Source organism: Pan paniscus, chromosome 8 (genome assembly GCF_029289425.2).
Source record: "Pan paniscus chromosome 8, NHGRI_mPanPan1-v2.0_pri, whole genome shotgun sequence".
In the NCBI taxonomy this organism is placed as follows: Eukaryota; Metazoa; Chordata; class Mammalia; order Primates; family Hominidae; genus Pan; species Pan paniscus.
This window is the reverse complement of record NC_073257.2, coordinates 82,628,471-82,771,516: the sequence shown is the minus strand read 5'-3', so window position 1 is coordinate 82,771,516 and position 143,046 is coordinate 82,628,471. Positions and strand designations below refer to the sequence as shown.

At 50.9% G+C, this 143,046-nt stretch overlaps 2 protein-coding genes and 1 pseudogene across 7 annotated transcripts; 2 read left to right on the top strand and 1 right to left on the bottom strand.

The window, feature by feature from the left end:
- Window positions 1–13,575: 13,575 nt before the first annotated feature.
- On the top strand, window positions 13,576–20,278 carry PRF1 (perforin 1). Of its 2 annotated transcripts, XM_003815948.5 has the most exons (3): window positions 13,576–14,512; window positions 16,301–16,843; window positions 18,036–20,278. In XM_003815948.5, the coding sequence occupies exons 2-3, from the start codon at window positions 16,305–16,307 to the stop codon at window positions 19,162–19,164; spliced, it is 1,668 nt and encodes a 555-aa protein (XP_003815996.1). In that variant the 5' UTR covers window positions 13,576–14,512; window positions 16,301–16,304; the 3' UTR covers window positions 19,165–20,278. The 2 variants fall into 2 exon arrangements, with proteins under 2 accessions (XP_003815996.1, XP_008967205.1); XM_008968957.5 differs by having other exon boundaries at window positions 13,576–16,843.
- A 25,696-nt stretch (window positions 20,279–45,974) lies between these two features.
- Window positions 45,975–139,678, bottom strand: PALD1 (phosphatase domain containing paladin 1). 5 transcript variants are annotated; one of them, XM_003815947.5, is made up of 20 exons: window positions 139,018–139,311; window positions 91,677–91,890; window positions 88,488–88,590; window positions 87,751–87,930; window positions 86,352–86,516; window positions 85,022–85,182; window positions 84,732–84,807; window positions 83,729–83,880; window positions 83,278–83,377; window positions 82,959–83,063; window positions 79,900–79,995; window positions 79,398–79,526; window positions 78,801–78,917; window positions 78,562–78,717; window positions 78,047–78,229; window positions 76,565–76,705; window positions 76,273–76,344; window positions 70,355–70,495; window positions 52,542–52,697; window positions 48,623–50,489 (listed from the first exon to the last, which is right to left on the bottom strand). In XM_003815947.5, the coding sequence occupies exons 2-20, from the start codon at window positions 91,859–91,861 to the stop codon at window positions 50,337–50,339; spliced, it is 2,571 nt and encodes an 856-aa protein (XP_003815995.1). In that variant the 5' UTR covers window positions 91,862–91,890; window positions 139,018–139,311; the 3' UTR covers window positions 48,623–50,336. The 5 variants fall into 5 exon arrangements, with proteins under 5 accessions (XP_054948919.1, XP_003815995.1, XP_034786643.1 ...); XM_055092944.2 differs by lacking the exons at window positions 48,623–50,489; window positions 52,542–52,697 and adding an exon at window positions 45,975–46,267 and having other exon boundaries at window positions 139,018–139,244; XM_034930752.3 differs by lacking the exons at window positions 48,623–50,489; window positions 52,542–52,697 and adding an exon at window positions 63,011–63,046 and having other exon boundaries at window positions 139,018–139,244.
- Window positions 124,047–134,914, top strand: LOC129393134 (transcriptional repressor protein YY1-like; annotated as a pseudogene).
- Window positions 139,679–143,046: the final 3,368 nt, after the last annotated feature.

The following is a 143,046-nucleotide window of genomic DNA, read 5'->3' as shown; positions in this document are numbered from 1 at the left end:
AAAACAAAACAAATGCAGGCCCCTTCATCTGTTCAGTCTGCTATAACAGAAGTACCACAGACTGGGTGACTTCAAAGAACAGAAATTGATGTCTCCCAGTTCTGGAGGCCAGAAGTCTGAGATTAGGGTGCCAGCTTGCTGGGCTCTGGCAAGGGCCCTCCTCTGAGCTGCAGACGGCTGTCTCCTCATTTCATTCCAGTCCTCTGGAGCCTCTCTAATAAGGGCACTGACACCATTCATAAGGGATTATGACCTGATTACCACCCTCATAGCCTATTACTTCCCAAAGGCTCTACCTCCTAGTACCATCACATTGGTGGTTGGGATTTGAACACATGAATTTTGGGAGAAACATAAACATTCAGTCATTACAGCGGGAGATTCTACTTCTACTACTCATTTCCACAACATGCACATTCGCATTCTAGGTTCTTGTTTGGTTAGCTGATGGAGTTGATGTGGCGGGGTAGACCTCAAATCAAAGGTGTTAGAAATGCTCTCTTTGTGCTCCCTAAATTGGGTCAATCTCATATGAAAATGTTGTCGGTATGAATTTGTAACCACCATAGGCTTGTTCATAGCCCTCACCACCATGGGCTTAGATCTCTGTGCTAGGAGCCGGGCATGGTGGCTCATGCCTATAATCCCAGCTACTCAGGAGACTGAGATGGGAGGATCCCTTGAGCCCAGGAGTTTGAGACCAGCCTGGGTGATATAATGAGACTCCCTCTCAACAACAACAATGAAAAAGATCTCTATGTTAAAACAGGAAAAAACAAGCAAACAAAACCAACAAAAAACTCCTTCATCTGAATTAACTAGTGGTTGCTATACCTACCAGAGTCCTTTGAGTCTTTTAAAGTAAAACAGAAAGAACAGAATAATCTAGCACATAGTAGGCAATCAATAAATATTCACTGACTGAAAGAATAAAGAACAAATATTACAGAGTAGCTATCCTTAAAAGCTTTCTATGAGAAAACCCACTTCTGTTACCTAGAAAGACAGAATTAAATACATATATCAAAAAGCATAAACAAAATTGGAAAAAAGTAAGGGAAATTCTAAGCAGCCAAAAATAATAAAGAAGCAAAAACTAGAGGGTAAAGCAGGCCAACAGCCAGGGATACCCTGAGGACACAGGCCTGGCCAGGGAAGCCAGAACCTCAGGCTACGGTGACCACACGAGCAACAGGAAATAAGGCTGGGCAGGGTTGCAGAGTAGGGGAATTGAAGCTGAGACCGCTCCACGTAAAAAACTAAATAAATACTCAAAGGGCTAATAATGTCAATCAAAGGATAGGCTGTTAAAAGGATCTATTTACTGGGATAGGGAGTCCAGAAAAAAACTCATTTTTCTCAGTCTTAAATCTGAGTGGAAGGACGGTCTCTCCTTAAACATCAGAACCACAGGTCTACCTTCCCATATGCCACTTGCGTGAGTCAGAACATGCCAAGCCAAAAAATAAGCATAAATAGGTCTGAGTCGGTAAAAACGGGAAGTGTCTCATAAAAGCACATGCAAACCCACTTTGGAGGAATGTTCTCAATCCTAAGCTTTGCAGGAGTCCCACAGGTGAAGGGCAGCCAAGAATGAGCTCACAATCTAACATTGCAAGCAAAACCCTCAAGGAAACAATCCACCAACCAGGAAGATTCAGCTGTATAACAAGATAAAGAATGAGCTGCACCAAAGGTTTTATGTGTTGGCATAACTAGATATAAAACCCAAAATGAATACGTTGACATGTTTAAAATTTGTTTCAATAACTAGAAGACATAGTCATGAAATTTTGAAAAAGAATGAAACAGAGTTTACACATAAATCATTAAAAGCAAAAATTAACTAAACAAAAAAAATGTCATCGGTAAGACTGAGGGAAATGAGGCCACTTATGCTTTGCTGGTAAGAGTGAAAACTGTCCTTATGGGGGCTATTTATAGCAAATTTATTACAAAATTAAAAACGTGTAAGGTTCTGTTCCAGCAATTCAATTCCTGGGAATTTATTCTACAGATATCCTCCACATGTCCAAAAGGAGGTGTGTACAAGGTTATTTACTGCAACATTGTTCATTAGAGCAAAAGACTATAAATAACCCAAATGGCCATCATTAAAAGGCTGGCCCAATAAGTTGCGGTTCATCCATATAACAAAATACTATGCAACATTTTTTTTAAATAAAAGATTGAGGAAATTATATGCTACAAGGTAAGATTTCCAAACTGTATTCGGTAAAAATAAAGACAAAGTACACAGCAAGATGTATAATAGGGTTCCTGTTGTGTGAGAAAGGAGGAGAATAAAAAACTATTTACGTTTGCACTTGCTTTTATTTGCATGATAAAACTCTGAGAGGCCACCAAATAAATTAGGAAAAAAAAAAACAACAACAGTGGCACCTATGGAGGTCAGTTGGACTGGAGCAAATGGGGAAAGAGCCAGAGAAGGATTATTCACTGTATATATTTTCCACCACTTTGATTTTTGCATCTTGGTACGTGTATTACCTAATCTTAAAACCCAAAGTATGAAGTAATCGTACATTAGACACATCTGAAGCAACAATTCATGAATTGAAAAGAACAGGAGAAAAATAATGGCAACTCAGTACAAAAAGACAGAAAGTGGGAAATAAGAAAAAAAGCATAACAGACATGGAAGAGAGAGTGAAATGGACTATTATATCACCAATGGCATTCAAAAAGGCAAAAAGTAGACTGGGCATGGTGGCTCATGCCTGTAATCCCAGCACTTTGAGAGGTCGAAGCAGGCAAATCACTTGAGCTCAGGAGTTCGAGACTAGCCTGGCCAACATGGTGAAACCCTTTCTCTACCAAAAACACAAAAATAGGCTGGGTCCAGTGGCGTGTGCCTGTAGTCCCAGCTACTCAGGAGGCTGAGGTGGGAGGATAGCTTGAGCCTGGGAGATGGAGGTTGCAGTAAGCCAGGATTGTGCCACTGCACTCCAGCCTGGACAACAGAGCGAGATTCTGTCTCAGAAAAAAAAAAAAAAAAGGCAAAAGGTAGAGCAAATGAGGGAGATGGAATATATGACACTGTAACAGCCAAGATTTTTTCCAGAATGTTAAAGGATGTGAATCCTCAGACTCAGGAAGCACCACAAATCCCAAACAGAATACATTTAAAGAAGTCATCTCTAGATATGTACTTCATAGTAAAATTTCAGAAAACCAAAACTGAAAAGATCTTAAAAACAGCCTCCCCCACAAAAAAGACAAATTCTCTATGAAGAATAACAATTAAACAGTAGCAACAGTGGAAGCCAGAAACTGTGACATAATAACTTAGAAGCACCGAGGGGAGTCAACCAGCAATAACTTCAAAGGGTCAACCAGCTCAAATGATAATTCAAGAACAGGGATGAAATAGACAGCTCAGACAAACAGAAACTGAGAGCATGTGCTACCAGAGAGACTCACTGAAAGCACTTTTCTAATGGGCGCTTCAAGGAAAAGAAAAGTTATCTCCAAAGAAAGCTAGATCAAAGAATAAATGAGCAAAGACACTGGTAAACATGCATAAATACAGACAAATGTTGATTATATCAAGCAATAGTACTAATAAATGATTTAGCAGAGGAAAAATGAGATGGAACTAAAATACTGGACAAAAATAACTTTCAGAATGGCAAAAGGTGATTTTTTAATTTTATTATCATTATTATTTTTTGAGATGGAGTCTCACTGTATAACCCAGGCTGGAGTGCAGTGGCGCAATCGTGGCTCACTGCAACCTCTGCCTCCTGGGTTCAAGCGATTCTCCCCGCTTAGCCTCCCGAGCAGCTGGGACTACAGACGCACATCACCACACCCAGCTAATTTTTGTATTTTCAGTAGAGACGGGGTTGCACCATGTTGGCCAGGCTGGACTCAAACTCCTGAACTCAGGTGATCCACCCGCCTCGGCCTCCCAAAGTGCTGGGATTACAGGTGTGAGCCACTGCGCCCAGCCAAAAGGTGATTTGAGTTAGCAGCATTCTAAGATCTTTGTATCCTTGGGAAGGAGGGAAGTAGTAAACAATTTTAGACTGTTTAGAATGCATGTTAGCATTTTTTATGGGTAACCACCAAACAATCAGAAATAGAGGGTGCAAGAACTAAACGAGTAGAGAGTAAAGAATGTAATTCTTCTAAAGTTCAGTCAACCCAAAAGAAGGAAGGAAGGGAGGGAGGAAGGATACACAGAAAAAAGCAAGACAATAAACAAATATAAAACATGATGGTGGAAACAAACTCTATTAGAACAGTAATCACAAATATACATGGACTTAACACATAGTTAAACAGTCCCTCAGGCTGGATGACAAAACAAACTCCAACTAATTATGTTTAACAAAGGCCTATCTAAAATATAAGAGCACACGGAATTTGGAAGTAAGGTAGAATACATCCATGGTGGAATGAATCAAAAGAAAGCTGGTACACTTAAAAATTATTAAAATAGGCCAGGCGCGGTGGCTCACGCCTGTAATCCCAGCACTTTGGGAGACCCAGACAGGCGGATCACGAGGTCAAGAGATCGAGACCATCCTGGCCAACATGGTAAAACCCTGTCTCTACTAAAAATACAAAAAAATTAGCTGGGCATGGTTGCGTGTGCCTGTAGTCCCAGCTATTCGGGAGGCTGAGGCAGGAGAATCACTTGAACTCGAGAGGCAGAGGTTGCCGTGAGCCAAGATCGTGCCACTGCACTCCAACCAGACAACAGAGTGAGACTCCATCTCAAAAAAAAAAAAAAAAAAAAAAATTATTAACCTGGTAGATTCCATGTTACATATATTTTACCACAATTAAAAATAATAGTAAAAAAAGGAAAGTTGGAACAGCTCTATTAATACCAGACCAAATAGACATTTAGGCAAAAAGCATTGTTTGAGATAAAAAGAGCCACTACATAATAATAAAGAGTTCAATCCTGGAAGACAACACTATACTAAACTTGTTTAATAAAGCAGCTTCCAAATATGTAAAGCAAAAACTGACAGAACGAAAGGTATAGAGAGAAGCTAAACAATCTACCTTCATCGTAGAAGATTTCAACATGATTCTCTCAGTAATGACTGTTTCAAAAGACCACAGATTTGAACATAGAACGCTGCATCCAAAAATTAGCAAATACATATTCTTCTCAAGTACACAGGAACATTTACAAAACTAAACATTCGGTAGACCATAGAAAAAATGTCAATAAACCTTAATGAATGGGTGTCACACAGACAACATGCTCTGACTACAATGCAACTATGTTAGAAATTCATAACCAACAGATGGCATTTAAAACCCCTATGACTGAAATCGTGGAAAGCACACTTTATAAATAACTTGCAAGCCAAAAAAGAAATTATAAGAAAATATTTTAAAACTAGGCAATTATGAAAATACCACATCCCAAAACTTCAGAGACACAGTTAAAAAGATTCTTAGAAATGTAGAGGCTTAAATGATTACTTAAAGAAGCATTTGCTTACTGAAAATAAAGAAAAAGAAAGACTGAAAATTAATGAGCTAAGGGTTCAACTCAAGAAGTTAGAAAAAGAACAACAGAAGAAGCCCAAACAAAAGGGAAAAGGAAGGAAGTGAAAAAAAAATTTTAATGAAATTAACAAAATGGAAAATAATGATACAATAGAGAAAATCAATAAAGCCAAGAGTAGGTTCTTTGAAAAAATTAATGTGATATGTATAAATCTTTATCAAGACTGATCCATGAAAAAGAAAAAAGCCTTTTTTTGGTTTTTTTTTTTTTTGAGACAGAGTCTTGCTCTGTCGCCCAGGCTGGAGTGCAGTGGCGCGATCTTGGCTCACTGCAAGCTCCGCCTCCTGGGTTCACGCCATTCTCCTGCCTCAGCCTCCTGAGTAGCTGGGACCACAGGTGCCTGCCACCACGCCCGGCTAGTTTTTTGTATTTTTATAGAGACAGGGTTTCACCGTGTTAGCCAGGATGGTCTCGATCTCCTGACCTTGTGATCCACCTGCCTCGGCCTCCCAAAGTGCTGGGATTACAGGCGTGAGCCACCATGCCCGGCCTAAAGCCATTTTTTAAAAAATCTTTTGTCAAAATAGGGCATCACTACCAACTCAGAAAGATTTTGTTTTTAAGAGAAAGAACATTGTAAACAACTTCATGCCCACAAGTGTGAAATTTTAGACAGTGTGAAGGATTTAGAAAAACATAACTTGCCAAAACTGATACCAGAAAACAAACAAAACAGAAACCTGAATAAAGCTACCCAATAAACCTGAATAAAATCTACCCAATTACACCAACAGAGTGCCAATCTTCTATGAAGCCTTTTGCAGAGTGGAAAAAGAGGAAAGATTTCTTCAGTTCTTTTGTCTCATTTTATGAGACAAAGGGCAAAACAAGAACTGTGGGTAACACTGTTGAGGGCTGTGGGAGAAGAACCTCAAAGTTTCACAAACTTGTAAAGAAAAGGCACTAAAGAATTATCGCAGGGTGAAGAAAACACCACATGTGACTGCATTTTGGCTCTTTAATATATGCATGATAATTAGCATCTAAACACTAGTTTTGTTAAAGGACCTCTTTGATTTCAGGTCACAGCTGTCATTTATGTGGTAGGTACTGCACTTCAGCAGACGACGCAATCACGCTCTATCTCCCTCGTGCATCCTATGTCGAGTGCTGCCTTCGCCTGTTCCTGCTGCTATATCAAAAGGCCTTAGCATGGGTAATTTATAAATAATAGAACTTTATTACTCACAATTCTGGAGGCTGGGAAGTCTACGATCGAGGTGCCAGCAGACTCAGTGTCTGGTGAAGGCTTTCCCTACTCCACAGATGACATCTTGTGTCCTCACACACACAGCAGAAGGGTAGAAAGGCAAAAGGGACTAATAGACTCCCTCAAGCCCTTTTATAAGGGCACTAATCCCACTCATGAGGGCGGGGCTCTCTTAATACTCTTAATACTTCTTAATACTATTGCACTGAGGGGTGTCATCAGAAATTTTGGAGACACACAAATATTCAAACTATATCGCATTCCAGGCCGGGCGCAGTGGCTCATGCCTGTAATCCCAACACTCTGGGAAGCCAAGGCGGGTGGATCACCTGAGGCCAGGAGTTCAAGACCAACCTGACCAACGTGGTGAAACCCCATCTCTACTAAAAAAAATTACAAAATTAGCCGGGTGTGGTGGCACATACCTGTAATTGCAACTACTTGGGAGGCTGAGGCAGGAGAATCACTTGAACCCAGGAGGCAGAGGTTGCAGTGAGCCGAGATCGCGCCATTGCACTGCAGCCTGGGTAACAAGAGGAAAACTCCATATCAAAAAAAAAAAGAAAAGAAAACTATAGCATTCCACCCTGGTGCCCCCCAAATTCATGTCCTTCTGACATACGAAATACATTCATTCCATCTCAATACCCCCAAAAGTTTTAACTCACTTCACCATCAACTTTAAAGTTTAAGTCCAGTCTACATTTCATCTGAATATCATCTTGAATAGTCCCAGCTACTCAAGAGACTGAGGTGGGATGATCCCTTGAGCCCAGGAGTTCGAGGCTGCAGAGACTGTACCACTACACTCCAGCCCAGGCAAGACAGTGGGACTCTGTCACTTAAAAAAAATAAAACGAAATGAAAAATTTAAAATGAATATCATCTAAATCACATATGGATGAGACTTAAGGTATAATGCAACCTGAGGCAGGCCAGGCATGGTGGCTCACCCCTGTAATCCTGAGACGAGTGGGCCACTTGAGGTCAGGAGTTCGAGATCAGCCTGGCCAACACGTTGAAACCCCGTCTCTACTAAAATACAAAAAAGTAGCCGGGTGTGGTGGCATGCGCCTGTAGTCTCAGCTACTCGAGAGGCTGAGGCAGGAGGATTACTTGAACCTGGGAGGCGGAGGTTGCAGTGAACCAAGGTTCCCACCACTGCACTCCAGCCTGGGCAACAGAGTGAGACTGTCTCAAAAACATAAAATAAAATAAAATTACCCTGAGGCAAGCTGCTCTCCAGCTGTCAACCTATGAAATAAAAAAAGTTACGTGCTTCCAAAATACAATGGTGGGGCCAGGCACAGTGGCTCTCACATCTGTAATCCCAGCACTTTGGGAGGCCAAGGCGGGCAGGTCACCTGAGGTCAGGAGTTCGAGACCAGCCTGGCCAATATGGCGACACCCTGTCTCCACTAAAAATACAAAAAAAAATTAGCTGGGCATGGTGGCGGGTGCCTGTAATTCCAGCTACTTGGGAGACTGAGGCAGGAGAATTGCTTGAACCTGGGAGGTAGAAGTTGCAATGAGCCAAGATGGTGCCTTTGTACTTCAGCCTGGGTGACAAGAGGGAAACTCTGTCTCACAAAAAAAAAAAAAAAAAAAAAAAATACAATGGTGGGATGGGCATAGACAGACATTCCCATTCCAAAAGGGAGCAATAGGAAAGAAGAAAGGGGTGACAGGCCTTGACCAAGTCCAAAACCCAACAGAGCAAACAACGGTAAATCTTAAGACTTGAAAATAATCTTTGACTCCATGCCCCACCTTCTGCACACACTGGGGTGGAAGTCATGCTTCCAGGCAGCACTGTCCCCACAGCTTCGCTTGGCACCACCCACGCAGTGGCCCTCATGTATTGGAGTCCAGTCCCTGAGAATCTCCCAGATTGGAGTTGCACGCTGGTGGCTCTCCTGGTCTGGCGTCTCCAGGGTCACTCTGCCCCCATGGCTCCACTGGGAGCCCTAGTGGGAGATTTCTGAGGTGGCCCCAACCCCACAGGTCCACTAGACATTTCCCTAGTGGGGGCTCTCTGAAGTGGTCTCACATCTATGATAGTTCTCTGCCTGGGCCCCAAGCCTCTATAGGACATCCTTTGAAATCCAGGTGGTCATAGCCATGCCCCCACTGCAGTTTAACACTGCATGGATACCATGCTCCAATGTATCCAATTTTACACTTGTGGGCATGAAGCACGGCGCTCCAGCCATGGAGCATGGTATCCATGGGGCAACCAAAGGGACAACCACTGTAGACCACACTGCACCTAGGCCCACTAGCCACACTTGAGGTGACCAACGAGCTCTGTGCCAGAATGCATGGAGTAGAAATGTGATGCAGCCCTGGGCAGCAAACCCCAAAGCCCCAAAGGCATCCTGGGTCCCTCCCTTGAAACCATTCGGACCACAAAACCCTGGCACTCTGGGTCTGTAATAGTAGTGGCAGCCTTGAGGATCTCCAAAATGCCTTGGGGGCCATTTTCCAATCGTCTTGATGAATATCACCTGGCATTCTTCTAGCCATATAAATCTCCCTATCAAACATTCACTTGGCCACACCATTGGTATTCTCTCTCAAACACTTTCTCATTCTTTACAACCTGGCCACGCTGAGAACTTTCCAACTCTTTTAAGTTCTACTTCCCTTTTAACTATATATTTCACCCTTAATTCATTTCTCTCATCTTGTATTTTACTATAAGCAATCAAGAAAAGCCATGCTGCATCCTCAACACTTTGCTTAGAGATTTCTTCTACCAAATATGCTCTTCTGTTGCTCATAAGTTTTGCCTTCCACAAAACACTAGAACACAAACACAATGCAGCCAAATTCTTTGCCACTTTATAACAAGGATCACCTTTCTTCCACTTAACAAGAAGATGTTTCTTATTTCCATCTAAGACCTCATCAAAGTAGCCTTTACCGTTTATATTTCTACCAATGTTCCACTTGCAACCACTTAAATAATCTCTAAAATGATTGAAGCTCTCTCTACAGTTCTCCTCGTCTTCTGAACCCTCACTAGAAAAACCCTTTATAGTCCGTTCACAGAAATACAAGTTTTTTTCAGCATGAACCTCAAACTCTTCCAGCCTCTACCCATTACTCAGCTGCAAAGCTGTTTCCACATTTTTAGGTATTTGTTACAGCAGCACCCCACTCCCAGCACAATTTCTTGCTTAGTCTACTCCTGCTGCCATAGCAAAATATGTTAGACTGGATAATTTATAAATAATAGAAATGTATTTCTCACAGTTATGGAGGCTGGAAAGTTCAAGATCAAAGTACCAGCAGACGTGGTATCTGGTGAAAGTTTGCTCTCTGCTCCACAGACGGTGCCTGTTGCTGTGACCTCATATGGTGGAAGGGCAGAAGAGCAAGAAGGTACAAACAGACTCCCTCAAGCCCTTTTATAAGGGCACTAATCCCATTCATGAAGGCAGAACCCTCATGACCTAATTACCTCCTAAAGGCCCCACTCCTTAATACTATTGCATTGAGGATTAAGTTTCAACATGAATCTTGGAGGGACATGAACATTCCAAGATAGCAAGATTTATGGCACTGTTCTATCTAAAGCAGGTATTTTATAACCTAAAAAAATCAAAACCATATACGATCTCCACATGCAAAAGAATGAAGTTGGACCCCTTTCCATACACAAAAATTAACTCCAAATGGATAATAGACCTAAATATAAGAGCTAAAACTATAAAACTCTTAGAAGAAAACATAGGAATAAATCTTCATGATCTTGGATTAGGGAGAACCTTCTTAGATATGGCATTAAAAATATAAGCAACAAAAGAAAAAAATAGATAAATTGAACTTCAACAAAAGTAAAAAAAATTTTTTTTTTTTGAGACAGATTCTTGCTCTGTCGCCCAGGCTGGAGTGCAGTGGCATGATCTCAGCTCACTGTAAGCTCCACCTCCCGGGTTCATGCCATTCTCCTGCCTCAGCCTCCTGAGTAGCTGGGACTACAGGCACCCACCACCACGCTCGGCTAATTTTTTGTATTTTTTTAGTAGAGACGGGGTTTCACTGTGTTAACCAGGATGGTCTCGATCTCCTGACTTCGTGATCCGCCCGCCTCGGCCTCCCAAAGCGCTGGGATTACAGGCGTGAGCCACCCCTCCCGGCCTGTAAAATCTTTTTTTTTTTTTGAGAGTGTCTCGATCTGTCACCCAGGCCAGAGTAAAGCGGTGCGATCTTGGCTCATTGCAGCCTCGACCCCTCAGGCTCAAGAAATCCTCCCACCTAAGCCTTCTGAGTAGCTTGGACTACAGGGGTGTGTGTGTGCCACCACTCTCAGCTAATTTTTTTTTTTTTTCAGAGACAGGGTCTTGCCATGTTGCCCAGGCTGGTCTCGAACTCCTGGGCTCGAGCAATCCTCGCACCTCAGCCTCCCAAATAGCTGGAACTATTTGGAACTATCCCAAAAAGCAGGCACACATCACCATGCCTGGCTAATTTTTGTATTTTTTGTACAGACAGGGTTTTGCCACATTGCCTAGGTTGGTCTTGAATTCCTGGACTTAAGCGATCCTCCTACCTTGGCCTCCCAAAGTGCTGGCATTACAGATGTGAGCCACCATGCCTGGCCAAAAGTAAAATATTTTTATACTTCAAGGGCACCCTCAAGAAAGTGAAAAGAAAGACAACTGCCAAAATAGGAAAAAATATTTGCAAATTCTATATCTGATAAGGGTCTAGAAGCCAAAACGTAGAAAGAGCTATTACAATTCAACAATAAAAAGACAACTCAGTTCAAAATAGGGGCAAAGGACTTGAATAGACATTTCTCCAAAGAAGGTGTACAAATGGCCAATAAGCATATGGAAAGATGTTCAACTTCATTAGCCACTGGGGAGATCCAAGTCAAAACCACAATGAGGTACAACTTCACACCCACCAGGATGGCTATAATCAAGGTTTGGCAAGGAACTAGTGGAACCTTGGTTTGATTTGGAAAGGAGGAATTAGAACTCTCATAAGCTGCTGGAGAAATGCAAAACAATGCAATCACGTTGGAAAACACTTCCTCAAAAAGTTAAACCTATAGTTACCACATGTCCCAGCAAGTCCACTCCTAGATATATACTCAAGAGAAATGGAAACATATGTCCACACAGTAACCTGTACACAAATGTTCATAACAGCATTATTCATAACAGCTAAAAAGTAGAAACAACCAATAAATCCATCAATTATGAATGGGTAAACAAATTGTGATATGTCCATATAATATAATATTATTCAGCCATGAAATGGACTAAAGTACTGATACATGCTACAACATGGATGAACCTTGAAAGTATTATGTTAAATGAAACAAGCCAGACACAAAAGGCCACATATGCTATGATTCTTTTTATATGAATTGTCGAAAATGGGAAAATTAACAGAAAGATAAAGTAGATTAGCGTTATGAAGAAATGAGAAATGGCCAGGCACGGTGGCTCACGCCTGTAATCCCAGCACTTTGGGAGGCCAAGGTGGGCAGATCACTTGCAGATCAGGAGTTCAAGACCAGCCTGGCCATCATGGTGAAACCCCGTCTCTACTAAAAATACACAAAAAAAAAAAAATTAGCCAGGCGTGGTAGCACATGACTGTGGTCCCAGCTACTGGGGAGGCTGAGGTGGGAGAATCACTTGAACCTGGGAGGCAGAGGTTGCAGTAAGCCGAGATCATGCCACTGCACTCCAGTCTGGGTGACAAATCAAGACTTCATCTCAAAAAAAAAAAAAAAAGAAAAAGAAAAAGAAATGAGAAATGACCACCAGTGGGTATAGGTTTTATTTCTGGAAAGTGATGAAGATGTTCTAAAATTGACTGTAGCGGTGGCTGTACAACTCTGTGAACATACTAAAGCCATTGAATCGTATACTTGAAATGGGTGAATTATATGGTATATGAATTACATCTAAAGATTGTTGTTACTAAAGAAAACCATATACATGGTGTCTGGTGATTGAACAAATTACGCACTTGTTGAAACTTGTGTCTCTGAGGAAAAACTCTGCTTAATGCACATTCAAGTGTCAAGTTTCAGAAGGACAGCTGTCATCAGTTAAACGAGTCAAAAACAGTCATCACCCTCAATGTCATTTCGGCTCTTTAATGGATCCCCTAACAACCACCAGCATCTCTTGGGCATTAGCCACTTCATAAGCCACTTGAAACCTGCCAAGTGTACATTTTATCATTAGCTCGAAGGATGTGTAGAATTCCAAAGTCCTCTCTTTGATTTTATAGGTGAGGAAACTAACGCTCAGAAAGGGGGTTGATATCTATCGCCGTGAGGCATACGGTACGTTTCTGGTGAAACTGGGATCAGAACCTGTTTAGACTTTGCCTCTCTTTTCCTGCAGATACTTTGCAGGACTTCTATGTCCCTCAAACTGGCCTTCCTGTCATGGTCAGGAAAGAAACTCCTCACAGCCTCAGCATCCAAGTCAGGCCATGGGTGACAGCTGGAAAGCGATCAGGAGGCTGCAGTTTCTAGAAGAGGGTGGGGACACCGCGGAGAGAAGATGGGGCCAGATTCCGAGAAGACAGCATAAGCCCCTGTTCCTGTAAGAGCAGGGACGGAAGCAGGGACATAAACGCAAGGGATGAGCCCCAAAGTGTGACCCATGAGACATGATGTCACATGTGGTCTGGAGCCTGCGGCCACTTCTTCCCATCATATACACAGTTATGAGAACAAGTTGTGAGAACCACCTCCTCCCTTACCCAGCTGCCCCCACCCCAGAAGCCGTGTGATTTTGCCCCCCAGTGCCCTGTGAGTCACTCCACCCATGGAAACCTCACCCCACCCTGACCTCAAGCAAGGCAAAGAGTGCAGAAGACACGTCCTCTGGTGCTACCAGACCACTCTCACCAGCACCCACGACCTCAGCAGGGCTGGAGCCAGCATGGAGGCCACTGGCTGTCCTCACAAAGCGAGGAGCAGGAGCCCCTGTTTGAGGAACATGCTTGGAGTTCGGAGCCTGGGCTAGGGTGGGATGTAGGTTGAGCAGGAAGTGGATGGCAAGATTAGAGCAACATCTCTCTTCTCCCACTCAGGGAGGAGGGAATGGCCACAGGCACTGACACTCAAGAAGGGCCAGGCACAGTTCCAAGCACTTCACAACAACCCCTAGGGTCTACATGACCTACAATCCCAATTGTTCAGTGAAGAAACTGAGGCACAGTGAGGCTGAAGAACCCTACCAGTCCACACTGCTGGTGCATAACCGAGCTGCCCAAGCCCCGGCGGTCTGGCATGTAGGCCCGTGCTCTCAGCCGCCGCCTCTGCTTGCCTCTTACATCCCACACATGCGATGCTGTGCATCAGAAGCAAGGAGATGGCCCTGCTGGCCTGTTCATCAACACCAGGGCCGAGTCTCAAAGTCCTCAGCGCCCCGTCCTCCTCCGCCTGTGTGCCCTGAGTCCCCGAGCCCCAGCAGCTCTACTCGGCAGATGAGCCTCTGGCCCTGCTGCTCGCTTCCTGAGGGCTGTCGGTGGGGAGCCGGATGAGGGCTGAGGACAGGGTGGGTGCTCGTGGGAGGGGAGAGCACAAAGGACCTGTGACCACAGCTGGGGGCGGGGCAGGAAGTAGAAGTGATATGAGTGGTGGCTGGTGCAAGGAGCCACAGTGGGCTGCCTTGGGGGCTGATGCCACCATTCCAGGAGCCTCGGTGAAGAGAGGATATCCGTCTGTGTAGCCGCTTCTCTATACGGGATTCCAGGTAAGGAGAGAGCAGGGATTGGGGGGCCTGGGGCCCTGGGTGGAGGGGAAGAGCCTGATGGAGCAGGAAGTGCCGTGACCTATAAGACAAGACACCTGGGTCACAGACGGTGCCCATCACTAACTCGCTGGGCAGCCCTGTGTCCACCCTGGGCCTCAGTTTCCTCATGTATGAAATGAAGAGGTAGCGTGCAGTTTCTAAGGCCCTGCAAGTGCTGACATTAAAGCTTCTAAGAAAGCTGGAAAGAGGCTCCCTGGGACAGAATACCATGAGAGTCAGGATGAAGGCTGAGTTCCCTGGATTAGGGTTATGACTGTGCCCGCCTCCTAGCTGGGATGAGCCCAGGGCCTTTGAAGATTCCCCTGGCCTCTTTGCCTCCCTGGGGCAAGCCACGCTGCCTGAAATTCCACCCTTCAAGTCACACCTTTGGGCAGGGCAGGAGGCTCCAGCTATAATGGGGGCTCTCCATAGCCCTCTTGTCTCAGAACCTGTGGTACCCAAGGGCAAAGGCCTTTGAAGAGCTCAGCTTGGATAAGGTTAGGCTTGGGTAAGGTTAGAGAAAGGAGGTTCCAGATCATAAACAGGCCCAGGCAAGGCCCCAGAAACACCTTAAAATTAGGAAGAATCTTCCAGACAATCATTGTCCATAGTAGGCAATAGGGGGGTCCCTGTCACTGCCGAAGGCCACAGAGCTTGGCAGGGAGTGGCAAAGAGGGGAGGGGCAGCAAGAAAGGATCTGAAGAGCAACCATCGAGGCCTTTCCCCACACAAAATCCAAGGGTGTGGTCAGGTCTGCCCCTTTTTCTTTTTTTTCTTTCTCTTTTTTTATTTTTTATTTTTTATTTTTTTTTGAGGCAGAGTCTCACTCTATCACCCAGGCTGGAGTGCAGTGGTACGATCTTGGCTTACTGCAACCTCCGCCTCCTGGGTTCAAGCGATTCTCCTGTCTCAGCCTCCCAAGTAGCTGGGATTACAGGCACCCGCCACCATGCCCAGCTAATTTTTGTATTTTTAGTAAAGAGGGGGTTTCACCACGTTGGCCAGGCTGGTCTCAAACTTCTGACCTCCAGTGATCCACCTGCCTCTGCCTCCCACAGTGTTGGGATTACAGGTGTGAGCCACCACACCTGGCCAGGTCAGCAGATTTTATTCTAGAATTCGGGCTGATGTTATTCCATAAAGCTCAGAGGGAGAGCCCCAAAGGGAAAATGGGAAGAATAGGTGCAATATAGGACCTCATTTCTCTTCCAGTTCTGTTAAGGGCTCAGTGGGAGGGAGAGAGGTTAGAGAGAGTGACAGAGACAAAGAAACAGAGTGAGAGTCAGGGTGGGCAAAGGGTGGCTTGTTCTGGGGCCAAAAATGACACTTCTTCAGAATGAAGGCTTCCTCAGGTCCCCAGACCCCTCCCTAAACCTGCTACAGCTACTCTGTCCCCTCTTCTGTGGCCACAGCCCCCTCCCCACCACCCACAGTTGTGTCCTGGGGACAGAGCCATCCACCTAGATCCCCATTAGGCCTTAGGGAAATTCTAAAAAGGGGCTCCCCTTGGCTGTGTGACCCTGGGCAGGGCTTTTCCCCTCTCTGGGCCCATCTGTACAATGTGGGGGCTGAACCAGGCCTATAAGGGACATACCAGCTCTGACATTCATTGAATAATGACTTAAGAGATATCTCAGCCCCTCCCCTTCCATGTGCCCTGATAATCTGTGGCTGTGGGGGAAGGGAGCAGTCATCCTCCATCCCTCCACCCATGGCTTCCCAGAGCCCAAGTGCCCCCTGTCTCTGCAGCTCCATGGCGGCCCTTCTGCTCCTCCTGGGCATCCTTCTCCTGCTGCTGCCCCTGCCCGTCCCTGCCCCATGCCACACAGCCGCACGCTCAGAGTGCAAGCGCAGCCACAAGTTCGTGCCTGGTGCATGGCTGGCCGGGGAGGGTGTGGACGTGACCAGCCTCCGCCGCTCGGGCTCCTTCCCAGTGGACACACAAAGGTTCCTGCGGCCCGACGGCACCTGCACCCTCTGTGAAAATGCCCTACAGGAGGGCACCCTCCAGCGCCTGCCTCTGGCGCTCACCAACTGGCGGGCCCAGGGCTCTGGCTGCCAGCGCCATGTAACCAGGGCCAAAGTCAGCTCCACTGAAGCTGTGGCCCGGGATGCGGCTCGTAGCATCCGCAACGACTGGAAGGTCGGGCTGGATGTGACTCCTAAGCCCACCGGCAATGTGCATGTGTCCGTGGCCGGCTCACACTCACAGGCAGCCAACTTTGCAGCCCAGAAGACCCACCAGGACCAGTACACCTTCAGCACTGACACAGTGGAGTGCCGCTTCTACAGGTGAGAGCTGGGGCTAGGGGGTGGGGGGCTGGAAAAGGTGCGGGAAACTCTGGGTGGTCTAGGAGCCCTGTAAAGGCAGAGTCCTCCAATCAAACTTGGAGGCTGCTTCCACCGGGAAGAAACTGCAATCCTGGCTCTCAGACTTCAGGTGATTCAGCCCTGTGGCCTCCTCTCATCCGGGAGGTCCCAAATCTGGGAGTGCCCAGTGAGACATCAAGTAGAGAGAAAGTGAGTGAGACCATGCCTGAGAGTCCCAGCAGGGTGCATTTAGGTCTAGTGAGTACTGAACCCTGCCTTTCCTGGGCACAGCCAGCCTTCCACAGAGTCCTTCCTGGATAGGGACAGAGGCAGGAGACCCGGCCGGGTCATCCTTCCTCATTGCTGTGTGACCTTGAGCATCTCACTTCTCTCTGAGCTTCAATCATCCACTCAACCAATACTCACACCTGCCTGTGGCAGGGCCACACTGCTGAGCGACAGCAGTCACTACCCTAGCCCCTGGGAGTAGGAAGTCTGGGACCCAGATTCCACGTCTGAGAAAGGCACAGTGTTTGTAGGCCAGACCCAAGTCACCTGGTCTGATTCATCAGACCTGGGGGCCACGTTTCCTCCACAGAGAGGCCGAGCATGGCCCAAGCTGTCAGGATCCCGGGCATGTGGGACCCATCCAGGGGGACGGATGGATGAAGGCCACATGACTAGGTTCCAAAGTTCGACAGATACCATCAGTGCAGGATCATTGCTTTTATGTTCTTTTTTCCTTTTTCTTAAAAAAAAAATAATAATAATAGAGATGGGGTCTCACTATGTTGCCCAGGCTGGTCTCAAACTCCTGGGCTCAAGTGATCCTCCCGCCTCGGCCTCCCAAAATGCTGGGGTTACAGGCATGAACCACTGCTCCCGGCCAGGATCATTGCTTTTATAATAAGAAAATTAAAAGGAAAGAAAAAAATGTTATTTTGAAAAGGAAAAGAGAAAATACCTATACAGAGCACTGTGGTCCCTGAGGGGTGAGAGCGGAGGCATCCCTGCCAGCCCCGTGCCACTGTGCTTGTGCTCTGGAGCCGGGCCCCTGGGTTCCAGTCCTAGTTCTGCCCACTTAGATGTGACCTTGAGCAGTCCTGAAGGAGTTATTTGATTGAATGGGGGAAATACTCCCCTGGGCCCAGCTGAGGTCTCTCTCTTCTCGCAGTTTCCATGTGGTACACACTCCCCCGCTGCACCCTGACTTCAAGAGGGCCCTCGGGGACCTGCCCCACCACTTCAACGCCTCCACCCAGCCCGCCTACCTCAGGCTTATCTCCAACTACGGCACCCACTTCATCCGGGCTGTGGAGCTGGGTGGCCGCATATCGGCCCTCACTGCCCTGCGCACCTGCGAGCTGGCCCTGGAAGGGCTCACGGACAACGAGGTGGAGGACTGCCTGACTGTCGAGGCCCAGGTCAACATAGGCATCCATGGCAGCATCTCTGCCGAAGCCAAGGCCTGTGAGGAGAAGAAGAAGAAGCACAAGATGACGGCCTCCTTCCACCAAACCTACCGGGAGCGCCATTCGGAAGTGGTTGGCGGCCATCACACCTCCATTAACGACCTGCTGTTTGGGATCCAGGCCGGGCCCGAGCAGTACTCAGCCTGGGTAAACTCGCTGCCCGGCAGCCCTGGCCTGGTGGACTACACCCTGGAACCCCTGCACGTGCTGCTGGACAGCCAGGACCCGCGGCGGGAGGCACTGAGGAGGGCCCTGAGTCAGTACCTGACAGACAGGGCTCGCTGGAGGGACTGCAGCCGGCCGTGCCCACCAGGGCGGCAGAAGAGCCCCCGAGACCCATGCCAGTGTGTGTGCCATGGCTCAGCGGTCACCACCCAGGACTGCTGCCCTCGGCAGAGGGGCCTGGCCCAGCTGGAGGTGACCTTCATCCAAGCATGGGGCCTGTGGGGGGACTGGTTCACTGCCACGGATGCCTATGTGAAGCTCTTCTTTGGTGGCCAGGAGCTGAGGACGAGCACCGTGTGGGACAATAACAACCCCGTCTGGTCAGTGCGGCTGGATTTTGGGGATGTGCTCCTGGTCACAGGGGGGCCCCTGAGGTTGCAGGTCTGGGATCAGGACTCTGGCGGGGACGATGACCTCCTTGGCACCTGTGATCAGGCTCCCAAGTCTGGTTCCCATGAGGTGAGATGCAACCTGAATCATGGCCACCTAAAATTCCGCTATCATGCCAGGTGCTTGCCCCACCTGGGAGGAGGCACCTGCCTGGACTATGTCCCCCAAATGCTTCTGGGGGAGCCTCCAGGAAACCGGAGTGGGGCCGTGTGGTGAGAACAGTGAGCTTGGAAAGGACCAGTATGCTTGGACTGAAGGGGTTCTCACAGTGGGAGCCAGGGCTGTCTTCGTATTCCCATTAGACCAAGCTTGTCCAACCCGAGGCCTGCATGTGGCCCAGGATGGCTTTGAATGCGGCCCAACGCAAATTCGCAAACTTTCTTAAAACATTATGAGTTTCTTTTTGCGATTTTTTTTTTTTTTAGCTCATCGGCTATCGTTAGTGCTAGTGGATTTTACATGTGGCCCAACACAATTCTTCTTCCAACGTGGCCCAGAGAAGCCAAAAGATTGGATGCGCATCAGACAGATGGAAAAGGGAGATTCAGACTGTTTTTCAGGGAGGTGGCTGGGTTTACACGCTAATCCCGATTCACCCTGTCCAAACTGCCTAAGCCCTCCGCCATTCTCAAGCCCTGCAGTCACAGCTACACAGATCACAGCTTCAGCCAGGAGCTGGGCAGAAGGCCAAGAGGCTGTTCCCACCAGGCTGCTCAGGGCTGGTCTTTTAGGACCCTTCCCTTGAGCCCTCTATGGTGTGGCAAAGCCTTCATTGCCTTAACTGGAGCCCCATCAGCTCCAGCTGTTCTGTCTTCTTTGCCCACAATGCTTTGCCCCTGAGACAAATGGAGGCCTGTCCTGACCTGTCTCACCATGTACATAGCTTGATAAAGGGCCAATAAATATGATGTTATGGTGATCATCGTGGTGGTGTTGTGGCAGAGGAAAACATGGGACCAAACACACCCCAGAGATAAACTTCTACATTGGCAACCCAGTGAAAACAGGCTGGCAGATAATGTATATAAACTGCTTTTCCACTTTTGTCAGAAACGTGGGGACACAAAATATTTTACCTTCCTCATAACTCTCTGACTCAAGAAAGCAGCAGCATAAACATGATAAATGGCAACAGGCATTCAGCTCCCAGCTGGAAGACAATAGGGCATGGTAAGGACTGTGGTCAACTAAAGAGTGCGTATCTTTTGTGCGGGTGGAGGGGCTGCAGTGCTGCTCCAGCCAAACATTTCATGCAGGAACATGAGCCCCGTGCTGCCAGGTCTTCTACTTATTTAAAGTCAAACCACAATCTGACTTCTAACTGTGGCAGTTAATTTCATTTTGTGAAAATACACCTTTGTGGGCAAACATGGTGCAAGCCAAAGAGAACATGCATGTGGGCCATAATTGATCCAGGGCTATCTGTTTTGAAAATTCTACTTTCAACAGAACCATTTTGCACAAAGCTGAAAAGCTCTCCCCTGTCTCACGATTTCAAGGAAAGGAGCATTGGTTCCAACAAGGTGGGCTCTGTGGGCCTCCTAGGCCTTGGATGCAGAAAACCCCAGAGTCTCGGCTTCCAACATAAGATGAAATGGTCTTTGTTTCATGTGCCTGGGACATAGGCCTCAGCACACAGTCCCGTGGAGTGGATTGCAAGATTCCAGGCAGCTTCCTGGACACGGCTGTGCAGGCTGTGCAGGGTCATTGTCAGAGGGTCCAGAGGAGCGGGCACAGCCCTCCCGACTCTCTTTGAAACTCCCTATAAATTAAGTTCTTTGAAGTTTGTATGGGACTCATAGGCCCAAATGCCAAGCAGTGACATTACATTAACCCTAAATCCCCAGGTGGGACAGGAGGGGTGGCCAAGGTCCAAAAGCCTGGTGAAACTACTGTTACCACATGTCCCATTCACAGACACACACTCAAACCAGAGCATGAGAGAGACCTCGACACTTCACGGTGGCTGCTGCACTCATTGGAAACAAACATGGGGGTGGGCGGTGCCTCCCGGGGAAAGCAGGTTCAAAAGGCCAGGGCGGGCCTGGCTCAGGGGACAGCCCTGACAAGAAATGGAAGTCTTGCTCAATAGCTATGTGATCAGTGACCCCCAGCAAGTCTCTCTGCCTCCCGGGCCCCAGTTTCTCCAAAACGAGTCTATTTTACTCCCTTCTCAGGACTGTCTTGAACCTTCCTAGTGCTACAGGAGGGTGCTGAAAGTTCATCTGGTTTCATACACAGGGAAACTGAGACCTAGCAGGAGGAAGGGATTCAACTGTAGTCACAGAAGAAGTTAGTGGCAGAAAGAGCCAGCCCTAACTCAAGACCCAGCATGACACTTTCATTTCCACCCCACCTGGACGTTGGGATGCTTTGGCACACCTGAGGCCCCCTTGTTTGTTTGAGGAAGTCTCCACTGTGCTAGCCTCCTTCTGTTTGCCCTCCAGGTCTTGTCCCCACCTGCTTCGCCCTGCTCCAACCCAGGGAACTGACCTGTCTGAGCCTTATCAGTGGGCAGGAGATTAGGGAGGTGGAGTACAAATAGTAAGGCCTTTGCTCCCCTCCATGTCCCTAGTGAGGTGGCCTTGGGCTGGCTCTGTCCCTTATGTCACTGCACCTTTCCAGGGGACCTCTGCACATCTCACTCTCTCTCTTTTTTTTTTCAAATGTGGCTTGTTTGGTCCCATCTTTTCCTCTGCCACAACACCACCAGTCACCCTGGCTGGAGGTGCATTGGCACAATCATGGCTCAGTGCAATCTTGACCTCCCAGGCTCAGGTGATCCTCCCACCTCAGCCTCCTGAGTAGCTGGGACTACAGGCACATACCACCATGCCTGGCTAATTTTTGTACTTTTGGTAGAGGCGGGGCTTCTCCATGTTGCTGAACTCCTGAGTTCAAGCAATCCTCCCACCTCAGCCTCCCAAAGTACTGGGATTACAGGTGTGAGCTACCACACCCGGCCTGCATGTCTCTTTCTTTCCCAGTTCTAGTAACTGCCCGTGCCCCTTTGTCCCTTCAGACCTAGGGCTGCAAAACTCTGCCGCTGCTCATCCTAAGACACTGCACTATCTCTTCCACTCCCTTAAGTCTGAATAAACCTTCCACCAATTATTGTAATTTGAATATGCCACTGGTGTCCTACTGGGGCCCTGGATGACAGGGTCATCCTCCTTATGAGTCTGGTGGGAAGCAGAGCCCACCTCCCCCTGAAGCTGAAAATGCCCAATTCTGTCTTCCGCACCCTCCCTTATACCTAGGAAAGAACATGGGACTGGGGCTGCCAGTCAGGTACAGCTGCCTAGATATGTGATTTCCTGAGAAGCAGGCACTGAAATGAGAGTTTGAGTGCAGGTTAATTTATGCAGAAGTGATCCCAGGAGGCACCAGTAGGGGAGAGGGGAAGTGAGCCGGCAGGGAGGCTGGCCAATAAAAAGTACATTTTTAGCCGGGCGTGGTGACTCACACCTGTAATCCCAGCACTTTGGGAGGCCAAGACGGGCGGATCACTTGAGGCCAGGAGTCCAAGACCAGCCTGGCCAACATGGTGAAACCCTGTCTACTAAAGATACAAAAAAATTAGCTGGGCTTGGTGGCACACGCCTGTAGTCCCAGCTACTCAGGAGGCTGAGGCAGGAGAATTGCTTGAACCCAGGAGGCAGAGGTTGCAGTGAGCAGAGATCATGTCACTGCACTCCAGCCTAGGTGACAAAGTGAGACTCTGTCTCAAATTAAAAAGAAAAAAAAGTGCATTTTCCCACAAGTCATCACTGTGGGCAGCCAGAGCTGTCCTGGAGACAATGAAGAACACGTGCCTCTAGCCTAGCACTGAGGGAGCCAGGATGTTTTCATACACCATGTGTGTCTGCTTCCACACATGGGTGTTAATTTCCCCCTCACTCCACCAAAGGGGCAGGCAGAGCAGAGTCCAATGGCCAGGGAAAACCCTCAGGGGAAGAGGCAGAGGCTGAGTCCAAATGTAGGGACCTGCGCTGAGAGGATACTGCCCAGGGGATGCAGGTGCTGACCTTGCTCCCCATGGAATCTGGAGCTGTCATTGCAGGAAGAGGGAGTTCCTGGGGCTGCTGGTGAGAGCGTCTAGGGATTATGGGGTCAGAGGAACAACCAGAGGTAGCTACGACTCTGCAGCAGTGTCCCCACTGGGCCAGTCCCGAGGCAGGATTTAGGGGCACTGTTCCTGGATGCTCAGGCTGCCCAGCCACCCAGGCGACTCTGTGAGATGCCCAGTCAATACATTCTTTTTCTACTTATCTATCCAGACTTGGCTTCTTTTGCCTGCAGTTAAAAACCCCGGATGACAACACCATCCCCTTCCCCAACGCTAGTGGGATCCTTCCCTTAGAACCACCACACAATTGTCCCCCAGCCCCTCCCTCCCAATGGCAGGAAGCACAGAAGCAGGGGTCCATTCACGTTCTCCATCACCTGACGGATTGTTACTGAGTGCCTTCTATGATCCAGGTCCTGGGGCCCCCAAGGACAGAAAGTCATGCTGAGCGCCTGTCCCCTTGAGGGCTGCATCCAACAGGAAGACAGACGTGGGCACACTGGAAGCTACAGGTAGTCAGGATGACATTCATTTTCATATGCACACACAGTCCAAGGGGTCTCTTCCAAGACTTGGGGCTGGCATTGACAACAACCCAGGTTTTTTGTTTTTTTAGAGACAAGGTCTTGCTCTATTGCCCAGGCTGGAGCACAGTGGCACAATCATAGCTCAGTGCAGCCTTGACTCCTGGGCTGAAGTGATCCTCCCACCTCAGCCTCCTGAGTAGCTGGCATGCACCACCATGCCTGACTAATTTTTTAATGTTTTGCAGAGTCAGGATCTCTCCACGTTGCCCAGGCTGGTCTCAAACTCCTGGCCTCAAGTGATCCTCCCACCTTGGCCTCCCAAAGTGCTGGGATTACAGGCGTGAGCCAGCCCCAGCTTTTGTTTTTGAAGCAGTTGCCACAGCACCATCATCTCCCTCCATACACACCTTCGTGGTCCTGACAAGCTGGCAGTGAGCCTGGCGTCCCTGATGTGTTTGGACGGAGGAGATGCCTGCTGGAGGGGGAGGTGGTGTAGGGGTGAGGGAGCGAGGGAGTTCCTTGTGGTGAGGGGGCTGCTGCAGCCTTGGGAGGCTGTGGTTCCTCTTGCTCACCAGCATCTCCATTCCTCCATGCCACTCCACATCCTGACATCTGTCGCTTCCTCATAACCACAGCCTCTCTTGGTCGCCAGCATCTCTTGCTTGGCCCACTCCACCTTTGGCCTTCTCACTGATCTCAGGGCTCGTGCATGCCCCTCACTCACCCTGCAGCCACGGTGATGCCAGCACCCTGCGCAGATCCCCTCAGACCCCACCACAACCACCAGCCCCTGCACCTCTGTCTAAGGCCTGTGCTGGGGCCCACTCTGCCTGCCCCATCAGGAGGCCAGAATTATTTGAGAATAGTGTCCATGTCCCACTCAGTCCAGAAAAACCCACAACCAGTGGCTGAGGAAAGTTGGTATACAAATACCCCAGCTCACTCCCTGTCCAGGGAATAACTGCAGGACATATGCCACACTGGCTCCCAGAGTTCTACAGCAGGTGGAAGCTCCATTTGCACACAGAGGTGACTCGCTTGACCACATACACCTTCTTGGCTGCCTCCCTTTCCTGTCTCACTACCACACCCCCTCACTGGTATTTTCTGGAGTCACCCCCGCAGTGGAAACCATACACCCTTGGATCCCTGCCCCAGGGTCTGCCTCTGAAGAAACCAGCTAAGACACACATCTGACTGTGTCATTGACTGGCTCACACTCTATTGACTCCTTGCAGCTAAGTCCTTCTCAACCTTCAGCCTTTAGCTTCAAAGATCACTTACTCCAGGAAGCCTTCCCTGACTGCCAGGTCTAGGTCATGCCGCCCTCTACCCCGCTTCTGTAGTCCCCAGCGTTTCCCCATCATAGCACTGTGAAGCCACAAGCCATTTCTATCTTATTCATGGTTGAATCAACTAGTCCAGCACCTGGCATAAATTTGATAAGTGAAAAATATTGGATGGATGAGTAGATGGAAGATGAATGAGTGGATGAATGAACCCCACCAAGGAATTTTCCAGCCTCTGCTTGAACTCCCCCAGAGACAGACAGCTCATTACCTCCTAAGGTAACTGTCCCACATTTAGAAGGTTCTAACCATGAGCTCTCATATTACACAGAGACATACCTCCTACATAGGAGCCTACACAGTAGGCTACCTACCCCAGAAGCCTAGCATTCACTCCTGGTTGTGGCTCAAGGATTCTATATATTTAAAGCTTTGGTTTTAGCCAACCGTGTTAGTCCTAGCTATTTGGGAGGCTAAGGCAGGAGGATCACTTGAGCCCAGGAGGTCAAGACTGCAGTGAGCTATGGTCATGCCACTGCACTCCAGCCTGGCAACAGAGTGAGACCCAGTCTCTAAAAATACATACATACATACATACATACATACATACATACATACATACATAAATCACTGGCCCTGTCTTCAATGTGGTTAGGCAGAAGGACCACTGGGCTGATTCCAGTCCATGCAGCAGCTTCCCCTCACTCTCCTTCCGTGAAGGAGTCATGGAAGGGCCAGACACTGCCCAGGAGAAGGTGGAGGTGGAGCTGGGCCAGCCGCCTCTCTTCTCTGTAGCTGACAACAGAAGTGAGACCCCCTTCTGGGAGGGATGGATGCTCTTGGTTGTTTGCTCTTGATTCTTTGTTCCTCAATAGACCTCATCACCAACTGGGGTCAGTTGCAGCTAGGGCAGCTGTTTCTCTGGGCAAAGCTGATGCCCACTTGGCCTGGGCAGGTTCTGGCCACAGAGGGGCAAGGTCTACCACCTTAGCCTGCTCACAGGATCTCCTCCCTTCCCCTCCTCTCCACTGGCTGATGAGGTCCTTTCCAGCCTCGACTTCCACAGCTCAGCTGACCACAGCACTCCTGGGGCAGGGGCAGGCTGAGCATCTGCCAGGTTTTCACCGTTGAGGACAGGAGGATGTGACTGGTGCAGTTGAGACCAAGGTCACAGGTGAGATTCTCAGGGGGTGGTTAGAGTTAGTGATGCACAGAGATAGTCTCAGTCACAGACAGGATCCTGGAGAGGAGCCAAGGACTGACATCCAACCTAAGCCACATTGAAAAGACCCCAGCCACACACTGGAGACCCAGTCATAGAAACCAGTCCAATCATATGAATTTCGACTTTGGTCCAAGACAGATTCCCAACCTCAATCAGTTCTCTTGTACATTGCAAGCACATAAAACTCCCCCTCCAGACTTGAGTCCCCAGCTGCAAATGAGGGGGCTGGAACCGTGATTTATTTGCAGCTTTCAGCATGGAGAGTCTCAGCCCTGATCCCACAAGCTGTTTAGTCCCTGACACTCAGTGGCATGGCCTGGTGTGTCAGAGGTGTTTGAACCAGAGCGACTCCATCTTGAATAGGGGCTGGGTAAAATGAGGCTGAGACCTACTGGGCTGCTTTCCTAGGAGGTTAGGCATTCTAAGTCACAGGATGAGATAGGAGGTCAGCACAAGAAACAGGTCACAAAGACCTTGCTGATAGGACAGGTTGTGGTAAAGAAGCTAGCCAAAACCCATCAAAACCAAGATGGTAATGAAAGTGACCTCTGGTCTTCCTCACTGCTCATTATATGCTAATTATAATGCATTATCATGCTAAAAGACACTCCCACCAGCGCCATGACAGTTTACAAATGTCATGGCAATGTCAGGAAGTTACCCTATATGGTCTAAAAGGGGGAAGAACCCTCAGATCCAGGAATTGCCTGCACCTTTCCCAGAAAACTCATGAATAATCCACCCGTATTCGGCATTTAATCAAGAAATAACCACAAAAATAGCCAACAAGCAGCCCTTGGGACTGCTCTGCTTATGGAGTAGCCATTCTTTTGTTTCTTTACTTCTAAGCTTGCTTTCACTTTATGGATTCACCTCAAATTCTTTCTTGCATGAGATCCAAGAACCCTCTGTTGGGGTCTGGAACGGGACCCCTGTCCGGTAACAGGTGGACCCAGCAGCCCCGCCCTCGCCAGTCTGCACAATGGGTACATCTCATGAACAACACCATCTTTCTCATGCTGGAAGAAGCCCTGATCCTATTAACTTTCTCTTCCCAAAGGCCCAGATACTCAACCCTGCCCAACCAGAACAAGAGCAGCTGCTGTTGTTTGGTGGGGCAGAATCAGAACCTTTTGTTTATTGTAGGGCTCCAACTGTACATCTGCACTCATAGTTAATCTCCACAACAGCTGGTTCCCAGTTTCCTCTTAAAAGAGCAGTGACGTCAGCTTGCTGGCAGGACACTGGATTTTTCCCTGGGAACCCCAAACTCCTTGTGAGACTCAACCATCACAAAAAGAGGCTGACCCTGAAGAAAACATACTTGTCTCTCTTTCCTCTTTATGAAACTGCCTTTGCAAAAATTATAACAGTGAGAAAATTATGACAGTGAAAGAGATCTGATCTGACTAACTCTCATCTTGCCTTTAACCTCCAGAGTGCCATTGGTCATTCCTGGGCTTGGGCCAAGCTAACTTTGGGAGAAATTTAGTTTACAGTCTAACTGATACTAGCCCTTCCCCAAAACTCAACTGCCTTGTAAAACTAATGAAAAACCATCAGGTTAGAAGGATGGGAGGAGCCTGAATTCTGCTAAGATGTAGACAGAAACGATTAACCTCCATTATTCCAAAGGACACTAGATTTGCAACTTCCCCAATTACTCCTGCCCATAAATAACGTCACAACTGAAGAACACCTAAGATTGGCCTTTTGAGATGTTCTTTTAGACTCGCATTTCTGACAACCAGATGGCCCCGCCTGGACCCATGACTCTTGGCTCAACTGCTCCTGTGGTCCCCACCCAGAGGCAGACTCAACAAGCAGGAAGACCATTTTCCACACCTCTACAACTGTGTCCCCAGACAATCAGCAGCCCCTCTTCCCTTGCCGCCAAACTATCCTTGAAAAACCCCAGCCTCTGAATTTTCGGGAGTACTGATTTGAGTAATATACCTTCAGTCTCCCATTCAGCTGGCTCTGTATGAATTAAACTCCTCATTGCAATTCCCCTGTCTTGAAAATCAGCTCTATCTGGGCAGCCGGCAAAATGAACCCACAGGGCATTTGGGGTTCATTTTTGCAGTTACATTTATTCACAGGAATCAGCACCATCAGGCACTAGGACCTTCACGCAAGGCTCCGCCAGTGGCAGAAGGCAGTAATTGAGAGGGGACATAGCTACTGCAGACGCCTGTCCTCCACCATGGTAATGTGGGTTCTAGGACTTCATGTGATTTCATTTCATAAAGCATTTTTCCAAGTTGGAGAAATGGAGAGACCTCACTCCCTTTCCCTGCCCTTCACTTCCATTATTTTTCTCTCACAAACACCAGAAGTAAAATACTAAAAAATAACATTTCTTGAGCACTTACTATAATGTTTTAAGGACCATACACGTAACACATGTTGTTTTACATGACATGTACATACAACATGTATATGTAATACATATTAGCTCCTTTAGTCTTCCCAACAACGCTGTACGGCAAATAAGGTTGGTGCAGAAGAAGTAATTGCGGGTTTTGCCATTACTTTTAAACGGCATTACTTTTTAAAAGTAATGTCATTACTCTTAATGCCAAAAACCACAATTACTTTACTTTTAATGGCAAAAACCACAATTACTTTTGCACCAACCTAATACTTATCCCCATTTTAGAAACAAAGTAGCCCAGAAAGCTCTGGTTTTTCCCCTCACATGTGCCTGGAACTTCCTCCAGCAGCTGCACTGCAGGACGCCTGAACGCCCACAGTGTGCTCCTCGCAGCCTCCCCTAACGCCATCCCTTCCTGGTCCCCACAGCCATCTTCAACACAGTGGCTGGAAAGGACTCACTTTAGGGGAATGTCCTTGGGGGGCCATCTCCCCAAGCTACCCTGACACTTGTTTTTTAAAAATCTGATAAGATATACACAACACAGTATTTTTCATTTTAACCATTTTAACCATTCGTAAGTGTACAATTCAGTGATATTAAATGCATTCACCACTATCTACACCTAAAATTTTTCAGGGTCCTCAACAAAAACTCTGCAGCCATTAAAAAATGGCTTTCCCTTAGCCTCTGGTAACCTCTGTTCTTTTTTCTGTCTGTATGAATTTGCCCTATTCTAGGTACGTCATATAAGTGGAATCATGCACTATTTCTCGTTTCTGCTAATTTCAGTTAGTACAATGTTTTCAAGCTTCATCCGTGTTGTAGCATGTATCAAAATTTTATTCCTGCTGGGCGCGGTGGCTGACACCTGTAACCCCAGCACTTTGGCAGGCTAAGATGGGTAGATTACCTGAAGTCAGGAGTTCAAGACCAGCCTGGCCAACATGGCGAAACCCCATCTCTACTAAAAATACAAAAATTAGCCAGGTGTGGTGGTGGGTGCCTGGAATCCCAGCTACTCAGGAGGCTGAGGTGGGAGAATTGCTTGAACCCGAGAGGCAGAGGTTGCAGTGAGCTGAGATCACGCCACTGCACTTCAGCCTGGGCAACAGAGTGAGACTCTTTCTTAAAAAATAATAATAAAAATGAAAAACGTTATTCCTTTTGTGGCTGAATATATTCCATTGTATGTCTAGAGCGCATTTTGTTTCTCCATTCATTCATCAATGGACAGACACTTGGCTTGTTTCCACCTTTGGCTATTGTGAATAACACTGCTGTGAACATTGACGTGCAAGTATCTATTTGAGTCCCTGCTTTCAATTCTTTTAAATATATACCAAGGAGTGGAATTGTTGGGTCATATGGTAGTTCTATGTTTAACCTTGTGAGAAGCCACCAAACTGTTTTCCACAGCCTGCCTCTAGCTTCTTAGCTAGCCTCTGCCTTGGCCTTCCTGAGCCCACCTTCCCACCTGTGAACCCCAAATATCTGCGACAGGTCTCAATCAATGTAGAAAGTTTATTTTGCCAAAGTTAAGGGTGTGTGTGTGTGACACAGCCTCAAAGGTCCTGGGAACATGTGCCCAAGGTGGTTGGGGCACAGCTTGGTTTTATACATTTTAGGGAGACATGAGACATCAATCAGTATAAGCAAGATGAACATTGGTTCGGTTCTGAAAGGCAGGACAACTCGAAGTGAGGAGGGGACTTCCCAGTCATAAGTAGATAAGAAACAAATGGCTGCATTATTTTGAGTTTCTGATTAGCCTTTCCAAAGGAGGCAATCAGATACTCATTAATCTCAGCGAGCAGATGGATAACTTTGAATAGAAGGCAGATTTGCACTAAGCAATTGGGGTCCCAAGAATTAACACACCCATCAGATCAGGACTTGACCAGGGGTCCAGCTTCAGCTCCCCAGCATCAGGGAGTCCACCCTCTACTCAAGGAAGGCCTTTGCAGCCAACCCCCCACCACACACACTGCCCTACCTTAAGCTCTCCCCTGGAGCAGAGGCCCTGGCCAGGTGGGGAGAATGGCAAGTTACATGGGTGTGCACCTACGCTGCATCCAGGGCTTCTCTCCCTGGTACCACCTCCTTCTGTTGATGCCTCTTCGTCTCCATAGCCCCTGCACGGGCCTGGCACAGCATATTGATTGATGAATGAATGAATGAATGAATGAATGCTGACATGTATTCCCACTTCACCTCGCCCCTTCACAGGACTGTGAGCTCATGGGGGGTAGGGGCCACGGCTTGTTCATCCCAGTATTCCCACAAAGCCTGGTCTGAAAGGGAAATTCACAAACAAGAAAACGTCTGTTGGACCAAAGTGAATTAAAATGACTGCGAACTGAGAGCAGATTGTTGGAGGGGTGGGGGAAAGAGAACAAGAGAGGGAGAAAGTGGGGGAGAAAGAGGAATGCCAAGCCCTGCTCCTGAGAAGAAGCTAAGAAGAGGTGGCCTGGGTTCCTGTCCCCTCCCCTCCCACCTCCTCATCTTCAGGGCTCCCTTGCAGAGAGGAGCAGCCCCCTTCTCACTGCTTCTCTCCCACCCAGAAAGGCCAGCTCTTCTCCTTTTTACCTGGAAACGGTTGGAGACTCACAGTTGAGGGAGACAATATTTTTGGAGGAAGGGACTTGGCCCAGAGCCAGCCAAGGTTCCCTGCCCCTGCCACACACGCCTAAGAGGCACAAACTCATCATCAATGCCAAGCACTTTCAGGGGTTTTCGTGTATTTACCTTTACTTACCACTGCCTAAGTGCCTACTTTGGGACAGGCCCTGCATAAATGCTTGATCTCACTTTATTTTCCTAAGGGCCTCTTTTATACACGAGGAAGCTGAGGTTCAGAGAGGTCTGATAGCTTGCCCAAAGTCCCCCGCTCACTTAATTGCTGCAAAGGGTAGGATTTGGACAAGCAGCGTCTGCAGCCAACGGCACTGGGTATGTCCTCCCCTCAGCTGCTGCAGGGCCTGAGGCAGTGCCCGCGTGCCCTAAGTCACTCTTCTCCTTCTGCAGGACAGAGGGGACTCCTCAGGGCCCTCCCTCCACACTGGTTAATCTCAGCTCCTCTGGCTGTTGCTCCCTACTCTCCTGGGCATTTGGAAGTGATTCCCACAGGTGGCATACAGTGCCAGCTCTCCAGGGGCCAGAGCTAGGGGCACTCACTGAGCAGACCCCAGCTCCCATGCTCATTCTTGGGAGGAGAAGAAGGTGGGCAAGGCTGGAAATGGGAATTACAGGGAGCTTGAAGGAAAAGTAAGGAGTGTGCCCTGAGTACACCCATGTCAGTCACCATGCTGGGCATGTTGGACCCCTTCTCTGTCACTCCAACCCTCTCAGCTGGCAGTGAGGACCTCACAGGCAGAACAGGAAGAGAGCTGGCTCCAGGCCATATGTGGATGGGCCAGAAGGCCCCACTCCCTAGCACTCACACCCTCCCTCTCTCGGGAGGCTGAGTGCTGAGGGAGTGGCCAGGTCTCCAGTCTGCCAGAAGCCGCTCCCCACTGCTAACAGAGCAAGCTGGGCACAGGAGACATGAAGAGCCCAGGTCTAAGCCGGAGCCTGCACTCTAGACATGAACATCCGTTTATGATTTAAAAAACAAAACTAAAACAAGATTTTCAGACCCCACGACAGGGCAAATGAGATGGCAAGGAATTATGTAACTTTCTAAAGAACCTAAATTGCTTTCAAGTTTTTTGGAAACCATTTAGACCATGCAGTTTTGCTTATTAAGCAAACCATGCAGATCAGTTTACAAACCCTGAGTAAGCAATCCCTCGTGACTCTGACATGCTCCTGGAAGCTGGTACTGCAGGGACCCCCATGGGGTGATGCAGTAGCTCATTCTTGCTTATTATCTGTAGTGTATTTGAAAATAATACTGTTGCCAGAAAAAGAGGGGTACGGATCCAGACCCCCAGGGACAGTTCCTGGATCTTGTGCAGGAAAGAACTGGGAGCAGGTCACAGAGCACACTGAAAGAAGTAAATGCATTGGAAACTCCTTTGTTACAGAGTAAGGCATCCTCAGAAAGCAGGAGGAGGAACGCACCCTCCTTTGTTAGTGTTTCCACTTATAAGAAACAGGCTGCACCTGCCTTTGTTAGTGTTTCCACTTAAAAGAAACAGGCCGGGCTTGGTGGCTCACATCTGCTTTGGGTAGCCAAGGTGGGCGGATTGCTTGAGCCCAGGAGTTCAAGACCAGCCTGGGCAACATGGTGAAGATCTGTTTCTACAAAAAATACAAAAAATTAGCCCGGCTTGGTGGCGAGCGGCTGTAGTCGCAGCTACTCAGGAGGCGGAAGTTGAAGGATCGCCAGAGCCCGAGGAAGTCAAGGTTGCAGTGAGCCGTGATGGTACCACTACACTCCAAACTGCACTCCAGCCTGGACAACAGAGTGAGACTGTCTCAAAAAAAAATGCGTAAAGAGGGTTGTATTTTTAGACCATTTGGACATTCTGCAGGCTTGGTGGGAGATGTCCTGTATGGCCATAAATATTTTGGAGTTATAATTGGTAGTCAGCTTGGAATATGGCTATTTTCAGAACATAAGCCTTAACCTTATAGGTGCCTTGTGAGTGCCCAGCTATTCACTTTAAGATAGAGTCACTCTAGTCATGTTTTATTAAACCAGAGGCTTAATAAGCAGGGGTTCCTCTAACAATACTAGGACTTTCTTGGAAAGGCTTCATGATTTAGACTTTCTCCCCTAATTACGTCTCCCAGCTATTTCCTAAAAGCATTTGTTTATTGGTTATCTTTGTTGTTCTTTGTTCAACAGAACTGGACAAAAGGTTCCTTACTGATACTATCTGGAGTGGACAGCATTCCCAAAGCCTTCCCAGACCAGAAGTGGGGGGTGGGCTCTGCCCCTTATGCTGAGTGTCCTTCAGCAAGTAGCTTCCCCTCTGAGTCCCCAGCTACTCGTGTGCAGCCTGGGCACATTACCAGTGAAAGCAGTTGAGATCACACATGTGCTCACATGTAGGAGGCCCTAATGTAAAAGCAGCTCTAGGCTTTCTCAGAGCCACACTGGAAAGGCCTCTGCTTCTGGGTTGATGCCTGTCCTGCCCTACCTCCTCTGACGGCTGGGAAATCCTGCCCGTGCTGAGGGGTGTCTGGGGGGAAAGCATTATGAATTCTATTTTAGAGATGAAGGGATTGAGGCCGGGAGAGTGGAGCGATTCACTCAGGAAACACTCACGGACTCTCCTGTGTACGGTGCCATGGGGACACAGAGACACACCCGTCCGTCTGCAAATGGCTTCTGTGCTTGTGGCTGTTCTCACCTCTCGCCAAGAGACCTGCTCCAGCAGGGGCCAACTTTCCCCTGCCTAAAATCTTCCCTGGAAAATCTCTTTATGAAGCTATGACCTTGCCTGTCCTCAGTGAAGGAGACAGTGGGAGAACGTCAGCCACCCGGGAAAGAGGTGGGGGCAGAGGGCAGTCCAAGGGCCTGGTCCCACTGCAACAGCCTGGTACCGAAGGCAGGCAGGGAGGGAGGGAGGGACCTAGGCAACTGCAAGGGGGTAGTGTCATCTCGCATGGCCACAGCCTTCCCCCCAGGAACTCCACGGCACCCTCCCCACACAGGAGTTCCATGGACCCCTCCAGCACCTAGGACTTAGATGTACCCACCTACCAAGGGCTTCCACGCCTCCCCTAATCCCCCACCTACCCAGGGCTTCCACGCCTCCCCTAATCCCCCACCTACCCAGGGCTTCCACGCCTCCCCTAATCCCCCACCTACCCAGGGCTTCCACGCCTCCCCTAATCCCCCACCTACCCAGGGCTTCCACGCCTCCCCTAATCCCCCACCTACCCAGGGCTTCCACGCCTCCCCTAATCCCCCACCTACCCAGGGCTTCCACGCCTCCCCTAATCCCCCACCACCCAGGGCTTCCCTCCCAAGGGGTTGGAAGCAGCAGGATGCTTTGGTCACTCAGAGCCTGTGTGCTTTAAATTCTTTCTCAAAACCCTTGTAAATTTAGCCGAAAGAGCAATGACATAACCTCCCCATGGGAAGTACAAACACACCCAAGTTCATTCCCGTCTTGCAAGCCCAGAAAACAGCCATAGGCAGCCACCTCAATGGAAATGCCACCCAGGGATCCAACAGAACCCATGCCCAGGCAGTCCCAGGACACGTCTTTTTGGGGAGAACTCACCAGAGCTCGCAGGACACAAGCCTAAGCAGCTAGTTCTCAGTTTCGAGCAAGGCTTCCAAATGCTGGGCACATTGACGTGTCGCCAGTCATGGGCAAAGTGAGCAAAATAAGGACAGTGTAGTGTCTTAAAGCTACTTCATCTAAAAATTTAAAATAATAATAATAATAAAGAGACAATAAAATAGGCAAAGGTGACCAAGAAAAAAATATGTAAAATATTCATAAACATTAAAATTGAGAATGGGGACAAAAATACAGATGCAGAGGAGGCATTTTGTTTTTTTTTTTTTTTTTTCTGGAGACAGGGTCTCACTCTGTTGCCCAGGTTGGAGTGCAGTGGTGCAATCGTAGCTCACTGTAGCCTTGAACTCCTGGGTTCAAGTGATCCTCCCACCTCAGCCCCTTGAGTAGCTAAGACTACAGGTGAGAGCCACCACTCTGGGGGTTGGGGTGTAGAAGGGGAGTGTTGGCTATGTTGCTCAGGCTGGTCTTGAGCTCATAGTCTCAAGCACTTCTCCCACCTTGGCATCCCAAAGTTCTGGGATTACAGGCATGAGCCACCACACTTCGCTAAAAACCTTTTTTTTTTTTTCTGACACGGAGTCTCGCTCCATTGCCCAGGCTGGAGTGCAGTGGCGCAATCTCAGCTCACTGCAACCTCTACCTCCTGAGTTCAAGCAATTCTCCTGCCTCAGCCTCCTGAGTAGCTGGAACTACAAGTATGCACCACCACGACTGGCTAATTTTTGTATTTTTAGTAGAGATGGGGTTTCACCATGTTGGCCAGGCTGGTTTTGAACTGCTGACCTCAAGTGATCCTCTTCCCTCAGCCTCCCAAAATGCTGGGATTACAGGTGTGAGCCACCACTCCTGGCTCAAAAATCTTGAAAAAGATTGCTATCTATGTGTTACTCTAAGAAAATGTTGCCATTTTACCAAAACTGACCCAAGGGAAAGTAAGAAGCCCAAAAAGACTAATAAACATAAGAGAAAAAAACTTTATGAAAAATTCACACCTAAAAAAAGACCAGTCCAATATTAAGAGTTCTATGAAAACTTCAAGCCATAGATGATCCACAAGTTATATGAACTATTCCAAAATGTTGAAAAAGACAAAACTATCTAACACATGTATGAAACTATCATAACCCTGACAACAAAATTAAAAAGGATAACATGGTGGAAAAAAAACACTCATAAACATAGTCACAAATATCCTAAATAAAATATTAGAAATTTAGTTTCAGCAATATGATAAAAGAAGAAAACACCACGACGAAGTAATAAACATTTAAGAATGTAGGCCGGGCGCAATGGCTCATGCCTATAATCCCAGCACTTTGGGAGGCTAAGGCGGGCAGATCACCTGAGGTCAGGAGTTCGAGACCAGTCTGGCTAACATGGTGAAACCCTGTTTCTACTAAAAATACAAAAATTAACCAGGCGTGGTGGCAGACACCTGTAGTCCCAGCTACTAGAGAGGCTGAGGCAGGAGAATAGCTTTAACCCAGGAGGCAGAGGTTGCAGTGAGTCAAGATCACACCACTGTACTCCAGCCTGGGTGACAAAGTAAGACTCCATCTCAAAAAAAAAAAAAAAAGAATGCAAAGGATCAGTCAACATTGGAAAATCTGCTAATGTACTTTTTAAAGTTAACATATTAAAGGAGAAAATATATGACCACCTCAATAGATGTCAAGAAAACATTTTTAAAATTAAAAATCAATTTATAATTTTTTAAAATCTGCAAACCAGTAATAAAAGAAAATTTCTTTAATTTGACAAATGTGCCTACTTGAAACCTAGATCAAAAATTACAGTTAGTGGTGAAATATTCCCATTAGACTTAGAAAGTATAAGAATGGTCACTATTCCAAATATTGTACAGGAAGGTCTAGCCTTTATAACAAAAGACAAGAAAAAAGAAATACTAATTATACATATTAGAAAGAAATTAGTTATTATTTGCAGATAATATCATCATCTATCTCCAAAATCCAAGACAAGTTTTTAAAAACTTAGTTATTAAGTGGGTTCAAGAATATGGCCAAATTCAAACAAAAGGAAATATTTATTTTTTCCTACATGAGCAGTAATCAATCAGAAAACTTAGTTATTAAGTGAGTTCAAGAATATGGCCAAATTCAAACAAAAAGAAATATTTATATTTTCCCTGCATGAGCATTAATTAGTCAATCAGAAACTGTAATAGAAAAAAAAAAACATAATTTCAAAAAATAAACCATGAATAAATTTCATGAGAAGTAGGTATGACTTAAAAGAGGAGTGTTAATAACTTTTATTATTAAAAGACACAAAAGAAACCTTAATAAACATAGGGAAAAAACATATTCCTTAATGGGAACACACAATATTATAAAAGTGCCCATTCTCCCTAAATTAGTCAATAAATTAAATGTAATTTCAATCAAAATACCAATGAGATTTTTAAATAGAAGTCCATATGCTGGTTCTAAAATCCATTTGGAAATGAAAGTACACTGGAACACTCCAGAAGTATAGAAGAATGGAAAAGAAAGAATGAATGAAAGAAGGAGAGAATGAGGATGGGGGACAGAAGGAGGAAGGGAGAAAGAACAAGAACTTGAGAAGACCTCGAAAACAATCAATGGAGAGACTAGAGTACAGATATAGAATATGTCTCCCTTGCAATGACAGAAAACCCAACCCAGCTCACTTAAGCACAAAAGGATCTGGGTTGTCAGTTAAAAGTTTTGTGGGCATACGGGTAACCTGGCTCTAGACATGATGGGGTACGGCAGCTAAAGGGCAACAGCAGTTGCCTCAGCTCAATTCCACTGGCCTTGGTGTGTTGGTTTCATTTTCATATTTGTTTTCACCTTGTGGCTGTGTGACAACTGTAGCCACATCTGGCCTCTCCCTTTTAAGTTTCACGAGAATAGTTAACACTCTTCCAGTCACTCAGACAAATGCCAGGGATAAGCTCTGATTGGGTGTAATTGGCCGGCTGAGTCACATGGCCAGCCCTGGGCCAATGGCAGTGCCAGGACAATGAGATGCACAAATTGGCTCAAGCCTTGGTTCTTGTTCCTGCTGGGGATGGGGAAAATCAGACATGGTTACCAGAAGGATGAATGGAGGCCAGGAGCAACAACAACCCCGTGTCTACTCTATGGACTCAGGTATAAGTGCTTACTTCACATATGATGAAAACCATAGTTCCAGTAGGGGGGAAATGTGGCTATTCCATAAATAATGTAGGCCAGCCTGGTGCAGTGGCACGTGCCTGTGGTCCCAGCTACTTGGGAGGCTGAGGCAGGAGGATTGCTTGAGGCCAAGAGGTCAACACCAGCCTGAGCAACATAGCAAGATCCCATCTCTAAAATAATAATAACAAATAATAATAAATGTGGGCCAACTGGATATCCATTTTGGAAAAAAAAATTCACTATCTCATGTCATTCACAAAAGTTTATTCCAGATGAATTAAAGCATTAAACATAAAAGACAACACTGTAGAAATATTCAAAGAAAACATAGGAAAGAGATCTAGAACCTTGGGTAGGGAAGGCTTGCTTACACAAGTCACAAAACACACCATGTATAAATTGAACAACTTCTCTATGACAAAATACACTAAAAACGTTACAAGACCTGAGACAAACTGGGAGAAAGAACTGACTGTATATCTATCTACCTACCCACAAAACAAATTATATTAAAATTTTATGCCTGTTAATTAAAAAAAGACAATCTAGTAGAAAAATGGGCATATACATAACAGAATAAATTCAAATGGCCAGTAAACATATGAAAGGATGTTCCAACCTCATTATTAATCTGGAAAAGTCAAGTTAAGGTAAAAATAAAAGACTTTTTTTCTTATCAGATTGGCAAAAATTAAAAGGATTGGCGACCTCAAATGTTAAGGCAGGAATGGGGAAATGGATACTTTCATAAACTGTGAAAGGCTATGAGTGTTTAATTCAGCTTAGATGCCGTCATTTAGTTCAAAGAAAGAATAACAATTACTTTTGAAGGGCAAAGACACTGTGCAGGTTTGTTGATGGTGAGGTGGGCGGATGTGGGAAAAGGAAAGAATAGCCAAGAGGGGGTGCAAAGTGAAACTCAGAAGGCCCATAGATAATCTACCAGTGTGACTCAGAGAACACAAGCCATTTCCCATTCTTGTGGCTGTAGAGGGGAACCTCTTGAAAGTACACAGGGGTTTAAATAACATCAAGTCAGAGAACCACAAGAATTTGACGGAGGGCTTTCAAAGTCATCATGCTTTCCCCTTAGTCTCCTCCCCGAGTCACCCCAGCCTGGGCACTCTTCCAGGATCTACCTTTCTCTCCTCTCAACCTGTCATCGAAAATGGCAGAGAGGATTACCATATCCAGCCCTGAAACAAGCAAGGATTTGGCATCAGACACGGGTATCTCTAGCTGTAAAATAACACCTTGTGGTATTGTTGGAGGATTGAACGAGATGATGACTGTAAAAGAAACCAGATATAATGCTTGACAAAGTAAGTAATCTAATAAAGGACATCATAAAATAAGCAAAGGTTATTGATCTGAAACTAGGTCAGCTCCAGCATAGACTGAGACACACAGGAATGGAGAGGACAGGCTCTAAGACAGCATGTGTATCTAATGGTATTTTAAAGCTAAAAAATAAATGCAACATATATGATAAAGTTATCATCTTAACAAATCAATAGGAAAGGGGTCAAGTGTGGTAGCTCACCCTGTAATCCCAACACTTTGGGAGACTGAGGTGGGAGAATCACTTGAGCCCAGAAGTTCAAGACAAGCCTGGCCAACATAGTGAGACCCCATCTCTACAAAAAAAAGAAAATTCAAAAATTAGCCGAGTGTGGTGGCATATGCCTATAGTTCCAGCTACTCTGGAGGCTGAGGTGGGAGAGTCACTTGAGCCTAGGAGGTCGAGGGTGCAGTGAGTTATGATTGCACCACTGCACTCTAGCCTGGGTGATAAAGTAAGACCCTGACCCAGAAGCAGCACAGAATTTAAAAAAGAAAAAGAAAAGAAAGAGAAAGGGAGAAAGGGAGAAGAAAAGGAGAAAGGCAGAAAGAAAGAAGACAGAGAGAGAAAGAGAGAAAGAAAGAAAGAAAGAAAGAAAGAAAGAAAGAGAGAGAGAAAGAGAGAGAGGGAGGGAGAGAGGAAGGAAGCGAGGGAGGGAGAGAGGGAAAGAGAAGGAGAAAGAGAAAGAGAAAGAAAGAGGAAGGAAGGAAGGAAAGAATGAAAGAAAGAAAAGAAAGAAAGAAGAAAGAACAAAAAGAAAGAAAGAATGAATGAATGAATGAAAGAAAGAGAGAGGAAGGAAGGAAGGAGAGAAAGAGAGAGAAAGAAAGAGAAAAGAAAGAGGAGGAAGGAAGGAAGGAAGGAAGGAAGGAAGGAAGGAAGGAAGGAAGGAAGGAAAGGAAGGAAGACAAACGCCCAAACAAAAAAGTCAGCAAAGGACATAAACAATTCATAACAGAAAAAAAAATGGCCAAAACACATGAAAAAAATCCAACTTCACTATTAGTTAAAAAGAAATAAAATTGAACAAATATGAGATTCCATTCTGAGTCATAAAACTGTGGGCAGTGCTAGCAAGGCTGGGAAAGAGCATGCCCACTCACTGCTATCTGAGACTCTGAAACAGGGCATTTCTAAAGGACAAACTGAAGGTACATATGGAAAGCCTTCAAAATGAAGCTTCCCTTTGTTTAGGAGATAACCAGAGGTTTGCACTTCCATCCACAGATTTGGAGGCACCAACCCAGATGGCTACAGCCTCCTCCATCCACAGGGAAGATTAAGCAACAGTTCCCTGACCCATGACCACCATCGTGGACAGGACCTGCCCCCTCTCTTGAGATGGCAGCACAGGGCAGGGCAAGAACCAGCTCTTAGTCTGCTGGAACTGTACCATGTGAAGCTGGAAACCAGGGTGGTCATGTTCACCAAGCAGTGCCACAGCAGTGCCGGCCTTCAGAGACAAAGCAGGTGCCCAGAGAGGCTGAGACAAGGCAGAGGGTGGGTTGTTCAAGTCTGTGCAAGAAAGCTATTTGGCAAAACACCTGTGAAGAACAAAGGAGGAAACAGAAGGCAACAGGAAGGGCCTTCAAACCACAGTGTGGCTCTAATACCCACAAAAAAGAGAGAGGGAAAGAGTCAGAGAAATAAAATCCTAAGCCCCTCAACTGACCAAATGGACCACCTCTTGGCCTAGGGGACCCCCGAGAAACCTTAAAAATGGAGTTCCCGGACATGATGGAACAGGAGGTTGGACAGGCCTCATTATGCCCCCTCCCTCCCTAACCATTAGGCTTTCTTCTCTAAGGGTTAAACAGAAACCACTGCTTCACGCTGGTACCAACCAACTGCCTAACACAGCCCCTCCCCTTTTGCAGCTTGACACAGCAACCGCTAAGCAGTCCCTCCTGATAAAAAAAAAAAAAAAAAAAAACCCTGGCCACAGAGTGGTTCTGGCCAGTCTCCAGAAGCTGCACCCAGAGGGCCTTCGTGTCCTCTGCTTCCCGTTTTAATGTAGAGGGCCTAACTGTAATACGTTTAAATGTTAAGTCTCCACCCCAAAGTGAATCTGGGACACGTGTTACATACATGTTACCCTACTACGAATGCCCTTGCCTCCCCTTTGTGAATATTCATTGCTGCTCCTATAACCTGTTGAATATGTATATCTGGACACCCTATTCAGCATAAATCCCTGTCTTATTCTCCCCACCTTCGAAGTGTCTGTTTCTGGCTTCTGGCCAGAGGCTACGTTTCCCAGCCTGTCAGAATGACCACCCAGCAGGTTGCAACCCTTTATGAGAAATAAAGCTCTCCTTTCCAAATGTGTATGAACCTCATCTTTCCTCAGTAGACACAACAAGCCTGACACTGCAGGGTAGCTCTGGGCAACTCTTGGTCAGACCAATGGGGAGGCTCCCAGCCTGGCTGCAGGATGGAGGGGCAGACACAGCCAGCTCTATATCCCTGCCCTGCTCAGTCAGCAGCCTGTGGGTGGAGTGTGCTGGATGGGGGAGCAAGGCCTTGGCACGAACACTGTGTTGGATCCAGAAGTGCAATTGCTGGAAGGTGGTCCAACTGTTCTCTCTGCAGCAGGAGCAGGTTGCCTGAGGGGAGAAGTGAGTGGTGCACCCCTATGGAGGACACAGAGGGAGCTTCCAGGACTCCCCGGGCAGCCTCCTAGTCCCAGTCCCTGCTGCATTCCTGCCATGGTCCTCTGCTGGTCATATATATACATATATATATATATATATACATATATATATATATATATTTTTTTTTTTTTTTTTGAGATAGAGTCTCTCTCTTTCACCCAGGCTGGAGTGCAGTGGCGCGATCTTGGCTCACTGCAACCTCTGCTGCCTCAGCCTCCCGAGTAGCTGGGATTACAGGTGCCTGGCACTAATTTTTATATTTTTAGTGGAGACAGGGTTTCACCATCTTGGCCAGGTTGATCTTGAACTCCTGACCTCATGATCCACCCACCTCAGCCTCTCAAATTGCTGGGATTACAGGTGTGAGCCACCGTGCCATGGAGTCATATTTTTTACACTCTCCCTCTTTGCTTAAGCTAGCTGGGGCTGTTTTCTGAAATATGTCACCCAAAGGAGTCTAATTATTACCTGTACAAAGATTTGTGTTTGAAGACATTATTTGAAGTATTGTTGTAAGTTTTAACATTAAAAACCCCAATGCAAGTCTATATATCTTGTTAGAGGTTTGAATTACACAGGTGTATGCATTTGTAAAAACTCATCAAATGGGCTGGGCGCGGTGGCATACGCCTGTAATCCCAGCACTTTGGGAGGCTGAGCTGGATGGATTATTTGAGGTCAGGAGTTCAAGACCAGCCTGGCCAACATGGTGAAAACCCACCTCTACTAAAAATACAAAAATTGTTAAGTAAGATTGGCTAGGTCCAGGTTCATTCTACCTCTGCACAGTGAATAAATCATGATGACATGGGTTTTGCAAAAGAGAAAGATTTATTTGCAAGGGCAATATATGAGGAGGTGGGAGAACAGCTCTCAAAACCACCCCCACCCGACCCTTGAGGATAAGGCTTAAGGATATTTACAGGTAAGGGAAGTGGGATGATCTAAATCATGGGGACAGGTGATTGGCAGTGGGAAAAAAATGAAGTGACAGGTTCCTCCTGAGCAAGGGTAGTCAGGCTTCACGGCACTTCACAGGGCACATGTAACAAAAATGGTGGCATTTGCATGATCTGAGGGTGGAGTTGTCGGCCCTCTGACTTCAAAAGGCCACCCCTTGGGCACTTGGGCAGTCTAGGGTGAAGGATCGGGGTCTCAGCTAGTTTGAACTAGACAGGCGCTGGCCAAGTTCCCGAAAAACACTGAAGTGAATATTACCATGGTGACCTATGAATGTTATCTATAAAGTAGCCAGTGAAGGTTAAGTTCCAGTGTTCAGCGGTGAGGCCTTCAGCTACCACAGCCTTCAGCTTCATAGAAAAAGCTTGGGAGGGGGAGAATTAAAAAAGCAACCCAAAGCAAGCAGGGCAGGTAGACCTGATGGAATTAGCCCGTTTTCAATGTTGTGTGTAAAGAACTTAGTGCGGGCCTCAGCACACAGTCAGTGCGCAACAGACCCTGGCATCTGCCCTGCCCTCCTTTAGGCCAAGGTGGAGAGGGAGAAGTGCTTTTTCTCCTTTTCCCTCAGGCTACGTAGAGGCAAGAGGGGGAAGGATCAGTCTGCTATTGCCAAGGAAGGGACACCACCCAGAGAAGGCAGTGACTGGCCAAGGTCCCCAGCAGGCTCTAGAATTAAAGTCACTCTGGAGCTTCCTGTCCCAAACCTGCTGTACTGGGCAATGCAAAGCAGGCAGGTTTTCTGGAAGCCAGGCTGTCTGCCCTAACCCAACCGAACACATTTATGGAAATTCCTGCTACACTCTCCCAGGGCCGATGTGCCAAGGGTTCTCCCGCTGTTGGCTTCCTCTGGGAAACCACCAAGTTAGTCCTTCCCAACGACTCTCCCTGGCCCACCAAGCCCACCTCTGCTCTCATCTTTAGAGAATTCTGCATGGCTTCCCCCAAGAAATACTAAGAAATGCCTTCATGCCTCTTACTGGCTCCTCTAGTGCCAGAGGACACCCAAGCTGAGGTGCTGCATTCCGAGAGCCAGTGGTGCCCTCTGCCCCTGACCCCCTGCCATCACTCATGAGTAATGTCACTTCCATACCACTAACTCTGATACTCCTCAGATGGACTCTTCTGCTCCAGGGCTCCTAATAACATACTCTACAGAACAAGACAATTCCTGCAGTGAGTACCTGCTGTGTGTACGGCCCAGCAATAGGAACTTCATGGTCATTAACTCTGATCCTTCCACTTACCCTACAAAATAAGCATTTTTTTCTTTTTCTTTTCTTTTTTTTTTTTTTTTTGAGATGGCGTCTCACTCTGTCTCACAGGCTGGAGTGCAGTGGCGTGATCTCGGCTCGCTGCAACCTCCGCCTCCCAGGTTCAAGTGATTCTCCTGCCTCAACCTCCCGAGTAGCAGGGATTACAGGCACCCACCACCATGCCCAGTTAATTTTTGTAGTTTTAGTAGAGATGGGGTTTCACCATGTTATCCAGGCTGGTCTTGAACTCTTGACCTCAGGTGATTCACTCACCTTGGCCTCCCAAAGTGCTGGGATTACAGGCATGAGCCACCACGTCCGGCCCAAAATAAGCATTTTAATCCCACTTACAATTGAGGACATTGTGTCTCAGAGAGGCGGTGTGATTTACCCAAGCTCTTTTGAACTGCTTCACTGTATGGATGGATGCTGAAACCACGCTTGCTGGCTGAGCAGAAAGGGGTGTGTGTAGCACACAGTGTTAGGTGGCCAGAGAAGCAGGCGGGGATGCCACACAGCCAGGGACAGCACAGAGAGGAGAAAGGCCCAACCACCCACTGGGCTGCATGGGTCACAGTGATACCTTTTAAAACCAGAGCCCAGGGAGTAGGAGTGAGAACAGGGAGGGAGATAAAGATACTGGTTGAATTTTCACAACTAGTGGATGGTTACACTGTACTTGTATGAATAAAAGATGAACAGCTTTTTGTAAGAGAAAACCAGTTACAATACATGTGTGCCAATTCTGCAGATACAGTTTGAGGTTTCCGCACTGAACACCACAAGAAAGGACCAGGCAGGCGATGGCCGGTGGGCGGCTTCATTCTTCCTGTTCATCCAAAACCAGTTCTTGTGACAAGTAGAGAAACCAAAGGCCCTTTGTGGATGGGCCCTTCTCAGGGTCTGGCCAGATCTCAAGTCTGGCTAAAGGATGGGAGAGAGGGTGCAGAGATTAAGAAGAGCTCAGACCATCAGTGCTATATGGTTTCCGGGGTGCGGTGGTCCCACCCGACACCACAGGCCCCCTGGCTCCCCCTGGGTCCACAACATCGCTGGTTCCTTGTTCTAGAAGCTTCAGAAGAGAGGGAAGTGGGGTCCTGGCTGGTTCTGGCCTATCACACCGACACTGTTCTCCAAACCCTGCCCCACCCTAGCTCTCACGACACCTGGCGAAAATGATTTGTTCGTTCTCTCTTGTCCTTGCAGTGCCACCAGCTCCTGGAAGGCAGGCTGTCCCCGTCCACAGCTCCCTGGTGCCTGGCATGGTGCCTGGTCTGTGTAGATGCCCAATTTTGCAGTGATCTGCTGCATCACTGCCCACAGCTGACATGCACAGACCTCCACCTTGCACATGACCCCTTATACACAGAACACTAAGGGCACTCATCACCACATTAAGGGGTGCACGTCCCAGGTGGACCCAGCTAAGGCCTGCCTAGTCTGGGCAAACTGGTGTGACAGGACCCCCAGAAGATTGAGGGGCTTCCAGGAAAGAACATGTCTTAAGGGAGTGGGAGCCAGGCATATCAAGGCTGCTAGCCTGGGGTACCGGGTCTCCACCAGGGCAGCAGGGAAGACAGGGTGGAGGCTTAACCAGGGACCTGGCCAAATCCTTGGTTAAAAGTAGGCACAGACCCAAGGTCAAGTCCCGCCTGACACGGCACAGCCTGGGCACCTGAAATGGGGGTGGGGGTAGGGTCAGGGATGTCTGAAGTCCTGGAAGCAATGAGGATGCCACATGACAGTGACCACACATATAGATCAATGGGGGACTCCTTCTGAGCACCCACAGGGCTTGGAGAGAGAGACTGGGCAAAGTCAGCTAAAACTGATTGTATACTCACAGGCACTGTCAGGCACTGTCCTAAAGGTTGCATGTATATTAACTCGTTTTTTAATATTATAATTCAGCAATATGTACTGGTATTTAAGAAAGAGACATAACAAAGAATGTATCAAAACATCACTAGTGGCCAGGCGCAGTGGCTGACACCTGTAATCCCAGCACTCTGGGAGGCCAAAGCAGGTGGATCACCTGAGGTCAGGAGTTTGAGACCAGTCTGGCCAACATGGCGAAACCTTGTCTCTATTAAAAATACAAAAATTAGCTGGGTGTGGTGGTGCGTGCCTAAAATCCCAGCTGCTTGGGAGGCTGAGGCCAGAGAATCGCTTGAACCCAGGAGGTGGAGGTTGCAGCGAGCCAAGATCGCGCCACTGGACTCCAGCCTGGGCGACAGAAAAAGATTTCATCTAAAAAAAAAAAAAAAAAAAAAAAAAATCACTAGTTTAGATTAACACAGAGGAAAGATCAGACTAAATGGTACTTTCTTAAAATGAGCTGCTAAGTTGTATATGTTTACGGTGTACAAAAGGATGTCTTGAGGTATATATACGTTGTGAAGTGGCTAAGTCAAGATATTTAACATACACCTTACTCACATACTTATCATTTGGTGACACATAGCTACCAAGTTACGAGAACACTTAAAATCTTCTCTCAGCAATTTTCAAATATACAACATTGTTATCAACTGTAGTAAGCATGATATACAATAGATCCCTTGAACTTACTCTAACCGAAATGCTGTGAACTTTGACCAACATCTCCCCAACCTCACCCCATTCCACCCCAGCCTCTGGTAACCACCATGTTACTCTGAGTTAGATTTTTTTAGACTCCACATATGAGATCATGTGATACTTGTCTTTTTGTGCCTGGCTTATTTCACTCAGGATAGTGTTCCCCAGGTTCACTCATGTTGTCACAAATGACAGGTTTTTTTGTTGTTGTTGTTTTTTTTTTGAGACGGAGTTTTGCTCCATGGCCCAGGCTGGAGTGCAGTGGCGTGATCTCAGCTCACTGCAACCTCCACATCCTGGGTTCAAGTGATTCTCCTGCCTCAGCCTCCCAAGTAGCTGGGATTACAGGCACCTACCACCACATCTGGCTAATTTTTGTATTTTAAGTAGAGACGGGGTTTCACCATGTTGAGCAGGCTGGTCTCGAACTCCTGACCTCAAGTGATCCACTCACCTCGGCCTCACAAAGTGCTGGGATTACAGGCGTGAGCCATTGCGCCTGGCCAGGATTTCCTTTTTAAAGGCTGAATAGTATCCCATTGTATACAGACCACATTTTCTTTATCCATTCATCCACTGATGAACACACTGATCCCATGTCTTGGCTACTGTGAATAATGCTGCAGTGAACATGGGGTGCAGACACCTCTCTGACACACGGATTCCATTTCCTTTGCATGTGTACCCAGGAGTGGGATGGCTGGATCATACATAGTCCTATTTTTGGTTTTCTGAGGAACCCCCAACCCAGTGTTTTCCAGAACGTGTGTACTAACCGACAATATCACCAACAGGGTGCGAGGGTTTCCTGTCTCCACATCCTCGCCAGCACTTCTCTTCTGTCTCTTCCTGCAGCCATCCTAACAGGTGTGAGGTGATTTCCATTGCCTTTCCCTGGTGATTAGTGATACCGGACATTTCTTTCATATGCCTGTGGGTCATTTGTGTGTGTTCTTTTGAGTTACTTGCTTTTTTACTATTGTATTGTTTGGGTTTCCTATGGATTTGGGATACTAACCCCTTATCAGATGGATGGTTTGCAAATGCCGTCTCCTATTCGGTAGGCTCCCTAACTCTGCTGATTGCTCCTTTGCTGTGCTGGGTTCACTCATTTAACATGAGGGCTGAGATGCTGCTGACCAGCAGGAGCTACTGAAATGTGGGTCAGTGCCATTCATGTCATTGCTAAGCGCCCTCCCACAGGCTACAGCAGGCCCAGGGGAACTTGGGAACACACACAGGCACACCCACTCACTCCTGTGTGTCCCCACATCCCAGGGAGAGAATGGCAGAGCCACCCCCAACCCCCCCCACCCTCACCCCGGTGTACACAGCTCTACACTGGTGTCCAGAAGCCACACAGAGCATTCTTGCACCTAGAGAAGACAACTTCCATAACCTGCTGGGCTGGGAAAGAACCCCCGGGGCCTTCTCTCCTAGTCTGGGGAGAACACCAACCCTGGGGGCGGTGGGGGCTCTGGGTTCCATTCTGCCCACCCCAGCTGACCTCGGAACTACAACCTTGTTCCCCTAACCCTGCAAGCATAGGGGAAGAGACCTGGAGTCAGTGCTGTCTCTACCCCACCCTCCCCACTGACTCTTTAAATGCCAGCACTCAACCAGGGGTGAGGTGTGTTCAATCAACCAGAGGCCCGAAGGGGTCAGGTGGGGCCCACAGGGGTTAGGGGAGAAAGTGGAGGCTGAGATCCAGGCTCCTTCACAGGCCCCCAATTCCACTTTGCTCTATACTGTTTCCCTAGATGCAGCAATCCTTCATACGTCCCTGGTTCCGTTGCTTTCTTCAAGGAGGAGCTCAGCCTGACATCCAGTGTAAGAGGGTGAGGCAAAACTGGGGATGCGTGTCTGCAAAAACCCGCCTGCTCTAGAGCTGGAAGTGCCAAGAACAGGTGCTCTCAACTCACTCTGCCTGCCCACCCTTACTCTGAAGGGGCAGGGACCCCAGCCTGTTGTACCAGTTCTAGAACATCTGTCTGACACTAAAGACATATTAGCAGCCAGGTGCACTCACATTTAGCTGTTTTTAATGCTTAAAAGCGCTGTACAAAAAAAAAAAAAAAATCACAAATGAATCCTCACAACACCCCTGTGAGGTAGGTAGGCAAGTATTATTCTCCCATTTTACAGATGGGGAAACTGAGGCAGAGAGGTGATGTGATCAGCCAGTGGTCCCAACACAGCTGAAAATCAGAGCCAACCATGAGAACACAAAGGATCCCTCCCCATTCAGTCCCATCTCTGACTCCGCATCTAGACCTTGTCTGCAAAGAAATTAAAACGTCTTAATTCATGCAAAAATAAAAACAATAAACCTGAAAAGGTAGTGAACAGACATACAGTAGTTCTGCAAAAGAATTCAGCCAAGGGGGTCAAATATTTTCCAATACTGGGTAAATGGGAACAACTTCGGCCTTCTCCCCTTTTCAAATATCATGACCAATGACATCCTTTTTTTTTTTTCTGCAGAAGTATACGAGCCTAACCAAAGACAGGCTTTCCTGGTCCCAGTGAGCCAAGCAAGGTGGACAGCCTCCTCACTGTTCAGCTCCTGGGTTTCAGCAAGCACCAGTCCCCAGCTGGAAGAGCTGCAAGGCTCAACTCAAACATGGCACTTCTCTGCCACCTGTTCCCAGCAGCCTTCCCGCTGTGTGGAAACAGTGGAACCCAGCGGCCTCTAGCTCAGCAGGGTCTGGCCTTTTCTGCTCCCACCGGAAGGCAGGCTCAAAGATGCTCAGCAAGGATGGCCTGGAACCCAGGTGATCCCCTCCCACCACCCTCAGTGCACCCTTGCACACCTCACTGTCCATGAGGACCACCCCAGCAACCACCCTCAGCTAGCACTCCTTGGGGCTCCTGCTGCAGCAGGTTGGGGCACCAGGCCATCCTGAGCTGCCAGGACAGAGAGAGATGCCGGGGGACCTGCAGCTCCAGGCCTTGGCTTCCTCTGTGCCTCCTGCCCAGGTTCCCAGACAAGTGGAGCAGGCCTCTTCCTCTGTGCTGCGTTTGCCCCCTGGAAGCTCTTTCCTCCCCATGAGAGGGGCTCCCTGAAGTCTCCAGCTCCTTGAGAAACCTCCACCATCCTGCCAGCCCCACCAGGCTGGGTAGGTTGTCATTCCTGAAGTCTCCCAGGTTGGAGATGGGGGCATGAGAGTCCAGAAAACTGGGTGAAGCTGCCTTTCACATGATAGATCTATCCAGAACACTGTCCCCTCCACCCACCTCAGGCTGCCAGACACCCGAGGGCAGTGCTTGGGCAGCAAGAAGGGGAGCGGCAATGGCAGAGCAGCAGGAGTAAGGAAGTGGGGAGCTACCAGTGGCCGGGTCTGCTCTGTGCCAGGGGCTGCCAGGCCAATCTGAGAGCGGGGAGAAGAGGACAGAGAGATCCACAGTGTTTGGCAACTGGGGGAGTGAGCCCCTTGGAGACTAAACGCCGGCCTGTCTGCAAGGTACACACAGCAGTGTGCACCTTGTGAGCACTCCAGTGAGTACTCCTCCCTGGAGGTCAGCCACACACCTTGGTGGTTTGCAAGGGATGGCTGTGCTGTCTCCCTGTCCTATAAAGTTCTTTCTAAAAAGGCTCCCAACTCCGCCCAGTCTCTCCAGGAAGCGGGGGAATCATTTCAAGGCCAGCACCCCTCAGGGCCGCTCCCAGCCAAGAGCACCTCAGACACCCCAGGCCTGCGTGGGGCCCTGTGGGTGGGGGGACAGGGAGTAAGGCCCCCTACAGCAAGTCCTTGGGGGCGGAGGGCTCGAGGCTGCAGCTCTGCTCCTGCCACCGGTAGCGCAGCCTGGAGAAGGGCTGGTCCTCCCCGCTCTCCAGCTCGGGGAAGCCCAGCTCGTTAAGGATCTCGTAGATACCAGCCTTCGATGCCACCTGGGAGGAGAGCAGAGGCAGGAGCAGTGTTTCAGAGGAGGGAGGGTGCCACTAAGGCCACTGAGTTCTGAAGATGAGTCTGTGGCCTGTGAACTTGGTGACCTGAACAAGTTTGCACCTTGACTTCTGTTAACTTCTCTGAGCGTGTTTCCTCATAGCAAGGAAAAGACTCTACCTCACAGGACTGTCTCAAGGAGGACTCTACACATACAGAAAGTACTGGGCAGACAGTGAGTGCTCCACGCAGAGAGCAGCGAGGGAGGCCAGGCACACACTGGGCCCTGTGCAGCTCGATGCTCCCATGTGGACGCCCAGGAGCAGGGCCTAAAGGGAGGGCTGGAGGAAGAACGTGGATGCAGGGGCAGGTAAGGCTATGGCCTCTGCCCCAGGTGGGCTAGCTGGAGGCACCCCTGGGCACTCAGCCCTGCCGCCCAGCAGCCCAGACCCTGGCACCAGACTCAAACCATCCACAACCAGTCCCCTTCTCTCTCCACCATCCTGGGGAAGGGGAGGGTGCAGCCTCCACAAAGGAATGGGTCCGTCCCGCTCTGGCTCTGGGGCCTCCCTCACTGCTACCCTCCACTCATCCGCAGGAGAGAGGGGCTGAGGTCCCGAGGCTGGAACCCACACTTCTGCCTGGACCGGCAGCCCTCCTTCCTTGACCTCCCCCAGTGGGGGATTCAGCTGGGGAGGGGATCAAGCTTCCTCTCGGCCCCAGGCTCCCCCAACTTCTGCTCTCCAAGCAGAACCCAAGCAGGAAGTGTCCTCATCCCCTTCCACCTCCACCCCTCCCCAGGGGCTCGCAGAGGAAGCTGAGCCCAGGCCTGCTCAAGAAGGCGCCCCGACATGGCCTTGGTGTGACCCCATCAGGTCTCCTGACTCAACACACATCACATGCACCGGGGGCATTTCAAATGCTTCTCCACCTGACGTCCCAAGGCCCACCCTCAAAGCCTGCCACTCTGCCTCCACTCCTTCATAGCCCTGAGTCCACTTCACACCTGCCTCAGCCCCCATACCCTTCCTGTGCCCACTCTGGCCAGGTCACCGGCCCCTGCTCTCCACCCACCCACTTCCCAGGAGCTAATTCCAGCCTCCAGTCCAGATTAGAACTGCCAGGATCTGCTGGTGAGGTCTGGAGGGGCCAGCTTCCTGGCAGAGGAGTAATTACAGGCCGCTTTGCCAAGGAGGGAAGGAGGCCTCTCTTCTGACCTAGAGGTGCCAAGGTGGCAGCTCTGCCTCTAAAACAACTGAGTGCAAGAAGAGCCAGGAGGCCAGACAGAGAGGATCCAGGAGGCCGGACAGCAAGGGAGGTGTCTTAGGTCAGGATACGGTGGGCTCTGGAGCCAATCAATCAGCCCTAATGCCAACCTTGAACAAGTCACCCACCCTCTCTGTGCTCAGTCTCTGCCTCTGTAAAATGGGAGAGCGACAATCACAGCGTGCTAGACCTGCCTAGTACAGGCTCCAGCAGATGGCACTGTATGTCTCCCCGAGTCCCCAACGCAGCCTTCAGGGCTGGCACCCACAGGATCCACACCACCTCCATGTTAGTGCTAAGGCCAGCAGCTGTGGAGGAGTTGGCTCACTGGTCCAAGGTCACGGCTGGAGGGAGAAAGGGGCAGGGCCACTACAGCCTCACCCTAGGCCCTCGCGGAGCACAGGTGAGGGCTGACCACAATTGTGGGCATGAAGTGCCCAGGTGGGCCCAGAGCTGTCATGCACGCCAGGGTGGCTGTGGTGACAGGGTCCCAGCCCCAGAGGCTGCCCTGCTCTGTCCCTCACCACTCTGTCCCCTCCCTCCTCCTCATTCATTTGTTCATTCATCAAACTCATCAACTGCCTGCCAGGCACAGACAAACTGCTCGGGACCCAAAGTCAGATTAGACAAACTCTTGGCCAAACAGAAGCCTCCTGCAGAAAGGGGGATGGGGGCTCTTCCCGCCTGTCACGGGGTCCCCACAGGCCATGTACAGGCACTGCGTGGCTGTGACCCAGCTCCATCTGCAGGAGCCATCGCCCTGGCCCCTCTTGGCCTCAGCCTCCCCTCACCTCCTGCATCCAGGTGCTGAAGGGCCTCTGCCAGGAGTCAGCCTTCTCCAGGTGGAGGTACGCGTTGAAGAGAATCAGGCAGACATAGCGCTCCAAGTACTGCAGGCTCTGCAGCTGCAGCCTCCGCATTTCCTGGGCCTCTTTCGCTGCCTTCGCCTGGAGGACAGGACAGGGTGGGGTCAGTGTGGGGGGATCCGTGTCCCCCAACACACAAACATGCCACCCTGCTGCCCTGAGTGCCAGGGCAGGGTGATCCAGCCTCAGAGCTGAGGGCGTTGCCTCCACCTGGGTTACAGGACGAGCAATGGAGCAAGCCGGGGCCGCGGGTCAGGAGCCCACTTCCTACCTGAGAGGCATGGCAAGCCTCCTGGCCTCCCTGAGCCTCCCTCTCCTCGCCATGGAATCATAACCACTGTCCTGTTCTGAGGGGTGAACGGGGACAGCAGGAGAGCTCATTGTAGATACCCTGCATGGCGCCTGAGGTATGCTGAGGCCCTCCCACACGGCAGGACCGACGCCCAGGGTGGGAGGACCCTTACTGCCACTTCCTGCCAACCCCCAATCTTCCAAGGATCAGAGGAAAGGCTTCACTCCTCTCTCTGCTGCCCCTCAGGTCTCCCTCAGCGAGGGTATGAGGGCTCTGACCAGTGGCCTGGGAGGCACCGATGGCAGGGGTCATCAAGGCTACGGTCTCGAGGCTCTGCCGTGTGGACGCACATCAATCTCCTCCCCTCAATCCACCCCCACACTGGGCCTACTGGGTGGGTGAGTTCATCCTCCAGCCTTGAAGGGGAGAAACCCCATCTTGGCCTCTGAGTCCAAAGGTCCCTAAGTGACTTCCAAAAGTGAAAGGGGTACACATAAAGCCCTCAGACCCCCCAGCCCTCACCCTCTCCAAGGCTGGGGACAGGTAACAGAGAAAGGCCACCTGGCCGAGGAGCAGCAAGAGAGGAAGTGGCTCAGGAGAGGGGTTGGGAGAGGATGTGTGGGTGCAGGGGAGGCTGTGGGGCATCAATCTTTTAAGCAAGCAAGCCTGAGCATCTTCATGGGAAATGGCACCAGGCCACGTGCTGGGGCGGAGAGGGACAGCAAAGCCAATTAAAGAGAGATTTCCCAGAGAGTGTAGAAGTGCCGCTGGGCCGTGGAGGCCTGGTGGATTTGCACAGACAGAATGTGGACCAGATGGGGGAAACAGAGGTGAGGCTGCTGCCTGGAGTGTGGGGGCTGAGAGGGGCTGGCCTGGCTGGAAGGAGGATGAGGAGGGACAAGAGGGGGAGCTGGGCTGGATCTATTATGGAAGCCACCTGTCACCTAGAAAGTTTATCCCAGGTCAGCGGTTCACAACCTTGCTGTCCATGAGAAACACGAGGAACTTTAAAATGCAGATGCCTGGGCCCCACCTAGAAAAATCCAATGAGAATCTCAGCAGGGTGTAGCCTGGGCATCGGGATTGTCAAAAATCCCTCTGGGTGACTCTCTATAGCCAAGGTTACACGTTATGGCTTCAGTACTGGGGAGCCATTGAGGGTTTGAGAGTATGAGTGACTTGTTAACAGAAGATGTATGGGAGATTTGTGCTCAGGAGGAAGGGAACTTAAAGAGGGTCCCTTCTAGGTTCTCCACGATTTGGGGGGTCAGGGGACAGGCCACAGGCCAGGGGATAAGGCCCAGGACATGCACAGCCAGGCTCTCCTACAGGGCACCCTGCCCACCCTGCTCCTTCCACCCCTCACAGACATGTCACCCACCCAGCACCCTCCCCTGCACGCTATGGAAGGGGAGTTTGGAAAGCAAAGGCCACACCTCGCCTCACACCCATCCCCTTCTCACCCCATCCCCCAAACCCACAGCAGCTTTCCCTGCTCCAGGAAGAGGACGTGGCACAGGGATCATCCCTCGGGCACCAGGAACATCTGTGCGAGGGCACAGCAAGCCCCAGCCTCTGGGAGCCGGAAAGGGCTGCTCTCCTCACAGCTGGGCTGCAGCTGGAAGCCCTTCCGCACAGGAACACGACGTCAGCCTACATGCATCTCCTCCTTAGCCCCAGGGTGGGCTCTGCGGCCTCAGACGTGGCACAGCCCACAGTCCCAAGAATCAGAGCTGGAGTTGCTTGAGCAGGGCCTGTGGTCCCCAACCTCCCACTTCTACCTCCACGGCCTTTGCTGTCTTTGCCTCCAGGGTCGCAGAGTAGATGGTAACTTGCAAAGCCTGCCCACCCATCCATCCAGAAGGAGCTCTGGGGCCCTGGAGATGGGGACAGGGGTGAAAGGTGGACAGCAGGCTGTGCCCAAGAGGGGCGAGGGGACCAGAGCCAGCACTGTGACTCCCTGGGAGACATGAGTCCCATGAGCTGGGTTCAGGTCCTGGTTCTGCCATTTAAACTCACAGGCCCCAGGTTTATGGAAGTAGGATTTCTCAGCAAAGTGAGGGATAAGAAGGCACGTGTGCACCACAGAAAGCTCACTAATACGCTCATCCATCCAGCAGGGAGGGACCACTACACCGTGCCCATCACCCAAGCCACAAACTGGGGATGCAAAGATGAACTACTCACAGACCCTGCCCTCCGTGCCTGGAGGGGGATGGAAATAATTTCAAAGCAGCCACAGCAGCTGCAGGCTCAAGGAAGAGGGGACATCTAGGGTGGGTGAGGTCTACAGAGAGGAGGCAGAACGGTGCCTTGAGTGGCGGAAGGCATGAAAGGCAGGAAGGGGGCCCAAGAATGAGGTAAGTCCCCAGGGAACCCCCTCCCAGGGTGGGCAGAGTGGGAGGAGCTCATGGCGGTAGGGGAGGGGTGAAGGTGAGAGGCCAGGCCTGGAGTGGGTATGGAGGCCAAGCCAAGGCCTGGCCCTGCAGACAGAGGCCAGTGAGGGTTTCTGGGGATTTGAGGGCGGGAATGGCCCATGGCTGCCACAGAAGTGATGGGGCCGCAGAAGTGATGGGGCCGCTGGGGGCAGGATTTGCTTAGAGACTGGGGAGTGAACAACAACAACAAAGATTTTACCTAAATATAAACCGCAGCCAATACAACGCAACCCCACCTATCTGCAAGGATGGACGGTCTGCGCCACAATGCAACTGGCCGCTCTCCACCCCACCCCTTAGGCTGCTTCTATCCTTCCCCAAGCTCCATCCGAAAGCCTGGAGCCTATTTCAAAACATTTTCTTAGAAGGAAGAAAAGGAAATCACCCACAGTTCCACCGGGCAAGAGCCATTCTAAACTGCTTTCAATTAAAGAGTTCAGAGGCAATGTGCTATGGGCGTGAAACGCCCTCAGCTCTGGCTATGTGCCGTGGACACGACCGCACCAGCACGATCCTCTCCCACAGCCGTGGGGATGGAGGCTGCCTGTTGCAACAGACACGGGTAAGGATTAGGTCTGAGAAAGATTCTCTGGGGTAAGAGGTGGAGTGGCTCCTTCTGAGCTCTACTGGCAAAGGTAGAATTATCTCCAAATTCAGACCACTGTGTACAGGTGACGCCTGACCCCCGCCCACAGAAGGTTCCGAGGGCACATCTTGCTGGATCACAGGTCTGTGATTTGAGACAATTGCCCATCTTCCTATCAAGGCCCTGGTTTCCTTAACACCGTCCCATGTTAGCACCACTGCCTGGGGAGGACGGGTCAGCCACCTCCTGTCGATAAAAATAGTGGAGCTGTTTATATACGGCCTGCCAGGCTGTCATTAGCTGTGGTGGAGCCGGACAAGGCTTCCTCATCCATTGGACTGAGCCCTAAAATAGAAGAGGGCCAGGAGAGGTGGCCGGGGCACTGGGTACTTCGGGCCTCTCAAACCTCCGGCCTGGCTGGCATCGAGGCAGCCCAGCAGTGCCAGCAGGGGCTCTCATGAAGCTCTGCTCTTTGCCGGGCCACCAGGGAGAGGCCCACTGAGGCAGGGCTGGGGAGCCTCCCCAGGCTACCACACAAGCAGAACACGTGCGTCAGGGTCTACTGAGTGCCACCTGCGGGCCGAGCGCATCACATCCTGACCTGAGGATTAGACCCTAACACATTCTCCTAGCAACCCTGTGAAGGAGGCGGGACTGTCCCATTTTGCAGATGAGGCTCAGCAAGGTTGTTTTTGGTTTGTTTGTTTGTTTGTTTGTTTAGCACATGCTTAGTTAACCCTTCAAACAGTAGGCATCCTGCCCAAACTCAGAGTTCTGAGCTGGGAGATGAGCCCCAAGACCCCAGCTCTTCCTACCACCCTCCCCAACTTGGCCACAGTCAAGCCCACCACTCCCTGCTCACTCTTGTCTCTGTACCTTCACCCATGCTGTTCCTCCTGCCTGGTCGGGTTCCCTCCAGGCCTATGCCAAGCCCCCACTCTCCCAAAGTGCAAGCCTGCTCCGGGCCTTCCAGCCCGACAGCCCTGCCCTTCTTAGCCTCCTCTGCCCTCAGGCTGAACCTTTCAATTAAACATTGCACTAAATTCCATCTTAACAGATTCTAATTGCTTCATCAAGGCAGGGGCTGTCTCAAAACAACCATAAACCCAGGGGCGGGCACCAGCCAATAACCAGGTTTACACTTCCCCCTTCTCCCCACCGCCCTGGGGGTCTGCAGAGAACTTGGTATGTGGCAGGCGCTCAGTGAGCACTCCTCCCCAGGCCCTCTTGTCCTGGCTCACAGCTTCTAGTATCATCTTGAATCCAGATCCTAGACAGACTCTGAGGATTGCAGACCCGACATGCCAGCGGCTCAAGTGCTCTGCATGGATAAGGGTCAGGCAGCCCAAACCCACAAAGCATGTCCCAGTGAACCTCCTGAGCACACCCCAAACCTGCTGCGTCCATAAGCCAGCCCATCTCAGTGGCAACTCCAACCTCCCAGGTACACAGGCCAGAACCCGGGACTCCTCTTTCACTTCGCCCTTCTCAACCCCACGGCCAGTCAATCAGGAAACCTCACTGGCTCCACTTCGAAACACCTCCAGAGGCTGACCGCCTCTCACCACCCTGGTCCCAGACACCCTTGACTCAGTGACAGCCCCTGGCTGGCCCCCTGCCACCTCTCCCGCCCCCTGCTGTCTATTCTCAACATAGCACCTAAATGACCGTACAAACAGTAAGTGTCTGCCCAAAACCCTGCGATTTCTTCCTTTGCACTCAGAGTAGAAGCCAAAGTCCCAGCAATCCCAGAAAAGGCCCCACAGTCTGCCTCCTGTCCCCATAACCTCTGCCCTCCTCTCCTGCCCTCCGGTTCCCTAGCTCTGCTCCTCAAACACACAGACAGCTCCCACCTCGGGGACTGCACGCAAGCCACACCCTCTGTCTGAACCATTCTTCCCCTGGATGCCAGCACAGGTCCTCCTTCAGGTCTGTTCAACACCACCTTCTCATGGAGTCCCTGCCTAACCACCCCTAACTGCAAGCCCTCATACCGCCCCGTCGGCACCTCATAACTGTGGAGTCCTAATTAGGGAAAGGGGTAAGGCTGGCGGGACCAGGAGAAAGCAAAGAGAGAAAGCAGATAAGCTCCAAGTCTGCCTTTCTTCATGGTCCAGGACACGGCCCTCCTACGCAAATGACACAATCTTCCCGTGCCCAGCTATCACCAGACCCTCGACTGATAGAAAAATGCAACTTAGCTCACTGCAACCTCGGCATTATCAGTACTGCACAAAGCCCTCTTCAGCAAACAGCACAAGCACTGTCCTAAAAAATCCCCAGCCAGCCTCTGTCTCCTTGCAACCAGCACTTCTCTTGCTAACTTGCCCACTGCACCCTTGCAATATATTTTCATACTTTCTCTAAAAATCTGCCTTTCTTTACCTTTTACATACTTTCTCTTAAAACGTTCCTTTCTGTACCTTCTTTAGTAAGAAGAATTTTAGCAAATTCTTTAGTAAGAATTTGCTAAAATTCTTCTTACTCCCCGTGTATACCAGCCTCAGATAGTTGCAACATGTGACACTTAGAGGCTCCGCTTCTCCCAACGGATACCCCGCTGTCCAACAGACCACGGCCCTGATGTGTGTGCTGCCTGCCACAGATCTCCGTCACTAGAGTGCAGACTCCATGAGGACGGGAGCTTTTGCCCTTTGTGTGGCATCTCCAGCACCTAGCGCAGTGCACTTAGTAGGTGTGTAATAACTGTTTGTCAAATCAATGAATGACAAACATGTGCACCTTGCATTTTCATTCATTCCAGCTTCACAGGACACCTCGGTTGCCTGTGCCAACCCCTTTGCCTTCCAGAAAGGGAGGCTGAGGTCAAAGAGGTGAAATGACCTGCCACGGTCACATGGAGAGTAGGCAACAGAGCCCAAGCAGGAACCCAGGCCTCCTGTCCACCGAGGAGGCCACATGCTTGAAGACCTGGACTCAGCTGAGGCTCAGGAGAAGACAGTCCCAGAGGAGAAATAAGAAGAGCCAGCAACCCAGGCAACAGAGCAAGACCCTGTCTCTATCAAAAGAACAACAAAAAAGAGGCAGGTGTGGTGGCACACGCCTGTAGCCCCAGTCATTCAGGCCTGGGGGCTGAGGTGGGAGAATGACTTGAGCCCAAGAGGCGGAGGTTACAGTCAGTGAACCATGACTGCGCCACTGCACTGCAGCCTGGGTGACAGAGCAAGACTCTGTCTCTAAAAAAAAAAAAAAAAAAAAAAAAGGAAGAGCCAACAAGGCCAGGTTCAGGGTCTTCATCAAGCCAAGCCAGACAGCAACACTCCCCACCCTGCCACCCCCTGCCATTACTGAAGACTCCTTAGTATCCCCTCGCTCACCCACTCAACAGAAAGAAACCTGGCCTGGTGACCTCTGCCTCCAGCTGAGGTGGGGAGGCAAGTGACAGTCCCCAAAGATGGCCAGTGGCTGAAGGGCAGGTTCCAGGGCTGGCAGCCCACCCTCTTCCCACGTGCAGCACCAGCCGCTGCGTGTGGTGGGTCCCCACCGAGTCCCTGCAAACTGCATCCTCAGGCCAGCCCAGCGGTGGGGCCCCAGTGCAGGACGCTTTTCTGTACCTAACCCCTGGAAGGACAAAATTGCCCTCAATCCCTACCAGTAACCCATTTTCCAAAGGTGACATCATATTTTGTTAAGTAATTTCAAAGTGTGAAGGGACTTGACCTGGTGCCGTGGGCCACTCTGCATGCTGTGAGTTCAACAGATGCTGTTGAGCAGCACCTCTAGGCCAGGCACAGAGATTCAATGCTGAGAGGACACAGTCTAGTTCCTCAAGAGGCCCACTGTGTCCACATGTAGCCCATAGAGCCTGCCTGGCAGCCCAGCCACCCTGCACACCCCACACCCCATCCCACCTGCCATGGACCCCAGACTGGTCCTCACCACCACTCCTCAAAGCACGCAGAGCAAGGGTAACAACTCCAGGTGACAGATGGAAAAACAGGGGTCCAGGCAGGCCAAAGTGACTTGCCCAAGGTTCCACAGGGAGTTACTGGCAGAGCCAGGGCTGCAGCCAGGGCTTCCAACCCCTGACCCAGGGCTCTTTTGCTTGCTGCAGAAGAACGCTCTGTCCTGGAAGAATAACAGTTAATAATGAAGGTACAGTCAGGTTTTCCTATTTATTTATGCAATGATTTACTCAACCTTCCCTCCATCCACTCACTAGAAAGACATTTGTGGAGCCCCTACTTGTGCCAGGCAGGGTCCTGGAGTCAGGGTTTCAGAGGTGGACCTTGCAGCAGAAACAAGGACCTCTGGTAACAACCACAATCGGGACAATGAGAGCAGCAGGCACCAAGGCAGGGTCTCGGGATTACCCAGGGGGTGAAGGAGGCGGTGGTGCTGGAGTTGAGATTAATCCCCGCAAGCCCATCAACAATTCTAAGCCCAGTGGTGCACACTTAGAAACCATAGCTGCTCAATGGATGTTTGTTGTTGAATAAAGCAGGAAAGTCCTCCTGGAGAATGGAAATACCAGCTTGCCCTACAATGGGAAGGAAGAGAGATGAGCGGTCTCAGCAGCCAGGTATGGTGGCTCGCACCTGTAATCCCAGCACTTTGGGAGGCTGAGGCGAGAGGATGACTTGAGCCCAGTAGTTTGAGGCCAGCCTGGGCACCACAGCAAAGACCCTGTCTCTACAGAAAAATTAAAAAATTAGCCAGGCATGGTGGCGCATCTCTGTAGTGCCACCTACTCAGGAGGCCGCGGCAGGAGAATCACCTGAACCCAGGAGGTTGAGGCTACAGTGAGCTATGATTGCACCACTGCACTCCAGCCTGGGCAACAGAGCAAGACCCTGTCTCAAAAAGGTAGAGACAGAGAGAGAGAGAGAGAGAGAGGGAGAGAGAGAGGTCTCGGCTACTGAGAACATGTGCCCTACACACACAAGAGCACATGGGTACTCACATGCACACTCACACACACACTCCGTTCTGGAAGCCGTTCTAGGCTGGGTTCACGTGAAAGAGCCTAGTAAGCAGCCTTTGCTTGGGTTCTATTTTATGTGACAGCTCATAGCACTGCAGGGCTGCCCTAATTGCTCTGGCCCTGCTCCCAAGACACATTACTTATTGGAACCATGTCTCTGGGGAACAACTTTGGCAGCCAGGGTTTTTGTTTTGTTTTGTTTTGAGATGGAGTCTCACTCTGTCACCCAGGCTGGAGTGCAGTGGTGCGATCTCAGCTCACTGCAAGCTCCGCCTCCCGGGTTCCCGCCATTCTCCTGCCTCAGCCTCCCAAGTAGCTGGGATTACAGGTGCCCGCCACCTCGCGCGGCTAATTTTTTATATTTTTAGTATAGAAGCGGTTTCACCGTGTTAGCAAGGATGGTCTCGATCTCCTGACCTCGTGATCCGCCCGCCTCAGCCTCCCAAGGTGCTGGGATTACAGGCGGGAGCCACTGCGCCCGGCCAACAGCCAGAGTTTTCAAGAGGCTGAGAAAGACCCTGCCTGGGGCTCAGAGCCAGAGCTCTCTGGTCTTTTTTCTTAAGAAATGACCTCAGCCCTTGGGGCACGGAGCTGGTCTCTCTGACCTCCTGGAAGCTCCTTTGGTCGCAGGACCAACTCTGCACCAACCCAGGCAGTCACACAGTAGTGGCTGGCAGCTTCCCTGCCAACGCTTCCCTTCTCTGCCACCACAAGATTGCCCCCGGGTCGTGGCTGCCACAGCGGCGGAAAAGGGATGCAAGTCGAGGAGTTGGGAGCCAGCTTCTGGTCCAGCCTCCAGCCAATCACAAAACTTCATTAGGCCTCAGTTTCTTCTCAGTCAAATGGGTCTAATAAAATTTGTCCTGTTCTCACCATCTGTCTGAGGACCACAAAAGACAAAAGGTGAGTTCTTAGAAAACTCAAATAGCAACCAGGTACAGTGGCTCACACCTGTAATCCCAGCACTGTGGGAGGCCGAGGCTCATGGATCACTTGAGTCCAGGAGTTTGAGACCAGCCTGGGAAACATGGCAAAACCCCGGCTCTAGTAAAAATACAAAAATTAGCCGAGAGTGGTGGTGGCAGGCACCTGTAATCCCAGATACTTGGGAGGCTGAGGTAGGAAAATCACTTGAACCTGGGAGGCAGAAATTGCAGTGAGCCAAGGTTGTGCCACTGCACTCCAGCCTGGGCGACGGAGCAAGGCTCTGTCTCAAAGAAAGGGGAGGGGAGGGGAGGAGGGGAGGGGAGGGGAGGAGGGGAGGGGAGGGGAAGGGGGAAGGGGAGTGGAGGGGAGGGGAAGGGGAGTGGAGGGGAGGGGAAGGGGAGTGGAGGGGAGGAGGGGGAGGGGGGAGGGGAGGAGGGGGGAGGGGGGAGGGGGGAGGGGAGGAGGGGGGAGGAGGGGGAGGAGGGGGGAGGAGGGGGGAGGAGGGGGGAGGAGGGGGAGGAGGGGGGAGGAGGGGGGAGGAGGGGGGAGGAGGGGAGGGGGGAGGAGGGGGGAGGGGAGGAGGGGGGAGGAGGGGGGAGGGGAGGAGGGGGGAGGGGAGGAGGGGGGAGGAGGGGGGAGGGGGGAGGGGAGGAGGGGGGAGGAGGGGAGGAGGGGGGAGGAGGGGGGAGGGGAGGAGGGGGGAGGGGAGGAGGGGGGAGGAGGGGGGAGGAGGGGGGAGGAGGGGGGAGGGGAGGAGGGGGGAGGAGGGGGAGGAGGGGGGAGGGGAGGAGGGGGGAGGGGAGGAGGGGGGAGGGGAGGAGGGGGGAGGGGAGGAGGGGGGAGGGGAGGAGGGGGGAGGGGAGGAGGGGGGAGGAGGGGGGGAGGAGGGGGGAGGAGGGGGGGAGGAGGGGGGAGGGGAGGAGGGGGGAGGACGGGGGGAGGAGGGGGGAGGAGGGGGGGAGGAGGGGGGGAGGAGGGGGGAGGAGGGGGGGAGGGGGGAGGAGGGGGAGGAGGGGGGAGGGGAGGAGGGGGGAGGAGGGGGGAGGGGGGAGGGGGGAGGGGAGGAGGGGGGAGGGGGGAGGGGGGAGGGGGGAGGGGGGAGGAGAGGGGAGGCGAGGCTCAAAAAGCACTGCTCAAAGTTAAAGCACTACAGTCTTTATACAATAAATCTCGCTTTGAGACCAGAGGATGTTTCCTTCTCCCTGTGTGGCTCCCTTCACCTCAGCTGTTCTTCAAACTCTTCTGAAAGGAAAACAGGAGACACAGGCTGTTTTAAATACCCAACACTAAGAATTAACGTCACCAGCCAAAGCCCAGGAAAAGTGCTGCTGGCATTAATGATTCTAGCAGGGCTCCTCCAGGTGCCCTGACTTTGGTTTTTGTCATAAATATTTTCCCTTTCCAAGCCCAAAAGGAAACAACGAAGTCTGCCGCGGGTGTCACCGCCCTGGGCTGGCGGCCATGTTGGATTCTCCTCAGCCAGGGCCCGGCATTCTAACTTCCGTCCAAAGCGCCGGAGGTGGCTTTGTTCAATGGGTTTTCTTTCTTTTTTCCTTTTGAGGCAGTTTGTTTATTTGTTTGTTTTGAGATGGAGTCTCACTCTGTCACCCAGGCTAGAGTGCAGCAGCATGATCTCGGCTTACTGCAATCTCTGCCTCCAGGGTTCAAGTGATTCTCCTGCCTCAGCCTCCTGAGTAGCTGGGATTACAGGTGTGCGCCACCACGCTTGGCTAATTTTTGTATTTTTTGTAGAGACAGGGTTTCACCGTGTTGGCCAGGCTGGTCTTGAACTCCCGACCTCAGGTGATCCTCCCACCTTGGCCTCCCAAAGTGCTGGGATTACAGGCATGAGCCAGAGCGCATGGCCTTGAGGCAGTTCTTAAAATGCCCCAAGCATCTGGCCCCTTCACATGCAGGAGGCATCCAAGCCTTGACTCAACCTTGCAGACACTGGAGAACAGAGGGGCACCGCCGTGGGCTGCAGCCCCGTGAAGTTGGGCTGCTTGAGACAGGCATAGAGAGAAGGGTCGAGGCTGTTCCCTCAGGGAAGGTCTGTCGCAGTGGAAAATATGTCCCCAGGCTTGGCTCCACTACCTCCCAGATGCACCCACAACCTGTGTCTGGGATGTGTTCTTGTCCTTGTCCTTCTCCTGGTCAGTCTGCGACTTCCTCAAAGGCAAGGACCATGGCTTCCAGTTCTGTTTCCCTGCAGCAGGGCTCAAGGTGGGCAGGGAGAGGTGAAATGGTGCCTCCGCCTGCTTGGGAGGCCATGTGGCATGGCAGAGAGGCTCAATCTGGGAGTCAGGGGCCGGGTCTTGTCCCCCTCCTAAATCTGCCAGCTGTGTGTTATTGGGCAAGCTCAGTGCCTCCCTCCTCAAATGTAAAACCGGAACCAACATTAGCACACCCTTTATCACACACAGGCAAAGTGAGGACGGTGGTCGTAAAAATGTCTATCAGCCCAGCATGGGCACCTCTCGGACTACTTCCAAGTTGGCTAAGGAGATGTCAGGACATGTGTGGCCGGCACTGGGTCTCTAGTGACTCCCTGTCCCTCCGCATGAGCCTCTACCCCATCCCACTCCCTGCTGGCTCTCACTCCAGTCACCCAGACTCTCCTCACAGACTCCAACCACATCCAAATCTGGAGGAACATTAGGCCTTGCTGAAGCCAACATCTTTCCCTCATTTTTAGACAAGCATCTCCCAAACCAACCCATCCACTGGAGACAGGGAAATCAAAGGAAATAGCAAGCATGGAACCTGCCTGTCTGTCCCCAACACACCTGAGGGGAAGTCTCTCGTTCTGGAAGTATCGCAGTTAATTAATGTAGATGGAATGAGAGAGCCAGCAGATCACCATTCTGCAAGTTGGCGATGCACACTGCTGCAAGCCAGTCATAATAGGAGAGATGACAGGACCTTCCAGCCCCAACAGCAGCATACGGCACCCCCAGTAACCATTCCGGCCACACTGAGCTGGAATCTTATGAAGCCTTGGATGCGAACCATTTCCAGGAAGCACAGGCCAACTTAAACCTAGGGGTGCAACTAGGAAAATTAGCTCCAGGAAGCCCAGGAAGACAACCAGTTTACCTCACAAATATATTTCAGGGGGGAAAAGGAGAACTGTATGAGATTAAAAGAGACTTAGGGCCATGTCAACCAAATGCAACATGTGGATCTTGTTTAGATCCTGATCCAGCTGCAAAAAGCCTGTGAGATTAGTGGAAACATCTAAACACTGACCAGATGTTTGCTGGTAAGTAGCGACTGTCCATTGTTTAAGAGGCAATAATGGCACTGTGACTGCCTTCTTTAAAAGATCCCCCTTCTTTAGAGGTACGTACTGAAATATGCACAGAAGAAGTAACATGAGGACTGGGATGTGCTTTAAAATAATTCAGTGAGAGCTCGGAGGGCTTGAGATAAAATAAGACCGGCTGAGATGGGTACTTACTGCAGCTGGGAGGTGGGCACATGAGGGCTGAGGAAATTATGCTCTCTGCTTTGAAATTTTCTGTTTGAAACATTCCAAAATACTTAAAAATATAAGTTCCTAAGTTTTGACTCATTCAGTAATTCTACTTCTAAGTATCAGCTTTACAAAAATAATCCACACAACGGAAAAGCCACATGCGCTACGAGGTCCACATCACCCCCCATCCCAGAAGACGACAGGAAAGAATGTGAAGGGCCGCGCGTGCTACACACAGCAACAGCATGAGAAACAGTACTTCCACTCACTGCATGGAATGTGAACACGGAATGCGATGATGTAAGGGCTCCTCAGCAAACACGACAAAATGCCCAGAAGCCGGAGCTGTTGCTTAATTTTGCCTCTCTCTGCCCTATGAGAACGTCAGCTCTGTGTACCTTTCATCACCGTTCCCTACTCAGTGTCCGCCCAGGGCCCAGCACTGAGGCAGCACATGCCGGCTGGGCACATGTTGAAATGCATAAACACAGCCTAGGTGAGCGGCGAGAGACGTCCCATGGGCCTGCCACAATCACAGCTTCCAGAGAGCTGCATGCAAGTGCATGATGCCCAGAAGGAAACGGGCAAAAGTAAAATAATCGCTGAGTTGGCAGGATTCTGGGAGACTCTGGGAGACTCTTTGCTCAACCTGAGCCACCTAAGCTTTTGGTACTTACTGTCCTTATTCTTGCTGCGCAACCTCAGGGTGCAGATGAAGACTCATGCACATTCTGAGCCCTCCTCTCTGATCCACAACAGGAAACTGACCACCAAATTCTTCCACTGTTCCCAACTGAGGGCCCTGGAATAGCTTTATTGCTGAAGAAGCACAAATGCCATATCACAGGAGCTGTGTTCTTCACTGCTTATTACTAAAGTATAAGTTGACTGCTGAAGCCGGCAGGGGGCCAGGAAAAGGAAATTCACCATTTGGGGGCCCTGGGGAGTGAGGGGCAGGAAGCCAAGCAGACACATGCTGTTGAATTTCAGGATCCCAAGTGGACTCTTGGGATTTTGGAAAACTTCAGGTGGGCCAAATGTGGACCGGTCCTAGAACATTCCCGGGCAAATTAAGCCGATGGAGGGGATAAAGCCCTACCCAAGCCTGAGCTCAGGTCCATTTACATCCAGAGGCTGTGGGGGATCTGACCAGGCTGATGGCACCCTCTGCACGGACAGCACCCGGCTCTGAGCAGGGAACCACAGACCCTGCTGGAGGCCACCTGGGGACTTCTGGTTTGAAACCAGAGGGCAGAAGTTTAAATAAACAGCTGATACCACAGGTGAGACCCAGCTGCCAATTTCCAGAAGTCACCATTAGAGGGAAGGGGTGGTAGGGGCCGCTGCCTTTCTAGAGACTCCGCACATCTCCCTGCAGCCCACTGGGGCAACATGGATGAGATCCTTGGGTCAAGGACAACATGTTCTGGGGAGGAGCGTGGGCTGGGAGTGAAGATCGTTGCCTCTCATCCCCACTCAGCCACCAACTCACGGTGGTTAACCTGAAAAGGTTAAACACAGAATTACCATATGATCCGGCAATTCCACTCCTAGGTATATAACCAAGAGAAATGAAAACATACGTTCACACAAAAACTTGTACATGAATTTTCACGGCAACATTATTCATAATAGCCAAAAAGTTCTACAACAAACCAAATGTCCATCAGCTGATAAACAGACAGACATAATGGGATATGTCTATACAATGGAATATTATTCAGCCATAAAAATGCAGTAATAATACATGCTACAACACGGATAAACCTTCAAACATTATGCTAAGTGAAAGAAGCCAGACACAAAGGACCACATAGTGTATGATTCCACTTATATGAAATGGCCAGACCATGCAAATCCACAGAGGCAGAAAGATCAGTGGCTGCCAGATGGTGGGGGAGGGGAAGTGATTGCTAGCGGGTGTGAGGTTTCTTTTTAGGGTGATGAAAAATGTTCTAAACTTGATGTGGTGCTGGATGCACAACTCTATGAATGTACTAAAAACCAGGGACTCGTGTACCGTAAATAAGTGAATTGCATGGCACATGAATTGTATACATCGTGAATTGTATACATCCCCTAGTGTGGTCCCCGCCAGCATCAGTATCATCTGGGAGTGTGTTCGACCTCCAGACCTACAGAATCAGAAGCTCCAGAGTGGGGCCCAGCAGTCTGCATTTTAACAAGTCTAACATGTGATTCTGAAGCCCACTAAAGCTGGGGGCCGCTGCTTAGAATATGTGGCTCTCAGCCTTGGCTGTGTGTTGGAATCACCTGGGAGACTTCAAAAACAAGACCCGTGCCCTGGCCAAGACACCCCTACCAACTAAATCAGACTCTCTAGGGATGGAGCTCTGCCACAGCATGGTTTAAAGCTCTCAGATCTCTTGGACATGTGGGGTGCAAGCCCCTGAACTAGAGGGTGTCTCATCTCAGTCCCTCTGCTCTTCAGTGCCTCTAAGAATTTGGCCAGTAGGTCACTGGCGCCACCTGGTGGCCATATCCCAGAATGACTCTACATCTTGCCTCTGGGCCCTCCAAGGGGCCTTGGGGCTCGGGGATCTCCGTCCTCCCACTGCAGAGGTCACGACCAACCTGGCCTTTGGAAAGGGGGTGGGTGACCTGGTGGGAGCGGGTAAGAATCCTAGCTGGCTCTGCTTCCTCTCTCATTAAAAAACACTTCACATCCAGAAGGCAGCCAGAGTGACCACCTCTAACAGCCCCAGCCACCTTCCTTCTCCAATGCCAACAGAGTCAAGCAGTCACCTCTAGCAGCCCCAACTACCCTTCCCTCTCCAATGTCCAAGGAGGAGTGCCAACTCACCCATACCAACTCATCTCCAACAACTTCTGTGTCATCAGATGCGGGCACCGAACCACCTTTGCTACCTCTAAACTCGTTTTGCACCTTTCGGCCCCCTGGCCTTTGCCATGCATCCCCTCCCGCCTGATGCGCCTTCCCAGGCTGTCTCTGAGGACACTGCTCCAGGCCAGCTCTGGGGGAGCCCTCCTCTCTCCCCATGGCTCAGGCCCTGTCACGCTCCCTGCTCCACCCTCTGGGTGCCTCGCAATGGACATCGAGGGCTGCAGAGCTCAGAGGAAGGGGGGCCTATCAGCTTCAGGAGTCAGGGAGGTAGGGGCTCTCTAACAGAGCCTGGCCAGCATGGGATGGAAGGTCTAAGATGCTCTGAAGCAGGCATCCTTTTTCAACTATTGGGCCTCCAGCTTCCAGACTGAACTGGAAGCTTCCATTCTCAGCCCTCTCAGCATCCTCTGAAAGTGGGAGGAGCTCAGCTTCTTAGCTCATTGCTCCCAAAAGACCATTGTGAGTGGGACCCAAAGGTAACTCAAAAGGAGACTCAGGACCCAATCTAACTGTGGCCCTGAAGAAAACAGTTCTTCCTAAATTCACCAAAGTCCGTCTTCTGAAACTCCTTAACCACCTTCCCCTCCCCACATTTAACAGCCCTTTTTTTTTTTTTTTTTTTTTGGTAGAGACAAGGTCTTGCTATGTCGCCCAGGGAGGTATCAAACTCCTAGCCTCATGTGATCCTCCTGCCTGAGTCTCCCAAAGTGCTGGGATTACAGGTGTGAGCCACTCTTCCCCTGGCCTGGCAGCCTCTTTATCTCTCCAAACTCCCCTCCCAAATGACCTCTGATCTTAAACCCAGATTGACCCCAGATGCCTTGCCCTGCCTTCCAGCTAGGCATCCACCCTTTGCCCCAATCAGGGCCTGATCCATGACCCTGAGCAAAAGCTGGGACCAATCAGTCATTTCCCCAATGTGTGCACAGCTGCAGCCGAGCATAGGGCTGGCTTGGGGCAGGCCCCCTCTGCAGGGGCCACAGGCAAGAGAATTGCTGGCCAGCAGTGGGGAACACATGGCTGGTACATATAGCCCTCTCTCAGCACCATGGAGTCCTCACCCCCTACCCACCGGCTCCCACCACTGCCCCTCCCACTCAGCACCGGCCTCTGTTCCAGAAGCCAATCAGATTCAATGGGCCAGAGAGGAACAGAAGTGAACACTCCACACAGACCCAGGCCAAAAACTCCAGAGCCCACACTAGCCTGTGGTCATGGGACTGGTCCAGTAGGGCCGAGTGCAACAGAGCAGGGAGTATTGGGGACCCAGGCAGGCTTGAGGGCACATTCTTTCCAGATAGGCTGAAAATCCAGATGGTTACATGAAATCTGGACTATTATGAAACTTTTTTTTTTTTGAGGAGTCTCACTATCGCCCAGGCTGGAGTGCAATGGCACGATCTTGGCTCACGGCAACCTCCGCCTCCCGGGTTCAAGCAATTCTCCTGTCTCAGCCTCCCGAGTAGCTGGGACTACAGGCGCCTGCCACCATGCCCGGCTAATTTTTGTATTTCAGTAGAGATGGAGTTTCACCATGTTGGCCAGTCTGGTCTCCGACTCCTGACCTCAGGTAGTCTGCCTGCCTCGGCCTCCTAAAGTGCTAGGATTACAGGGGTGAGCCACTGCACCTGGCCAAAACTTTATTTTTATAATGTAATGAGTTATTTAAAAACAATTTTTACAGATAAAAAACACCCCATCTGGGAGCCAGCCCCAGCCCCAGGGCAGCACAGACATACCCACGTCCTGAGATGACGGCCTCCGTGCTAGTTGTGAAACAGCCACCCCAAGACCCTGAGGATCTCCATCCACCCACTACCTGACTCCTGTCTGGGACCTCTGGTCCCCCCGCCAGGACCCCGAAACAAGAGGGTTAACGCCTGGCACCACGGGGCTCCTGGGTGTTCACTCTTATTGGCCACATCCTTGATTGGTTCCAGGGCCACAGCAGTTGTTGAATGCTTTGAACATGGCCCCTGCATGCATCTCCCCTACCACTCCAGAATCTGGTACCCATACCAGTGGGTCGGGGCTGGGGATGTGTCCATTTCATGGATCACTTCCACTTCCAGAAGGTGGAAAAGTGACCACGAGCCAAGGAGGGGCCCCTAGGACCCCTAGCAACCCCAAAGCCACATCAGCCACTCCCTGGCTGTGCACACCTGGAAGGGTGGCTGGGGCAGGGTGGGGTGGGGTGGGGGCTCACCTGGCGGTAAGTGCAGATGATGATCTCCCGCAGGTGGTAGTGCATGGGCGTCATGGTCTCGCTGACAGTGTCCAGCGCCGCGTCCACCTCCTTCTTCACACGGTGCCCATCGGGTAGCAGCTGCACCACCTTCATTACTACCTGGGGCCAGAGCAGGGGGGTGAGCAGACATAAAACTGGTAAGAGCCCACAGCCCAAGCACCAGGCTTGCACCCTCACCAAAAGGCCACACCAGGCCTAAGGCCCAGGCGCTGAACAGAGAGCCCTGCCTGCTCCTCAGTTCTCAGACTGAGGGAGGACAGGGGGATCCTGAACATCTCCAGGGCCAGGCTACCCAGATGCTTTTCTTTTTCCTCCACAATTGGGATTTATTGGTTGTGTTGAGGATCAGTACACAGACATTGAATTTGTACCAAAAATCTAAAAAAGGCATGGATTATGATTCCTTTTTAGTTATTCCATTGACATTTATTGTTGTTGTTGTTGTTGTTGTTTGGAGACAGAGTCTCACTCTGTCGTCCAGGCAGGAGTGCAGTGGCGTGATCAGGGCTTACTGAAGCCTCAACTTCCTGGATTCAGGTGATCCTCCTACCCCAGCCTCCTGAGTAGCTGGGACTAAAGGCCCATGCCACCACGCCTGGCTAATATCTTGTACTTTTAGTAGAAACGGGGTTTTGGCATGTTGCCCAGGCTAATCTCGAACTCCTGGGCTAAAGCAATCCACACCCTTGGCCTCCCAAAGTGCTGGAAAGTTATTCCATTAACTTTCCAGCTTAAAATTTGGAGGCAAATTGTTCTTTAAGAAGATATTAAGTACCAGTATTTTCAAGTGTTGATAAGCTGTGGCATAAGCCCCACCAATCCACAACTTAATGTCTTGCACACTACACAGATTTTCAGTGTCCAAGCACATCAATAGAGTTACTAGGAAAACGGGACTGCCACAGCCAAAGACATCACAGAGTGCACACAGTTCTCACAGGAGAGCCACAGTCAAGAAGTGGTTTATGTTAGAAATAATTCTACAAAAAAAAACATGGGAATATAAGTCATTTAAGATGTTCAAGACATATTAAATGCACGACTGTGACTCCAAATTGCCATTTTGTATGCTTTGTATTACACGATACAAAAACCACTCCAATGCACCCATGGAATGTTAAGCTGATCTAAGGTGCTTATTTTTGTTTTGTTTTGTTTTATTTGAGATGGAGTCTCGCCCTGTCACCCAGTCTGGAGTGCAGTGGTGAGATCTCGGCTCACTGCAACCTCTGCCTCTTGGGTTCAAGCAATTCTCCCGCCTCAGCCTCCCAAGTAGCTGGGATTACAGGCAGCTGCCACCGCACCCAGCTAATTTTTGTATTTTTAGTAGAGACAGGGTTTCACCATGTTGGCCAGGCTGGTCTTGAACTCCTGGCCTCAGGTGATCCACCCGCCTAAGCCTCCCAAAGTGCTGGGATTACAGGCATGAGCCACCACGCCTGGTCGAGGTGCTTATTTTTTAAGCAGTAGGAATCCTGCTTCAAACGAGGCCTCATGCAGAACTTTGATCTATAAAACTGATAGCTGTCACATACTAGGGCTGGAGGGGTGAGGAGGGGGTGTAAGAAGACTCCCCACCCTCCTCCTAACCTGCAGCAGCCCCCAGGCACTGCGCAGACGCTCAGAGTTGGACACCACTCATCTGATATAATTCCCCACCCCAGTCAGGTGCAGTGGCTCATACCTGTAATTCCAGCACTTTGGGAGGCCAAGGTGGGGAGATCACTTGAGGCCAGAAGTTCAAGACCAACCTGGCCAACGTAGTGAGACCCCATCTCTAAGTAATAAGAAAAAGAAAAAAGAAAAAAAATGATATAATCTGCCCCTTACTGCTGGGAAAACTGAAGCCTGTTTAGGTTACTTTATGGCTTTTCCCCCACAGGCCCTCCCAGCCACCCTGTGCTGAGTTCCCCTCCAAATCTGTCTACACTGCACCTCTCTACAGCTGGCACCTGATCCAGACCCCCATCCCCCTTTGCCTCCACAGCAGTACCCTTCTGACCAGCGTCTCCACTTCCTCCCCACCCTCCCTCTCCCTGGTGGCCAGAGAGGTCTTACGAAAGTATAAATGTGAACCCATGTTTGTATAATTCCCGGGCTTTGGTCTCTTCATGGCTCTCTTGCACTCAGCACAGAAACTGGGGTCTAAAGGCTCCCCGCACCACTGGGTCCAGCCTACCTCTCCAGCATCACCCATAACCCCTCCCACCACCTACCCCCACCACCCTGCAAGGTCCCCACAGCGCCCTGTCCCGTGGTCGACAGCCACCTGCTCATCTGCTTCCACTTTCACACCCGCTCCCCACTAAGTGAGGGGCTTTCTGCCGGCACCTGGAGTGGTGCCTGGCACCTGCCCGGTGCCCCAGCAACAGCTGCCCAGTGAATGAATGAACACCTAACTCGCTCTCTTCTCTCTCTGGCTGCCACTTAAGAACAGGGAAGGACCTTTCCCCAACTCCTGCGCTTCTCAGAGTCCTGGCCTGGTGCTGGGCACCCCAGCAGGCATGGAGTTGCAACCAAGTGGGAGGAGAAAAAGGAATAGTCTGGAAGGAACTAGTGGCAGATCTGGCTCAGGCTGTGCCCAGGGGAGTAGGAGGGAGCTGTCCAGTCCACATCCCCAATCCCAAGCTCTAGGCAGGTCGCCAGGAGGGTGCAGGGAGCTGCGTCCTCTGGGGGCCACCTCAGACAGAGGGCTGCAGCTTTTCACAGGGAACCCAACTCCTGGCCTCTGCTGCAGCTGTTCCTCCCCTGAATTCCACATCGACAGCTGTCACTACTGCAAAGCCAGAAACTCGAGGTCATCCTAGGTGCCCTCCTCACCCCACATCCAGGAGCCCTCAAGACCTACCAATGAGGACTGGGCTGCTCCTGCTCACCCTGCAGCCCCTCCTCACTCAGCTCCTGCCTCTCCCTCCACTCCCCAATCCACATAACTGCCTGCTGGGGCCCCCAGACTGAGAGCCTGATCACAACCTCCTCTGCCTCCCTTCTGGCCTCACGGTCAAGGTCAAACACATAGTGCAAACCTCCAGGGCCTTCACAATATGGGCCCCCACCCCTCAGTCCTGCCTGCTTCCCTTCTGACAAATCACAGCCTTACATAGTTCCTGCCCTTTCCAGAATCCCTCCTTTGCACACTTGATCCCTCTAGACACTCCCCTCCTCACCAAGGATACTCACTCATCTTCCCCAAAGGCACTCAAATGCTGCCTCCTCTATGAAGTCCTCTCAGGCTCCCTCAGCTGCACTGGAGAACCAGTGTCTGCTCTGGGCCTCTTCACGCTCTATTGATCCTTTCTCCCCAACAGACTGTGGGCTCAGCAAATGCTGAACTAATTGCAAAGGAAGCTGGTCTAGATTATCTGGGGGTGGGTGAGGATAGGGTGTACAGGGGTGTCTTCAGGTCACATGATGTAACTTTGGAACACAGGCTCTGAGGTCTACAGCCTGGCTTATACCCCAGCCCCACCTCTCTGATGTGGCCCTAGGGTAATAAACTTGTCTCCCCAGGCCTCATTTTCTCATCTATAAACTGGGAGCAGTAAAAGCACCTACCTCCTGGGAGCTGGGAAAGGGGACAGAGGGAGTACACACAGCTCCCAGCACAGGGCCTGGTGTGAAGAAGGAGAGGCCTGACCATCACATTCAAGGGACCGATGCAAAGACTAAACTCAGCTGGAAAATAAAACCCTCATACATATGGTCAAGTGGCTTTCAACAAGGGTGCCAAGACCCTTCAATGGGGAAAGACAGACTCTTGAACTAATGGTGCTGGAAAAACCAGATATCCACATGCAAAAGAATAAACTTAGATAACCCTTACCTCACACCATACAAAAAAACTAACTCAAAATGGATCAAAGACCTAAAACTAAGAGTTAAAAACTATAAAAGTCTTAGGATAAAACACAAGGGAGAAGCTTCATGACATTGGAGTTAGCAATGATTTCTTGGATATAGCACCAAGGGCACAGGCAACAAAAGAAAAAACAGACAAACTACATCAAAATTAAAAATTTTTGTGCATCAAATGACACTATCAATGAGTAAAAAGTCAGCCCACAGAATAGAGAACATATTTACATATCACCTCTCTTATAAGTGATTAGTTTCCAGAATATATAAAGAACCAAAACTCAACAACAATCCAATTCAAAAATGGACAAAGGACTTGAACAGACATTTCTCCAAAGAAGATATACAAGTGGCCAATAAACACATAAAAAGATATTGAACATCACTAATCATTAGAGAAATGCAAATCAAAGCCACAATATACCACTTCATACCCAGCAGGATGGCTATTATCCAAAAAAAAAAAAAAAAAAAACAAACGGCTGGGCACAGTGGCTCCCAGCACTTTGGGAGGCCGAGGCGGGTGGATCATCTGAGGTCAGGAGTTCAAGACCAGCCTGGCCAACACGGTGAACTCCCACCTCTAAAAAAAACAGAAAAAAGAAAAAAGAAATCAAGTGTTGGTGAGGATGTGGAAATATCAGAACCTTTGTGTGTTGCTGGTGGGAATGTAAAATGGTGCATATCCTGCGGCAAACAGCATGGTGGTTCCTCAAAAAAGTAAACAGAATTACCATAGGATCCAGCAATTCCATTCCTGAGTATATGCCCAAAAGAACTGAAAGCAGGGACTCAGCTACGTGCACTATGCATTTCATAGCAGCATTACTCATGACAGCCAAAAGGTGGAAGCAAATAGTGTCCCTTGATGGAGGAATGGAGAAACAAAATGCGGTCTATCCATACAATGGGATATTATTCAGCCTCTAAAAGGAAAGAAATTCTGACACATATTACAATGTGGGTAAACCTTGAGAACATTATGCTCAGTGAAATAAACTAGTCATAAAACACAAATACTGTACGATTCCACTCATAGAAGATTCCTAGAGTAGTCACATCCATTGAGACAGAAAGTAGAACAGGGGCTGCTGGGAGGGAGGATGGGGAATAATTACTGAATAGGAGAGCAGAGTTCTGTTTTGCAAGATGAAGGAGTTAGATGGGTTGTGGCAACAGTTGCACAACAACGTGAATGTACTTAACACCACTGAACTGTACATTTAAAAATGGTTGAAATGGTACATTTTATGTTATGCATATTTTACCACATAAAGAAAAGGAAAAAGGAAAGAATCAGAGAATCAGCCAGAAGAAGGAAGGGAGAAGCCACCGCATATGCAAAGGCCCAGAGGCTGCAAGAGCTTAGCAAGTGTGAGGTGCTGCATAGCGGTCAGGGCCTCAGGACTGGGGCGAGGGCAGGGGAGGGGCAAGTGGCGAAGTTAGCCAGTGAGACACGAGCCAACTGTGCTGCTGACTGTGGGTCAGCCATGGGCCAACTCCGAGGGACGTTGCCACGACTCTCAGGATGCCTGAGAAGATGGCCTGTGGCATGTGGCAGGTGCACAATACCTGGATGACTAAATCTGGAATGTTTGTGGCTGGCCATCCAGTGCCCTAATCTGAAATAGAGGAACAGGCAGGGCAAAGTAGGCTGGGGACCCACACAAGGTCACCAACCACAGCTGGGTTGAAGGTACTGGGAGGTTGTTATCAACATTACCCAGACAAGACAGTGGCCAGTGACCTCCCCAAGGCACACAGCAGCCCAACAGCAAGGCCGGGCAGGGAGGGGTCCAGCCCACATCTCCATAGCCGGCCGTCTGCCAGGGCCTCAGAGCCAAGCTGTCCCATGCCTTGCTGGGCTCATCTATAAAATGGGAACAGGGAAGCACTGATATGATGAGGTGGCAGACGTGACTGCATTGGGACGTGCTTTGAGGACCCCTAGACCGGCAAGCAGGAGTCCTCCTCCTCCTCCCATCCCAAGGTGCCTCAGGGACCCCGCAGGGCATGCTCACCTGAAATTCACCCTTAGTGAACTTGGCATCAGGCACACTCACGAGCTCCTCCTCACCCACCTCGGGGAAGCCCTGAGGGAAGACAGCTGCTGAGACAGAAGCCCCCTCCCAACGCCAGGAGCCCCTTGCTGGGGAGGACTTGGGGGCTGCCCAAGACTGATGGAAGGGGCTCTGGGACCACACCCGGCTGTCTCTGCCCCTCACACCCTCCTGTGGAGCCAGTGTGCCTGGGACCTGAGTGTCTACCCTCCTCCAGGCGAATCTCTAATCTCACTTGAGAGGCCACACGTACTTGGATGTGCCAGAAGGCCAGGACAGCCACCACCATCGCAGTCGTGGTACGGCCCTGGCCGCTGAGGCAGCTGAACACGAAGCCAGTGCCTGGGTCCTTGGAGAGGGCGGCCCGCAGGGCCTCCAGCAGCTGGTCAAAGTCCTGGACGGGAAAAGCAAGGTCTGGGTCAGCGGGCGTCTCTTGGATGCACAAACCCCAACAGGGTCCCCATCCACATGGCAGCCCCAGCCACTGTCCTCGGGCCAGAAATTGTCAGGCTCCCAAGCTTGCACACACAAACAAAACTCACCGGGGTGCATGAGACCATGTGCGTGTAAACAGCTGCACCTGTGCAGTCGTAATCACCCTCACACCAAGCACCTGGACAGGATGTGTGAGCCAACACAGCATGCAACTGGGGCTCAAGGTACCCACCCTCCACCAGGCAGGACATGCACCTGTATGTCACCCCTGTGTACTGAACCCCTGGGCTGCACATAGACTGCTGGCCCTGCCACCCACCTGAGCTGGACCCAGCCCTGGTCCCACCATGGACGGGGGCCTGACCTCAGAACAGCCCTGCAGCACAAGGCCACCAGGAGGCAGCAGACCGCAGGCAGTGAGAGCCGCGAAGAGATGCGCCAGGAGGGGCTCAGGCAGGAAACGGACCCCATTGCCAGTTACACAGTACACAGCGACCCACCTACAACACACGCACCACGCACACGGTGGCTCACCTACAACACATGCCAGACACACGCACCACACAGGGATCCACGTCCGGTAAACACACACACTATACAGACACCCACAGTCACAGACCTACAGATGCCACACACACACATTCCTAACGACCCCTCCACAAACCCTACCACACACCACACCACTCCCCTAAAGATGGGTTTTCCACACACAGCCCCCAATACAGACAAGGGAGACATCACAAACTCCATAAAAAGACATGCACACACACACACATTCCACACGCCACCCACACACTCCATACACAGTCCCCCAACTGAGACACACACACCACGGACAACCTGGACATGTTCACCCTCAACACACACACACACCTTATAACAAATACACACACACACCTGTAACAGAATACACACACACCCCGATAACACACACACACCTATAACACACACCCATAACACAATACACACACATACACCCTACAACATAATAAACACATGTACACACATCTTATAACACATATGCACACACGTAACAGAATACACACTCCGATACACACACACCTATAACATAATACACACACATATACCCTATAACACATAATAAACACATGTACACACACACAAAGCTTGGAAGGAATGTGAATAAACCACTTGGGCCAAATCGGAAAACCTCGTGAGACCATTCCCGGGCCCCGTAGAGAAGCTGGGGTCGTTTCATTCTCCCAGAGCCCAGACCAGAGGGGAGACAGGGAGGCCTCCTGTCCCTCCCCAGTGGCCTCAGCCTGAGCAGCACCCTCACCTCTTCTCGGGGGGCACAGAAGTCCGGCATGGGGATGCGGTGGTAGGTGAGGCCAGGACAGGCCCTGCGGTGCTGGCTGAAGACCTCCTGCATGGTGAGGCAGGTCTGGAACCTGTAGGTCGGGGGGCCCTCCTTGCCTGGGGGAGGCTCGCTTAGATGGGCCTTCAGCTGGGCCTCCAGGGTCTGGGCAAGGGCAGGAGGGAGGACACAGGCCATTGGGGCAGGCTCTAGGCTAGCCCTGAAAGGCTACAGCCTGCCATGGCCAGGCCTGGCCCTGGCTTCCAGTCCCATCCCTGACCCCCCCAAGCCTCAGGGGTCACAGCCACCCCCTAAAGCCAAGCAGGTTAGCAGAGCACTTTAGTGGGAATCCTGAGTTGGCCACTCCCTGACACTGCTCCTCCCGGGGCCTCAGATTCTCCATCTGTCTGCGGGAGTGTGAGGCCTTCTGAAGACCCTCCCAGGCCACTCCCCAGAAGCCTCGGAGGCAGGGGTGCCTAGAGGGCAGGGGGCCTCACCTCCAGCTGGTCAGGAGCCACAGGGGGCCCAGGCCACCGCAGGCTGTGGGTGTGCCCGTCACACTCCAACACGGCCTCCTCCCGAAGGCTCACCCAGACAACCTTCCGCAGCCTCCTCTTGGCGTCCGTCAGGTAGGCCAGGATGCTCCCCAGGGCCTGGGCACAGGAGGGCCGGCAGTGAGTGCTCAGCCCTCCCTCCCCAAACCCACTGGGGGACCCAGGCCCTCAGGGGGGCTCACCTTGGCGCTGGGCTGGGCCGTGCCGTAGATGGGCATGCGGGGCACCCGCCGGAAGTTGGCCACATCCATCTCTCTGACAGTGCTGAGCGCGTCCGGGGAGACCAGATCGTCCTCCCGCTGTGGGAAGAGCACCGAGCCTGGGACCCACAGCAGCCGACTGCAGCCGCAGAAAGGGTCAGGACCTGGCCCAAGGCAGACGGGGGGCGGGGTGGAACCCGAGCTTCACAGTTTACAAAGCACTCCTGCACACTTGGAGCTTCCCCCGGCCCTGGCAAGAAGTGCAATGGTGCCCACTCTCTGGACCAGGAAGCTGAGGCTCAAAGAGAAGAAGCTGGAGGCAAAGATCACAGAACCCTGCCCAGAGCTCTTGGGTTTGAGACTGAGGAGAAGGTACCAGAACAGCTGCCAAAGCTGCAAATGCTTGCTGGGGCCTGAGCATGACCCCATTCTGCTCACAAGAGGATCCCAACACCCACAGCCTCTCTTCTTCACCTCCTGCAAGGGCAATGCTTACCCCAACCCTACAGGAATCCAGTGTTTAGGGGCCAGGGCCAGTACACAGCCATGCCCACTTCTCCGACTGCCAGTCATACTCACCAGGGAGCCCCTGGCGATGAGGTCCCTCGGGGCCACAGGGCCTGCTGAGCTCAGCGTCACGGGCAGGCGGTACAGCTCAGGGTGGGCACACAGCCAGCGGCTGAAACTGAGGGCAAAGGCCAGCGGGTACTGCAGCCCGAGGCAGAGAGACGAGGAATTCAGGGGCACAGGGCCATCCTGAACCCTCCCTGCCCACATCATGGCAGGGGAAGCCCCAAAAGATATCCAACATGGCCCAGAGCAGGGACAAGGGAGTAGCTGAGAGAAGACCTGGACGTCTGGTGTCCTGGTTAAGGACAGAGACAAGGGCCCGGTGGAAAGAGGTGGGGCCTCCCTATGCCCAGCTGCTCAGGGACTACTCCCGAATCTGGGTCTCTCCTGGCCTCCCTTCCCTCCCCGGTTCCTTGGGGGGTCTCCCTCCACAGCAAGCCAGTCACTGCGGTGGGGAGGCTGGGAGAGGCCCAGGAGGAGGGGACGTGGGTCTGCTCCTCCCAGGCCCCACCTGCTCATGAAGGTAGTAGTTAAACAGGATCAGGTAGAAGTATCGCTCCAGGCTCCGCAGCGCCCTCTGCCAGATGCTGTGTCGGCTGCCGCTTCCCTGAGAGAGAGGACAGGGTGTTAAGGACAGACTCCTCAGGCAGTCTTGTCCCTGTCCCCATCCCTGCAAGGGCAGGAGTTAAGCCTTGGAACTCCCCAGAAGACAGTCTTCCCCTCCCTTCATGACACAGTTCTGCCAGGCTGTAAGTTCTTCTAAGTGTCTCACCCTATCCCAGTTGCTGTGGTTATCTGCGGTCAGGGGAGATATGTGGGTGACCACACCAGGCACTGTGGTTCTAGGTGCAGGGCTGGTCTCCCCAAGCAGGCTCCCAGCGCCAAGACAGGCAGGGGCTCCCTCACTTAGCTCCAGCGACACCCAGCAGGTCAGGGTTGTGCACCCTCTGTGTTGAGGAAGCCCAGTGTGTGAACACCCCCGAGCCAGAGGCCCTCCCTTAAGAACTGGAACCTGGCTGGGTGCGGTGGCTCACGCCTGTGGTCCCGGCACGTTGGGAGGCTGAGACAGCCAGATCGCTTCAGCTCAGGAGTGCAAAACAAGCTGGGCAACATGGCAAAACCCCATCTCTATAAAAAAATACAAAAATTAGGCATGGTGGCACATGCCTGTAGTCCCAGCCACTCGTGAGGCTGAGGTGGGAGAATCGCTTGAACCTGGGAAGTTGAGGCTCCAGTGAGCTATGATCTCACCGTTGCACTCCAGCCCAGATGACAAAGTGAGACCCTGTCTCAAAAAAAAAAAAAGAACTGGAGCCTCTCCACAAGAAAATACAAATACAAAGACCCTCACAGCAGTGCTCCAGGGGAGCCATCCTAATTACTCCTAATTTACAGAGGGAAACGGAGATTCAGAGAAATGAGGTAACTTCCTTAAAGTCACACAGCTGACAGCAAACAGAGCCAGATTCCCCAAGTCTCCTGACCCCAGCCCAGCTTCCTCTGCATGGTGGGTTGTCCGAGAGAACCCCAAGGGCCCTCGGATCTCCAGGTTCTCCTGCTGGGTCAGTACCTTTTGGAGGGCAAGTGAGATTCAAGTGAGATTCACAGAGGTCCTAAAGAAGGGCCACGCCCTTTGGCGAAATTTAATCCCATCTTTGGGAATCTCCACCAGGTGTCAGCAAACTTTTTCCATAAAGGGCCAGACGGTAAATACTCTAGACTTTCAGGCTTCAGGGTCCCTGCTGCAGCTACTGAACTCTGCCATCCCAGCATAAGAGCAGTCGTGGGCCAGCAGAGTAGAGAACAGCAAGACTGTGTTCCAGTAACACATTTACAAAGACAGGCGGCAGGCTGGATTTGGTCTAAGCCGTAGTTTGCTGATGCCCAATCTAGACTAAGGGGAGAAAGAATCCTAAATACACAACAGCCTTCATTTTCATGAAGCTGCTCAACAAAGAAGTATTTACACTGATGGGGAACTGGAGCAACTCAATTGTCCAAGAAGAGGGGGACTGTTTAGTAAATCACAGCAGGGGTGACATTCCAGGGACTCTGTGGCAGGCTCTAAGTACTGTATGGGATTTTTTTTTGGTTTGGGTTCATTTTGTTTTGTTTTTTGAGACAGGGTCTTGCTCTGTTGCTCAGCCTAGAGTGCAGTGGTACGATCATAGCCCACTGCAGCCTCGAACTCCTGGGCTCACAGGATCCTCCTGCCTCAGCCTCCTGATAGCTGGTACTACTGGGCACACACCAGCTCCCTGGTAGTTGGTACTACGCGTGCCACCACACCCAGCTAATTTCTGTGTTTTCTGTGGAGACAGGATTTCACCATGTTGGCCAGTCTGGTCTCAAACTCCTGATTTCAAGTGATCCATCTGCCTCAGCCTCCCAAAGTGCTGGGATTACAGGTGTGAGCCACCGTGCCCAGCCTTTTAAAAATATTTTTAGAAAGAAAAAGACCCAGTGTTTTGGGAGGCCAAGGCAGGAGGACTGCTTGAGGCCAGGAGTTGAAGACCAGCCTGGGCAACATAGCAAGACCCCATCTCTAAAAAAGTAAGGTGTGGTGACATGAACCTGTAGTCCCAGGTACTCAGGAGGTTGAGGTGGACGAATCCCTTGAGTCTAGGAGTTCGAGGTTGCAGTGAGCTATGACTGCACCACTGCGCTCCAGCCTGGGCAACAGAGCAAGACCCTATTGAAGGAGAAGCAGGAGGAGGAGGAGAAGAAGAAAAAGGAGAAGAAAGGAGAAGGAGGAGGAGAAGGAAGGGAGGAGGAAGACGAGAAGAAGGAGGAGAAGGAGGAAGAGGAAGGAGAAGGAAGGAGGAAGAAGGAGGAGGAAGGAAGAGAAGGAGGAGGAAGGAGGAGGAGGAAAGAAGAGGAGGAAGGAGGAAGAGGCGGAGAAAGAGAAGGAGAGGGAGAAGGAAGGGGAGAGGAGGAAGAGTGGGGAAGAGGAAGAGGGGGAAGGAGGAAGCGGGGGGAGGAGGAAGGGGGAAGGAGGAAGAGGGCGAGGAAAAAGAGGGGGGAGGAGAAGGAGGAGGAGGAAGAGAAGAAGAAACAAGAAAAAAGAAGACGAAGCTGCCTCTGTGGCTTCAGATTCTTTCCATGCGCTGTATGATATAAACACTATCAAGCCCACCTCCTTTCGCTAAGGCATGGGGACAGGGTCTGCTGAGACAGCCTAGAGCCCATAAGTCTTTCAGAAGCAGCCAGCTGGACCAAACCCCAGTCTTCCCAAAGAAACATCAGGAGTTTTACTAGTGGGAGGCCATGAGTGGCCTGGGGAGTATCTGAGTCCAGGGGCCCCTGCAGCCCTGGCCAGCAGCCCCTTCCTCTGTCCTGTTTATTCTGCAGCTGAAGGGACCTGGTCAGGAAAAGTAAACTTCCCCTCTTCCTTGTCCTTCCTGTGGGCCCAGAGCCCCTATCTCCCCTTCCTCTGAAAACTGCTCTTCTCATGGGAGACGCAGCAGCCAGAAAAAGTCAGTCTGAAAGAAACCAGTCAACATGCCTAATGAAATCAGGCTGCAGGGCTCACAGAGAAGCAGACTGCTCACACGTCCTTCCATGCCTCACCTGGGCTGGGCTCTCCGGTCGGATACGTTCTAACTTCTTCTGGTTTTCCAAGACCACTTCTTTCAGGTCATGCAACTCGGCACAGGCAGTGATGGCTCTGTCCACCTGGTGCCAGAGACCAAGGCAAGTAAGAGGGAGGTGGGGGGGTGGGGAGCAGGGTCAAGGCAGAACGGCAGGAGAAAAGAGAAAAGAGAGGGAAAGAAAAAGATCGGCAAAGAGGTAGGGGAGGGTATCGGGAAGGAAGAGAGCCCCGACCAGTGAGAGGAGTGACCGTCCCCTCCACCACCCCTGCCCCAGCCCTTTGCTGTCCCTCGCTCACCTCTTCCACCATCCTCCTTCCCTGGGGCACCATGCGGAGAAAGCTCTGGATCACCTGGAATTGCTCCATAGGCAGGGGCTTGGCCTGCGTGGGGGCAGCCCTGTCGAGGCAGGGTCAGTACATTAGCAGGCTCTTCCAAAGGTCTCACACGGCCACCTGCCTGCTGTCTCCACTCATATGGCCACTGGGGGACACCAGACTACAGGTTCCTTCTGAATCACATTGTGGGAAGCAGGGGACATTTCCCCAACTAGGGAAACTGAGGCCCAGAAAGGTCAGGTGACTTTCTCCAGGTCTCCCAGCAAGTCTCGTGGCAAACCAGGAAATGAACCCCAGATGCCAAATTTCCAGCTCTGGCTCTGGGCTCCTAGACATGTCCCCACACTGTGGGGCAGCCTGTCCCCTCCTCGGCCCCACAGCCCTTCAGGACGCTGGGCCCCGGGCCACTCACTCTGGCTGGGAGGTGGTCCCACTGCGGTGAAGCAGGATGAGGGTGCCCAGGACCATGCCCAGGTTGGTCCTGCCCATGCCCATCTGGCAGCTGAAGACGAGGGCTGGGGGAGGCCCGTGGGCATCGCGGAGCTGCAGCAGGCTGGGGGTCTCCTGGGAAAGACCATGAGGATCAGGCCCCAGTGAGACCAGGAAACCCTGGGCTGAGGCCTGAGCAGGGGGAAAAACATGACATCAGCCCACCCTGCCCCATGGTCTGCAGCAAAGTGGGCTCCAATAGGTGTCTTGGCCTCTTCTGCCAAAGCCACAGCCTGATCAGCTCCACCTGCTCCCTCCCCAGGCCTTGGAGGAGCTCAAAGAACTGGAAGTGAGAGTGACTCAGAGGGCACCAGGCCAGTATTAACACCTTCTGCAAGATGCCAGTGAAATAAGATAATGCCCTGAAGGGGGCTGGAGAGAAACTCCGCCAGGACTCAGAAAATGTCAGCTGAAGAGTCTATAGGGCAAGAGTCGTTAGCTCCACTAAAGAAATGAGGAACTGAGGTCTAGAGAGGTGAGGTGATTAGTCCGGGACCACACAGCAAGTTAGCAGCCCAGCCACGGCCAGCAGCTGGGCCAGCGGTCAGTGATGGACTCTGCCATAAGAGAATGCACAAACACACACCTACATACAGGTACACACACACAGACACATACACACACAGACACATACACACACAGAAACACATGTATCCCCACACAGAGACACACAGACAGGAACACACAGACACACAGAGAGACACATAAACATGTACACACACTCCCCACAGACACACACAAAGGCGCTGACACACACAGACATATACAGAGACAGACACCAACACACGTCCACCCTAACATGCTCACATACACAACACAGAACGAAGCCTTCCTCTGAGGAAGGCGAGAGGCTGTGCCCACCCTGAGCACCTCCATGGGGACGACTCTCAAGACTCCTCCCCCATGCGTGCCCGTGCCCCAGTTACCCGGAGAACACTGACAAAGGCGTCCAACTGGGCCTCCAGGGGACTCCCTTGCTCGGGCAGGGGCAGGCGGTGGTACCTGCCAGGTGAGGGAGAGCAGCCATCAGGCAGGCACCCACTCTGGGAATCCCCCTCACCCCCTATTCCCAGGCACTGTTTGGAAATGGGCCCCACTGTGGGAGACATGGGTGTGGGGGACTCCGCCCAACCTGCAGACGGTGAAACTGAGGCTGCAGCTGGAGAGCAGGACCTGGAGCACCCATGGCCAGGGCTGGGGGGTGGCCCTGTGGTACCTGTAGGTGGGCTGAAGGAAGAGGGGCCGCTTGTACACCTCCTCCGTCACATGCAAGTCGTCCTCACCACGGATGGCCACGGCATGGGGCTCCCCCCGCAGGTCCTCGGTGTTATGGTACACATGATATGTGTTCTCGCTCAGCTGGGCAAAGTCGTGGATCTAGAGGGAGGTGTGGGGGTCAGAGGGCCATGGCCTGAACTTCAAGACCCTCCCTGAGTGTCCTGGCTGAGCTCTGGAGTGACCAGACCATGCAGAGGCCACAGGCAGGCTTCTGCCCCCCATGAGGGAACTACACAGCCAGAAGTGCTCTCTATGCCATTCCTGGGAGTTCTGAAGGAATCGGGGTGCCTACACAGGGGCAAGGCGGGAGGGCTCTGCCCAGTGGGTGCAGGAATTCACAAAGCCACCAGTGCCAGGACGGGGGAGGTGTGGTCAGCTGGGAGCTGGAGCCGAGGGGAGCAGAGCACACAGGAGGCCTGGAGGGGATGGGAGAGGCAAAGAGCTGGGCGCCGGCATGGCCTCGGTTCCTGACCTGGAAGTTTCTGGGGACACTGGGACCCCACACCCTATTCACACACCTTCATGGTATGTCAGCTGCCTCAGAGGCCTCCACAAGCCTCCGTGTTATGGAAGAGGAGGAGGACAGAGGATCCTGAAACAGGCCCACAGACCCACCGAGGGAACTAACTCAGAGGCTCGTGGCTCTCAAAGCGTTGAACTGCAGCCTTGGTCCTTCTGGTCTAGCGCTCTTTTCACTCACCTAGAACCCTTTCTTTTTCTTTTTTTTTTTTTTTTTTTTTTAGAAAGAGTTTCACTCTGTAGCCCAGGCTGGAGTGCAGTAGTGTGATCTCGGCTCACTGCAACCTCCGCCTCCCAGGTTCAAGCAATTCTCCTGCCTCAGCCTCCCGAGTAGCTAGGATTATAGGCATGCGCAAGCACGTCCAGCTAATTTTTTGTATTTTTAGTAGAGACACGGTTTCACCACGTTGGTCAGGCTGGTCTTGAACTCCTGCCCACCTCGGCCTCCCAAAGTGCTGGAATTACAGGTATAAGCCACTGCACCCGGCCCACCAGACCCCTTTCTAAATAAGGACATTGAGCATCAAGGAGACAAGCAGGGTGGGAAAGGGGCAGAGGCAAAGAGAGCTAGAATAGGAAGTCCTTCCTCTGGCTGCCCGTGAGTCAGCCTTGCAGCCAGCCACTCACCCAAGCAGGGCACAACAGTGGGGGAACATGGGCCAGTAAGAGCAGGTGAGCTGGCCCCAAAAAGAGCATCTGCAAAGCTGGGCTGTGGGCTGGGGTCTCCCGCACACCGCACTGGTCCTCACCTCTTTCCGGATGGCCAGCTCCAGGCTCTCCACCCGGACCCCGGGTCCAAGGCCCTGGAGGTTCTCATGAAGGTTCTGCTTGTCTCGAGGTGTGTAGGACACAAAGTCCTCATCTGCACGCAGGAAAAGCACAGGTTCCTCCCGCACACAGAAGATGACACACTCCTGCCAGGAGCCCGAGGGGGAAGGAAGCCATCATCATGATCCCGCACAGACACCTGCACCACTGCCCCACCTCAGGGCCTCTGCCCAAGCTGTTCCTTCCTCCTGCACCCCACGCCATCCCTGCAACCTGAATCCTACCCAAGAAACAAAGCTCAGTCCAAATGCTACCTCCCCGTGACCCTCCCAGTCAGCAGTGACCCCTGCCTCCTGTCAGGGTCAAGAGTCCTTCATATGAATCTCTTGGCGTTAATTCCTGCTTTGTACTATCAATGAATGCATCTTTTCCCCCTTAATGGACCACAGGTTCCTCGTAGGCAAAATCATGTCCTGGTCATTTTCATGTACCCATAATTCCTAGCATGGTGTCCTAGCATGGTGTCCTGGATAAATCAGGTGTTTGATGAACATCAGCTGAAGAAATGAATGCCCCATGACCACGCAATCATTCATTCACTGAGCACCATACAGGCAGAGGGAAATGTGTGGGCAGATGGTCCCCTTGAGGAACTTATCATCAAGATGGGAAGATGGGACCTGCACACAGCCCACACCCCCACCCCATTCTGTCTCACTCAAAGCCTTTCCACCTTAACTCCGGGGTCAATTCAGATGCAGCTGCACTCAAGAAGCCTACAATCACAGCAGACCCTCAGCCTGTGTCCTAGGGACACGTAAAACCCTGCCTCAACATCCGACAGGTAAGAACAGTCCTTGAAAGCAGGCACTTGGGAATTCAGCTGCCTGGGTTTGGGTCTTGGGGTACCACTCATGAGCTGTGTGACCTTGAGCAAGTCACTTAGCCTCTCTGGGCCTGTTTCCTCCTCTGCAAAATGGGAGACAAACTGCCACTCCATCACAGGGCTAACATCAGGACTTAAGTGTTAGCTGTGATCACCATTCAGCAAGCTGTCAAATTATGAGCTGGCTCCTCCTGTCACCCGGTCACGCCCCCTGCTTCCTCTGAGGCTCCCAAGTAGGGTCTATGAAGGCTTCTGACCTTGTGCCCCGCCATCCAGTCAGGACATGCAATCAACATTCACCAGAATTTCCCAACCAGACCAACAGCAGTGACCGTCCTGGCAGGCAGGGCCTGGTCCAGGCCACTACCCCACCTCTCCAGCATGCAGCAGCCCCATGCAGCAGCCCCCTCCAGCGCCTCTAAAGCTGCCCCTCCAAGGTGCCCCTCTCCCTGGCTTTGGGGACCTGGCTTCTGCCTGGGAAGTGGCATACTTACCCTATGTCCGTCCTTCTGGAGTTTCTGGAGGACCCGCCTGAACCCTGAGAGGCTGGGCTGTCCCATGCCGAACACAGTGAGCCCACCCTGCACCTGCCGGAAGTTGGGGGCCCCACAGCTTCCCACGGTGCCCAGCACATCCATCTTCTCAGTGACATCCCGCACCAGGAAGTAGCGGCCCTGGCAGGGGAGAGCCACAGGAAGGTCACTCAGATGGCTCAGGGGTATTTTCTGCAGATGGAGCTCTGTCCTGGGCTCCAGGGGACAGGGATGGGGGAAATAGGGGCAAGAAGAACATGATCCTGCCCTCAAGTTGCCTGCAGTTCATGGAAAAAACAGACAAAATATATAACTCTCTGTGATCTGCGGAAGGGTATCATAAAGTGTAGGAAAAGGAAAGACAACTCCTCCAGAGGGGACATCAGAGAGGGCTTCATGTGGGAGGTGACGTCTGAGCCAGGCCTGGAGGAAAGAGCAGGGAGAGGCTCTCCAGAGGCAAAGCTGGCTCTAGGGTAGGAGCTCCCCTGGAAGGGGCTTTTGTAGGAAGGCAGAGCTGGGGCACCAGGAATCAACCAGAGGACCACGGTGCTAGCTCCATCCTAGGGCCCTGCCAGTTCTGAAAATGGGCAGAGAGACGGGGAAAGTTGGGGAGGGCCAGAGGGAGGTGAGGGAGGGAATTCATGAGAGATAGGGGTGGGAGGCAGCAGGCGGGCTGGCAGGGTAAGGCCTGAGCTCACTTGCACCAGGTAGTGCTCAGGGGTGTTGTCCGAGAGCCGGCCCAACGTGTAATGAGCCTTGAGCAGCTCATCATGGATCTGGAACTCCTCCTTGCAGTTGTACCTGGGGGGGGGGCAGAATGGAAACTGAGTCAAGCAACCTCCTTGGTCAAGGCCAGCTCCACCCTCACAGAGCCCACCGCAGGAAAACCCCTGTGGCTACGATTTGTGGCAGAGACTGCCCATTGTCCCTCAATATCCACTCTTCCCTTCTTCCTCAACAAGAGAGCCCCAGGGCTGTGACTGAGGACTGAGCCACCCAGCTGAAGACTACATTTCCCAGCCTCCCTTGCAACTCATTGTGGTCACATGATTTAAGTTCTGGCCAATCATGTGAGGAAAAGTGATGTGTGTGCAAATTCCAGGCCATTCCCAAAGAGAAGAGGTGCCTTCTATTTTGTCTTCTCCCCTTCTTCCTGGCTAAAATCCAGAAGTGATGGCAGAGGTAGAACATCTTAGATGATAAGACGGAAGCCACATGTTGATGATGTTGGAGCAATGAGGGAGAAGGGGCCTGGATGATCACGGAGCAGCCATCCCAGCCTGGATGTCCTCGTGGACTTGCATGTAAGAGATGAGCTTCGTCCTGAGGAAGGCATCCTATCTGGGTTACTTTATGACAGCGGCCTAGCCTGTACCCTGAAGAAGACAACATCACTGGATGGTCCCTCCATCAGATTGTATTGGAGGGACAGTCCCTACACTGCTAACTCCACACACAGTGAGGTGGTTTAGAACACAGGCTTGGGGCATGAAGCCCAACTCCACCCACCGCTTGGTAACTCTATAGCTTTGGACAAGGAGCTCATTTCCAGGAATTCCTACCCCCAAGACTGTCCTGAGAATTAAATGTGCTAATGATTGTAAGTGCTTAGCCCAGTGCCTGGGGCACAGTAAGCATTTATTAATATAATTGTAGTTCTACCTCCACACAGGGCTATTTCAAACAAAACCCACAGATAAAAATCAAGATTTCTGTAGATGCTAAACCAGGTAAAAGTCCAAACACTCAAACAAGATTTACTGTGCCCTCAAGACACAACAGCTCCGGTGCTGATGATAACAATGAATATGACAGAGCCTCCCAGAGTTAATGATCTGATGTTAGGTCCTCTTGACAAAAGAAGTGCCTTCATATACACCATGGAATACTATGTAGCCATAAAAAATGATGAATTCATGTCCTTTGTAGGGACATGGATGAAGGTGGAAACCATCATTCTCAGCAAACCATCGCAAGGACAAAAAACCAAACACTGCATGTTCTCACTCATAGGTGGGAACTGAACAATGAGAACACTTGGACACGGGAAGGGAAGCATCACATACCAGGGCCTGTTGTGGGGTGGGGGGAGGGGGGAGGGATGGCATTGAGAGATATGCCTGACGTGGATGGCGGGTTGGTGGGTGCAGCACACCAACATGGCACATGTGTGCATATGTGATGGACATGCACGTTGTGCACATGTACCCTAGAACTTAAATTAAAAAAAAGAAAGTGCCTTTTGGAAAGGCAAGGGGTGGAATGGGTATGGCAGAGGAGCACTAGAAGAGGCCTGGGTTCCCACTCCAGCTCTGCCTCCTTGTTACCACGTGACCCATGGGGAGCAAATCTCTCTACCTCCCTGAAACCCAGTTTTCACATCTGAGCTAAAATGCATTAGATCACGGGTTGCCATTCCTTTTCTGGAAAGGGCCACACAGTAAATACTTGCTTTGTGGGCCATACAGTGCCTGTTGCAACTACTCAATTCTGCCATTGAGGCCCTAAGCATCCACAGATACTATGTAAGTGAAAGGAAGTGTCAACATTCCAATAAAACTTTATTTGAAAAAAACAGGCCACATTGGGCCCGCAGGATGTAGTTTGCTGACCCCTCTATTGGATGATTTCTAGAGGTCCCTTCCACTTCAAACATTCTACACCCTCAAAAAGTGCTGCGCTCATGGCTGGCTCCAGGCCCTAAGCACAGCCCTGTGTACAGGATTTTTATGGCTGGTCAGCAACTGTTCTGAGACACATCACTTGGTTAAATATTCTGAATGTCATCTCTGCTTATGTTGATAAGGAAACTGAGGCCCAGAGAGGGAAAGGAACTTGTGCAAGGTCACAGAACAAAGCAAGGGCAGAACCAGGCCTGGGGCACGAGTCTTCGTGCTACCTTCAGGCCCCAAACCCACCTTTGTCATTGTCAGTGCAGAGACTCCATATCAAGTCTCTTTTATATGACATCCCTTTTCCTCCCCTTATCAGAAGCCCAAGAATTGATTATGATGACGGTTTTCCTGGCAGGCCCCAGAGCTGGCAGGCAGGGTTTATCATTCCCACCCCTCAGGTTTCCTTATACAGAAGGACCCATCTGCTAAGTCGTTGCCAAACTTTGATGTGCGGAACACATTTAATTCCTAGCTAGTCATCTCCTGCTTCCTGCATCCTGGAAGACCCAGAGGAGGGGAGCACAGTGGGCAGAGGTGTGGAAAGTACGAGGCTTCTCAACGCACCAGGAGATGGATCCAACATCCCCTCCATCTTCCTGTCCTCCCCAGCATGGCTCTCCAGCACCCGCCCCTTCCTCCAAGCCCCACAGGGCAGACAGGGTTTCAGGGACCCATCATAACCCTCTTCCTCTGGATGCACACAGTATGTACAGATCTCAGAACACCAGAACATGCTGCCAGAACAAGCCCTGAGGGGCATCATTAGGACAGCCAACTAGCAGCTTCCAGCTCCTTCAGCCCAAGGCCCTTCAACAGCCTGGTGTTAGCCTCAGTTTTGAGCCATAATTACTGTCTGTGAAAAAGAAATCCCAATTTCATCCATCAAGTACATAAACTTCTTTTGAAAATGTTAAGCCAAAAATTATTTTTAAAAGGGGGGTCCCCCAGCCATGCCTCCTCCTCCGCATTCCCTCACACTGTGGACGTGGTGAGTAGCATGGGCTCAGAGACCCATGACAGAGACCAGCTCTGCCAGGTGCATGCAGTGTGACTCCCTATGAACTGCTTCATCTCCCTGGGCCTCAGTGTCATCATCTATGAACCCGAATCCAGTCTGTAAGCGTTAAGTGCTGTATGCCACTGCACCCCCAAGCAGGTCCCCCCGCCCATCATGTCTCCCAGGGACATGGGCACACTCCCCCTGCCACTCACGTGATCACAACAGGGGCCACCTTGTTGGGGATGATGGACTTGGCCTTGCTGTTATGCAAGCTAGTGGTCTGGAAGGAGTGGACGCTGACGGAGTGCCGACTGTCCATCGTGCCGCTGCCCTGGAGGCCCTCAAACGGGGTGCCTGCCGAGACCGTCTGCTGGGCTGTGCTGGCCGTTGTACCCATAGTCTGCCGGCAGCCTCAGGACCCCAGACCTGTAGGATAAGAGGGTGTGCAGTGAAGGAGGGGATGGGAAAAGCCACAGCAGGAGACCTGACCCACCTCTCGCCCTCCACCATACAGAGAAAGGCAGCTCACTCTGCAGCTGGAGACAGAGGCAGGCTTGCCACCTACACCCTGGGGCCCAGAAGATCACATGCTCACTGAGTGCCTGCTCTATACCCGGCCCTTTACCGATGCTTTGGGGGAGTCACGGACATAGACAGACATAAAGATGCAGCCCCCAACCCCTTTAGTTTACACTCCTCTTGTGAAAATGAGACAGAAAGAGGTGAATCATCCACAGCAGGTCAGGGCCTAGAGTTCAAAGTGACTATTTCAGGTGGTATAGACAAAGGCCAGACCTTTCAGGCTAGGAGAAGCAGGAAATGTCACCGAGAAAGAACCAGGGGCAGATAGATGCAAAGAAGGAAGTCAGACTTGGATCTGAAGGCCTTGGATGGGAACGGATGCAGAAGGACATATAGCCACGAATGTCATAAAATAAGGCCAAGGAAGTCCAGATTAGGTGAGCTATCAGCAGATCAAGTGTTCAAAGAAAATACCAGGCCCCAAACTCAACATCAACATCAATATCTGAATTGGTGGCCGGGTGCAGTGGCTCATGCCTATAATCCCAGCACTTTGGGAGGCTGAGGCAGGCAGATCGCTTGAGACCAGGAGTTCGAGACTATCCTGGCCAACATGGTGAAACCCCATATCTACTTAAAAAAAAAAAATACAAAATTAGCCAGGCATGGTGGCATGCACCTATAATCCCAGCTACTCAGGAGGCTGAGGCACGAGAATCGCTTAAACCCGGGAAGTAAAGGTTGCAGTGAACAGAGATCGAGCCACTCCACTCCAGCCTAGGTGACAGAGTGAGACTCTATCTCAAAAAAATAAAAAATAAAAATCTGAATCAACATCTATATCCTCAACAGGCACAGCTCCCACCCCACTTGAAGAACGCCGGGCACCCTTGGGGATTTAGCAGTCCTGCAAGGCTCCCTCCTAAGGAAATACTTGAGGATGTGTACACAAAGTGGTGTACCACGATGTTTTGTTGACTGGGGTGTTGTTTATAATCACACAACATTGGAAACAACCTCTAGCCCACAGCAGAGGATTTGCTGAATAAATAATGAGACATCTACAGGGTAGAATGTTAAACAGCCATTAAAAATATCATTGGCTGACATGGAAAGACATCTAGGACAGAGCAGGTTGCATAGGAAGTGCAGGCCACAGCCCCACCTTAACTCACGAAAGGGCATCAGGATGAGTCCAAGGGACAGACACCAGGATGCTAGCATGAGTTATCTGCAAGTGATGAGATTATGGATGATTTTTATTTTCTCTTTTTTGCTTATCTGTATTTTCTAATTTTTCTCCTCCAAACACTGGGCAATATGGTTAAAACCTATTTAAAGAATAAAGGAATGGCTACGAAAGATGGCTGTGACATCTTTTAAGGGCTGGTCAAGGGATGGGGAAGGAGTGGCTCAGGGGTCCGAGAGCCAGAGCTGCAGAGAAGGGAGGGGGCTGGGAATTCCACATGGACAGAGGGCGACAGACAGGAGGGACAGAGGCTCAGGGAACTTTCTGGGAGCTCAGTGGCCACTGGCCCCACATACTGATGGTCCAGGACTGGGGATCGGGGCAAGCTGCCCTGCCAGCCCCCCACCCCTCGACTCTGCAGAAGCACAAGGACAATAAGCATCCTTGGACAATAAGCATCCTTAGAGCATGGCAACCTTCCCAGCTGCCCTCAACCAGGCACAAGCTGCTCCACATTAGTAGGGACTGTCTGCTCCCAACCATCCACACTCCCTCCAGCCCTCCCATAAGCAGCAGCATCACCTCAAGAAGTGGAAGGTACGGTCATGAGGTCAGCATGAAGCTGAGGTCAGGTCAGTCTGAAGGCTGAGCTCACTGTTCTTTCTTCCCCAGGTCCTGAACCAGAGCTCTGATCCCCAGGTGGGTGTTCCCCAGGCCTCCTCTGGACCATGCACTCAGGCTCCTACCCTAGATCCACCTCCCATTCAGGGACTCTCAGACAGAACAACTCCAGACTCATCGGCCCTCCCAGAACCTTCTCAAACTGCCACCCATCCCTCTCCAGTCTGGAAAGATCCCCCCACCCCCACCCCCACTCACGCCTGTCACCCTTGAAAACTCCCAGGAGCCTTGTGACAGCTTCCTTAACACACACACCTTGTGTTTAAAAGAGCCCCATCTCCATGGTGCTCCACACCCTAATTTCTCCCTCTCTTTCTCTCTCTTTTTGGCAAGGGTGGAGGGAATGAGCCTCTATGTTCCCAAACAGAAAAATAGGCAGCTCAAAGAGGGGAGGGAGCTCTGCAGTGGCCCCCTCACTGGCCAAGGGCAGAGCGGAACCTTCTCTCCACCTCACCAGCCCTGGCAGGCCCCAAACGGCCCTCATCAAACTTTCCCAGACCCCTCCCAGCAGCCTGGGCCAAAAAGACATGTGTGGGAACAGCCTGGAGAACAAGGGCTCAGGGCAGTTCTCCCGAGGGAGAGGATGGGCAGGACACAGAAGGGTCTGCAGAAGGCAACAGCTAGCCACAGCTTCAGGCCAAGGCCAGGCATCAGGGCCCGTCCCCACAGGGCTGGGCTCGGCCTGACACCTCCGCCTCTCCTCCCCTGCCTGCCCCCAGCTCCAGTTCCAGCCACCCTCACCTCTCATGGGCTCCAGAGGCAATGACAGGCTACAGCTGGTGCCCTGCAAGGGTGGCCCAGAGACGACACAGATGTTCACAGCTGCAGGCCGCAGGGGTAGAACAGGCAGTTAGGGCTGGGAGAGCAATGTCCTTTGAAAATCAAGCCCACCTCCAAAATATCTAGAGGGGGGTGCAACCCCAGGCTTGTCACACTGTAGCTCTCACCCTGAAATCTCTCTCAACTCTGCCAGAAAGAACCTCACCAGCGTGGGGCCTTCCTCCTGCTGGCCACACACTGAAGGGCCTTGGACCACTTCCTTCCCCTCTCTGGGCCTCAGTGTCCACAGCCACTGTAAAATGATAGTGAGGGTTGGGATGGTCTGAAAGCCCCTTCCAGCTTCAGGGGGATCTGGTGCCTCAGATCAGTGGTCCCAGTGGTCACAGCATGGCTGTCACCTGCCAGGGACAGGGGTCAGCAAAGGTGGGGGTGCAGGTGGGGTGCCTAGTGCTCAAACCTCTGCTAGGGAAAGACAGGGGGAAGTGGGTTGGGATGAGATGTCCCTGCATAGTTGGTGAATGGTTTATGCCTTTATTTCCTACCTTCTAACTCTCCTTTGGTCATGAGTGAGGGCTGCCCCTGCAGTGACAATGGAGTGTGAGGCAGTGCCCACGGAGCTCACAGCCATTTTCACGCCACATCGCAGTGGGATCTGGAAATGTCACTTACGATACCACTCTTCTAAACAACAGTCATTATCAGACCCACCAGGGACCACGTGAGCCCCCGCTCCCCTGCCTACAGACGCTGGGCTGACGCACCTGGCCAGCTTCGGGCAATTCTGCACCTGGTGCTCTTAAACCACTCCCCACTCCCGCTATGGGTCCTCATGATTCAGGTGAACTCAACAAGCTTGGAGAATCCTAGCAATCCTAGACAGAAGCCTGACCTTGCCTTATAAAACTAGCTGCAAAGAAGCTGCAATTACATTTGCAAAGTGGGATTTGCAATACTTGGGAAACCTCAAAAAAAAAATCACAACGGCCTGGGTGTCCACCATGCGGGGCACAAGCCTTTCCCTCAAAGACACTCCCCAGTGTGACACCCCCATTGAAGCTGAGCCACTGCAGCCTTGTCACTGATGAGTCTCTTCAAAAGTAAAATGTAACCTTAATTTGCCTAATGGGTTATCTTATTAGTGCAATAATACCTAAGGACAAATATTACCATTTGTTTACTGTTTATTATTTAAACGCAATGTGTTTAAGTATTTTGACAGTTCTCTCAATGAAACATATTTCCTTTGTAACCCCACCTATTTTATGTATTTAAAAGCATTCTGAGAAGGAGTCCATGGGCTTCTGCTTGGGGGTCCTTGGCACAAAAAAAAAGAGGAAACCAGCCGCGCTTGCTTCATGCCTGTAATCCTAGCACTTTGGAAGGCCGAAGCGGGCGGATCACTTGAGGTTAGGAGTTCAAGACCAGCCTCGCCAACATGGTGAAACCCCGTCTCTACTAAAAATAAAAAAAATTAGCCGGGCATGGTGGCGGGCTCCTGGAATCCCAGCTACTCGGGAGGCTGAGGCAGGAGAATCCTTGAACCCAGGAGGCAGAGGTTGCAGTGAGCCGAGATCACGCCACTGCACTTCAGCCTGGGCGACAGAGCAAGACTCCATCTCGAAAAAAAAGAAAAAAGAGGAAACCTTGCTTTAAGGGAAGAACATTCCCCATCCACAAACACAGGCCCTCTTCCATCTTCTCTGCTTCTGTTATTAATATTCCAAAGCCCTCATGAAGCGCTGTGCACCTTGCTGGATGCTTTATGTCATATCGATCCCCAGAACCCTATAAGGATGAGGCCTCATTGTGTCCATTTTCAGATGAGGACAGCTGGTCTTTGGGAAGGGGCAGCAGTTGACAACTGCCCCTCAGCTTCCTCCCTGCCTCTTTAGAGCTGACCCTAGCAGCAAAAGCACCTCACACTGTCCCCTTCCCTCTTGGATCTGAACAACTCCCAACCCCATCCACTCCACTCTCTGCGGGAACACCCTGACGAGGCCTCCTAGAGAGATACACAGCTTCCAATAGACAGTCAGGGACTCCAGGACCCATCTCACCCATGGAAGCCCTCAGTATCCAGCTAAAAAGCCACAGAATCATCCAGGCTGCAGCTCTAATGGCATTTGAGAAAGTCTGGCACACAGACATGCCATTCTCCTGCCTCTCATGGCAGTCAGAAAAGAAACTGGCCGGGCGCGGTGGCTCACGCCTGTAATCCCAGCATTTTGGGAGGCTGAGGCGGGCGGATCATCTAAGGTCAGGAATTCGAGACCAGCTTGGCCAACATGGCAAAACCCTATCTCTACTAAAAATACAAAAATTAGCCGGGTGTGCTGGCAGGCGCCTGTAATCCCAGTTACTTGGGAGGCTGAGGCAGGAGAGTCGCTTAAACCCAGAAGGCAGAGATTGCAGTGAGCCGAGATCACACCATTGCACTCCAGCCTGGGCAACAAGAGCAAAACTCCACCGCAAAAAAAAAAAAAAAAAAAAAAAAAAAAGAAAGAAAGAAAGAAAGAAAAGAAAAGAAAAGAAACTGACCTATGGAGTCCTTGGCAGAGAGGTCACCTCATTTCCTTAAGAGGACTCAAGCTTCAGAAGGTGGGACATTAGCTCCAACTCACCCATTAGCTGCCTGATGCTCCAACATACTCACCCAACCTGCCAGAGTGGTGAGCCTTTTGTCAATGGCAGTATTCAAGCCCAGGGGAAGCTAGAGATGCCCATTCTGGGCCCTGGGGTAGGAACAATAGGCAAGAGGTTCAAGAGCTGATTCCTAAATATCTTGGGAGTGGAAGTCCATTGCTTTGTGTATGGTTCTGGGGGAAATGAACCATCACCATTCCAATCTTGGTTTCCCCACCTAGAATCTAAAGTTTACAAACCCCCACCTTCTTTGTCCTTGCCAGGGTGCAGCAGCCACAACCTCCCAGCATGTCAAGCCCAGTGGGCTTGAAAAAGATGACTGGTAGCTTTTCCAAAATAGAGTCTGGCTTCTCAGACTGCAGCAGAAAGGTGGCTGTCTGCCACTGACCCCAGCCACTACGCCCACCCCGTCCCTTTTTCCTGCCCTCCCCGCCCGCCGGAATCCCAGACCCTCTGGCACAATCCCAAGTCCCACCTTAGAGATGCTGAGACCACAGCAATCTCCACAAATGGCTGTTGCTGCAAGACCCTATCGCTGCTGAGGCCTAACCACTCAAGACCCCCTGCCCTGTATCCCCCAAAAAGCAGATTCAGAGCTGGCCACATCCCTGAAGTTCATCTAGCTGTTGTGGTCTGAATGTTTTGCCCCTAAAAACTCATATGTTAAAATCCTAATCCCAGGCTGGGCACAGTGGCTCACACCTATAATCCCAGCACTTCAGGAGGCTGAGGCGGGCAGATCACCTGAAGTCAGGAGTTTGAGACCAGCCTGGCCAACATGGCGAAACCCCGTCTCTACTAAAAATACAAAAATTAGCCCGGCGTGGTAGCACACACCTGTAATCCCAGCTACTTGGGAGGGTAAGGCAGGAGAATCACTTGAATCTGGGAGGCAGAGGTTGCGGTGAGTTGAGATCGCGCCACTGCACTCCAGCCTGGGCGACAGAGCCAGACTCCATCTCACAAAAAAAAAAGAAAGAAAGAAAGAAAGAAAGAAATCCTAATCCCCGAGGTCATGGTATTAGGAGGTGGAGGCTTTGGGGGAGAGGGGGTAATTAATTCATGAGGGCAGAACCCTCAGGAATGGGATCAGTGCCCTTATAATAGGGACCCCAGAGAGCTGCCTCGTCACACCATCTGAGGATACGGCAAGAAGGCAAGATCAATGAAAAAGTGGGCCTGTATCAGATACTGAATCAATGCCTTAGTCCTGGACTTCTCAGCCTCTAGAACCATGAAACATAAATTTCCATTGTTTTTAAGATACCCAGTTCATGGCGTTTTGTCATAGCAGCCTGAATGGACTAAAATATTAGAGGCCAGGCACAGTAGCTCACACCTGTAATCTCAGTACTTTGGGAGGCTGAGGTGGGCAGACTGCTTGAGCCCAAGAGTTCAAGACCAGCCTGGGCAACACAGCAAGACTCTCATTTACAAAAAATAAAACATAGTAAAATACTCTCTTTCCACAGATGAGGCAACTGAGGCACAGAACAGGTGATATGCCCCCATTCACACAGCAAGTGGCCACAAGGACAGAATTGGGACTCAGGGCTCCTTTCTCCAGACCCAAGGCTCCCTGGCTGGGCTGCACTGCCTCTGGCCTGAGGCAAACAGGAAGACTGTGTTGTGAACACACAGAGATGTGTCAGTATGGAATTATGCTAGTCAGTCACTGTGTTGGTCGAGAGTGTGTGACTCATGTGCCTGCCAGGGGGCAGGGGTCGGGGACTCACTGGAGGTGAGGTGGGGTTTGAACAGCCACCTGAGAGAGCCAGAGACCCTGAGCGCAGAGAGGGGTACACCAGGAGGGCCAATGGGTGAATCTCTGACTGCAAGGCGTTTGACGTATATTATCTCATTTAATCCTGACCCAAAAAAGAGGTGCCAACTCTTAACAAGTCAATATCAAGTCAATTTTTTTAAAATATAAAGATGGGCAAAAGATTTGAAGATACATACAGATGCCAAATAAGCACATTAAATAGATGTTCGGGATCATGTCATCAGGGTCCTGCACTAGAATGACAAATTTAAAAGACTGACGATACCGAGCTCTGAGGAAGATATGAGTAACTGGAACTCACATACACTGCTGGCGAGCAGTGAAAGCATACAGCCACCTAGAAGACAGTTTTGTAATTTCTTACGAATGGAGACATACCCTTCTCATATGACCCGGCAATTCCACTCTTAGGTACCCATCCAGGAGAAATGCAAATATGTGCAGAAAAAGACTTGTACACAGCAGCATATTCATAACAGCAAACACTGAGCCCAACTCAATGTCCATCACCTGGTGAACAGATGAATGCAATGTGATAGATCCACACCATAATATACCACACAGCGGCCGGGCGCAGTGGCTCTCACCTGTAATCCCAGCACTTTGGAGGCCGAGGCGGGCGGATCACCTGAGGTTGGGAGTTCAAGACCAGCCTGACCAACATCGAGAAACCCCATCTCTACTAAAAATACAAAATTAGCCAGGCGTGATGGCACATGCCTGTAATCCCAGTTACTCGGGAAGCTGAGGCAGGAGAATCGCTTGATCCCGGGAGGCAGAGGTTGCAGTAAGCCGAGATTGCGCCATTGCACTCCAGCCTGGGCAACAAGAGTGAAACTCCATCTCAAAAAATAAAAATAAAAAAACCAACCACAAAAAGGAGCAGACTACAGATAGACACAACAATATGGGTGAACCTCAAAACTATTACCGAGAGAAACAAGCCAAGCCCCAGACATTTACACTGTATAACCCCGTGAAAACTGCAGGGGCAGACAGCAGGTCGGTGGAGGAAGGACTCAACTGCACGAGGGCACATTTTGGGGGATGGAACTGCTGGGGACACTGAATGTAATGGCCACACAACGGCGTACATTTGCCAATGCTGATCAAACTGAACACTTAGGCCAGGTGTGGTGGCTCACGCCTGTAATCCCAGAACTTTGGAAAGCCGAGGTGAGCAGATCACCTGAGGTCAGGAGTTCGAGACCAGCCTGGTCAACATGGTAAAACCCCATCTCCACTAAATACACAAAAATTTTCCAGGCGTAGTGGCACGTGCCTGTAGTCCCGGCTTCTCAGGAGGCTGAGGCAGGAGGATCGCTTGAACCCAGGAGACGGAGGTTGCAGTGAGCTGAGATTGCACCACTGCACTCCAGCCTGGGTGACAGAGCAAGACTCCATCTCAAAAAAAAAAAAAATGAACACTTAAAAGGGGGTAATTTCATTGTATGAACTCTACCTCAATAAATCTGTTAAAAACAAGAGGTGTCCCCGTCCTTTGTCCCACAATGTTCTCCTCTCGTGACACCTTCCCACTGAGCTCCGTCATTCATCGGCTGTGCAACCTCGGCCCCATAACCTCTCTGGACCTCTGCTGCCACTTCTGTGAAATGGGAACAACAGTAGCACCTCCTTCATGAGGTAATTGCGAAAGTTAAATAATATCTTGTGGGTAAAGATCTCAGAAAAGGGCCTGGCCACTAAAGGTAAGGTGATTCTAGGTGTTTGGGGGACACTGGCCCATTGGCCTCTGAAGCTGGGCTGTGTGCCTTGTGATCACTGAGCCCTGGAAATCTGGCTGGTCCACACTAGGACATGCTGCAAGTGTAACATACATACCGGATTCTGAAGACTAGCTACAAAAAAAAAAAACAGTAAAATATCTCATTAACAATGTATATTGGGGCTGGGCACAGTGGCTTATGTCCATAATAGCACACTGAGAGGTCGAGTCAGGAGGATTGCTTGAGCCCAGGAATTCGAGACCAGCCTGGGCAACATAGAAATGCTGTCTCTGCCAAAAATAGAAAGAAAAAAAAAATGGCCAGGTGTGGTGGTGCATGGCTGTAGTAGCAGCAACTTAGAAGACTGAGACAGGAGGATCGCTTGAGCCCAGGAGGTCAAGGCTGCAGTGAACCATGATCGAACTACTGCACTCCAGCCTGGACAAGAGTGAGACTCTGTCTCAAAAAATAAAAAACTAAGAACCAAAACATAGTTTATGTTGATTACATCTCAAAATGATAATCTTTTGATATACTGAGTTAAATAATATATGTTATTAAAACTAAGTTCACTCATTCATCTGTATTTGAAGGCAGCTGTTTAAAGTGCCACTCAAGGCTGGGAGCGATAGCTCACACCTGTAAGAGGCTGAGGTAGGCGGATCATTTGAGGTCAGGAATTCAAGACCAGCCTGACCAACATGGAAAAACCGTGCCTTTTTTATAAAAATACAAAAATTAGCCAGGCATGGTGGTGCACGCCTGTAGTCCCAGCTACTCGGGAGGCTGAGGCAGGAGGATCGCTGGAACCCAGAAGGCAGAGGTTGCAATGAGCTGAGATCGCACCACTGCACTCCAGCCTGGGCAACAGAACGAGACTCCGTCTCAAAAAAATAAAAATAAAGTGCGGCACGTGGCTCCTGTGAGATTTCTACTGGGTGGCACTGCTCTGAGTCTTAAGTCCTCTGTGACCCTGAGGACACCTCTTGCTCAGCTCAGGGTACTCAGGGCTGAGCCCAGTGCCTGTTGCAGGTAAGAGTTTAATAAATATCTGTTAGAGGCATGCAAAAGCCCGAGAAAATTGGTGTTTTCATTCCCATTGAACAAAAAGAAAAGCAAGGGCTTGCAGGAGTGGCAACTCTTCACATCCTGACCCCTGGCTGGGGACACAGGGCTTAGGCTCTGTGAATCGTGGGCTCTGGGCAGGACACCAGCTGAACCCCACTTCTATCATGCATTAGTCACATTATCTTGGGTTCATGGCTTGATTTCCCCAAACCATTTCCCCAACTGTAAACTGGGGACCACCGGTACCTCCCCTGCTGGACCGTATAAAGATGAAATCAGTGAATGTGTGCAGAGCAACACCTGGATGGCCCGACACACAGCACAGCGAGGGCTCCAACTCCTCAGCTGCCCTGACCTCATCCCCCCACACCATGGCTGACCCTGCACTGAACTCCCAGCAACTGCCAGCTGCCACAGACGTGAACCTTCAGGACCAGGACTAGAACCAGGGGCCTCACCCAGGCGCCATCTGTGAATGGCCAGCAGTCCCTGGCTCTCAACCCAGGCAGCCAGCAGGGCAGAGCCAGGCTGGGCTGGGCCACAGCAGCCACCCTCCTTAACAACCACGATCATCGCATCACTCTCCTCATTCCGCTTTGTCTGGTAAGCCATTCGGGGTAGGTTCCCATCTGCTCTTGGCCTTCCTCAAGAACCAGGAGGCCCCAGCTCTGCTCTGGGCCCTCGCACAAGTCCTCCACCCCTGGAAGAACAGGTGCCCAGCCTGAGTCAGCCCAGTTCTCTCCAACCCTCTGCCCCCACCAGCTTTGGGCCACTAGCACCTGACTGACCTATCTCCTTCCCTTTCGAATCTGATCCAAGAGGGCAGGGCAGAGTCTCTCCATCACTTTACCTCCCCACCCTGTCTGGTTACTGATGATGGGCCAAGGCTGGTTCTCAACAAGTAGGCACCAAAGACTAGGGGCCATCTACTTCAACAGCAATGGTACTTATTCCTGAGTAGTGAGCTGCAGGGTGATATTTATTTTCTTCTGTTTTGCTCATCCATCGCTTCTAAATATCTTACAATGAACATGATTACCCTAGGAACATTTTCTTTTTAAGTTTAGTTATTTGTATAAGTTTCCAAGTTGGGCAAAGGTCACAACTCTTCACCCAGAGAACCCTCACCCCACCCACCTCAAAGCACCCCATGCTCCTCCAGCCCCGTGTCCTTAACCCTGGCCCTCTGCCCAGGCGCACTCTGCCCACTGCAGCGCATGTTCCCCTGACAATAATTCCACTTGTACAGTCTGGTAGGATTTTTGTGTCTTTGCTACAGCCCTCAAGAGAGCCGAGAATTAGGATCACCACTTTACAGAAGAGGTGACGGCTGAGCAAAGTCAAAGACATGAACCTCCCAGGTGACAGGCTTCATGGAGGCAGAGGCTCCTGGCCCCGACTCCTTCATCTCTTGGGGGTCCCACAGACCCATCCTTCATGACTTCTGCCCCTCAGCCTCTTTCTCTTTAAAACTAGGAAGAGTCCAATCTAAATGTTAAAATAAAGCTGTCTGGGGGCTGGGATCACAGGAACCCTTCACCTGCTAAATTATGTGTTTCTCAAGTGTTTTTATATTTTTCTAAACTAGAAAAAAAATAGTTTAAAAGTTAAAAACAGAAATTAGAAGACGTGTGGAAATGCAGTCCTTTGCTCTGCAGGCGGGGCTGCCACTGCGGGGGGCAGCCCTGACTTCCAGGCTTCAGCCTGCAATCCCTGGGGAGCCTATGAAACAAGCGCCAACTCCTGGCAGGAAGGAGGCCTCATGGCTGCCACACACTGAGATGACAAGTCAAGGTGGGCATGCAGCAGGAAGTGGGCAAAGGTGGACAGAATGACCAGACGGCCCGCAGAGGCACTGTGGCACATGGAGGCCAGCACCCAGGGCCAGCAGAGTGTGGGAATGCAAATCAGGTCGGCCCACTGAGGGGAGAGAAGCTGTGGAGGGATGGGGAAGTCCCTGCCCGCCCTCAGAGAGCAGGGGGAAGCCTCCCTCTCAGCTCACCTGGCAGGCGGGTTCTCGGGATGACAAAGCCTGCCCCGCAGCCAGCAGCGGTCCCCAGGTCACCGGGTATGGGCCAGCCATCATGGGCCTGCAGGTTCCTGGAATTCAGGACCTTTTCCAGCACCCCTAGTTGCCTGCCTCCAAGTGGGTCTGCTCTGCCACTCTGTCTATGGGATCGCAGATTGGGGAGCAGGGAAAGGCTGTAATGAGCATTCTGAGGACAACTGGGAAAATTTGAGGATGGAGTATATGCTGGATAAATAAGTTAACATCCTCAGATTGTGGCTAAAAGGAGAATGCCCTTGTTCTTAGGAAATACAGGCTGAAGCATTTGGGGGTAACGCCTCTTGATGTCTGACGTTCATGATTTAGAGAGAGAAGTAAATGGAACAAATCTTACCTGGTGTTGGCAGACAGGAGTTTACTTACTGCACTCTTCTTTTTTTTTTATCTTTTGAGACGGATTCTCACTGTGTCGCCCAGGCTGGAGGGCAGTGGCGCGATCTCGGCTCACTGCAACCTCCGCCTCCCGGATTCAAGCAATTCCTGCCTCAGCCTCCCACGTAGCTGGGACTACAGGCATGTGCCACCACTCCTGGCTAATTTTTGTATTTTTTTTTTTTTTTGCAGAGATGGGGTTTCACCATGTTGGCCAGGCTGGTCTCGAACTCCTAACCTCAAATGATGCACCCACCTCGGCCTCCCAAAGTGGTGAGATTACAGGCATAAGCCACCACACCCGGCGAACTCTTTCAATTTGTCTGTAGGTTTAAAATTTTTCCAAATAAAAAAATGGGGGTTAAAAAATTTCAAAAATAAAACTGAAGAAAGTGTTAAGCTGTCTTATGAGAAGTGCTCCATGGATTCCTCCTGGTTCTGCCCCTGAGGACCCAGAGGACGGTCTCAGGAGCAATCTGTATGATCCTCATAGTTTTGTATTTTCCACTCTAATTAGCCACCCATAGTTTGAAATCAATGAATTTCAAATAAAAATCTAGATCTCTGGCTTCTCTTGATGAATTAAAAAATGTGCAACAACAAGGTGCCCCTGGAGGAGGTGAGCAGGGGGTGGGCTTGGGCAGGGATCCCTGCAGTCCACCAGGCTGGACTTCCACACTGTACTTGGGCCCTGCCCTGGCCTCTTGTGGGCTAGAAGGAGACAGTGCTCCCAGTCTAACCCTGTCCTGGGGTGGGCCTTCCACTGCTTACCGTGTTCACTTGTGTCCCAGAACCTGCAGAGCTTCCTTACTTTTCCCAAGCCTTTCAGTCCCCGCTTCTTGGCCACTGTCCTATGAATGAGCTTGGCCCTTGCCCTCGGGCCTCAGCAGCCCAGACACAGACCACACTTTCTTGGCATGCTCTGACCACACTAAGAAGAGGTCGCTGCCTCCCTAATTCTAACCACTGCCACTGAGCTGTCTGCTAACACCTCTAAAGCCTTTCTCCCTCGGGCTCAGCCCCTGCTTCCCCCTTCCTGGCCTACAGCATGTGGCTTTCTGGTCCCAAGGCAGGACTGATGTCCCCACTGGGAAATCTCTCTGTGAGAGACTCAAGCCCTGAAGCTCTGGTCCAGCTTTTCAGCCTGGGAATGGCCCAGATTTAATCAAAAAGCTCACAATGCCTTCATCCCCCAGAAGCAGGGACAGCCAGCTGAGCACACAGCTGCCCAGAGCCAAGACTGCATTCCCCACCTCCCTTGCAGCGACCTGGGGCCATGTGACTAACAGGCTAACAGTACTGCTATGGTTTGAATGGCCCCTCCAAAACTCATGTTGGAATTTAATTGCCATTATAATAGTATTAAGAGGCCTTTAAGAGGTGTGATTAGGCCATGAGGGCTCTGTCCTCACGGTGGATTCAATGCCTTGTTTTTTCTCTTTTGAGATGGAGTCTCGCTCTGTCTCCAGGCTGGAGTGCAGTGGCGCGATCTCAGCTCACTGCAACCTCCGCCTCCCAGGTTCAAGTGATTCTTCTGCCTCAGCCTCCCGAGTAGCTGGGACTACAGGCACCCGCCACCACACCCAGCTAATTTTTGTATTTTTAGTAGAGATGGGGTTTCACCATGTTGGCCAGGCTGGTCTCGAACTCCTGACCTCATGATCCACCTGCCTCAGCCTCCCAAAGTGCTGGGATTACAGGTGTGAGCCACCACGCCCCGCCCTCGATGCCTTTTAAAATTGGGATTTGGGGAGTGAGTTTTATCTGTTTCACATGCTCACCTGCCCTTCTGCCTTCTGCCATAAGAGGACACAGCAAGAAGGCCTGCACCAGATGCCAAGTAGATGTCAGTGCTGTGCTCTTAGACCTCCCAGCCTCCAGAATTGTAAGTCAAATAAATTTCTGTTCATTATAAATTACCCAGTCCATGATATTCTGTGATAGCAGCAGAAAATGGACTAAGACAGGGACATAAGCTTCAGTATAAGATGCCAAGTTCTGGAATCCTTCCTTACAAGACCCCTTTCCTCCCTGTCTCGATCCTGCTGCCTGGACACAGATATGATGACTTAAGTTTCACAGCCATCTTGAACCATGAGCCCTTGAAGCCACAGCCTGGGAACAGTGCGGTGGACATCAAGTTCCCCAAGGAAACTATAGGGTAGAGCTACTATACCAGACCTGGTCTGCAAAACTCTGGGCTTAGACAGAATGAAGAAATAAACTTCCAAGTTGTGTAAACCACTGTTATTTGGCTTTTCCTATTACTTGCAGCCAAATCTAATCCTGATTAATGCACTCTGTTATTTTTAGGTTTGACCCTCAGTGATCACATGCCACATGGGAACAGGAGAGAATTTATTTCTTTCTCCTCTTGCTGGAGAATGTCAAGTTTCCCTACTGGTGAAAGCCAGGCTACACTGTGGGCTGGCAGCTCCACATTTGGGCGGAGTGACTCCAGGATCCTGGGAGCCCAGGATCCAAGTGTGTGGTTCACAGAACGTAATCCCTGCCCACCAGGGCCTGCAGGATAGCTGAGGATATACACACGAGATGCACACCGTTAGAGCACCATCAACTAACTGCGAGACAGCATGGTGAAGCAGCTTTCCCTGAGTCAGCTGCTCAGAGATTTCGAAAGTCCCAAGCCGCTAAATGTTTGTTCCACCTTATAGATAGAGACCTGGCCTCTACTGCTCCAAAATGGCAGAGAAAGACCACAAGCCTCTCTGCATCTGGAGGGCAGAGTCTCTCCTTTTCCCTCTAGGGAGCCTTCTGAGCCAAGGAAGTCCCTGGGAAGCAAGAAGGTGTTACCTGGATGGGAGGGACCCTGCCCTGTTGGTTCTTTCAGGAAGGAGCAGAGGGAGGGGAGTGTAACAATTAGGAAGGAGCTGGTCAACTCACAGAAAGGCAATGCCTTCTTCTGAAAAAGGCTGGCTCCTGTCCATCTCTAGGTTCCATGCAGCCAGGTGTTGGGGGCAAATGCCTTAGGGAGGGGGGCCCAGGAAGAATAGGGTTAAGAGTATCTGGAATGCTCATGTGCTCACTTCCAGGAAGTCAGGCATTTGGACATTTCAAGGTCAGCAGAAACTCAGAGTGGCCTGAGACCTCACCCAGTGCTCTGCCCTGCTGACACTCTCCTGGCTGCCACCAGGGACTAGACCCAGAGTGACAGTGGGAAAGCACACTTCAGCCCCACTTCCAACCTCCAGCAATCTCCCAGGTACCTAAAGCATCATTTCAAGGAGCTGGGGAGAACCATGACCTGGATTCTGGGCATCTGTCTCCATCCCACCCACCACTGTGGCCTCCAGTCTAAACTCCTTTGCCCAGCACTCAAGTACCCCCTTAGGCACCCTCATCTCAACACCATGAATTTGCCCCACACATCCCCAATATTTTAGGCAAATCCAGATCCCAGCTGCCCTGTAGTGTTGAACAGAAAAAAAAAGCCCCACTAGAAGTTTTCCTCCAGCCCTGACTTTCCAAGAGTTCAGCACAGCCCACGCTTATTTCCATCTGGACGAGATAGATGGGTGGTTTTCAGACATTTCAGCGGCTGAATTCTTTGTGCAAAATCAATGTTTCCTGAAAGCCCTGTGTGTCAAACAGCCAGGAGCAGAGCTGGTGTACTGGCTGCACGCTCAGAAGAAGCTGCAGCGCTTCCTGCCCCCAGACCCACCCTGTGCCCTCCTAGAGAGAAGTTCCAGAGCTGCCCCACAGAGCTGCTCAAGGCCCTCAAGGCCCTCCCAGGACCTAAGGCCCTTCCCTGTCCTCACCCTTGTGGGTCTCACAACCAGGCACGCCAGCCCACCCTCACCCCCTTCAGTACATCCATCAACATCCAGTGGAAATGAATGGGCCTCCTGCTCCAAGCCAAGCAGCACTCAGCCTGTGCTCCACCCAGCCTGGCCCTGACCCCGGTGGCCTGGTGTTTCCTAAGTACATGCCTCACCTCCCCACTCTGGGTCTGATGTTCCTTCTGTGGGGCAGCCCTACTAATAGGATTCAGCCCACAATAGTTGTAGATTCCAAATGCCACTTTACCAAGTGCATTTCACATTGGAACTTCAGGACAACCTTATGAGGAAGGGAGAAGCACAGGGCAACTGTCCCATCAAGCAGGTGAAAAAACAGGCCAGAGAGTTCTCTACAAGACAAGACAGAGCCCAGCCTCCGTTTCTGCAGCTGGCTCTTCCTGCACTTCACCTGCCACTCCCTCATTCCTCCACTGAAGCCACCCCAGCTTTCCCAACGGACACTAGGAAGCTTAGAGCAGGGACCAGCAGGGGGCAAAGAACATGTGGGACCCAGGGGGAGAGTACCCCTTCCGGAGCCATGGCCTCTCACACGCCCCTGGCAGCCAGATGCCCAGGGTGAGTAACAATGGAGCTAAAAATAGGGCCCGACTCTGGGGGACGGCAGGGGGCCGAGTGGCCAGCTAGAGGAAACATCTGCCTCAGCTCAAGAACAAACACAGAGGAAGCTGCCCTGCTGCAGGGTTCCCCTACTGTGGGTGCAGGGCACATGAAACGTCCAGGTCTGTACCCAGGGCAGGGGCTCAGACCAGCCCTTCACCTGCCCTGGGCCTGGTCCCGCAACTCCCACAGGCCTGCGCGCGCACACACGCACACACACACACACACACACACACACACAGGTTCCGCAGCTCCCACAGGCCTGCACACATACACACACACACACACACACACGCCATAGAGTCGAAACCCACCCTGGGCACCCACGTGTGTCTTAGAGTTGAGAGCCAGAAGTACCTTTGAGACCCAAGTCTGACCCTTTCATTTTACAAAGGAGGAAACTGGGGTCCACGGGTGGCCGGAGACCTGCCTACAGTCACAAGAACAGTGGGTGGTGGCGTTGGGACAGGGGTCTCCTGCTCCTCACTCTCTAAGGCACCTCCTGCTCATGCACATCACTGGGCACGTCCAGCTGGGGCCAGTGACCCTGCTTCCGAGGAGGCAGATTCCACCTTAAGCATATCAGCTGGACTCAGGGCGCAGCATGTGGCAGTCCAGGAGCACGCTGGGCTGGCCCAGCCCTTCTCCAACCTGCTGCACCCCAACTCCCATGCCCTAAACTCCAGCCAGTGTACCTCCTCACAGTCCCCAGAATGGGCACCATCAACAGGCCTTGGCAAATAATCAACATCAATAACAAAAATAATAAGAAAGCCGAGGAGCATCTTACTGGACCAGGGGGTGGAAGCAGGCTGTTCTGCAGTCTGTTTATGGCAGAAATGTTGCCTTTGAAGATCCTTGACATATTCCATAAACAACAAGGCTGGGCCGTCTCTCAAATGGTCTGGCCCAGCCAGTTTTCCTCCAGCGACAGAAAAGATGCTGCTGTTTCTTCCGTGGAGCAGTGAAGTTTGAGGGCCACACACCAGCCCCCCCAATCACTCATTCCACATCTTCCTGACTGGCTCAATCTTCTTGTCCAGGCAACTCTCTGCATCAGGAGGCTTCCTTACCCTCCCCTCCGTGCCTTCCCACCACAGGGGTCTCCCTGGGGACCCACCAGGCAGGAGCTGGTGCTGGCCTTCACTGGCATCCTCAGGGCCTGGCCTGTGCTTGGCACAAAGGAGCCACTTGGATAAACAAAACAGGGAAAATTTTTTCAAAACAATAAAAAGCTAGCCTGGGCAAGATGGTGAAACCTCATCTCTACGAACACATACATACACCACACACACACACACACACACACACACATACACACACACACACAAAACATACAAATGTAACAATTAGCCAGTGTGGTGGTATGCACCTGTGGTCCCAGAACTTTGGGAAGCCAAGGCTGGCGGATAGCTTGAGGCCACAAGTTCGAGACCAGCCTGGGCAACATGGCGAAACCCCATCTCTACTAAAAGTACAAAAATTAGCCAGGCATGGTGGTGCACACCTTCAGTCCCAGCTACTTGGGAGGCTAAGGTGGGAGGATCACTTGAGCCCAGGTCAAGGCTGCAGTGAGCTGTGATCGCACCACTGCACTCCAGCCTGGGTGACAGAGCAAGACCCTGTCTCTAAAATTTTTTGTTTGTTTGTTTGTTTTTTGAGACAGAGTTTCGCTCTTGTAGCCCAGGCTGGAGTGCAATGGCACTACCTCGGCTCACTGCAACCTCCTCCTCATGTATTCTAGCGATTCTCCTGCCTCAAGCTCCCAAGTAGCTGGGATTATAGGCACCCGCCACCATGCCCGGCTAATTTTTTTTTTTTTTTTTTTGTATTTTTAGTAGAGATGGGGTTTCACCATGTTGGCCAGGCTGGTCTTGAACTCCCGATCTCAGGTGATCCATCTACCTCGACCTCCCAAAGTGCTAGGATTACAGGCACGAGCCACCGTGCCTGGCCTAAAAAAAATTTTTTTAATAGAAAGATAATTTTTTTAAAGGATCAACTTTGCAGGTGTCTGTGTTGTGAGAATAAATCAGACAGCACAGATGGGGTTTTAGTCCAGGTCCCAGAATACAACATACAGTCCATAAGTGGCCACCATGTGTTGACTGCCTGAAAGAAAATGCTGGGCGGAAGGCGCTGACCTTTGACCGCCCCCACCCCCAGGTAAGAAGGCTAAGGAGGAGGACACATGGAGGCCAGAGGCCAGGGAAGCCCTTTCAGGTCAGAAGGAAGACAGAGTGACTCTGAGAGGGCTCCTCTCTGAGAGGCAGATTCCACCCATGAGGGAGAGTTGCCTGGTTGAGACCCCTGGGTCTCTCGATGAGTCGTGCCCTCCCTGCTGCTCAGAGGGGCAAGTAAAATGGGGCACCTATCAAGTCCCCTGGGCCCTTCACTCACTCCTGAGGACCAAACATGTTAGCACCTTGAGCAGGATTTGAAATCACAAACACTGAATTCTTAACCCAATGGCTTCCACCTCCACTCCCCCAGGCCGTGTCACTCAGGTTCGTTGGGGGAAAGGATAATAATGGCAGCAGGTAACATGTACTGGACTCCAAGAGCGTGCCAGGCACTGTGCTCAGCCGTGCATCTGTCATCTAATCCTACAGTTCTGAAAGCAGGCTCCCCAGACCTCAGGGCCCAGCGCCTTCCTTCCAGGGGTCCAGAGGTCAACAGGATTCTCACTGCAGCACTAAGACGTCACTGCCTTTCACTGGAATGACATTTGGTGGCTCAAAAGCCATGGAGGGGGTGAAACTGCTAGAGTCTCAGTAGAACAAGGCAGCAGCCCCAAAATGGGCCGGTCTCACTGTGTTCCCAGAGATATGCACTCGCAGTGACAAAATTCACCAATATCATGTAAGGGTCCATGATGAGGCAGTAAAAATGATTACTTCCACTGAATCTTAGCCTTGGGGTACATGTCCATTTGACATTCTGTGTGATAAAACGGGAAGTGCATGTAAGGCCCAAGAATGACACAGAGCTCGTCAGAGTTGGAGCTGACCCAGCCTCTAGTCCAAAGAATACTACTTTTTTTTTTTTTTTGAGATGGGGTCTTGCTTTGTCACCCAGGCTGGAGTGCAGTGGCACGATCACGGTTCACCACATCCTCAACCCGGGCTCAAGCTATCCTCCCACCACCTCAGCCTCCCAAATAGCTGGGACTACAGGTATGCGCCACCATGCCCGGCTAACTTTTGTATTTTGGGTAGATATGGGGTTTGGCCATGTTGTCCAGGATGGTCTCTAACTCCTGGGCTCCAGTGACCCGCCCACCTCAGCCTCCCAAAATGCTGGGACTACAGACGTGAGCCACTGCACCTGGCCGGGAACAACATTTTTACTTGACAGAATGACCAACAGACAAACAGTGGGTTTTCAGATATGAGTATTTGGCAGACAGTTTCTGATTTGTTTTGTTTTGTTTTGTTTTGAGACAGAGTTTCTCTCTTGTTGCCCAGGCTGGAGTACAATGGCGTGATCTTGGCTCACGGCAACCTCCGCCTCCCGGGTTGAAGCGATTCTCCTGCCTCAGCCTTCCGAGTAGCTGAAATTATAGGCATGCACCACCATGCCCGGCTAATTTTGTATTTTTTTTAGTAGAGATGGGGTTTCTCCATGTTGGTCTCGAACAGGCTGGTCTCGAACAGGCTAGTCTCGAACCCCCGACCTCAGGTGATCCGCCTCCCTCGGCCTCCCAAAGTGCTGGGATTATAGGCGTGAGCCACCACACCTGGCCATGGCAGATATTTTCACAAAAACGAGTAAAGTGAGCCTGTCCCTTCAAAGAAAACAACTGACTTAATTTGTTGCCAATAATAAAGTTGGAGCTTGGATCTTTCAAGGGAAAATTAGAATTTTGGAAAGCGTGTGTCACCCACTGTGAGTTCAAAAGCTGCTGAAAACAGAAAGATTTTTCTGACAATAGGTGTGACGATAGTAACAGATGTGACTTTTTTAAAATGTTGACATGAAATGTATCCACATTTGGAAGATCTGTGTAACACACAGGGCCAATATTTTCCCAAAGACAGATGCCTGATATTACAAAATCCCGTAACGGAGCCATTCACACTGCAACACAGTCCAGTGGATCTTAACGTGACGAGGTACAAAATGTTCATTAATGTGCTTTCAGATTCCACATTTCAACTAGCTTTAAGAATCAACCACCTGTCAAATTTTTACGTAGGATCAAAGGAAAATATCTAGAAGCTAATAAAATATTCCTCCCTTTTCACATTACATATCTGTGGCGAAGCCAATTTTCTTCACCGTACTTCAGTCAAAACAATGTATCACAATAGATTGAATGCAGAGGCAGGCATGAGAATCCAGCTGTCTTCTGTTAAGCCAGACACGAAAGAGGCTTGCAAATCTGAAAGGCAATGCCACGCTTCCTATTCAATTTTTTTGTTTTGGAACATACAGTTATTTTCCAGGAAAAATAATAGATTTTATTTATGTTACCACATAATAGGTTTGTTATAAATGAATTTATAAATACGTGTTTTTGTTTGTTAGTTTTCTGAGACGAAGTCTTAATCTGTCACCCAGGCTGGAGTGCAGTGGCACGATCTCGGCTCACTGCAACCTCCGCCTCCCAGGTTCAAGTGATTCTCCTGCCTCAGCCTCCCGAGTGGCTGAGATCACAGGCATGCGCCACCATGCCTAATTTTTGTATTTTTAGTAGAGACAGGGTTTCACTATGTTGGCCAGGCTGATCTCGAACTCCTGACCTCAGGTGATCCACCCACCTCAGCCTCCCAAAGTGCTGGGATTACGGGCATGAGCCATCGTGCCCAGCCGAAATATGTGTTTTTAAATATACTGTTTCAATTTCCAGTGTGGTAGCTATTGATATATGTATACAAGCCACACAAAAGCTCTTAGAGTCTTCAATTTTTAAGTGTAAAGAAGCCCTGAGAATACGTTTACAAACAGTTTGATTTCACCTTCATAACCCTTGCCTTACTCCCATTTTTGCAGGTGCAGACACTGAGGCCCAGATGGTCCTGGTTAACTTGCCCCAAGGGTGCACAGGTGGCTGAGCAGGGCTCAAAGCCAGGCAGCCAGGCTTCCCAGGCATGCTCTTTATAGCTGCCCCTCATCTTACATTACGCTCCCAAAGGAAGTGCGGAAGGATAAAAGAAGACGTGATACAAGGGAAGCCACAGACATGAAAGAAGAGAATGTAAGTAAATATTTATATAATCTTGGGACAGAAAAGAACTTTCTACACAAAATTCTGGAGGCAGAACACATAAAAGTTAAAGATGGACAGATCAGACTGCATAAAAAATAATCAGCTTTTGACCAATCAGAAAAAAACAAAACACGAAGTTACAAGGCAAATGACAAACTGGATAAAAATATTTTCAACGTATTTTTATTATTTGTCATTCTCTTTTTTTTCTTCTGAGACAAGAGTCTCGCTCTGTCACTCAGGCTGGAGTGCAGTGGCGTGATATAGGCTCACCACAGCCTCTGCCTCCCAGGTTCAAGCGATTCATGCCTCAGCCTCCTGAGTAGCTAGGATTACAGGCACACACCACCATGCCCGGCTAATTTTTGTATTTTTAGTAGAGACGGGGTTTTGCCATGTTGGCCAGGCTGTTCTCGAACTCCTGACCTAAGGTGATCCACCCGCCTTGGCCTCCCTAAGTGCTGGGATTACAGGCATGAGCCATTGTGCCCGGCCTATTATCTGTCATTCAACATACGGATTATTTTTCAAACAAATGGGAAAACAAGTACATTTTGAAAGTAAAACAGACCAAAAATAATAAGCAAAATAGAAAGAGAAGAAATACAAATGGCCAATGAACATGAGACACAATGTCCAACCTAACTTGTAATGGAAAACCCAGAAATCAGCTGGGCGTGGTGGTTCACCTCTATAATCCCAGCACTTTGGGAGGCCGAGGCAGGCAGATCACGTGAGGTCGGGAGTTTGAGACCAGCCTGACCAACATGGAGAAACCCCATCTCTACTAAAAATACAAAATTAGCTGGGCATGGTGGTGCATGCCTGTAATCTCAGCTACTCAGGAGGCTGAGGCTGGAGAATTGCTTGAACCCAGGAGGTAGAGGATGCAGTGAGCCGAGATCACGCCACTGCACTCCAGCCTGGGCAACAAGAGCGAAACTCCAAAAGAAAAGAAAAGAAAAGAGAGAAGAGAAAAGAGAAGAGAAGAGAACCCAGAAACAATGAAAACCATGCAGTGTCCATCATCACATCGGAGGTGAACCAGGGTGGAAACACCCATGTGGGCATGGGCACTGGGGACGGGCTCTCTCCTGAGCACCTGGCAGGATGTAAACCGGTAATAATTCTAAAATATCTTTAAAGTGGCCTTTTTAGATGAATGGAACCATGTAGTATTTGCTTACATTGGCTTCTTTTGCCCCATATCCTGTTAGGGATATTCATCCACCCCTGCTCCATCCATTTTCATGACTACACAATGACGTCCATGATACATTCCACTTCAACCGCTATGAATGTGAAAGATACTTCTAGTCTTTCACTAATATCAACAAAACTGTCCTGCAGACCCTTTGACCCTGCAATCCTTCTATCAATGTATCCAAAGGAAACAGGGAAAGACAGGGCCACAAAGGTATCCAGTACAGTTCTGTTGATATTAGTGAAAGATTAGAAATGTCTTTCACATCAACAGTGCTTGAAGCTGAATGTATCATGGATGTCATTAAGGCCATCAAAATGGATGGAGCAGCAGATGAACATCCTTAACAGGACATGGAGCGAAAAAAGCCAACATAAGCAAATACTACATGATTCCGTTTATCTAAAACTCAAAAACAGGCAAAACTAGTCTATAATGTTGAAAGTCAGGCAAGAAGTCCTGTTGAGAGCAGGAAGAGGGTGTGGTGATGGGATACAGGAGTCTGTATTTTTTGTAGAGATGAGGGTCTCACTATGTTGCCCAGGTTGGTCTCGAACTCCTGACCTCAACTAATGCTCCTGCCTCAGTCTCCCAGGGCACTGGGATTACAGGCATGAGCCACTGTCCTTGGCTCTTTTATGGATGTCAAACTTCGAATGAAATAGCAGCTTATTTACTGATGTAGAAAAATATCTACTATATGTCTAGTTTAAAAAAAAAGACACTACAGTATTTTAGAGTTTTGTTCCATTAAAAAGGGGGAGGCCTCTTGTATACAAATGTGCATGAACATAGGTATGCATGCACGCACGCACACACACACACACACAGAGGAAAAATGTCTAGAAGGACAAATCTCAAAACATCAATGGTGAACCGTGCTTATCTCTGGAAAATGGGATCTCAGATGATTTTTCTCATCTTCCTGGATATCTTTATTTTCTCTCATTTCCCTACAGTAAACATACACTATTTAGAAAAAAAAAGAAAGACAAAAAAGAACTACACAGTGGCCGCTGACACCAGCAACCATGGTTCTGCAACAGCTTCACAGCCCAAGAGACCCTGACCCCACGGGGTGAGGACGCTCCCGAGGTGCCACTGCTGGAACGCTCAACACCTTCTCATGGGAAAACTGGCCAGTGGGATAAGAAGGAGCTGCGTAGACCCCAGCGCTGTCCCTCACCAGAGGCCCATGGCTTGGCCTCTCTGAGCCTCGCTCTCCTGCAGGGCAGTGAAGGTTAAATAAGGCCATGATGTCCTGGCCAGACCAGGTTAGTTCTCAGGATGGTTCTTACACTCAGGTTCCCCCAGGTTCCATGGAGGCCCAGGGAGGCCGAGAAACTTCCTCACCTCATGCAGCAGGCCTGTGAGGCCTGGTTTTCCCCAGAAACAACCACAGGAGGCACCCTGGCCCACACAGTCCTCCCCACAATTGGAGTGTGGTCCGGAGGCCTGACCCCAGGAAGTTCTCTCCCCTCCCTGGGCCTCAGCATCCTCAGGAGTAAAAGGAGCAGGCTGGGCATTGCACTTGACCTCATGTAGCCTCCCTCAGTGGCAGGAAAGGTGGGATGGCTTATCCAGACAGGAAGTGACCTTGCCGGATGAAAGACAGGCCAACATTCCATCAGGAGCCCCCACCTGCTGGTGGCCTGTGGGGTCATGGGAGCCAGGAATGGGTGGGCATACAGAGGCCGAGGAGGAAACAGGATTTACTGCAGAAGGCCAGGCACACGGCAGACCCCCGGCAGGGAAGTGACTTCATTTCACACATTGTCCTCTTCACTTCCGCCCCTGGCATGGGAGGAACTTAACCCTAAAGAGGGCCACATTGCACCGGCTCCAGCCAACTCCACACGGACCAGAGCAAGAGAGTCCAAGCTTTCTCCTTCCCCGACCCCTATAATCCCCAATCCACAGATAAGGAAACTGAGGCACAGAGAGGCTGACAGAAGCGCAGGGACTCCAGCACCTTTCCCATTATACCGAGCTGCACAGTGGCGGAAGATGTTAACTAATGGTCGGGAACTCTGGGGAGGCTTCCCGAAAAAGGAACAGAGCTGGGACTTAAAGGATGAGCAACATTTGATAGACCGGAAGGGGGAGGAAGCACACTCTGCGCAGAGGGAGCAGCATAGAGAGAGGTGCTTCCTGTATAGTATTGTGGGAAGAATTAAGGTGCTTGTGAGGCCAGAATATAGGATGAGGTGGGGTAGGCCGAACCCCAGTCCCTGGGGACCATGCCAGGATCTTAGGTGTTGCTCTGCGGGGTGTGATGTGCTGCCCAGCTGTGGCAATGGGAGAGAAGCACAACCACGGCCTGTGTCCACCTAGTGGGGCTGCAGGGAGGAGGCACCATGTGGAGGCACCTGAGCAACAGGGTGGGTACTGCTCTGGGACATCTGGGGTGCAAAGCTCACCCCACCAACCCCAAACTAAGAAAGAAGTTCACAGTTCCAACAGTACCATGTGCCAAGGTACCATACGCCAGACCAATGAGCAAGCAGGGCATTGAATGCAGACTGTCTGGGCTCGAGCCTCAGCTCCGCCACGACCAGCCTGATGCCCCTGACTGAAGCTCCACCTCTCTACGCTTCAACACCTGTCAGTGAAGTCCATGCCCACACCCACCTCTGAGGCCATGAGGACTAACTGAGAAAACCCCTGTACAGATCCACCTGAGTGTCACAGCTGGAGCGTGACAAAGAGTCACTGCCATATCATTTCTCCAAATAGCCCTGCGGCTACAGATTGTGGCCATTCTGATGCATCAAGAGGCTGAGTGACTTGGCCTAGAACCCACGGTAAAGAAACAGTGGAGCAAAGATTCAAACTCAGGCCGTCTGGCCCTGAATGCCTAGGCTCACACCGGCCCATCAGGCAAAACAAAACCCACAAGAATGAACCTGCACCTGCCAGCTGTGGCTCTCCAGGCCCCCGGGCAGCTTCGGGCAGGGGAGCAAGCGCTCCACCACCTCAAACCTCCAGTGGCAGAGGGAGGAGCAGGGAGAAAATGCCAGGCCATGGGAGAGGAAGAAAAATATTTTTAAGTTTCTCCCTCTTCCTGTTTATCTGTCCCTTCCATCCTGAAGTCCTGGTGGCTGTTTTTTCAGGGAAAGTCCTGCCAAGAGGGACATCCTGCCGTGCGGCCACCCCAGGCCAAGCCGCCCCTGCCAGCCTCACACTGCGGGCTCTGAGGCCCACCTCCCTGCAGACACTCCCGCCTGGCCCAGAGGCTGCTGCATAAAGAGGCTTTCAGAAGAAGCTGAGGCCCAGGAAGGGGACCTGGGGCTGGGAGGAGGGGCCCATACCATGGCACCAATCAGCTCCACACTCAGGCCAGAGAGGTGACAAGAAGGATTTGAAGAAATAACTCTAAGCCTGGTATTGAAGAAGGAAGGGCCAGAGCTGGGGTCAGGAACACACAGCACTGGCTGTAGAGCCAGGCAGAACTGGCATTCAAACCTAGCTTGCCCGTGACTTACTGTGTGACCTTGGCTAAGTTACCGAACTTCTCTGAGCCTAGTTCCCTTATGTGTAAAATAAGGACAATGTTAATACCTACTTCATAGGGATATGGTAAGGATTACATGAGACAATGTAAGGAAAGTGCTAGCACCTGGTAAACATAACAAATGCTATTTATTGCCACTCTCACCATCAAGCTGACCCCCTCACTCAATCCCAAAGACGTACGATACCTTTTTTTTTTTGAGATAAAGTTTTGCTCTTGTTGCCCAATCTGGAGTGCAATGGGGCGATCTTGGCTCACTGTAACTTCTGCCTCCCAGGTTCAAGCAATTCTCCAGCCTCGGCCTCAAAAGTAGTTGGGTTTACAGGCACGCGCTACCACGTCTGGCTAATTTTTTGTATTTTTAGTAGAAACCGGGTTTTACCATGTTAGCCAGGCTGGTCTCAAACTCCTGACCTCAGGTGATCTACCCACCTCAGCCTCCCAAAGTGCTGGGATTACAGGCATGAGCCACCGCGCCCAGGCTCTGCGATACCTTTCAAATACGCTCAAAAGAACAATTACAGCCTCAAAAAAAAACAAAACAGGACAGGCATAGTGGCTCATGCTTGTTATCTCAACACTTTGGGAGGCTAAGGCAAGAGGACTGCTTGAAGTCAGGAGTTTGATACCAGCCTGGGCAACACAAGATCTCATCTCGATAAAAAATAATTTTAAAGATTAGCCAGGTGTGGCGCACACTCCTGTGGTCCCAGCTACTTGGGAGGCTGAAACAGGAGGATTGCTTGAGCCCAGGAACTTGAGGTTGCAGTGAGCTAGGACCATGCCACTGTGCTCGCTCTAGCTCTGGTGATAGAGCAAGACCCCATCTCTAAAGAAAAATAAAATAAATGTTAACATTTTTTAAAAGAAATGAATTCTGACACGTTACAATACGGATGAACCTTGAGGACATTATGTTATATGTTTAAGCCAGACACAAAAGAAGAAATATTGTACGATTCCAATAATATGAGATACCTTGGTCAAATTCAGAGACAGGAAGTAGAACTGCGGGTGCCAGGGCCTGGAGGAGAGGGAGTGGGGAGTTAGTGTTTAATGGGTGCAGAGTTTCAGTTTGGAAAGAAGGAAAAGTTCTGGGGCTGGATGGTGGTGATGGGTGCACAATATGGATGCTCTTAATGACATTAAATTATACAATTTTAAACGCCCAAAATGGTAAATTTTATGTTACGTATATTTTACCATGGTAAAAGAAAATTAAGGCCTCATTAAAAAATGTTTTTAATAGGCCAGGCACATGGCTCCCGCCTATAATCCCAGCACTTTGGGAGGCCAAGGCGGGCAGATCACGAGGTCAGGAGATCAAGACCATCCTGGTTAACATGGTAAAACCCTGTTTCTACTACAAATACACACACACACAAAAATTAGCCAGGCATGGTGGCACACGCCTGTAGTCCCAGCTACTCGGGAGGCTGACGCAGGAGAATCGCTTGAACTCGGGAGGCAGAGGTTGCAGTGGGCCGAGATCGCGCTACTACTGCACTCCAGCCAGGGTGACAGAGCGAGACTTTGTCTCAAAAAAAAAAAAAAAAGTTTTTAATGCCTATATTCATTTCTATCTCCAGCCCTGCAGAGCTCAGGATGGAGAGATGGAGCAGATATGGAAAGAGCTAAAGGCACCACCACCCAGAGAGTTGGCACAGTCAGGAGAGCTGTGTGAGTGGCGCTGAGGAATGACCCAAACGCTACCTCGGGTCAGGGAGTTGGCGGCCTTGTGGCCAGGCATGCGCTGGCCCCAGACAGGCTGGGTCTGAGCGAGGCAGCTGTGCACACCTGCACCCGCCAGGAGCACGCGTGAGTAGAAGGTGTGTGCAGGGCTCTGCTCAGATCTTCATCCACGTATGTGCACCACCCCAGGCTCAAGATGCCAGTACAGCCCCTATGTGCTGATCGGGGTCTGTGCCTGGCCGGCACCAACATCCAACAAACAGCAAGCCCTCCTCATCTCTCCCAGCACCAACCACCACGTAGGGCAAACTGCAGTCTGGCCACTCGCTCTGGAGCCAGGGATGGGGAAGGAGGTGGGCGAGGAAGGCAGAGAAGACTGCTGCTTCGTAGGCACGCCCAGTGCAACAAGACTTGGAAATATGGCCCTCCAGAAGCCCCCCCACCCCCAACTCCAGCCTGCCCACTCTCCCACAAGGCTGCAGCTGGGAGTGGGAGGTTGTTAAGACTGGAAGGTGAAGGGAGGAAGAGGGTTAGACAGGCTAATCGAGTTATCATGTGACCCTGGGCAAGGCTCTTCCTCTCTCAGACCCTCTGGAACCTCCTCGGTCTCCCTCTTGGTGAAAGGAGGATTCTACCCCAGCACCCAGCAGTTCACACCTGGCTCTATGTCCTAGAGAAGCGAGTGTTCATGTTCATCAAAAGACACAAAAATGTTCACAGTAGCTTTATCCACAAGCACCAAAAAAGGAAACATGGCAAAGTCCCAACAATAAGAAAAAGAATTAACAAATTGTCCCTACCATGGAAGCCTACTCAGCAATGAAATGAACGACACTGATACCTGCAGCGACACGGGTGACTCCCTCAGGGCTGATGTGGAATGAAAGACACCAGATAAAAACAGCTCATACTGTGTTAGTCCACTTGTACAAAGTTCAAGAATAGGCAGGACTGATCCTTGGGAAGGCGGTCAGGAGAGTGACCACCTACAGGGGTGGCAGGGTGGGGGAAAGGACCGGGAAGGGGCACCAGGGAACCTCTGGGGCACTGGAAATGTTCTACACCTTGATCTGGGTAGGGAGACACAGGTGATACAACCGTAGCAATTCATCAAGCTATGCCTTGATTCACTATCTGAAAATTAGATCTCAATTGACAAAATAAAACAGAAATAGCTAATAACTCATACTCTGCCCTCCCCTGAGGACTGCAGTGAGGCTATACTAACAGGCTGTGTGTGGAAACATGGCAAGGGTTGGGTTATGGGTAAGAAAATGGGCTGGGAGTCCGAAAGACCAGAGTTCAAGTCCTGATACTCCCTAATGGGATATTTCTTCCCCTTTTTTAAAATTTTCTTTGTTGGTTAACCAGGTTTTGTTGTTGTTACTGCAGTTGTTGTTGTTACCGCAGTTGTTGTTGTTGTTGTTGTTGTTGTTGTTGTTGTTGTTGTTGTTGTTGTTGTTTGAGATAGAGTCTCCCTCTGTTGCCCAGGCTGGAGTACAGTGGTACGATCATGACTCACTGCAGCCTTGACCTCCCAGATTTAAGCAATCCTCCCACCTCAACCTCCCAAGTATCTGGGGAACTACAGGCACACACTACCGCAGCTGGTTAATTTTTTTTTTTTTTTTTTGTAGAGACAAGAATCTCACTATGCTGCCCAGGCTCCCCTCAAACTCCTTGGCCTCAGTGATCCTCCTGCCCCAGCCTCCCACAGTGCTGGGATTACAGGTGTGAGCCACCACACCCGGCCTGCCAGATGTTTTTTATTACAAAAGTAACTTGTACTTATTGTCACAAGTCAAAGGTCTATAGAGAAAACGCTTATGCCCTTCCCATCCCCATCCAAGCCCACCTCTTAAGCTTCCTTGTGCAACAAGCTTTTGCCCTTAACAGGACAACACAAACACCCCTCCCAGCCAATACAGGTAATTCCAACCCCGTCTGCTTAATACAAACACCCCTCCCAGCCAATACACGTAATTCCAACCCTGTCTGCTTAATGGTGGCAAAAGCCATTTCATTGCATCACTACTCATTCAACAAACAGCTGCGAAGTACTGACCCTGTCAACCAGACAGGCACAGACCCGGACCCTCATGGAGCAGATCTTCCAACAAGAGAAGGAGAGGGAGGGAGGGAGGGAGTCCACCAGGGAACACGATTATGATACACTGTATACATTGTGATGTGGGCTACCAGGGGCTGAGAGGCTGAGCTAGATGAGAAAGATAGGGAAGGAACATATTTTAGATATGACAGTCATGGAAGGCCTATGCCGACGTATGAAGACAGGAAGGCCCCGGTCATGTGAAGACACATGCCCGGCAGCAGAGGGAACGGCCCGTGCAGATGCCCTGCAGTGGGAAGAACACAGAACTGAAAGGAGACCGCGAGTCTCCGGTTCACTGCCGCAAAATCCTTGTGCACACAGCCTTGCATCCTGATAGTTTACTTCTTTAGGACAGGTTACCAGAATTCAGGAGGCTGAGCTAAAGATGTGCACTTAAACAGCTTTCAGAGATACTGCCAAATTACCTTTCCAAAAGGTTGTTGCATTGTATACAGCAACCAATGCTGCTTCATGCTTAAGAAAGCCAGTTTCCCCACATCCTGCCTAGTTCAACATGTTACCAATCTTTTTCATTTCTGCCCATATAAAAGCTCCCTACTTCACTGTCTGCAGAATGGAGAACATGACCAGTCCCCTTCCACAGGAAGCTGTGAGGTTTAACTGAGAAATCCCTCTAACTTGCCAAACCCAGTGCCTCACACAGACCAGGCCCCCGCCCACGGGAACAGGCTCTTACCATCCTTTCCGTGCAAATGCCCAGAGGTAGCCGCCAGTTCCATAATTACCCCGCTGACAAGGGGAGCTTCTAAGGGAGCTCTGAACGCTCAAACCCACGAGGTTCACGTGACTGTTCTGGAGTCAGGGATATGGGGAAGAGGAGGTGGCAACTGTGGTTCAGCCAGAGAGCCCTGGGCAGGGAGTGGAGAGACCAGGTTCCAGTCCACCTTTCTGAGGATCATTTTCTCATCTATAAAATGGGCTCATGCATTCTCTCTTCCTGTAGCTATCCTACAAACATTTCTGGGACACCACCTATGTGTGAGGCACTGTTCTAGGAGCCAGAAATACAGAGCAAAAATCCCTGCCTCATGCACACTAGCAAGAGACACAGAAATAAACTATATAAATTAGTAAAATAGTATACAAGGAGATGCAGGGAAGAGGTGAAATTTTAGACAAGGTATGCAGGGGAGGCCTCACATGAGAGTAAAGACTGAAGGAAGTGACACGGCAGCCCTGTGGCTCTCTGGAGAAAAAGGACCTCCGGTCGCGGGGCTAGCCTATGCAAATGTCCTGTGGCGGGGGGGGGGGCGTTCCTAGGGTATTGAAAGAGCCATGAGCTAGCCGGTGCGGCTGTGACAAGGTGAGCATGAGGCTGGGTATTGGATGATGGTGTCCTGGAAGCCACAGTAAGGACACTGGCTTTTACTGTGAGGATACAGGGAGCCCCTAGGGAGCTTAGGACAGAGAAGTGCTCTGACCTGAGTTTTAAGTTCTGACAAGGTCTGCTAGCTGCTGTGTTAGAAGACTTGGTTGGGGACAAGGGCAGAAACCAGCAGAAACATCAGGTGGCTACTGCAACAGTGCAGGTGATGCTGGAGGTGGGGCCAGCAGCAGAGGACAGGTGAGGACATGGCTCGCCGTGCATCCATGCTGAAGGTGAGGCCAGTGAACCTCCTGGCACATCTTTTCTGAAGTGTAAGAGAAAGAGAGAAACCACGGACAGCTTTGCAGTGTTTGGCCTGAACACCTAGAAGCATGGGGTTGCCACCAACTGAGACGGGCCAGACTTGGGGGAAGTGGGTGTGCAGTGAGGACTGAACAGACAGACAAGGGGCCCAACGCCACCCTCAGCTGCAATCTTAGAAGGAAGCAGCATCCCAAAAGAGGAACTGGTCCCGAGGCTCACACAGGCCATTGTGGAAAGCGACACAAAAGACAGACAGAGGAAAAGAGGATCTGGAGAGGAAGTCAATGTGGCATGTCTGACCCACTGCAGACATCACTGTCCGCAGAGCCCAGGCTGTGGCCATGGCTGGGCTGCTCACAGACCTCCTTCACGGGTGGGGAAACTAAGGAACAGTTCTACAGTAAGCACCTCTTGTTTAGGTGCCAGAAACAGGCTACGAGTGGTGACTTATGCCTGTAATTCCAACATTTTGAGAGGCTGTGGCGGGAAGATCACTTGAGCCCAGGAGTTCAAGGTTGCAGTGAACTGCGATCATGCCACTGCACTCCAACCTGGGCAACACAGCAAGGCCCTGACTCAAAAAAAGGAAGCAGCAGCGGCAGCTGGAAAGGGCCAGAATGAGCCAAGGTAGGGGGGCAGGCAGCCAGTGAGCCCATTTGTTTCTTGTAGCTCGCACCGATTACCCATAAAAATGGGACTATGGAGTGAGACGCAGTGTCCTCACCCACCAAGGGAGACCCCAGGATTCCCAAGAGGTGATGCAGGACCCTGGGTTGCCAAAACTGAGAACATGACTCAATCCAGACTCCATGAATGCCTGCTTAGGGATCTGTGAAATTTTTAAATTGAGATATAATTCACATAACATAAAATTCACCCTTTAAAGTACAGATGCTCCTTGATGTAATCATGGGGTTACATTCTGACAAACCCATCATAAATTATACATATCATAAGTCAAGGCCAGGTGGTGGCTCACACCTGTAATCCCAGCAGTTTGGGAGGCCAAGGCAGGTGGATCACCTGAGGTCAGGAGTTCTACACCAGCCTGGCCAACATGGTGAAACCCCATCTCTACTAAATACACAAAAATTAGCCGGGCGTGGTGGCAGGTACCTGTAATCCCAGCTACTCAGGAAGCTGAGGCAGGAGAATTGTTTGAACCCAGGAGGCAGAGACTGCAGTGAGCCAAGATTGCGCCACTGCACTCCAGCCTGGGTGACAGAGCAAGACTCTGTCTCAAAAAAAAAAAAAGTCAAAAATGCATTTAATTCTGGTAACACAGCAGACAGCCCCTGACTTAATGATGGTTCCACTTACACTTTTTCAACTTTACAATGGTAGAGTGATACAAATCGCAGGATATAAGGAGGTCCTTGACTTACCACGGAGTTATAAACCCATTGTAAAGTTGAAAAAGCATAAGTGAAACCACCTAAGTCAGGGACCATCTGTATATGACTTATGATTTTTAGTATATTCACAAAGTTGTGCAACCATCACCGCTGTCTAATTCCAGAACATCAAACTCAAAAAGTTAAACAAAGACTTACCATATGACCAAGCAATCCCACTGCTAAGTATATACCCAAGAGAATAAAAAACAAGTATCCAAACAAATACTTGCACATGAACATTCATAGCAGCCAATCAGCTATTCACAATAGCCAAAAGGTAGAAACAACCCAAATGCCCATCAAATAATAAACGAATAAACAAAGTGTGACCTATCCATACAATGGAAAGTTACTCAGCCATAAAAGGGAATGGAGTACTGATACTTGCTACAACACAGATGAGCCCTGAACACTATGCTAAGTGAAAAAAGCCAGACACAGAAGGTCACATATTACATGATTCCCCTTATATGAACTATCCAAAATAGGTAAATCCAGAGACAGAATGCAGATCCATGGTTGCCAAGGCTGGGGGAGGGGAAACTGGGAGGGATTACTTAATGGATGGATGGAGTTTTCCTTTTGGGGTGATGAAAATGTTTTGGAACTGAAAATGTTTGTGGTGATGGTTGCAAAACATTGCAAATGTACTGTCACTGAACTGTACACTTTAAAAGGGTTATTTTAATGTCATTTCAAAAAGTAATGAGAGCATCCCCTGGTCATCTGAATAACCATCTCATAAGCAAGCAGTGCCCTACAATTTGAGCCTCAAGTTTGCTCCTGTGTTTACAATCCAGTTCCTTCTCCATGAAGGCCAAATGATATCATCACACACAGCACAAAGAAAGGTTGTGATTCAAATAGGAAAAAAAAGCAGGTGGGGAGGGAGAACAGAGCCACCCCATAGCCCATGGCAGCCTGGAGGTGCCCAATTCAAAGGCCCAGCCTCTTAGCAGTCAGGACCATGTGCATGTTGACAGCATCTGTGTGAAATGAGCAAAGCCCATCTCTGTGCCAAATTCCTGATTCCTACAAGAAGTGGGTTTAGGCTGGGCACAGTGGCTCACGCCTGTAATCCCAGCACTTTGGGAGGCCGAGGCAAGTGGATCACAAAGTCAGGAGATCGAGACCATCCTGGCTAACACAGTGAAACCCCGTCTCTACTAAAAATACAAAAAATTAGCCGGGCGTGGTGGCAGGTGCCTGTAGTCCCAGCTACTCGGGAGGCTGAGGCAGGAGAATGGTGTGAACCCAGGAGGCGGAGCTTGCAGTGAGCCCAGATCGCGCCATGCCTGGGCGACAGAGCGAGACTCCGTCTCCAAAAAAAAAAAAGAAGTGGGTTTAAGAGCCACTACAAGCAGATTTCAATAATGCCACTATTCTATGCTTGTCTTCAATCAAACTAGCCAGCTTTCCGAGTATCGGGCAATACCCTATTAAAACAGACATTCAGGGATTGCTCACACGTAGTCTAGGCTTAAATGTGAGGTCTGATTACCCCAACCCGTCCCATCAGCCCAACATTATTAGTACTTCCCTATACAACAGGCCCAAGAAACAGAGGCAGGGGACACAAGAGAGGCCCAAGGGCACAGCTCTCTACCATCAACCCAAGGCTGGCAATGTAGGTGCAGTTAACATCCTTCCAATTAAAGTAATTGTTCATTGGAAATGAGTTGGCTTTCTGGTTTTACTACTATTTCCTGTTTTTTTTAATAGTTTTGTAAAAACTTTAAGTCTAAGGTGCTTATGCCTGGTCTTATACACATTTCAGTTATATTACAGTAAGAATAATGTCAATCAGCAAGTGAGGGGTTTGTTGTTGTTGTTCAAAAGGGAGTCCTGAGCTCAGGAGTTGAAGACCTGGGCAACACAAGACCTCGTCTCTATTAAAAAAACTTTTAAATTAGCCGGATGTGGTGGCACATGCCTGTGGTCCTAGCTACTCAGGAGACTGAGGAGGGAGGATCACCTGAGCCCAGGAGGTTGAGGCTTCAGTGAGCCGTGATTGCACCACTGCACCCCAGCCTGAGCAAGAGTGAGACCTTTAAAAAAGAGAGAGAGAGAGACAGGGCCAGGCATGGTGGCTCATGCCTGTAATCCCAGCATTATGGGAGGCCGAGACAGATGGATCACCTGAGGTCAGGAGTTCAAGACCAGCCTGGCCAACACGGTGAAACCTCATCTCTACTAAAAATACAAAAATTAGGTGGGCATGGTGGCAGGTGCCTGTGATCCCAGCTACTCGGGAAGCTTAGGCAGGAGAATCACTTGAACCCGGGAGGCGGAGGTTGCCATCAGCCGAGATCACGCCACTATACTCCAGACTGGGCAACAGAGCGAGACTCCATCTCAAAAAAAAAAAGAGAGAGAGAGGGAGTCTACAAAAAACCCATATGTTGTATGATTTCATTTATATGAAATGTCTAGAATTAGCAAATCTATAGAGATACAGAGCATGCTAGTGGGCTGGGGGTGGGGAGTGACTACCAATGGGTACTGGGGTATCTTTTGAGGTTGATGAAAATGTTGTAAAATTAGACTGTGGTGAGACAACAGCTCTTTGAATGTACTAAAAGCTACTAAATGAGTGAATTGTACAGCATGTGAATTAGATCTCAATAGGGCTGTGAATTGGGAGTCCACGTATTACCCACATTTGAGCAGCACTGAGCTGCAGAAAGGGAGACATCCACAAACCCACCTATGCAGAGCTCCCCGCCAGGTCCTCCCCTCCCCCTACAGGATTCCTGAGCCCAGGATGAGACCCCAAGTCACAAGACAACCCCTTCCTGGGTAAGCAGGTGGCTGCCCTGGAACCACCACACAGGATTCCTATCTCCCGGAACTCATGTCTTACAATTAAGGCACTACTTTGTACTGTTAAGTTAGGGAAAACTTAAAAACAATGAAAACAACCAACTTTAGGATGCAGGGGGTGGGGTTCATCTATACATCGATGGCAGTGTCAAGGAAAGCAGCATGACATAAGACTCGGAGCACCTGGGACCCCACTGGCTGCAGTCTCATTGGTTGGGGTTGGGGTGGGGCCAGGAGGGTGAAAATCTGAGCCCAGGCAGCCCCTTCCTCAGAGGCCACAGGCATCCCATCCTCCACCCACGTAGGCTGGGCAAGATAGCTATTGGGAGGCCCCTACAGGCTGCCTAAAGAGACTTTGGCAAGGGGCAACTCCCCAAGGGTCCCTCTTCTGTCAACCCAACGAACTGCCCTCTCCTAGGCCTATTCCTTCCAGTGACACTTCAGAGAGACGGGAAGAAGCCCCCACCAGCGGCAGCCAAGTCGGGGTCATTGATGAAGCGGCAGAAGGACACATCCGCCCAGAACCCCCAGCAGCAGGAGGATACATCCACCCAGACCCCCAGCAGCAGGAGGATACATCCACCCAGACCCCCAGCAGCAGGAGGATACATCCACCCAGAACCCCCAGCAGCAGGAGGATACATCCACCCAGACCCCCAGCAGCAGGAGGATACATCCACCCAGAACCCCCAGCAGCAGGAGGATACATCCACCCAGACCCCCAGCAGCAGGAGGATACATCCACCCAGACCCCCAGCAGCAGGAGGATACATCCACCCAGACCCCCAGCAGCAGGAGGATACATCCACCCAGAACCCCCAGCAGCAGGAGGATACATCCACCCAGACCCCCAGCAGCAGGAGGATACATCCACCCAGACCCCAGGGACGGGTCACCACAGAGGCTGTTTTGGACAGACTGATCCCCTTTGATCCAATGCTACTCTTCTCCAGAACCTGCTCTAAATTAACCACCTCCAGGAAGACTTCTTCCCATCTCTCCCAAAGCCTCGCCGAGCCCCAGCTCAGGGCATGTGCTCAGAACTCCCATGGCAGTGGTGGGGTCCCTCTGCATGATACATGGCCGGATGAAAGCAGGCCCCACAGCCATGGACCGAGTTTCAGCTCATTTACACCCCAAAAATAAAAAACCACACAAATTCATGTAGAGGTACAGAAAAAAGACCAAAGGATACTCAGCACACTGCTGACAGTGTTACCTACGGGGACCAGAGAGAGGGGAAGGAGGGGAAAGGGGACTTTGACATTTTACTTTCTGTGAAGCTACTACTTGAATCTTTTGTGAAGATTATTTTAGGCCGGGCATGGTGGCTTACGCCTGTAATCCCAGCACTTTAGGAGGCTGAGGCAGGCAGATCACTTCAGCCCAGGAGTTCAAGACCAGCCTGGGCAACAGGGCAAAACCCCATCTCTACTAAAAATACAAAAATTAGCCGGGCATGGTGGTGCACACCTGTAGTCCCAACTACTCAGAAGGCTGAGGTGGGAGGATCATTTGAGGCCAGAAGTTGAGGCTGCAGTGAGTCGACCCTGAGCCACTTCACTACAGCCTGGGCAACAGGAAAGAGGCCCTTCTTAAAAAAAAGAGAGAGAAAAATTTTAAACTATTTTTAACATATCCCACACATTGGAATACTACTCACCAATAAAAAAAGGAATGGAACTGATTAAATCATCCAATAACAGAGATGAATCTCAAAAAACATCATGTTGAGTAAAGAAGCCAGTCACTAAAAGCTACCTGTTATATGAGTCCACGTATGTGAAAAATCCAGAAAAAACAAAATCATAGTGACAGAAAGTAGATGAGTGGGCCTGGGCCCAAGGTGGGAGTGGTGACCGGCTACAAGGGAGCACAGGGCCCTTCTAGGTGATGGAAAGTGTTGTCAGACTTGTCTAGGAGTTGGCTGCATGCCCAGGACTTTTACCGATATTCACCAAAGTGCACACTTCAGGCAGGTGTATTTTATGGTACACATATCTCAACAAAACTGTTTCTTTTTTTTTTTTTTTTTAAAGAAAAAAAGTACTGTGGTGGAGAAGGGAATGGTGAGTAACTGCTTAATAGGTAGAGTTTTCCTTTAGGGTGATAAAATGTTTTAGAATGTGATAGAAGTGGTGGTTGTACAACAATATGACTATACTAAATGCCTCTAAATTGTGGGCTTTAAAATGGTTTATTGTATTTAAATGGATTTCACCTCAGTTTTAAAAAAAAACATTAAAGATAGGCAGGGGAAAATGTTCACGCCCATTCTGCAGGTGAGAAAATTGGGCACAGCCGGGTGCGGTGGTTCACGCCTGTAATCCCAGCACTTTGGGAGGCCAAGACGGGCGGATCACAAGGTCAGGAGATCGAGACCATCCTGGCTAACACAGTGAAACCCCGTCTCTACTAAAAACACAAAAAATTAGCCGGGCATGGTGGCGGGCGCCTGTAGTCCCAGCTACTCGGGAGGATGAGGCAGGAGAATGATGTGAACCTGGGAGGTGGAGCTTGCAGTGAGCCAAGATTATGCCACTGCACTCCAGCCTGGGCAACAGAGCGAGACTCTGTCTCAAAAAAAAAAAAAAGAAGAAAAAAGAAAAAAAGAAAATTGGGCTCAGAGGGACAGTCAAATGCCAGCCCAGGGCTTATTTACCTGATGCCTTAGGGCCCAGCTCAGAGCCCCCTGGAGCAGAGACTACTCCACACCTCCCCAGAGGGCTCCCCAAAGGGCAACTCTGGGGCTCGTCTCTAGGGAGGGCCCTTCTCTTTGAGGCATTCAGAAATCAGATTCCCACAAGGCCTTGGGCTGAGCCAGCAGGGCAACACCTGCAGGAGACTCCAGAAGTCCTTGTGCTCCAGCAGACAGGGCTGCCTCGGGAGGAAGGGAGGGAGCACACCTGCAGATGATGGTCAAGGCAAAGCTAAACCACCACTCAGATCAGGCTGATGAGGTTTTTTGTTTTGTTTTGTTTTGTTTTTTGAGATAGAATCTCACTCTGTTGCCCAGGCTGGGGTGCAGTGGCGCAACCTACGCTCACTGCAACCTCTGCCTCCTGGGTTCAAGCTATTCTCCAGTCTCAGCCTCCTGAGTAGCTGGGACTACAGGCACCCACCACCACACCTGGCTAATTTTTGTATTATTAGTAGAGATGGGGTTTCACCATGTTGGCCAGGCTGGTCTTGAACTCCTGACCTCAAGTGATCCGCCTGCCCCGGCCTCCCAAAGTGCTGGGATTACAGGTGTGAGCCACAGTGCCCAACTGGCTAATGAAGTCTTCTAGGCCCTGTCAACCAGGGTCCCGGGGCCCTGATAGAGGGCTGTCCCTGGGAAGTGCAGGGGTTGGCACCAACCTCAGGGGTCCCAGGATGAAGGGTTCAGTCACTACAGGGCAGACGTCAAAGCAGAAATGTGGTGGGTGGTGATGGCGCCAACCCAGGCAACAACAAGTGGGAGCAGAAGCAGGTGCAGATCAAGAACCTGGAGGGCAAGTTTTTGGTCACCATGTAGTCCTCAGAGAAAAAAAAAAAAAAAAAGATATTGACTTTGATACTTCAACAGTGGTTGAAGAACTGGCCATTGAAGAGAACCTGCCTCCTGATTTTCAGAGTATATGACAGGAAAGAAACTTCCTCCTGGAGGAACACCTGGCAGTAACCTCTCAAATCCTAAACAATCGGCATAACTTGCTAGACTGAAGCCAAGAAAAATTAAATAAGATGATGCCCCAAGAACAACAGCTTGCCCTCATAAAGGGAGCACGAGGATGTTCTTGGATAACTCTGCCATGAGAAAACATCTGCACAGCCACAGTCCCAGAGTCCTCGTCTGTGAAGAACACGGCAAAGCTCTTGTTGAGAGCTCAAGACCAGAACAACACCAACCAGTCTGTGCTGGAGAGAAGCTCTTTCATGGCACATGGTGGGTCTGTGGGAAATGCTTTTTATTGGACTTCAATTTGTGCACGCGTGTGTGAATCCATACCAGAGACAGGACCCATGTGTGCCCCTTCCGTGGTTGTAATAAAAGAAGTTTGTGGCTGGGCACAGCGGCTCACGTCTGTAATCCCAGCACTTTGAGGGGCCGGGGCGGGTGAATCACTTGAGGTCAGGAGTTCAAGACCAGCCTGGCCAACATGGTGAAACCCCATCTCTACTAAAAATGCAAAAATCAGCCGGGTGTGGTGGTGCACACTTGTAGTCCCAGCTACTTGGGAGGCTGAGGCAGGAGAATCGCTTGAACCCAGGAGGCAGAGGTTGCAGTGAGCTGAGATCACACCATTGTACTCCAGCCTGGGCAACAAGAGTGAAACTCTGTCTCAAAAACAAGAAAAAAAAAAAAAAGAAGTTTGCTCAGACAACTAACCTGAAATCTTACATCTTAACACACACCAAGGACAAAAACAATCAGTGAACAGAAGAGAAAGAAGCCCCTTCTCCACCATGGAAGTGCCTTCCAGAAGTATAACAGGGAATAAACATACCTCTCCTTTGTATATTATTTCTAGGAAGAATTTTAAAGATGAATCCTACATACTTAAGGGAGATGTTTTGAAAAATAGTAAAAAACAAAAAAATTTAACTTTAATAATAAGATAACATTGCTAAGATGTTCGTACTCTGTAATCTTGTTTCAAAAACATGGTGGTTTTGTGAAGTATGATCCCAACAGAAGGACAATTCATGAATTTCACATGAAAAGACAGTTCCTTGTACAACACTGCTAAAAATGGGATTTCTTTCCATATTCTTAAAAATATGAAGCTCACCTATTGTTTACAATTTGTTTAACTTTGTATTTTCCAAGTGTGCATATTGGAATGGGGGATGCTTAGCAATACTATGTGTGCATTTTCTGAAGGTTGATAACTTTGCTTGCAGTAAATTTTCTTTAAAAGAATGGGCAGTTTCAGCTGGGCGCAGTGACTCATGCCTGTAATCCCAGCACTTTGGGAGGCCGAGGCGGGCAGATCACCTGAGGTCAGGAGTTCGAAACCAACCTGGTCAAAATGGCAAAACCCCGTCTATACTAAAAACACAAAAATTAGCCAGGCATAGTGGCACACACCTGTAGTCCCAGCTACTAAGGAGGCTGAGGCAGGAGAATCGCTTGAACCCGGGAGGCGGAGCTTGAGTGAGCTGAGATCATGCCACTGCACTCCAGCCTGGGTGACAGACCGAGACTCTGTCTCAAAAAAAAAAAAAACAATAAAATAAAAGAATGGGCAGTTACACGTACCCTTCAAAAGTATTTTCCTGTTTAAAAAAAGTATACGGGTTTTGTTTGCTATCTTAATTTTGGTTGTATTCTTTGATGTAAACACATTTTCTATCATTGCATCATTCAGCTATATTGAATCATGTAGTACCAAATATTAGATGTGATTTAAAAGTGTTAATCAATTTAAATCCATTTTAGTCTCTTTTTAGAAAAATATTGGGGTCGAGCACGGTGGCTCATGCCTGTAATCCCAACACTTTGGGAGGCCAAGGCAGGCAGACCACCTGAGATCAGGAGTTTGAGACAAGCCTGGCCAATGCAGTGAAACCCCATCTCTATTAAAAATACAAAAATTAGCTGGGCGTGGTGGTGGGCACCTGTAATCCCAGCTACTCAGGAGGCTGAGGCACGAGAATTGCTTGAACCTGGGACGCAGAGGTTGCAGTGAGCTAAGAATGCGCCACTGCACTCCAGCCCGGGCAACAGAGTGAGACTCCATCTCAAAAAAAACAAACAAACAAAAAATATATTGCCAGATGCTGATGTTCAGTGTACTTTCTTTGCCTGTTCAGTCATGGAAGGTGGCGCTCAGTTGCAGAATGTGTTGTACCTTTCAGCACCTGATGTATACATCCCGTGTAACAGAAAGGGCAACAATAAAACAGTGATCCTAAAATAAGCGGGGGACACATGCATGGGCCACTCTGTGACCAGCAGGAAAGGGGTTAACTCCTTCAGGAGATTCTCCATTCCAGGAAAAGGAAAAGGGGAGGAGAAGTCCCCTCTGTGCTTTCTAAACAGAATCTTCGAAAAATGTCCCAGCGTCCCAGGCCTCCACTCTGGGAAGGCCAGACAGAGGCCGGCACAGCCCACAGAGAGGAAGGGCCTGGGGCTCAGCAGGATGCAGAAGCTGGCAGGGTCCCAGGTCATCTCAAGGCACCCACCCCTCTTCCCTCCCATGGGCCCCAGCCCAGCCTGTTGGCCGTTTCCCAGGGTACCCACAGCCCTCGCAGCACCACATCCTCCCTCCTTGGGGAATTTCTGAAAGCCCCAGCTCCATGGGAGCCCAAAGCATTGGCAGTGACACACCCAGTTCCCAAAGATGTTCTCTACTGCCTTCCATGGGTGTGCAGATGACCCAGACACCCCACCTGCCTCTCTCATCAGTGCCCCAGCTTCAGCCCAGGCAGGGGCACCCCTAAAAGCCAAAGTCAGCCCACATGCCAGTTATGGGAAATACACAAAACGCTTCCCAAGGGCTGTCACACCTCTGCCACGCTGCTCTTTCTGCTGGGGAAGCCTTGCCCTCCTCCTTTGCAAACTCCTGGCCATCCCTCAAAGCCCACGTGAAGTATCATACACACCCCAGGCCAGCCATTCCCTCCCTCAGGCTCCAACCATAACTAGCACAGACCCCATCACAGAACCAGACATGGGGTCTGCATGTACCTCACTCACCTCCTGGCAGGGACAGAGTTTAATCTACCTTCGGAGCCCCTGCACCTCATACTGAACCCAGGGCCAAGAAAGCTCAGGAACCCACATCAAGATGCCACTCTGGTCCCTTCCCACCAACTGGTCCTGTGCAAGCATCCTGGCCTCTGCTGAGAGAATAACATCATGGTAATAACATAAGCACCTAATGTTTACTGAGTACTTCCTAGGAGCCAGACAGCCTCGGAGGCTCTCTGCGATTACCTCCTTTCATCCTTGTGACATTCTCATAAGGGAGTTGCTATCCTTAACCCTGTTACACAAGGGACTTGAGGCACAGAGAGGTTAAGTTTCTTGCCCTGGGCCACACGGCTAATGAGGAAGGGAGCAGAAATTCAGACCCTGGTAGTTTCTTTCCAGAGCCAGTGTTCTTAATCACAACAGGTCTATTTGCAAGTAGGAAGATGGTCGAGGCAGATGTGTCAGGAAAAGCCCTGAGTGGAAAAGGAACTCAGGGATTATAAAGGCCAGTGCTTCCAGACCTTCTCTTTCCCTGGGTCCCAGCCAAAGGCCTCGGAAGACAAACAGAGCCTCCTCCCAGACTAAGCCTGCTGCTCCCAGGCTCAATCCTGTGCTGAGCACCAGTTACAGGAAACATAAAAAGTCCATGTGCAAGTGCCTTGGCCCAAGACAGGGGCAGCACATGGCTGGGCTGCCCTCTGGGAGGCGAAAGCCATGATTTGGGACTATTCTTAGCAAACACTGGCTCCCCTCCCAGAGGCCCAGCAGTCAGCAGGCCCAAGCTTCCATACGCCCGCCCAGCCTGCCATTTCCTGACCCCATGTATGGAGGTCCCACAGGGCTAAGGAGGGACTAGTGGGCACCGACTGAGGACAAAGCCCTCCAGCTTTCACAGGAGAGGTGCCTGGCCCACCCAGCCTGCTCCAGGCCTCACCCAGAGGCCCAGGGACATGCACCTAGCTGCTGAGGAAGCCCTGCAGAGTCCTGGCCACAGGGGATGGCTCATAATCAAAGGCCCCCACCGCCACATCAACTGAGCACTCACTCCATGCCATGCACTGGGCCACATTCTTTGCACTGATTTTCTCCCACTGAACCCACAAGGAGGTAGAGGTTACTGACCCCACTCTAAAGATGAGGAAACCAATACATTAATTGACTTGCTGGAGGTTGCATGGTGCATTAGTATCAAAGCATATCTAGAATCTGGGCTGTCTCTCAGGTGCCAGGTTGGGCAGAGGAGACCTGAGCATAGCCAGGTGGGGGACCCCTTCCCTGTGCAAGCCCGCGGCTTAGCAGAGAAGGAGCCCGCCCCAGAGGGCAGTGGCTCTCATCACAGACGCAGCTACATGTGTGCTCTCTCTCTCACCTGGGGGATCCCTGTCAAAGACCCGCAGGCTTGGGTTCAGAAGGAGAATCCCCAGGCAGTTCCTCTCCTATTCTGGTAGGAAAGGAACAGTTGGAGCACCCTACCCAGGCCACACAGCCTCACTTCAGGAAGCCTCTGGAGATCCAGGGAAGATGAGAATCAAAATTCAAAGAGCACCTGCTGGCACTTAAGGCACAAACACAGCCTTGTAATGCAGAGGTGGAGAGGCCAAATGACTCTGAGTAAAACACAGGAGACTGAGCTTTTTGGGGTCCTCAAACCCCAAAGTGAGAGTCTAGAAATAAGCTCCACCACAGAGCACCTGTACCATCACCACCCCAAACAGGACAACTTCCGGGCACTGTGCCACGCAGGGAAACAGTGATAACCAGGCAATGCGCGCCTCGGCCTACCTCTCAGAACCCACCTGTGTCTGGTTCCTGGCCTCTGCTGTCAGCTGGCTCTGGCAAGCATATGTGTCTGTGCCCCCCAGGAGCTCACAGCCAACTCCATTCTGCCCAGGTACTTGAGCGGCTTCCCTGTGGCTCCGAGTCTTTTGTCTGGGAATGTCGGTTCCCATCCCCGTCTGTGCTCTGCTGGGTCTACCTATATGTCTGTCCACTTACATGTCTGCCTCCCATGTGGGGAGATTCAGATCCCAGCGATGGTGTATTTCTATGTACGTGTCTGCAGCCCATACGTGGCCCACGCTGATGGGTTCGTGTATGTCTGTCCCCGCACATGTCTGTGTCCCTGGGTTGTTTGCTCACCCCCACCATCCTCCTGTGTCTGTCCTCATGTATATATGTATCCAGCTCCTCTATGTCTCTGCCCACACAGCTGTAAACCTGAGCACACACACGCACTCACGTCTCTGCCCACACGGGGCATCCCCCACAGGTGCCTGGGTAACCCAGGTCTGTGCACCACCTGTTTGGAGGCAGGCAAGTGTGTTCACACAAGTTCTCACAGTGCCAGCCAAGGGCTTCGGGGTGAGCTCAGCAACTCCCACTCCCAGAACTGCACCCAAGGCCACGAGCATGAGCACACTGCCACCTCCACGAAGTGTTCCAGAAAAACAGAAACCTGCCAGGGACAATGAGGGAGGGGGCAGGGCCCCAGATACAGCAGAGCCGCACAGAAGTGAGGTCAGAGCTGTGCCAGGAACCACCCACCTCAAGCCACCTGGGCCCTACTGTGCCCACCCCCAACACTGGCCAGGAAAGGGAAGGGGGGGTGCATGCACCACCTGGGGTCTGTCTGCACTCATAGGAAACTGGCCCAGTGCCTGCCAGCCTCCCAACCTACCCCAACCCCCTGCGACGGAGGCTCTTCAGAAAGGAAGTGAGGACTTCCTCCTGCTTACCTCTGAACCTCCTACAAGGCTGGCTCTAGACCCCAAACCCCAGGAGCCACAGGGCAACTAGGAGTGTCCTGTGCTCAGCCCAAGCCAAGAAACCAAATGGGTTACTTCAGAAATCCACCAGCAGGAAACAAACAAACCTGGGAGTGGGTGGGGATGAGTGCAGGAGAACCTCCTCAGCGCCCCTGCTGCTCCCTGCCCTTGGAGCAAGGTAATAAGGAAGGGCGGGCATGGAGCTGGAACATTTCAGCACATTTGCTTGCTTGCATGGAACTGGCTCTCTGCTGCCCTGGCACTCTCGCAGCCTATATTACTCACATAGCAATTAATGGTGTGTAGCCTCTTGGCTTTCCACTATCACCAGTCCAGGACTGGTATTGAAACCCTGTATCGGGGAACTTTGTGTGTTTATGTCCTGTCTTGCCCCCAGGGGCTGAGCCTCCTGAGGACAGAATCCTCCAAATCCTCCCCCATCCACACATTCCAGGGGCACGGCCCAGTGCCCTTCCTGGCATTTAAGAGGTGCTCGGCCACTGGGTTCAGGTTACTCTACCCAGAAGCCAAGGAGTTGGTTCCTGGGCCTCTGGCTGGGAGAGTAGAGATGCCCAGAAGATTCCCGGGGCCATGAAGCTTTACTCCCATCTCTGACAACCCAAGAGAAAGGGCTCCAACCATCCCGGCCACCTTCAGGAGCCCGGTCTCCCATAGGCCACTCTCTCTCTGACAGGTTACTGCCCCTTCAGGAAAACCCTCTGAAACTGAAAAATGTACTCTCCTCGGAGACCCGGGCCTACAGAGGAAGAGGGCCAGACTGGGCCAAGAATCAAAGCCTGTGCCCGCTGAGACTTCTGGACTCGTCCTGGGTCTGAGGCCCTCACGCCCCCTAGAGATGAGTCCCAGGACCCCATCTCGGTCATGAAGCGGCTTCCCTCTCCCCAATCTCCCCCTAACTTCGCGGGGAACCCTTGCTCCTGGCCATGCTCCCAGGTCTGGCAATGAAAAGTGGAATTGTCACCAGCCCATGCCTACACCAAACCCAGGGAACTCGGGAGAGGGGGTAGCCCAGGGTCCAACACACACAACCACCCAGCAACTGCTCCCTGTGAGTCCCTCTTGCCTCCCAGGGACCAATCCTGAGCGGGTGTGGGGTGAAGGCCCAGGACCTCACCTCTCCAAAGGATGGGGAGTTGGTGTCTGGAGCAGCCTCGGGCTGGGGGGTGCCCGGGGGATTCCAGATTTGCCCTCCCCTCGCCAGCCCCAGGGCAGGACACTTCGGTACCTGCCAGCCCGCGGCTCCGGGGGGCATCCGTGCTCCTGCGGCCGGCGTGCTGCGCCCGAACTGCGGGCGCCGAGTCAGGCAGCGACGGGGCGCGCCCGGCGCGGGCTCCGGCTCCGGCTCGCTCCTCCCAACTTCGCCAGCCCATGCGGGGGCAGAGGTGGCTCCGGAGGTGGGCAGGCCAGGCGGACCCGGCGAGGCCACGCGAGAGGGAGCCCGTGCTCACCGGCGACGGGAGCTGCGCGCCCCGGCCCGTGCGCGCCGCGCTGCTCCCCAGCGCCCCGCTACCCAACGCCGAGGGGCGGACCCGACCCGGCCGCCAATCACCGCGCCCGCCCCCGCCCGGACCGCGAGCCCCAGCCCCACCGCGAGGGGCGGGGGGCTCAGATTTAAAGACACACTCACCCCAGCCGCAGCCCCCGGGCGGGAGGAACGCGGGCCCCACGTTCCCCGGCTGCGCTTCCTCCCTCCGCCCGCCCACCCTCCGCGAGGAGGAAAAGTTTGGGGCGGGGGAGACTGCCCGGGAAGCCAGTTCCTCTTCCCTCGTCGCTAATGCGGCTCCTTCTGGAAGACACCCAAACCCGACTATCCAGCCTCCTGGCTGCGAGAGGCAGCAGCGCTCTGGGCGCCACACCCCGTCCCGGACGCCGGCTACCCGCGACACCCGCTGACCCGGCTTCCCTCGCCCCACTCTGCTTTACAGCCAGGCCGAGCCTCGGCGGGACCGAGCCCAGCATCCGGGCTCCGGGCCGGCCTCGCTGTGCAGTGCGGCCGGAGCTGGATGATCGTGCGCTCTGCACTTTTGCCTCCCACGTGTCGAAGGGGAGCCCCTAAACAGCAGACTGTCCCCCCAAGCAGGGGCTTCTCCCACGCCCCGGGGTCCTAAGGAAACGCGCCCCTCGGCCCCCAGAGGTGAGAGGGGAACAGCAGAGCAGAGCTTTGGATGGAGAGGGGTCCCTCCGCCCCCACCCGTCATGCGGCTCCAGGCAGTGACCCGCACCATAGGCCTGCCCCCCCCCACCTCTCACCCCACACGCGCGGACTAGCACTAGGCGGCAGCCAGCCCGGCCCACTCCGACGGCCGTGAACGCACCCACGTGCGTACGTTCACTCCTCGCTGGTGCTTCCTCGCGGAGAGATAGGCTTTGTTGTGGTTGGTGAGTCACTTCCTCCCTCTCGCTGCTCCACACTCGGGAAATCCTTTTTTCTCACCTGTTACCACTTGCCTCACCCCCATTCAGGACTGGAGCTGGATTTGGGCGAGCTGGGGTTGCCCCAGGATGCAGGCAGTGTAGGCCCCACCTCTGTCAGGCTGGAGAGCGCTGGGCTGGGAGAGGGGAACACATTCCCCATGACCCCTAAGAATAACTGAAGACAAGAGAAATGACTCATTGTGGTGGTCTCACCATGTCCCTAGCACCTAGCTCTTAAGTGCCTCGCGATGTTATAAGGTCGGTACTTTTCTGATCCCTATTTTAACAAATGAGGAAACAGGCCCAGGGAAGACGTCCTCAGCTCCATACCTGCTCCTGCGACACCCAAGGTGTGTGAAAAGGACAGCAGCAGAGAAAATCCCATAGTGGCCTTGGGAAACAGACCTGACCTTCAGAGTTCAGCAGAGCTAGGCTCAAAGTGGCTCACAATTTACTGGCTGTGTGGTCTGGGAAAAGTGACGTAAGTTCTCAGATTCCCAACTTCTACATCCATAAGATGGCTTCATCCTCCTTCAGAGAGGTATTTGAGAAGCCAGTGAGCTGGGCAAGTAATGTCCAGGCATCGTGTGTGGCACACTGTAGGACTCCATCCTGGGCCACAGTTTCCTTCCTTCTTCCTCTTGCCACAGCCCCATATCCCATCCCACCAGCTGTCAGACTCCCCAGCTGAAGCCTGCCATCCTGAGGATGCATTCCAGGATAATGTCCTCTTCTAGGCCAGGACTAAGGTAGGGGCAGCATGTGTGTGAGCAGGTGCAAAATATACATTTACATACACGTGCATGTGTATGCACACATGTATACACATACATGCACATGTATGTATACAAATATATACATACATAAACATGCATACCTATAGGTATGCATGCACACACATATACATACATAAACATAGCACATACACATATGCACATACACACATACAAATACACACACTTTGCTTCCCCTCACCCTCCCTGCCCAGCAGATGCCGGGATCCATGGCGGTGTGCCTCTCTAGCTCCCAGAGAACAAAAGCTATGTCCTACCTGTGCCTGACCTGTCTTTTGGCCCACAGCACAGTGCCTGGCACGTCTCCATACATTTATTTGTACTCACCACACACACAGTAGGTGTTCTTGTTGAACCAAGCAGAAAAGCCCAGGACAAAGATGTTCTCAGGACAGCCTGCAGTCACAACCCTTCTGGGTCTAACAGTCAGCCTCAGGGTTCAGCTGGTAGGTAGGGGGCTGAGGGCTTGGAGGTTCCTCAGGGTCAGGCCACAGACTGCATCCAAACCACAGTGCCCAGCCTCACCAGCCCACCACCAGCCCCCCAGAGGGCCTGCCAAGTCCCTACTCAGAATAGCAAGTCCTGCAGCCCTGGCTGTCTGCTGGCCGTGGGGCTAGGAGAGTCCCAACCACAAGAAAGATTCAGTCAGATCTGCCCCACCGTGGGCCTGGGAGGGGAACAAGGACTGAATGTTGAAGGAGAGAAGGCCACAGAGCAGCCCTGGGTACACCCAAGAGAAGGCATCCTGCTCTCTCCCCAGCCCCAGGCAGAACAAAAGAATCAGTCGAGCCAGCTCTCAGTTGAGCCCATTCGAGCCTCTCAAACTGCAGCAGAAGATTCCTGAGAAATCTGGAAGCTCAGAGCAGAAGCCCAAAATCCCCTGAGAAAAGATTCATGGGTCCCAGAACAGGATCTCAGGAAGGAGAGAGGTCGGGACTGACCCCCACTCACCCAGCACTCCACCAGCACTGCCAGCACCCACATCCCCCACACACAAGCGTCCAAGACACCATGTTATCATTCTTGTATTGCTCGTGCATGAACTCATATTTGCAGGGATCCATGTTTGTGCAAGTGTCTAGTGGGAGTGAGTGTGGCTTTATGAGTGAGCATGTGTGTATGTGTGTGTACGTGTAGCACACACACAAAGCACCTGCAACCGTCCAAAACCAGACAAGCTGCTGCTGCAAAGAATATGAGTAACCTGTTACTCACGCCCCGACAGACTCGCCTGTGGCCATCCACTGCCCCATCAGCCCAAGCAAGGTGCTGGTGCTCTTGGGAGAGAGCTCCCAAGTTCAGTTCCTGGGCAGAAACATGAGCTGTGGGAACCCCAGATTCCCTCCAGGGAACACTCAAGCCAAAAATGATTTCCTGACAGGCAGAAATGACTCGCTGGAAAGCAGAGGAGCTGGGTTCAAACCAGCAAAGATGAATCTTGATCAAAGATGGGAAACAGGCCCTCGCTGCTCTTCTCTACTCCCCACTCCCCTGACATCTGCCACAGCTGAGGGACACTGGACCTGAGGAGTGGACAACATCAGGACATGGGCTGGCCTTGCTCCTTGTGACCACCTTACTGCCAAGAACAGGGATCATGTGCACCCTTCAGGGTGGGAGTCTTGGGGCCTGCGATTTCGCCCTGAGCCCAGTGGTCTCTGAGCCTCATGCAAACTCATCCGTGACGCCTGAATCCCAACACAGATGGATCCCCTGTCTGCCCTGGCCATCCGCCCTTCCGGGCCCACTGCCCTATCTCCAGCATCCGGCACTCCCACTTTTTCAGCCCCCTTCTGTGTGCAATCCTAAAGACAAGGGCTTTAAGCAGGGCAGACCTGGGCTTGGATCTAGCCACAGCAACTTTACCACCATGTGACCCCCTATGCTACAAGTTACCACATTGCTCCAAGTCTCCTCATTTATAAAATGATGCAAAGAGCAGTTCTTGCTTCCTGGGAAAGTCTGGAGGATAAAAGGTGCTTGGCACTCAGCAAGTACTTACTGATGACAGCTGTTCCTGTCATTACTGTTGCCACCCAAGCTCA

Coding starts and splice junctions, on each gene's coding strand:
- PRF1 (XM_008968957.5), top strand. CDS start 16,263: ATGGCTTCCCAGAGCCCAAGTGCCCCCTGTCTCTGCAGCTCCATGGCG. Junction 16,844..18,035: donor GTGGAGTGCCGCTTCTACAG/GTGAGAGCTGGG, acceptor CTCTTCTCGCAG/TTTCCATGTGGTACACACTC.
- PALD1 (XM_003815947.5), bottom strand. CDS start 91,861: ATGGGTACAACGGCCAGCACAGCCCAGCAGACGGTCTCGGCAGGCACC. Junction 85,183..86,351: donor AGCTGGCCATCCGGAAAGAG/GTGAGGACCAGT, acceptor ACCTCCCTCTAG/ATCCACGACTTTGCCCAGCT. Junction 83,881..84,731: donor CCTTTGTCAGTGTTCTCCGG/GTAACTGGGGCA, acceptor GGTCTTTCCCAG/GAGACCCCCAGCCTGCTGCA.